We start from the raw sequence: 127945 nt of genomic DNA, 5'->3' as shown, positions 1-127945 counted from the left end.
GATATAATCTATGACAAAAAAAAGCATACATTGCAGGCGTAATAAGGCAGCAGGGTGTGTATATAGTGGTGCTGAGAATCTGATACAATTAAATTTCTTACATTATTTTCTTTGTACTGCATTTCATGCCACTTTGGTTATTCGAATACCAGATTGGGGTAACCAGTTGTTGTTTCACTGGGACTCCTACTGATCTCAGCCAGTCTTCAGCTATGTGAGCTTCGGTCATACAATAGCTCGTGCTGCTACAGGTGTGCAAAGCATTGTGGTTCACAAGAGTCTGGCATTCTCGGAGTTAAGTCTAAACACAGGCGTGTTACTGGCCTTTTGAGTCTGCGCTGTAGCAGTATGGATAAGAAATTGCATTACACTTATATTGTATTGGAAACAGCATATTTATATTTATATGTGTCTGTCAGGAAAACAAAAAATCAATGCTGGACATCAGTAAAGATTTACATTTGGTATTAAGAATCTTTAACCTCAATACATATCAAACTTCATTAAAAATATTTGAATTATAAATTTTGTTTCAAGGAGAAAATAGTCATGAGTCCATAATTTCCCACATTTCATTACTGCCCCAGCATGGGCCTTGAAAATACCCGTCATATAGTTACATTCAATTGTGGGGAATTAGTAATCAAACCAGAAACATGTATCATGTGGAAAGGACCATCAAGTTTCAATGCATTATCTCTGGCCTGGCCAACCCTCTAACTACAGCTCCCTTGAACACAACCCTTACATTATATTTATATTATAAACAACATATTATTTTCTTCCCCAACCTCTTCCTTTTTGGTTCATTCTTACACCCACATGTCCCTGCTGTGTCAAAGATTTCTGCACAGCTAAAAGCTATGAACCTGTCACTTTAAGACAATGATAGACAGACAATTTGTATTCGCATGGTTAGTAAATGCAAAGATGTTACCAGCGAAAGGCAACATCTTTAGCAATACATGATTAAACTACCACTTTACATGACACCACAATGGCAGACGAAGAGAAAAATACTAGCAGGGGTTTTCATTATAGTGTGAATTGTTAGGCATTCCAAGTGAATTTCACATTTAAAATCAAAATTCAAGTCACCTCTGTTTTCAGTACAGCGTTCTAACCTAAAAATTTTATTTAAATTTAAATAGTTCCTGACAATTCATGCTTAATAACCCTGTACATCTTATTCTCGACTCACAGTAACTTTCCTTTCCTCTCTGACGTTACCACCACACATCTTCTTGCTGTAACTGTCCTCCTATCTATTTCCTTCCCCTTTCAGTGCATTTTGCTGACAAACACACACAAACAAAAAGAACTGTGAAACTACCATTTTTTGCTGAACACTGTACATTTTCTCAGGCGCCCATGATTCGCAATAGGGAATCTTTTTTTGTTTGTTCCCAGGATGCAAATTAAATTGCAGAAACTTTGAACAAAACATTGGTTATAAAGTCAACGTGGAGGCTTTAATGAGCATTTAAAATAGCATGGATTTGTAACTTACTCTAGGTCCCACCAAGCCCCTGCTGTGGAGTGTGACAGAAACAAAAAATCTACACCTGTAATGCCAAATTCTTTCTCAAAATATTCCCACTAGGATAGTCTGCAGATGCCTCGAAAATCAGTCAAGTCTGTCCAATTAAAACAAGGTTGGCTGAGGCCACAGTTCCCCTAACCATTACAACTCCACACTTCTATCAATCTTATTTATTATATTATTATTATTGTATTGTTTAGAGATGAACCAGAAGTTCTTTCTTTCCTTTTAACGCTACCCTGGTTTAAGTCATTAAAATGTTATGTTAAATTATTTGAATCAGTTAACCTACGCACGTAAGACATGTCAAATTAAATACAATCCGGCACACCTAAGTATCTATTAGATTTAATGACATGTGTATGCATTGCACTTTTTAGTCATTACACATACATTCCCTTAACATATTTTTCTTAAATAACTGGATAAAACAATTAAACTAAAAAAATGGTAATTAAAAAAAAAATACAAAAAGCAAAAAGCAGACAACAATAGAGCTACTTGAGTATATATCTAAAAAAATTATACAAATGTATTCTATGCACTGCTTATCATATTTGATTTGTTTTTGGGAGCAAGGCACATATTGCTAATTACTTGCCTGAAATTGCTTTTCTCCTGCTTTCTTTTCTGTCACAATCTGGAGGAGGAGAGACATGATGGAGAAAGATCCATGATAATCACAAGCAGATACCTCTCTAACCCCAAACTGGTCATTTTTAAGTGGATCCGCCAAGTTCTTTTTTTTTTTTTTTTACTTTTTAGTAGATATACTAGTAAAGAAAGCATGTCTATATTTTTCCTTTGTGGGTATATGAAAAAACTGATTGCTGCTGTATGCAGCCTTTTCCTTTTGTCCCAGGCCTCTTTCCCCTTTGTCCCAGGCACATACTTGCACAGGGGAGTTACCAGATCAGCCACTAGAGGCACTTCCTGGCCTTTCACAGAGTTTGATTCCATGAAATGCCACTCAATGTCCTTGCACTTTGTATGAGGACATCCAGCAACTTTAAAATCCTATGGGGCAAGCCTAATGCGCGTGCAGGAGAAGGAGAACGACCAAGCATCACGGGCCATCAGCGTCGGAGTAAGGTGAGTCACTGAAAGAGTTTTAACCCTTTTGCGGCCACATGGGTTTGCAGGGTTGGAGGGGCATTTTAGTGTTAGGAATACATCTTCTTGCTGGTCCTCCTCAGCTCCTGGTACTTGAGCTGTCAAAAGCTGATGTCAGCATTCTACTGTCACAGACTAGTGACGGATGTTTGACACATTAGATACTTTTTACTGGTTCAATTTTTGGTCTTTGGTCAGCAGAAGGTTGATTTGGCTAATAGCCCCTGCTATTTAAGGAACACTCCGGACACAATAATAACTTTATCTAAATTAAGTTGTTATGGTGTCAGTAAGCCCCCAGGTGCACTCTTACCGTAAGGGGTTAACCTGTTCTTGTACAATTTAACCCCAAAGGTTGCCTCCAGTGCAGATCTCCAGGTCCCCCAGGTGGCATTTGGTTTCTGAATCTGAGTTACAGGAAACACAGTTGCTGCTGGGCAGAGGCGCTGCTGATTGGCTAGAGCTCCCCATTTATAAAAAGGTAGTCATAAAAAAGGTACCTTTTTTACTAATGGGGAGCTACTGCTTGGCTTAGAGCATTAGCCACACTACAACAGAGGTCAGAACTACAAGGTGGGGGTGCAAAAGACATTAGGGGTTGAAAATTGGGTTTAAGAAAAACAAAGGGTGAGAAAACACCAGATCGCAAAGGGACTCTTAAGAGGGTCTAAGAGATACTCTAGGGGGATTAGATACACTAAATGGTGTAAGATATGGTTGTTTCATTGTTTTCCTTCTTCAAAATTGTTGTTAAAATATATTCCATCTTATTTTCTGAAAAATACTGTGTTTCTGAGGTTTGAAAAGTAAAATTAAATGTAGAAATCCATATCTCTTTATTCTGCAACTGTGTGCCTCCATGTTAGCTCCCTGTCAATCGCCATAAGCTCTGTCCTTTAAAACTGACGGAAATGAAACAAAGTGTATTTTTCTCTTTCTCATATGTGTGCACTGGCTGTGCCTGACTTGAACTTGAGTTTGAATTAAAGCCAAAAATTAAACCCTGCGCTCAGACTCCAACTGCTCATAGGTGGCAGTAATAACTATAGTACACATCAGCCCCAATACACACAATAAAAGGAGCTTGATTTTGATGTCATTTGCTAAATATTTAAGTTTAAAAGAAAACAGAGCATCACATAAACTGTTAATTCAGTTTACATGTACTTTTCAGTAATTTGTTAAATGTTATAATTTGCAGAGAAGTGAGACTTCCCATTTTGGTGTAAAATTACTTTTTTTTTTTTATCATTCAGTCACCAGTTCAAAAGTATAAGATATATCTAACAAAAAAATTGAAAACAGGAATTTAAAGTTCCATACTGATTAATATCTATAGGAATAATAAAACAAAGAAGTAGAAGTACCAGACACACTAATCTCAAATATATAATTGAAAAATGTTATAGAATTTAATTTATTTTAAAATTCTGGTGACAATGCACATACGCTAATGGATTCAGTGAGAGGTTTGCAGCTTCCAATAATAAACATTACATTAAACAGATCCCCTTCTCCTGCCCTGCGGTGTTTATAGTTTAGTCTTGCGTCAGCTATATAAAGTTACTGAGGTTGCACAATGCACAGTAGATATGTGGGTACATAAGTGAAAGATCTGCTTTACCTATTAATATCTCCATTAGTTTTTATCCCAGTTATTTCTTTTAGCGTGTTATTTTATTTTTTCGGCAATGTACAGGCATCTGTTATATATTTATAGCTTGGAGTAGCTATGTAAGTAGGGCTGGTTTTGTTAGCAGAACTTTAGGCAAGCCCGGTTTGTGGCACTATTAAATGAACATTATAGTGTCAGGAATACACACATGTATTCCTCAAACGAGAGTGCCTGTGAGGCTCTATAGGCCCCGGCCCCCCTGTCAGAGCAGTAAAACAAATATTTTTCTAACTTTTTCCCACGTTGCACCATTCTCACCGCAGCTGGCCCTGTCTCTGTGGCTGAGATCATCAGTTTTAATGATCCCAGCCAATCCAATGATTTTCCAGAGGAAAACACCATGCTGCACCAATCAACATCTCCTCAAAGAGATGCATTGAATCAATGCATCTCTATGGAAACATTCAGCATCTCCATACCCTTGAACCTTTCTTTTTCCACCTTAGAAGGGATCTCAAACTCTGCCCACTCAGATGTTAATTGCTTACAACTCCCAGAATTCTTTGAATGCAATAGGTGACCAGAGAATCATGGGAGTTCAGTTGTTGTTCAACAATATCAGGGGAGAAGGGGTGGGTTTGAGATGACTGGTACAAAGCATCATGTATACAAGACAATTTTTACTCACTTCGCATACCTAAGATGCAGTTATGTGGACTTACAGAATGCAGCTGCAAGCAGCTGCAATCAGTCCCACATTTCTCTGGTATATCAACTCTGCATTCCCTCTGTTGGTTTAGCCTTTACAGAGGATACTAATCATGTTCTCACACTGGTCTGCTTTTTCATTCCATGAATGTTCTAGAATCTGGAGAATTACGAGTGACAGTGCAAGCTATTGAGGGGACAGGAAAAAAAGAACTGTGCCACTTGTATTATTCTCATATTTGTTCTAAAACCATCACCTGTCAGAAATGCATGCTTCATTACCATTGGTAACTAACATCTGTCAATCAAAATAACTGTCAAATCAAAATAGTATTGGCAGTTCCTGTCTACTGTTGATGTACAGCATTCCTGCTGTGTTTATTTGCACACAATTAATAAAAGTCTGCACGTTCAACTAAAGTTTACCGGTATCCTGAGCATCTTTATACACCTCATATAATAGCACAACTATTGCACCACTGATCCCTTTTACACCATCACGGAGTACAGGTACTTAATCTGAAGGTAGGAAAACTTGATCTGGTTGGCTGGTAGTATAAAGGTCCCACAAATAGCACATGTGGTGCCCTCCAGCATAATCACACCATTGACTTGAATTTGTTAAAACATTACTGGTATTATCTGCCATACAAGATAGAATGATGAAGATTTAATGTACACAGGAGGAGCCAAAGCATCACGTGAATACGATGTTGTTAATGGAACACTATAGACACCAAGACCACTTCATTTTAATGAAGTGGACTGGGTACCATGTGCACCCAGTTTAACCCTGCAGCTGAAAACATTTTTGTTCTGCAAACATTTCTTTGCAGGGTTAACCTGCCGCTAGATGCTAAGGCTTGGCTGGATAATTTACTTTCTTTGTTAAAAAAAATAAAAGTTCCCTTAAATGGCCACACCTCCAGCCATACCCTTAAACAATGGTGTCACTATTTGGACTTTTGAAATGTTGTAAGATACATAATAACTGGGTGACTAAGGTTGGACAGAAACATTCTAAACTATTCCCATCACATTAGGATATTGGATACATTTCTAAATTGCTGTGTGTGGCTAATTTTAACACTCCCCTTTTTAAATAATGTTTTTTTTTTAGCTTTACTTTTATGGACAAAAATATCAGCTTGTCACTGATGCTTGGAACTTACAGTGTCCAGAATACACATGTGCATAATTACTATATTATACTGAAGAACGCAAATACATGGATTTACTAAACATTGTAATGCATGGTTATTTGATGTCCCTTTCCACAACATTTATACATTTATGTGCAATTTCTTATTCATATTATCCATAAAACTATACAATAAATAAATCTATAGAACTGTTGATACGTAGTTTGACATTGTCAATCAATTTTGTTTATGCTGATATTTATGTTGATATGTAGTTTGACATTGTCAATCAATCTGATTTATGAGCAAATAATTCTTCCTTTGGTGTTCACATGATAGATCTCGAGTCAAGAAAAAAAAGCATACGTTTTCTTTTCAAGAGGCTTGCAAAGTGTGCACTTATATATACTTGGCATTGCTATTCAGGGAATACTCACTGTGAACTTGTAATCTTTCAGTAAATGCCCCTTGCCATCATCTGGCCTGAACGTATTCAGGTTGGGCTCATTTAGCCTTACCATCCCAGTTTTGGTGGTGTCTGTGGTTGGCTCGTTGTCACCAGCCTTGCATATTGCTCTTTAAAGGAAGAACATTCTTTTCTTTTTTTCCTTGGTGGTGTTCACCCTTTCAAGCATATTTGAGGTGGGCAATAGCAAGACATTTCGAAGGATAGGTGCAAACATCTTCACTGTGAAGTAGGAGAAGGTTCATCTTCTCTCTTCCATAACCTCCGATCCATTTGATCTTCTTGTCCAATACAAATTTCAGCCCTGAGTTATTAGCATAGACAAGTCTGTCAAAATACAGGATCCTGTATGGCATGACATGCTACATGTGTGCTCTAGAACTCTGTACGGAAGAATTCCTCTTAAGTTTGTGGCTTTTATATTTCTCTCATCTAACATCTTCTTCACTTCTTGCTCGGTTTTTAATCTTAATTCTTCATCAAGAAAAATGCCAACTGGATGGACGATTTTCTTTATTCTGCACAAAAGGGTCATTCATACAACTGTATGACCTTTCATTAGCAAGTACATAGATATTACACTTTGATTACTACTTTTTCTTCTTTTGTTTTACATCAAATAGGCCAGCAACATGTTGAGCTTGTTTTGCCAACTATTGGCCATAGAGTGGGTTATATTGGTGCTATCAAATAGTAAGAAATTAATTACCACTCCTACAAAAAAAAACTTCTTGAATGGAATTCAATTTCTTTCTAGAAGCGTTTGTTCGTCATTTGTTGCCGACACTCTGACCTGGGATAGTGTGAAAAGTACACGGACACAAACAAATACACAACAGTATTATGTGGCACCAAAGTGTTTAAATGCACTTAAAGAAAAAGAGTGAGATTAATGCATTCTGTAACTATGCAAAGAGCTACATGCAGTTATACGTATATATATATATATATATATATATATATATATATATATATATATATATATAACAAAACAAGATTGCTTATCTGTGCAAGGAAAAAAAAGTGCAGATGCAAAGGTAAACAACTTATTTCTTCCATTTTATGCAATGGTAGAAATAACATGAAAATGCTACATTCCATCTTAAAGAATAATGTAGAAAAAAAAATTGAATATTCCTGAAAAAATAGCATTCTGTTCGATAAGACGCATGTAAATTTATACACGTGTGTTTGAATAGATTTATGTGAGATGTACACAGTATCACAGTTGCCACCTTTGCAAAATCCAGCTTTATTCTCATCAGCTGCATGTTGAAGGTGGGGAGACATAGGGTGTATAAGCAGAAGATTGAGAAGAAATCTGGATTGGAGGAAAAAAACCTGGAAAAAATCAGGGCACAACTGTCAGTGGCAGAGAGAACATTGAGGCACCCACAGTGGAAGAGATTAATGTATTTGCACAAATTCTAAATGGATTGTTATCTGTGTGCTATCGGTATAGAACATGTGCTTTGTATGTATTTTTTTGTAAATAATGTTTATATTCTTTAATATTTCAGTGCTGGATAAAAATGGTCAAAAATTTTGTTCTTATATTCCAGCATATAAATATATAATCGACAAATCAGCTAATTTGTAAGACTTACTTCCTCGCATGATATGAGGTTGTGTCTTAAATAATACACTGCTTAGCGTATTTTTATTTGGTTTGTCTGTGTTCAATTTGTTATAACAGTCTCTAAAATGTTGCATTATTTTTTTTGCAGTAGCATTTAGTTGGCAGCTTTGTATATAATGCCACAGGGGCACTCTGCCACCTCCAACCCTGAATCCCAGATCCTTTCCCATAATTCTGAACAGACACACTGGAGGTTGAACCCAGTCTGATGTGCGTCTGGTGGCAAGAAGGGAAATATGACCATTTGGGCTGCAGGAGAAGGAGGGAACAGAAGAATCAAAGATGATCTCTTTTTCCAGTTGTTAAGTGCAGGATGGGCTGGTGGAACTCTCTAATGAGGACTGGGAGAGTCGACGAGTAAGAGGAGCAATGCTGGAGTCAGCAAGTGAGGACGTAGGGAAGAGTTTGTACCAGCCTGTAACACAGGAACTCAAATCAAGCTCTTCCAAAAGGATCTGTGCCATTCCCATGAAGCACTTGTGGTCCATTCGGCCATAGTCTCCCCAAACAATGACCTGCAGAAGGGAGATAGGGGACTCCTTAAAAACATGGGCTTACAACAAAGTGTGCCTCAAACATATTGACATCAATATTAGACATAATATTAGAGGGAGCATTTCCAGATGGCATGAATGAAACACCTCCATTATCTTAAGAACTAACTAACCCATCTGTAAAGTTTAATTTACATCAGCAGGAATATAATTAGACGTCTACACTTAAAGAGAAATGACTAGTATCAGCAATAAATATGACGTATTCCCACTGCTCTCTTGGTTGCTCCATAGTGGGCAATGCAGTACTTCTGCATGATATTCTTTGATCTGTCCCAGACAAACCTACGTGAATGCACCTACAACATTTACACAACATTAACTGGCTCCCTTAAACATCTTGTTAGCAAGACACCCATGATCTCATTATCAACTTGATACCAGCTGTAACATCTCCCAGTCAGTTAATGACACCTTACCTGTAGTACACTACTATGGAGTTAACCCTGCAACGCTACCTTACCTGCAGGACCTTCCCCTGGGGTCCTTCATCAAAGAGGAGGGCTTGCTGATAAACTGGATCCCAGGTTTTCTTAGCAGTCCTAGTCTTCTTCTTGGCGAGGCATGCTCCATTCTCTATCAGATATGCTTTAATGTATGGAGCTGTGCAAGAGGCAGGCGGAGTGCAAGAAAGAGAAGAAAGGAGGGGGAAAAATAAGAAATAACGTTACATGTGGATCACTGTAGAGGTATGTATAGAAAATCAGAGGGTAAGGACAAGTGAAAGCAGAAAGAAAGAAAAGGTTATGACAAAACTTATGAGAAAAACTGAAAAAGTTAGGTTAGAACAGCAGTATGTCCACACATTTGATAGATTTTCATCTGTCAATATTTTAATATAAAACAAAAATCTGTACATTTAAACATAGTGGGTTTGATGTGGCAAGAAAATTAATCTGTACTTTGTAATTATTTCACACATATGTTTCAAGGAGTAAAACTGTCACTGGTTTATCAATCTCTCTGTCACTATTGCTGTCTTAAAAATTGTCTGTTTCGGATGTTTTTTTACACCACTTTACCAGAGCCGGTTATTTCATTAGGCAGAGTAAGCACCTGCCTATAGGTGCATATGTTTTAATAGGCTGGTGGGGAGATGAAGTACCGGGAGCATTGGCCAGTGTCCTCTGCAGTCCATTCAGCCTCCTGTGCTTGATGGCATAGCTGCAGGAATAGCTACAGAGGGTGCACAGGAAGTGGGAAGGATTTTTCCCATGTGCCCACTTAAAGTCTCTCACAAAATAAGGAGTTGCAGTGACATCACTGAGTGACACACTTTTATAAAATTAGTCTAGCTCAACAACCATACAAGGCTGTCTGTACTATAGACGAAATAGGAGGGTGAGTCTGACCATTCACTAGGACCAGCTGCCGGTGATGTTGGCGGTTGTCCATTGCCAATGCCTGCACGGTGTCCCCTTCATGCACTGATTCCTCAGGTCGAGGAGCACAAGTTGCTATGTGGTGACTTGACTCCCGTTGATCCAGTGAGAGGCTGCCTGGTGTAGGTGGCAGGCCCGCTCTGTAAACAAGTATAGGTCTGTCTTTTGATGCTCCCGAATCGCCGCCATGGGTAAGACACATGGGGAGGGAGGAGAGGAAATGAGATGGATGGGTGGGCTGGGTTAATGAGACACATGGGGAGGGGGGGGCTGGTGGAATGGCTGGGAGATTGAGACATATGAGAGGGCTGGGAGACTTAGACACATGGAGGGACTGGGGGGGGGGGGAATGAGCACTTGAAGGGGTTTGGTGCAAAATGAGACATGTGGAGGGGCTGGGGAAAGGAATTAAGACACAAGATGAGATGCATGAAGGGGCTGATGGACACACAAAGGGACACATCGGGCCTGGGGAAGAGGCAAAATAGACAGACCAAAAACCTGGGTGAGAGACACCCAGAGGGGCTAGGGGGACACAGAGACACAGAGGGGCATACATGAAGGGGCAATAGAGTCAGATACAGTCTATAACTAAACCCATGAGATTTTATTTGTGTTGACTAAAATCTATTGGAGATTTAGTAGACTAAAACTAAAACAATTCAGTTGACTAAAATACGATTAAAACTAAAATGGCTTTTTGGTCAAAATACTATGACGACAAATTTGCCATCAAAATGAACACTGTTTGCCACACTCTCTTTCTCCCTCTTTATCAGCCCCATTCATCTCTATCAGTCCACTTGTGTCTCCCCTTTATTAGTGTGTGTGTCTGTGTGTATGCATCTGTTTGTCAGGGTGTGTACAAGTCAGTGTGTGTATCTGTGTGTGTGCATCTGGGTGCCAGGGTGTGCATCTGTGTGTTTGTTAGTGTATGTGTCTATGTGTCATGGTGCGTGTATCTGCATGTCAGGGTGTGCCTTTTGTTCGTGTTTGTGTATATGTTAGTGTATGCATGTGTCAGTGTGTGTGTGCGTATGTGTCGGTGTCTATGAATTTGTGTATATTTATCAGTGTATTTATATGTATCTTTGTTTTAATGTGTATGTGTGACAGTAGTCACCATCACTGGGAGCAGAAGGACACTTTACAATGGTTCCTAAATGGCTCTTATGTCTCGGTCACCCTGTGCCCATTATAGGTGCAGGGTGTTTATAATGTGTGTGTGTGTGTGTGTATACTGTTAAATGTTTTGCCTGCTCTCTTGTACTGCTGAGGATTGATGCCAACTAGGTGGATTTGGCTAGCAACAGCAATTTGCATATTCAGGTAGATTTGGAGAGATCACAGGAGAGATTTGTTGTGCTGGTTATTGTCTTTCCCATCCCTTTATAAATATGTTATTATGCTATTATAATTTCCTGTATATTTTGTGACATATATTGTTATTTGAATTGTATTATGTTTGTCACAGCAATGTATATGTAATGATAATATGGGCTAGTCCTTAATAAAATAAAGATTTGTATGTTATTTCCTTTTGGAACTTGTGTCCTGTGTTGATTTGTAGGTATCCCAGAGTCTTCAGACCTGTTAGCTGGTTGCATGATCCCTCTAGCTCTGGGATAAAGCTAGAGAGCTAAGCCTGAGAACTGCACGTGTCTTTTACGAGCTATAACATTACAGGTGGGTGTGGATGCCTGCCTGGAAGAAGGGCTGCAGAGGGAGAGGGGACTATACCTGCCTGGAAGAAGAGCTGCAACCTGGTTGGGTGGAAAAGCTCCAGAAGGCAAGCTGTGGTGACTGGGGCAGAAGCGCATCAGGTTTCCTGGTTCCAGCAAGGAAGCAAGCTCGGTGGAGTTACCCAGCCAGGCTAAAGGGAGCTCCATCACAGTATGTATATCTGTGTTAATACATATGTGGTAGTGTGTGTGTGTGTGTGTGTGTATTTGCATACATCCAAGAAATTAAACACCAGCACAACACACTCCTGCAATCTAACACAAATATTACATACAAACACACCCCTGCATTCAAACTCCAAAATTATATTCAAACTCACCCCTTCACTCAAACACCAATACTACACACAAATGCACACCAGCATTTGAAAGCGAACATTACATCCAAACAACCCCTGCAATAAACCGCAAACATTACATACAAACACACCCCTGTATTCAAACACTAAATATATATACAACACTATACATTATACCATAGTGCCAGTACATGCCACAGTGCTGTACAGATATACAACCTAGAACTTTGTTTTGACTTGGGGTGCCTTGGAAAAATATTGAAATTTTAAGTGTGCCTTGAAGCTAAAAAGTTTGGGAACCAATGCCCTGACTACCAATCTTCCATGCATTTACACAGCTGCATATACTCCCTATAAATCACAGATATAACACAATATATCACATGCAGAAATGTGCACATACTGTATATACATGTATACTTATGCAGTTGACAAATATGAAGTTATGTTTTTTTGTCTGTAAAGTCCAGCTAATAATTATTTAAACTCACTTTAACTGCAATTTTTTCTTTTTTTTGAGGAGGTGGGACCCGAGGATACCTTAGAATTCTGCGCTCCTTCGGTTTCTCTGCTTGTGAAACTTTCTTGTTTCAACTTCCATTTTCATTATGTTTTTATGGTGCTTTTCTGTAGGTGAATTAGTGGAACCCTTTGCCTGAGGGGACTCTTTTATGCTCATTGCAAAGCTGGGTGTGAGGACTGATTCTTTGTCCATTCATATTTGGTATTCAATATTTGGCAGATCAATCTGTAAGAAGTTCGATTACTTACACCAGGGCTACTGCCCTGTCTCCTTAGTCCAGATTTGTATGGGTATTTGCCATTGGGAGCGGAAACATTGTTATACTTGGATCGCTACTTGCTTAACTGTAAGCACTTTAACCTTTTTATATAAGAATACTGACACTTTGTGCACTTTATTGTATATATAAATGTAATGTATTCATATATGTAATGTATTCATCCATGTAAGGGAATACATGAAACCTCTCTTTGAAAGAATAACATTACAATGTTATAGTAATGATATTATGCCATTATACATTTATTCCTACTTGAAACTGATTTTGTTTTAATTATGTCTACCAATGCCCTTATCTATTCACTACATATCCCTATGGGAGCTCTGTCTCCTATTGGATTCCTTTTGCCATCAAGCAAAATGGCGACAGTTGATTCATTTGAGGAGAAGATCGTTATACACGCGCCACGTCACTTCCGGTTGATGAAACCGGAAGTAAGAGACTCCGATCACAGCGGTCACCAATCAAGCGGGCGGGAAGCTGCCCACCAATGAGAGGAACAGACACCATTTAAAAGAAGACCGGGAACCGGAATGCAGATACCGATTGAAAAAGCCGCAAGGCGAAACGCGTCTCGGAACCAGCCACAGGATTTGACTTTTTATTATCTATTTCCATTTAATGTTTTTTAATGTATATTTTATATTGAATAAATCCCCTTTTTACTTCAACTTGACCTGTGGATACTCTGCATTCGATTTTTCAAGTTCCTACTGCATCTAAAGAAGGGTTTGTGTCCTCTGAAAGACACAAGTGCTGTGTATACTTAGAGCCAAGTTCTAGGCACTAGAAAAGGTGAGCAGTTCTATTTATTTTCACCTATACATATTGGTACCTCAAAATTACTACACCAGAAGTTGGTATTTGTCATTTCTCTAGAAAGTGAACCAGAGTCATCTATATCTAAAGGATCCGTGTTTCCTTATATACACGTCTGCCAGAGTGATCTGAGCCTGTCCTTTTAGGCTCAGAACCACGCGAGTGAACCCTTACTAAGCCATTAATTTCTATCCTTCATATTACCCTTTACACTATTGGATTTTTATTCCCCCCCCTTAGGTTACTGAGAGTTCCAAGGGGGGTAAGTTATATATATATATTTTTAAGTGCTCCACCTTATACTGGGATTGGTTCTCATATCACTCAGTTTATCTATCTACACTTACCAGTGCCGGGTTGTGAGAGGACGGCACAGTGGTGGTAGCAGCTCTATTGATTTAACTTTTTCTGCACTATTTCTATAAGCGCCACTATACACATATTCTACCATTGTATTACTGGTTATAGTGCCTGGAGTCCCCTCCATTCTGAGTCAAACCACTTTCGAGCAATTTGACTAATACGGTGCATGGCTTCCCATAACCCCGCCCCCACTGGAGCTGTGGCTAAGGCAGATATTACACACTTCCTGCTAGTGATGCCGGTTCATTTCTACAATGGACACTGTAATAGGTGAAATCAGGCTAAGCACTAAGCACTAACATGGAAAACATGCCCATTCTGGGCATGCGGAGCTAGCTTGTGTTGTTTGCCACGGCTCGTGGCAGAATACAAACTGCTTCAGAGTCTTGGTTATGGGATAATGGGCTATCCATCGATTTGAGTCTTTCGCCTCATTATTTAGGATTAGGTGACAGGTGTTAATCCTAAAAACGGGAAGGTTATTGACTTTGTGTGTAGGTCTGCCATCAAGTGACCTGACCTGTAAATCCAGCCAAACTCTTTTACTTTTGGAGTTTGCATTGTTAGCTAAGATCTCTGCTGTTAGGGCTAATTAATTACAGAAAATCAGTTGTGCTTGCTATCCTCTGATCTCTCTTGATTTTCTGCTTAACTGAGGACAGTCATGGAAGTGTTGCCTTAAACAGAAATTACATTACTTGCTGCGTACAACATTTACTCACTAGAAACTTAAATTATACAAATAGCAAATACTTATAAGACTACCACAGTACCAGACTTTCCATACAAACAGGTCATAGGCAGCATAATCAACACATACAGTATAAACCTGGAATAATTGCAGAAAAAAATCCCAAATTGAGAAATATTGGCAGAATTTAAAGTGAACCTGTCATGGGTTATTAAAGTTAGCGTGACCTCCCCCAACCCCCCAAAATACATTAAATACCTCCTAGATGAGTTGCAGAGCAGATATATTGCACCACTGTGTATAAGTACGTATCTGTGAGTATATGTAACAGTTTGTGAGTAACATAGTTTGTGGATGTGTAACTGTGTGTGTTTGTACTGCAGTTTCGACAACATTGTGTTTGGAGAGCAGAAGGAGAGAAAGATCATTTTCAAATAGTTGTTTCTCCCAAACTATACATTTGTTAGCAATAATGCCATCACAATGTATAAATAGAATCATATGCTTTTTCAAAAGAGCATACGGTGTATCTAGCATGTTTAAAGTAAGCGTCAGAATTTCAACTATACCAACACAATTCTAAGCTAATAAAGATTGCAAATATCTGTTATGTACCTTTGTTTTAACAGAACACATCAAGCACCACAACCACTACATCACACTCTACTAATTATGGTGCCAGCAGTACCTTGGTGCCCCCTAGTGTACGTCACACCATTTTCTGATTATTTCACTTCTCATCTAGAGTCTGTTTGGTCCTGCTGCTTACCTCCACTGCTGCACTACTGAAAGGCTACTCAGGAAAGCTAAACTAGGCTAACATATAGAAGATTATTACTGTCCTGGCAGAGAGGAGGAGAGCAGCACCTGACAGATGTCAGGTAAGATGATAAACTGTTTTTAAATCACTCTGATTTCATAAAGTCGGGGTGGGGGTGCCTGGGCAATCCTGAGACCAAAACCACTACAGTGATAATGATCTATCCCTATAAGACATATATCATGCTTTACCATTTTATTTTTGAAATATTACCTATCCATAGCAAACCTTTTCTTATCTGCATAATATCAAGCTATACTAGATGTGTGATTTAGTGGACATTCAATAAACCTTTAATTACCTGGTATTGCTTTGGATCCTGGTTTTGGGGTTAAACCTCTGGCCTGTATCACCTCCACTTCCAATTGTCCATTCCTGTCTACCATCCTGATGTTGATGTCCCCTAGAAAATAAACAAGACAGAACTGGGTAACTAAATGTTTAATAAACACGGAGCTGCCTTTCCTCCAGTTATGACTGGACTTTTTGAACTGGGTAAGCATTCATTATCAATTATTATAAATATATATTATATAATATTGGGTTAACACCACAACAGATTCCATAGACCTCCAACCATTCAACCAATGGAAGCATAGAATGTAAAGGAATACCAATATCTAAACAACAACTAACATCTACGCAAGCATTTAATATGGTTTAATATCATGTGGATTTTTTTTTTTGCAAGAATCCTAACCTGATACCATTTAATATAGCAGAAGTAAAAATAAGGAGTAAGGTTTTTATTTTGACAAGTCTGTTTAAAGGGACACTATAGTCACCTGAACAACTTTAGCTTAATAAAGCAGTTTAGGTGTATAGAACATGCCCCTGCAGCCTCACTGCTCAATCCTCTGCCATTTAGGAGTTAAATCCCTTTGTTTATGAACCCTAGTCACACCTCCCTGCAAGTGACTTGCACAGCCTTCCATAAACACTTCCTGTAAAGAGAGCCCTATTTAGGCTTTTATTGCAAGTTCTGTTTAATTAAGATTTTCGTTTCTCCTGCTATGTTAATAGCTTGCTAAACCCTGCAAGAGCCTCCTATATGTGATTAAAGTTCAATTTAGAGATTGAGATACAATTATTGGAGGTAAATTACATCTGTTTGAAAGTGAAACCAGTTTTTTTTTTTCCATGCAGGCTCTGTCAATCATAGCCAGGGGAGGTTTGGCTAGGGCTGCATAAACAGAAACAAAGTGATTTAACTCTTAAATGGCAGTGAATTGAGCAGTGAAATTGCAGGGGAATGATCTATACACTAAAACTGCTTTATTTAGCTAAAGTAATTTAGGTGACTATGGTGTTCCTTTAATTAATCAAAATGTTCAAATATATTATTTGACAAACAGCCTTATTGTATTGCCAACTAACAGTGGAACATTATACATATTTAAATATGTATAGTGCATCAAGTTAAAAACACATACGTGTATATAGGTACATAACTAGCAGTTTGTGGCATGATCAGTAAAAATTTATGCAACATAACAGTGATAAGAAAAAATAAAAACATGATTCCAAAGCAAGTAATGCGTTTTTGTCCTTTTCATTCATAGATATTATAAATAGCCACCACTCCAAATGTGGAGAGAGGGCCACTTATTCAATCTGTGATTGATGTCTGTTTCAAGCATTTTAACCACAGCACACTGTTGGAGTTATGATGCCAAGAGTACCTATAAGGTCTAAGGTGCCATACAGTTTGCCATTTACCTGCTTCTCATAGGCTGTCAAGTCTTATAGCATGCTACAGAGCCACATTCAGCTTATGCAGAGCTGTAGAACTCTCATCCTGGGCTGGCTAATGGAAGCGTCTGAGGTGTCATTACATATAAACAACAATAAATATCTCAATATCTGCAGAGGTCAGTACATTTTATTGGTTTTAATGTTAGACTGTTCCTTAAACTGTCATCTCGAAGTAGTCAGGGTGCACTGTCCCTTTCACCCTGCAGCTGAAAACATTGCAGTTTTAGAGATACTTCTACCAGACTGCCACTAGAGGTACTTCCTGCTGTTTGATTCACATAGTTTAACTCCATAAAACAACGCTGGACATTGTCATGCTTTGTATGAGGACGTCCAGTGTCTTCTAAACACTATTAATGCAATAATATAGTTTATTTTTTTATTGTATATTATATATGCAGAAACAACAAGCAAGATTGATGTGGTGTGCTGCACAAAAGCATGTAAAATCACCAATTAAATGAAAAGTATACATACATTAGTATTCAATCTCCTAATAAATGCTGGTCTTACAATAATCTCAGTTAGGAATGGAGATAATTTCCAGCTTTAATCACTTTAAAACATATAGGAAACATAACATAGTGTAAAAACGTACAAGATAAAAAAAAGGTAATATTGCACTCACAAACAGTGGCCAGAAAGGGCACGTAGATAGGTCCACTGGACCTCCAAAACTAGACTCCACAGTAGTCTTGAAAGTAATCCTCCTTCCACTTCACTTAGGTTCCGGATCCCTGACAGTGTAGAAAAGGATGTCCAAGTTATCCGGCCAGTTTCGTCCTCGGGACTTTCTCAAGGAAGAGCTTGTGTAAAATGTCCACCATTGGGGTTTATAAACACATGAATCTGAATGATGAATGGAGATGTGGAGACTAATATTCCCACCAAAAAGATGGCCGCCGGAATCGTGTACCGTGACTGAAAAAGAAGCCGTTCGGTCCAGGCACCCAGAATAATCTCTCCGTATCTGGACCGGCATTTCATCTCCCAGGAGGTCCAACCAATGAATCACCGATATCCGTATCGGTGACCACACCAAAAACACGGCCGTAGAAGTTCCTAGTGGCGACCCATGCACATCAACTTAGCCACTACCTTGTGTTGTGTGTCTCCCTTCCCAATTCCCCTAATATCTGCGTCGTGTCGTATGAGTGTCAGAAAGGGCTCGAGTGTAAGCACAAAGAGAAGGGGGGATAGGGGGCATCCCTGCCTTGTGCCATTGTTTATGGGGAATTCGTATGTCAGGGCTCTGTTTACGATGACGTGGGCGGTGGGCCCGTTGTATAATGCCTCTACCCATCTCCGGAAGTGCAGTCCCAGCCCGATATGTGTTAGTGTGTGGAACATGTATTGCTAGTCGACTCTGTCGAAGGCCTTCTCCGCGTCCGCGGACAGCAGTAGAATGCCTTTGTCCCCGCACTCTGGTCCGTGCATGAGTCAACGCTCTGATCGTGTTGTCTCTTGCCTCACGTCCCATGACGAATCCCACCTGGTCCGGGTGTATTAGTGTGGGGATGTGTGTTTGGAGGCGTGTAGCCAGTATTTTTGCTAACAGTTTGACATCGCAGTTGATGAGCGAGATGGGCCTATAGTTCCCACAGTGTTCCCTGTCCTTTCCCTCCTTCGGGATGAGTGCGATGTGTGCTGTCAGTGATTGTTTTGGAAAGTGATGTCCTTCCCTCAGTGCGTTCAGTGCGTCTAGGAGTGAAGGATATAAGTGTTCCGCGAACGTTTTATAATACTTTAGTGGTAGTCTGTCCGAGCCTGGGCTTTTACCCTGTTTCGTCATTTTGATGGCCTGAGCCAGTTCCTTTGTTGAGATTGGTTCGTCTAGTCTGTCTGCGGTTTCCCCGTCTATGGACGGGAGGGGGTGGGCCGTTAGGTAGTTTTGTATTCTCTCCCGTAGACTCTTTCGCTTTGTCTAATTGGGGTCGTGGGATGGTATACAGGTTTGAGTAGTAGTCCCGCGTTATGTCTAGTATTTTAGAGGGTAAGTGATGTAGGGTGCCCTGCTTGTCTCTCATTTTGTCAATGTATGTCCTTTGTCTTTGTTTGACGAGCATTCTGGCCAGCAGTTTACCGCTCTTGTTGCCGTGGAGCTGGAAGAAAGCCTTGTGCCTAATTACTTCTCTCTGGTGTTTCCTATGTAGAAGGCCCGTCAGCTCCCGTCTTAGATGTAGTAGTGTCGCCTGGTGTGTAGACATCCTTTTTTATTGAACAGATACACATTTACTATAAAACCTTTTTTAAATCCACAGATAAAAATAGTTATATTGATTTATAGTTGCCATCATCGTCAATGGTTAACTAATATAGCAAAAGGACAATTTACGAGCATTAGTCAAAATTGTATTAGGGATGAGGATTTTTTTTTTGTTTTTTGTTTCTTAAATGTGGTCATTGTAAGATGTGTAAATACCTTCCAAGTTCCACAATAAATTTTACTAGTACCATTGCTAAGAAAACATATGAAATCAATCATTTTATTAATTGTTCCACGAAAATTTCTATCTATTTATTACAATGCACTGTGGGGCATAATACATGGGACGTACCATTAGGACATTGAGAGAATGCATTTTGGAACACCAACGGGCTAGAGCAAACAAGGACACTAAACATAGTGTACCAAGACATTGCAATAGCTGCACCCTCTTTGAATGTTTTTTTATGTTTAGGAATAGATGTAGTTAAGCTAGAAATAAGAAAGTATGTCAACGTGAGACCCACTGGATATATAAATTAAAAACCTTGGGGAACATGGGCTTGAATGTTGATCTTGACATTATGGCTTTTATGTAATTTAATTGTGGTTTTATTAATCTTTTTGGAATTTTTTTCTTTTTCATTTTTATGGTTATATGTCATGTGACTATCTTAATATTCCCTGTAATTTTTGTATTTTTATGATATTTTTAAAAGATTTTTTTTTATGATGAATTTTGAGAATCGAATATGTGGTTTTTAATAAGTATTCATATCATGAATATATATGTTATATGGGATTGAAAAGCATTGTTTTGAATGCCCTTATTTGTGGTATCTCTTTATGATGTGGTATCCTTGAAGGTCCATTACTTTTGTTTGGATAAATAAGCTATTATTACTTTAGATTTTTCTCTCTATTTTTTTAATACATTTTTCATGTGTTGATATGTTACATTTCCCCAGTGGCTGATTTGTCCATACATTAAGGTTTCTATGAAGTAATATTTTCATGTGGTCAGATCAATTTATTTCCACAGGAGTTATGATTTACATGATCCAGTGGACCTATCTACGTGCCTTCTGGACACTTTTAGTGGCAGATTGTTTGTGAGTGTTATCTTGTTATATTGTATGTTTTTACACTATGTTATGTTTTCGATATGTTTTAAAGAGATTAAAGTTGGAAATTATCTCAATTCCTAAATGGGATTATTTTATGACCAGCATTTATCAGAAGATTGAATACTAATGTATGTAAACCATTCCTTTTATTGGTGATTTGACATGCTTTTGTGCAGCACACCATACCAATCTTGCTTGTTTTCACAGTTTTGGAGTTAACCGGGGTGTAGGGTTGTTTTGGTGTTTTCTTTTTTTTTTTTATTAAGTTTATCACCATAAATCTTGTACAAAAAAAGTATATAAAAAACATTCATACACAATATATAAAAATATTCATACGCATAAACACAAAGACACCCCCCCCCCCCTTCACGAGAGCTCAACATACTTCCAATTTCTATTACTTTTTCAGATGGTAACCATATTGCCTTTACATTTGTAGTAGTTTTTCTTCCCAAGTTGCCCATAGGCTCAAATTATCATCCAGAGTCCTGCAGTGATCCTTCTCCATTTTAATTTGATAAATCATCTGTATTATTATCAACTTCATATTAAAGACGGTATTTCCCTTCCAGTTTCTTGCTATTATTATTTTACATGCTGTTAAACAATGAATAATTAAAAATTGATTTATTTTATTTAATTTTGGCCATTGATAATGTAGTAGCATTGTTTCTGGATTTAGAGATATTTCAACACCACAAAGTGTATGGATGACAAATTGAGCCCACTGCCATACAACAATCACTTGTCTACAAGACCACCACATATGAATGTAGTCACCTTTTTCCTCTCTACACCTCCAGCAGTTCACGTCCTTGGATATATCAAATTTAGCTACCGTATATACTCGAGTATAAGCCGACCCGAATATAAGCCGAGGCCCCTAATTTTACCCCAAAAAACTGGGAAAACGTATTGACTCGAGTATAAGACTAGGGTGGGAAATGCAGCAGCTACTGGTACATTTCTAAATAAAATTAGATCCTAAAAAAATTATATTAACTGAATATTTATTTACAGTGTGTGTATATAATTAATGCAGTGTGTATATGAATGCAGTGTGTGTGTATGCAGTGTGTGTGAGTGCAGTGTGTATATAATGAATGGAGTGCAGTGTGTGTGTATGAGTGCAGTGTGTGTGTATGAGTGCAGTGTGTGTGAGTGCAGTGTGTGAGTGCAGTGTGTGTGAGTGTATGAATGCAGTGTGTATGAATGCAGTGTGTATATAATGAATGCAGTGCAGTGTGTGTATGAGTGCAGTGTGTATGCAGTGTGTGTATGAGTGCAGTGTGTGTGTGTATGAGTGCAGTGTGTGTGTGTATGAGTGCAGTGTGTATGCAGTGTGTGTATAATGAATGCAGTGCAGTGTGTGTATATGAGTGCAGTGTGTATATGAGTGCAGTGTGTGTGTGTGTGTGAGTGCAGTGTGTGTGTGTGTGAGTGCAGTGTGTGTGAGTGCAGTGTGTGTGTGTATGAATGCAGTGCAGTGTGTGTATGAGTGCAGTGTGTATGCAGTGTGTGTATGAGTGCAGTGTGTGTGTATGAGTGCAGTGTGTATGCAGTGTGTGTATAATGAATGCAGTGCAGTGTGTGTATATGAGTGCAGTGTGTATATGAGTGCAGTGTGTATATGAGTGCAGTGTGTATATGAGTGCAGTGTGTGTATGAGTGCAGTGTGTATGTATGAGTGCAGTGTGTGTGAGTGCAGTGTGTATGAATGCAGTGTGTTTATAATGAATGCAGTGCAGTGTGTGTATGAATGCAGTGTGTGTATGTGCAGTGTGTGTGTGTGAGTGCAGAGCATTGGTGGGGGTGGGCATTTTATTAATTATTATTTAATTATTATTTTAATTTTTTTTAATGTTATTTTTTTTTAGGTAACTATTTTTTTTTATTTTATTATTATTTCTATTATTATTTTTATGTTATTATTTTAATTTTTTTTCTTCTTATTATTTGTTTTCTTATTAATATTTTTATTTTTTCGTCCCCCCTCCCTGCTTGTTAGCTGGCCAGGGAGGGGGGCTCTCACTCCCTGGTGGTCCAGTGGATGGGCTGTAGGAGGGGGCTGTCAGGAAGCTGTAACTTACCGTCACAGCGTCTCCTGTCAGCTCCCTTCTCTCTTCTCCGGTGCGTGCAGCTCCCAGGTCAGCTTCCTCTGCAACTCTCGCAGCCGCGCGGAGCGTTGCCACGGTAACCCGTGGCAACGCTCTGACCCCGCGGCTCTCGTGAGAGTTGCAGAGGAAGCTGACCTGGGAGCTGCACGCACCGGAGAAGAGAGAAGGGAGCTGACAGGAGCTGCTGTGACGGTAAGTTACAGCTTCCTGACAGCCCCCGGTCCATGTCTGTATTATGGCAATGAAAATTGCCATAATACAGACAACTGACTCGAGTATAAGACGAGTATATACGGTATTTTAGTTGGTGTCATATACCATTGATGAACCAGCTTAAAATGTGTTTCTATCAGTACAAAAGAGTGAACATTTTTATTGATTTTTTGTATATTAGATAACCATTCATTTAATTCTATATTTATTTTTAGTTCCATATTCCATTTTTTAATAGCGTTGGGAAGGACTGAGTCCTCCATTAAATCCAACATTCTGACACATCTAGAGAACATCTGCTTTATTTTGTTCTGGTGTAAAATTGGTTTTAAAATATCATACATCTTACCATCTTTTACTATCTCAACTTTCTCTAAAAAATGTTTTACTCTAAGATAGGTATATACTTCTTTAGCAGGAAACTTAAACTCTTCTATCAGTATTTTATAGGGTTTGATTTTGCCATCCTTAATCAGTTCTTTTACTGTATTTATTCCCTTTTCCTTCCATACTTTTAAGGAGATATTCTCTATATTTGCTTCTATTATGTCTATTCTTTGAAAATCAAATATTTTGTTGGTTAAGTCAATTTTCTTCCTTATTTTTTGCCAAACTGGAATAATCTGGCCTAGAATATATGATCTAAATAAATTGCATTTTTTGTTTTTCCAGACTAAGTTTAGGGAGTCGCTTAATTGACTAGATTCTATTTCTGACCACCACCATATTTCCTCTTTATTTTGAATTATCTGAGTAGTCACATGCATTATGATCCCTGCTTCATGATATTTTCTTATGTTTGGATATCCCAAACCTCCCTTCTTTAGTCCTTTTGATAATACTCCATTTTTGATTCTGGGTTTCTTCCTTTGCCATACAAAATTAGAAAAGGAGGTGTTCATCATTGTCAACCATTCATTCGGGATACTTAGAGGGAGCATTATAAAAATATAAATCCATTTTGGCAATACGTATGATTTCAGGATATTTATTCTTCCTCCCCAAGATACTTCTATTTTTCTCCATTCTTTCAGATTCTTATTAGTTTCTTTTAGAAGGTCCATAAAGTTTATTCGCATAATATTTTTTGGATTTCTGCATATTTTAATTCCTAAATATGGGAACGTTTTAGCTTTGATAAAATTATACGTTTTTTGGTAAGAATCTATTTCTTGGCTTGACATATTGTTGTATATAGCTATTGATTTTGTTTTATTTAATTTGTAATTTGATACTGAACTTTACATTTCAATTTCAGCCATTGCGTTTACTATTGATGTTGACGGATTGTTTAAAAAAAGAATGGTATCGTCGGCGTAAAGAGAAATTTTCAATTCTTTCTGTCTTGCTGTAAATCCCTTAATGTTTTCATTATTTCTGATTCTGTTAGCTAGAACTTCTATAGTTAATATAAACAATAAAGGGGACAATGGACAACCTTGTCTGGTTCCATTGTTCAATTTGAACCAGTCTGCGCATATGCCAGGGCCAATTGTTCTCGCCATTGGATCTTTATATAGCGCTAGAATTGCGTCAAACAGCCATCCCTGTATGCCTATTTCTTCTAAAGTAAACTTCATAAAGTCCCAGCTGACCCTGTCAAAGGCTTTCTCAGCATCTAAAGACAGGATCAGCATGGGACTTTTTTTACACTTTGATATATCTAGTGCATCTATCAGTCGTCTAATGTTATTGCTTGACATTCTATCTGGGACAAACCCTGTTTGGTCAGGATGAATGATTTGATTCATTACTTCTTTTAATCTACTGGCCAAAATAGAAGAGAATATCTTTACATCTACGTTTATTAATGATATTGGTCGGTAACTCTGAACTTTTGTTGGATCTTTTCCTGGTTTCAATATAGGTAGAATGTTTGCTTTGAGCATTTCTTCTGGGAATCTGCCCTTTTTAACTGCAGTATTAAAAGTGTTTTTTAAATGACCTGTCAATTGAGATTTCATTACTTTATAAAATTTATTCCCAAATCCATCTGGGCCTGGCGTTTTATAGGTTTCTAGTCTATCTAGTATTATATTAATCTCTTCTTCCGTAATTTCTTTATTTACATTTTTTACTTGTATTTCTGTTATTTTATTCAGTTTTGCTGATTTAATATATCTTTTTATTTTTTCTGAAGAAGTGATTATTGATTGACTATATAAATTGGCATAATACTCATTAAATGCTTTCCCTATCTGTTCTGGGAGAAGGGAGATGATGTCATTAGTTATTATTTTATCAACCTTATTGGATGTATTTTTTTTTCAACATATTCGACATAATTTTATCGGCTCTATTAGATTTATGGTAATATTTAATTTTAAGTTTATGCATATTTATTTTAATTTTTTCATACGTTTTTTTCCTGTATCTCAGATTTAATCTTATCTATTTTTAACTGATTCTCCTTACTTGGCTTTACGTTGTTTATCTTATTTAAATTATATAGTTCAATGTAGAGATCTTGTACATTTACGCCTTTTTTTTTCTTTAATTTGTTAAGCATTATGCAATGTCCCCTTATTACTGCCTTAAATGAACACCATAAAGTATCATTCTCCACTTGTCCATTATTATTTTCTTCAAAATAGCAAGTAGTCATTTTGTCTATGTAATCTTTATATTCCTTATCTGCTAGTATTGATTCATCTAACCTCCAGGTTGTATTCTTACTGCACTTAGATCTATTGCTATTTAGTTCCAGGCACACACTATTATGGTCTGAACATATTACTGTTTTGTTTTCTATTTTATATGTTCTTTCTATCAGTTTTAAATCTCCAAAAACAAGATCTATTCAAGAGTACGAATCATGGGGCCAGGAATAAAATGTAAACTCTTTCACTGTGGCCTTGTTAAGTCTCCATATGTCAAATAGACCTTCTCTTTTTATCAGGTTGTTAAAATTCCTTGCATTTTTTAATACTTGTTTATCCCAAATATTATTTTTTTTTCAGAGAACTTGTCTAATAAAGGGTCTTGTATACTATTAAAGTCTCCTGCATATATCTTTATTCCCACTGCTACTTTCTCAACCTTATTTAATACTTTTCTCAATAGGCATATGGGATTTTTGTTGTATACAAGTATACATTAATTAAAGTGAAAAGTTCGTCCTCTATTGTAACTACTAAAATAATATATCTCCCCTCCAAGTCTGTTTCCATATATTTTATATTTATTTTTAAATCTTTTGCAAAAAATATTGCTACTCCTCCTTTTTTTCCTTCCTCTCTAGAGGAACAAATTTTTAAGGGAAAAGATCTACTATTCCATCTTTTTTCATCCTGTTTACGCCAGTGTGTCTCTTGTATCATAGCAATTTGAACCTGTTCCTTTTTTAAGTAATCTTGAAAAGCTTGTCTTTTTGGGGGGATATTTAAACCTTGAATATTTAACGTAATTATTTTAACCATTTTCAAAAAAAATTTTTTTAATTAATCTAATGAGCTCTCGTGAACAATACAAAAAATTGACATTACAATACATAACTAAAACACCTACAAGTATCTTCAACACTTGGAGTGTATTTCCACTCATTCCAAAGACTCTAAAAAGAGTCAAAAAACACTTTTCTAAGTGGATCTTAGTATCCACTAATAACCTTTTTCAGGTTACAGCAGGGGAGGCTGTTTCTCGGGCTTGGAGGAACCAAATCTAAAACTTTTCATTTTCTTTTTTCCTCTATCTTCTCATCACTCATCACTCACTCTCTTCCCACTGCTCTATGAAGTATTACTTTTGCTCTGCTCTCCTCCCTTTCTTCAAGGAGAGAGATAAGAGGTCGAGAGAGGGAGAAAAAAAAAAACCAAAAAAAACACAGCTCTGGTGATTATCTTACTTTATCTTACTAGATTGTCTCATTTTTCCCTTCTTTACCTTATTTTCCTATTAATCTAGGTGATCTCATCTCTTTATTTCTTTATTTCTTTAGTCATTTAGACCCTTTAATTTATCGCTACTGTTCTTGTAACCTTTAACCCCTTAAGGACACATGACATGTCTGACACGTCATGATTCCATTTTATTCCAGAAGTTTGGTCCTTAAGGGGTTAATAAACATACTCAAAGAGAAAGTGAAAGTTCTTTCATCAGCACTTCTATATTACTACTTTTCTTTTCTGTTCTTATTCCCTTCTTCTTCCCTCCCCTATATATACTTAAATTTCACACCTCTCATTTCTTCCTTTATTTTTACCACCTTATGTTGTGTTTCAATAATTTTTTGATTTATATTAATCTTTTATGATTTTATAGTGCCTCATTAATTTTATTTCTTTCTAATTATTTATGTGCAAATTGTATTTCTGAGTGTTCCATTTCCTCCTCATAAACTTTGGTATTCCATATATAATATCATGTGTATTTCCTTACCTAAACCTTAATTTAGTGAAAGAGGAAAAAAAAAAAAAAAAAAGTGACCATATGATTTCTCTTCCCTTTTCTTTTCCTTCCCTTCGTTTTCCTTTTGAACTGTGGTTTCCACCTTGTGTTATATCCCAATAATTTTTATCATTAAATTTATTTCTTTCTAAATTATCAATGTGCAAATTGTATTTCTAAGTGTACCATTTTCTCCTCATTAACTTTGGTATATCATACTTAATATCATGGTGTTTTCTTGTTTCATATATTATATATGCAGCTATGTATCTATAATTGTACAGTATATATCTCTTTTTACATCTGTAATAATGTATTTCTATGGAGTTTTCAGGATGCTTTAAAATGATAGAAATCTCAGTTTATCCTCCTAGCAAACATTTTAAAAATAAATTAAACAACTATATCATTTACTAGATGTGTAACATACTTAAACTATGAAGTTCTTATAAGTACACAGTACATCTTTCAGATGGAAATTTTTTTATCCCTCTGAGCAGGAGCTATGACTGCAAAATGTTAAGAAGGTAATTAGAGATGGGAATTGGTCCCACGAGAGAGGTGACATTTGCATCAGAAAGCCTATATTATCAGAGGAATGACTCCCTTAGGGACAGACATCTAGGCTTGGGGGGGTATGACACTGAAAACTCCCTGTCAGACATTTTTTTTTTCAAGTTCTAAAGTACCAGTGATTTATTTTAAAACTCAAATAAGAGGTTTGCAGTCTTCTTAAAGGATTAAAAAGGGTGAGCACATTCTACCATAGAATGACAACTGTAGAATACAGTTGTGCTCAAAAGTTTGCATACCCTTGGGGAATTGGTAATATATGTACCATTTTTAAAGAAAACATGAGTGAGCAGGCAAAACACATTTCTTGTATTTCTTATGGGATTCATAATTAACTGTAGGTTATAACACAATGGCACAATCATAAAACAAAACATGGCAACAAAGAAAAAAGTGAAATGACCCCTATTCAAAAGTCTGCATATCCTTAGTTCTTAATACTGTGTATTGCCCCCTTTAGCATCAATGACAGCATGCAATCTTTTGTAATAGTTGTCTACGAGGCCCCTAGTTCTTGCAGGTTGTATAGCTGCCCATTTGTCTTTGCAAAATGCCTCTAGGTCATGCAAATTCTTTGGTCACCTTGCATGAACCACACGTTTGAGATCTCCCCAGAGTGCCTCAAGGATATTAAGGTCAGGAGACTGTAATGGCCACTCTAGAACCTTCACCTTTTTCTGCTGTAACTACTGGAGAGTCAGCTTGGCCTTGTGCTTAGGGTCATTGTTATGCTGGAAAGTCCAAAAGCGTTCCATGCACAGCCTTCATGCAGAAGAATGCAAATGTCTGCCATTATTTTTTGATAACATGCTGCATTGATCTTGCCATCAATTTTCACAAGACTGCCTGTGCCTTTAGAGCTCACACACCCCAAAAACATCAGTGAGCCACCACCATGCTTCACAGTGGGGATGGTATTCTTTTTCACTATAGACCTTGTTGACTCCTCTAGAAATATAGCGCTTATGGTTATGACATAAAGCTCTATTTTGGTCTCGTCACTCCAAATTACAGTGTGCCAGAAGCTGTGAGGCGTGTCAAGGTGTTGTTGGGCATATTGTAACTGGGCTTTTTTTTTGTGGTATTGGTGCAGTAAAGCTAATTTTTGTTCAAGTATTGTCATATTGTGCTACTTAAAACCGCCACGTCGTCTTTTCCAGGGCAGCCTGTATTTCTCCTGAGGTTACCTGTGAGTTTTTATTTGTATCCCGAACAATTCTTCTGGCAACTGTGGCTGAACCCTTTTTTGGTCTACCTGACCTGACCCCACTGACTGGCATTTTGAAGGCTTTGGATATCTTTTTATATCCTTTTATATCTTTATAAACTTACATTACCTTGTTACACAGGTCTTTTGAAAGTTCTTTCCTGCTCCCCACGGCTCAGTATCTAGCCTGCTCAGTGCATCCACGTGAGAGCTAATAAACTCATTTACTATTTATACACAGACTAATTGCAATTTAAAAAGCCACAGGTGTCGAAAAAGAAACCTTTAATTTACATTTCAACCAGTGTGTGTCTGTAACAAGGCCAAACATTCAAGGGTATGTAAACTTTTGATCAGGGCCATTTGGGTGATTTCTGTTATTATTATGATTTAAAAAGGATCCAAACCTCACACAAAAGAAACCTATTGTTACATTATCATATAACAATCCTCTCTCTATATCCTTCTGTATAAGTATGCACTTCTGGAATGTCAGAACTTTGGCTTTGGCATTAGCCCATGCACTACTCCTACGCAACGTTTATGTGCCTGTAATTTCTGTCATTTGAAAATAAAGAATTACAACAAAAAAAGATCCAAACAACTATGTGATAATAAATGGCTTCATATGATCACTATCCTTCAATAAAATATTTTTTGGCATGATCAGTCATATTTTCAAAATCAATGCAGAAATTTCAAAATTTCAGTCAGGTTATACAAATGTTTGAGCATAACTGTATGTATAAAATCCATCTTATTCAATCATATATGGAAGAAGTTGGATCATTTTAATCAGGGTCACCAGTCAATGGGGACACAGTCAATGCCCAGCAAGGGTCCTGGCTGTGAGGTGGCCCTAGGATGTTCCATAATCAATGTATTTTTATTTTATTGAAATAGCAAATGTAGCAAATGTATCAAGTAAATAGCTGGATACAGTGGTACTTACGGGACTTGCATTTGGCAGAGGGGGCTAATTAAGTATTCTTGGCATGGCAACCCCCATTTAAACAAGAGTACGCACCTGTAATTGTCTTATAGAGTAAAATATGTTAAAAAATAGTAGCTATCCAAGAAAAAAGAAAAAGTGGATTGCACTCAATCATAAAAAAAACACAGGGTGCTAACTGAGTATGGGTCAGCATATCCCAGAAATACAAGTATAAGTAGAACAATCTCAGGCACTCACTGTGATAAGTCAAACAGATATGTTAGACACAACGTTTCGACCTGTACTCAAGTCTTTATCAAGTTTGATAGAGACCTGGTGTGACGGAACGCTGTCACTGGGTACCCTGCTTACATGTGCCCACTTGCTAGCCTGCTTATTGTGTTCAGGTCATCATGCTGGGGATCTCCCCTTGTTTGCAAATCATGTTTGGGCTTGATTGGAAGATTGTGCTTGTCCCATTCTAAATATGACAAAAATGAGGCTTGAGTATTGGTTCTGTGGGTGGGTATTGGTGTCTCTTGTGGATATATTTAAAGACAAGGGTTTGTTCTCAAAAGATGCTGATCATTAACATGTCATAGGACTTCCTATCTAAGAGAAAATCAAGACATATGGCAGATGGGAGAGTTTTATTGTGCTAAATCCAGACTTCCAGGCCACTTGTGTGTGACTTCTCACACCTGGCAGAGTGGCTCTGTTAGGGTCCCAGCTTCAAATAGGAACTTGGGTTGTAAGCTCTGACCTTCCATGCAATCAATTAACCCCTTTTGAAATATTAAAATGTGTTGGTGGAATGTTTGGAACTATCGTAGATTTTCCTGTACCTGAGGGATAATTAAATTAAAGAGGTTTCCTCAGCCAATTATCTCTCAGGCACAGAGGATCTTGGGAGAAAAGACTCTGTATGTTTGTGATGGAAACCCCTTGCAGGGGACTTTGCATAAAAAGGCCGTGTGTGGCCCTGAATAAAGAGGGTCTACTCCAAGCATTAAGTCTTGGCTAATGAGTGTGGGGGTGGGGGGAGGGGGCGTGAGCTATACTTGCTCTTTTACTTGCTAGACCTGCTATACTCTCTGGAGGAGAGCTCTAACTACTGGGAGATGGATCCAGGGCTTGGGTCCAGGGTGGGAAGAGGCGGCGAGCCTCCAGCCAAGCTGCGGCGTTTAGGGCTAGAAGTGCTTATGGTGTCCCGGCGAAGTGTTTATGGTACTCAGTGATAACAAGGAAGTGTGATTAACGGAGGTGCCCAGGCGGTCCACCACACCTGGGTACAGGTGAAAATTAGTGGATGACATAAGCCAGTTCTGGGAGGAGTCTCCACTTGGCTCTATGACAAGGTGACCATTGTTGAAAATGCTGACTGTACTGTAGCAGTGGAATACACCGTACAGCCACTCATTCAAGCTTAGCACCAACTAAACCTACATATAAACCGTATGTAGGATAAATGGAGGTGGAAAAATGTTAAAGTACAGGGTTTATCTTAGCAATAGGCAACCTTAGCGCTCCAGGTTTTGTGGACTACATTTCCCATAATCCACTTACAGCCATAATGCAGGCAACGCACCAGGGGAAATGCAATCCACAACATCTGGAGTGCCAAAGATAGCCTTCCATTGGTCTATCCAAGCTGGATATTGGTGAATTACCACAACTACTCTCACATAAACAGGAGGAAACTGTGGATTGTTCTGCTTTTTTTAAATGTTTTAAATGGCTACTGAGAGCAGCAACAAATTTGTAGACTGAATCCAAACGTCTTTCCCTGACCTGTCATCTATTACACCGTAATGACACAAGTCCTTATTTTCATTTACCCAAGTGCTCATGAACAACACGATATCATATCCTTGGAGTGCCCTAATATTTTTCTATTTGTGTTTAGGATAAACCAGAGATTCATTTACAACTCAATTGGGTTAATACTTTCCACTACTATATGGCATCTACATCCACAAACATGGGACATGTCCTCTATTAAATGGTCATCTAAAGACCATAAGCACTTTGTATCAGTGGCGAGCACAAGTAGCAGAGAGATGTCTTCCCTCGAGGTAGAAAGCTATAGGGAAATGGGTCTGCACTTGTACAGACTGGTAAACCAATTTAACTTCATATGCTCTGGTAGTTGATTGATGATTGGTACTCAATATTGATTCGACTGTGTTGCTATAAATGAAGTTATGCACCCAGTGTTCCCTGGGCTATGCTATACTTACACTTCTTTAGCTAGTAAATTGGTTAAAGAAGGACCCTTACTACACTTGGCACAGATATAGGATAACGTCTGTAAATAATGTCAAATACTTTGACTTGCCTATTTGCTACCTGCCTACGTTAAGCTATCTTGCTTGACTCCTTTCCATCTAACGTTTTACATCTTGTAGCTCCAGTACAAACTCTGGCTTGAGAGAGAGGCGTGCTGTAGATAATATTCATTTGACAGAGCTCCTATAATATTGCTAACATCACCATCTATGATTAAGTAATCCCTGTCTCAGCATTTGATTTTATCTTTAACATTATGAAACTGCTGCTTTCCTTCTGAACTCCAACAATAGGGAAGGGACGTGTAATATGCAGAAGAGCATTCATCTGTCAAACAATTTCAGGTTTGTAGTGAAATTGCAGCACAATTAGCATCTGGCTCAATGTCATATATATATATATATTAAAGCACAAATGTATTTTTTTTTAAGAGGGGCTCTAAGCATTATAATCATTGTAGTGGATATTGACAAAAAAAGTATTTGGATACTATTCCAGATTATTATCCACTCCGAGCCCAGGTTCCTTTTCAGATGACAACTTAGTTAATAAATTGACATGCAATAATCATGCAGTTATTTGTTTATTACCTTGGGTCTGGGCAATGGTCAGGGAATAAACCATCTGGAAGCTCATGAAGATACTAACGTATTATTACATCCTTCTTCCTGCCTTACTGTGTATACGGATGAGCAGATAACCCATTTTCAAGTAGCTCAATAAAATTAATAGCACAACAGAATACAGTAGCTTTTTTTACTTTTCTAAACTATTCCATGTTCCCATATCTATATATCACAAGATGACAAAGTCCATGGTTCTCTCATTAAGTATGAAAAACTTGAGTAACTGTAAATCAAAGAGTCTGGAATTTACATGCAATAACCCATGAAATGGATTTTTATTGCCCAGCTGCTTTGTGTAACATTATTTAAGTTATTCATAGTCTCACTTTGACTTGCATTTTGCAGTTTCTTTTTCTCCCCACCCTTATCCTCCATATCAGAAGTAATGTAGGCTTGCGAATAAACCTTAGTTAGTTTGTATCAGGTTTACATCAGTAAATAATGAAGGGGGTGGGGGGTAGGCGGGGGCATTGTGGGGTGGGGGGGTATGTATGTATGGTTGTGTTGCAGTGTTTTTTTTTTGTTTGTTTTTTTAAATAATCAGATGTTTACTCTTCCCAAGGGTCTATGAAAGTCCAAGTCCCAGTAAACTCTCCAGTAGACTTCTCCAAATGCTTTTCTTGAGATCAGCTCTGAACTATGAGTCTATGGCCAGCTGATGCCTTATACAGACACATAAGTGCCAAAGTGCAACGCGGAGGCAGGTAGATTTTCAAAGACTAGGACTCTTTCAATCCCCATAGTCTGTCAGATCTGTGTCTCTAGAGATGATGTCCCCAGCTCTCCATTTGTGAGGAGCCAACCATTTGTCTTAGAAGTGATGGAGCATGATCTGCATTCCCCTGATCTCTATATTTAGTGACTACAATTAAAAAAATTAATTATTTACTACCAGCTGGTACATTACATTGATTTATTTGTGCTGGTTCATGGTTTTACTGTTTAAAACTGATTTTAACTCAATTCTGATTGGGACTCAGAATGGAGCATTGCCCTCATCCTTTGTCTCTGAGCCTTGTTCAAAACACATTTTACAAGTATGGATATTTTCCAGTACATAAAGTTTTTTATAACCAATGATCAGTTTATCTACAAAGGCCATGATATATATATATATATATATATATATATATATATATATATATATATATATATATATATATATATATATATATAAAGCTCTGGCTGCTTTTAATCTTACGTGTAGACTACAGAGACATTCTCGAGACATGTCCACACCACATTTTTAGAATATATTATAAAACAATTATTTATGGCTGGCTTAAAATGGGGCATCATTTAGCATTGCCAAATACAGGGATTGCATGACTATATTTTGTAAGAAAATCTTCATTTTTGTTTTCTTCAAACTAGGATAGGTATTTTTTTCTTCCAAATATATATATATATATATATACATTTTAGAACCTGTTTAATATGTAATGATCTGAATTCTGTCTAACTTGTACAGAGAGAGAGATGGATAGAGAGATATGCAAATATCTATTATATTGTTTATGAGCCAGAATATTCCCTTTTATTTAGAGTCTATAATTATCATATAAAAGTAGTTAAAACTTAATGTATTTGATTGTTTTTCCTCCAGAAATTTTTGTTTGGATGCTTAATTTTATTGGGGAACTTGGTCCTTTGTGGAAACTAGATTTTCAATTTGTTACGGAGATTGACAATTTAATTTGTGTTTATTCAGAATTTGAAGGAAAGCCTCTCGACACGCAAGCATGGTCTCTCTCCTTTCCTTTTTTACTGTGTCTGAAGTATATTTCCTGTTCTGTAGTTTGCAATTCATCTTTTTTTAATTTGACATTAACTGCGCTCCTTTAAAAGTATACAATGACATTTACTAGGTTGATGTTGCTGTGTTTCCAGTTGTTACTATGTTTAAAAAGGTTATTGTTTCTATCAACTGTTTACTGTAACTTGGAATTGTATGTCTAATCTAACCAAATATAGACAAGATAAAATATTTTTATGTATCTCCACTCTCGGCCAGTAGAGGACAGCCTTGCTAAACACTACAATCAGAGCCACCTCAGCAGTTATATTTAGGTCATTCGTGTTTGCAAAGGATGGTGATCAAAATCACTGGCTCTGTACATTGCATATTAAATATAGGGGGAAATCTTGAACATGTTCACAACCACAATGTGACTGCCAACATGAAAATCATGACTCCTTTTTTAGTAAATGCACTTTGCAGTGACACATTAAGCAGTTATTGTTTGTGTTTAACCACTTCCATCATAATTAAATCCTAACTTTAAATCTGCCCATATTGCCCAAATTACATTGGCATCTTTATTGATTGACTACATAAACATTTGTATTTCTAAATTTATTTATGCATTCAAGCAGCAATGGAGTGTGTGGGGAGATGGGAATAAGGGCTGCAATGCATACCTCCCAAGTGTCCCAATTTAGGATGGTGAGGTATTTTGGATCCAAATCTCTCTATCCCTCTTTTTAATCCTAATGTCCTTTTGTTTTTGTTTTTGTTTTTTTCAAGGAGCTTCATAATGTTTGTTTGTCTTAATATAACTGAGCCCCAAAGTAATGCTTCCTTAAGCTACAATAAATGTGTTCAGCAATCAGTCTGTGCATATAAGATTTCTTTTTCTTGTAGTAAATTACATTTTAGTTACATCAATAGGCAGGGCCTGCTGGGGGCGCCCATATTTACTGGTGGGCTCCCCCTGTCTTAAACCACAGCGCTGGGTGAGCGGCTCTAGAACCGCCCCTCCCCCCTCAGCGCTGGGTCGCTTCTCCAGGCGCCCGAAGGTGGGGGCGCCCAGAGGAACCCTGTCACAGTATGGCAGAGCAGGCACCTTCTTACCTTACCAAATGCCGGTGACCGAAGGAGCTCCTTACTCCTCCCTCGTGCACCCTCTGTGATGCCGGGAGCCAGAATATGACATCAGTCTGGGCCCGGCATACAAAATAGCGGGCGGGAGGAGTGTGGAGCTGCCCAGGGAAGTGAGCGTTTGAGTGTTTTGTCAGTGAGTGTATGTGTGTCAGTGAGTGAGTGGATGTGTGTCGGTGAGTGAGTGTCTGTCGGTGAGTGAGTGTCTGTGCCTGTCATTGAGTGAGTGTCTGTGCCTGTCATTGAGTGAGTGTTTGTGTCTGTCAGTGAGTGAGTATATGTCTGTAAGTGTGTGTGTCTGTCAGTGAGTGAATGTCTGTTAGACATCAGTGAGTTTCTGTGTGTGTGTGTGTCAGCGTGTGTGTGTGTCTGTCAGTGTGTGACATGAAGGGGTGGCAAAGTGGTTCTTTGCCTAGGGTGGCAGAAATCCTTGCACCGGCCCTGTCAATAGTTATCAGTAAGTTGCCTAAAATTTCTCAGAACAGCCCTACCCCTGGCCACATTTCCACACACACCCCTAAAATTAAAACCTTTGTCCATTTGAAGATATGTGTGAGCAAACTGAGTTTACTATAAATATTTTTTGCAGTTTGCAAAGCACTTTAGCACTCATCAGTACTCATTTTATTGACCTCAGAAGAATGACAGGTTTATAAGAAAATCCTGGTTGGCATGCCTTTGTGCATATATGAGTGATTGCAAAATTGTGTCAGATAAACATTTTAAATAAGCTAAAATAATTTTGGATTTATATTGGTAAACACTGAGCCGTACTACTATATCTTTGTAGATAATAATTGTTAGATCAGGTAATAACATTTTAATATGTCACAATATTTGATTTTGCTTAGCTCTTTTTGACTTAATGGGTCTTATTTGTTGCAAATAACTTGTTCTTAGAACCCAAGGTATATCTTTATTCTGTCAATCATATGGATGTTTTTTTCTCCAATTGTATATTCATTTATTTTCATTGTTTTCTAGAATTGCACACTACCACAACACAGTTACATATACTCACCCATAGGGGGTGTAGCCAACGTCTGTCTTCCTACTATCTGTGCCGGTCCCAGCCCATCCAAGAAATTGCTAAACTGGCTTTCAGCTCCAAGTCGTGTCGTAGGGAAGATAAATCTGTAAGAAGATTCAGATCTGTGAGAGATGTGTAGGGTATGGTTTACAGAAATAAGTAAATTAGTCTGGATAAGGAATTAAAGGGGGATATTCCAGATAAGCCTGTTGAAGAAATGACTGTCCGGTAGAGAGGATTATGGCAGGACATGTGGCAGAAAAAGTGGAAAGGGGAATATGTAATATAAAAAGGTAAACTACAGGTGCACTGCATATATTTTTTGTTGATCTAACATTGGCCTCAAGTTAATATTTTGTAGCTAAGTTTTTAAAAACAATTAATATTTTTTGGTAAACTTTTTTAAATTACTTAATATTTTATTTTTATTTTCTTCATACTTCATGATCTATATTTCGATATTTTAATATATAATAAAAAAAAGTTTACCAAAAAATATAAAATATAAAATAGAGGCCATCATATCTTTCAGTATTGTCTTGCTGATATGTTCCTATACTACCTAATAAAAAAAGAGAATAAAAAAGTATATGTAATATCAGGAAAGCATGGCCATTTTCCCCATTTTGTTGAACGTAACCAAAATGATAACAGTCTCTAAGCAAAGCTATGGAGGAGAGGATTGTGGGAAAATCTAAAGAAGAAATGTCTGACATTATTTGTATGTTGGTGGCACATTAAAAACAGTCTGTAAGAACATGCTGTCCAACATCTTGGAATCAAACATGCAAGAATAATGTAATCACATGCATAATCAGAAGATCTTATGGTTACATTATTCTTCACGGATAATTCTGAGATGCTGGACAGCATGTTCTTACAGACAGTTTTAAATATGCCACTAACATACAAATAATGGCAGAAATGTCTTCTTCAGATAGGTATTATTATGATTAGTTAGAACTATAACAAACACAAAAGAAATTATAGGATCAGGGTGCTTGCTAACTCCAGATATATCAATTTGGGCAGTGGGATCAGTCATACATAGGTTAAGAGTGTGCTATGGGAGAATAATGACATCAAGGGCCTCTGGGGTATGAACCATGAGTGAAGAGATGCCGGTGATAGAGAGAAGCAAACACACAATTTCTCCCTCTCCATGGAGGTCCTGGTATTAGCACAGGTAAGGGACAGAATAAAAAGTACAGTGTAATAACTTTAAACATTCCAGCCTGTTGTAGTGGTATTAGGGCTAGCAGGCTATAAGCGCAATCACCTGGTTTTACATCAAACCATTTGCTAAAACTAGGACTCTACCCAGGCACCTAGAGACAGTTCTCTCACTTGTCATATTGCTAATGCAGAATTTACACTTCCGCAGGTTTATTTATATTGAGATTATCAAATTATTACTATGTTAAAGATCTTTTTTTTTTTTTTTTTTTATTATTATTATTATTTTTTTTTAGAATGATTGTGGAGAGGTTTGTGATTAAATTAGATGTTTGGGAAAAGATAACTATGAAAGAGGCCCGAAAACAATACACAGAACCTTTTGATGGTGTGTAGGAAAGCTTCTAGGGAATTAGAGATGACCCTAGAGACAGTTCTATCTGGAATATGAGAATGTGATATAGATATGTATTTTATTCACATACACCGCTAACAGGTTTACTTAGCACTTTACAAGTTACACAGAAATAATATGTGGGAGATAATAAAAAAGTCTCAGCAGTCCATGAGAAACATGTCTTCAGGCAGAAAAAGAAGGTGACCTACGTGCCATCAGAACTGTTGCTGTTGGTGCTGCCATCTGTGGACTCCCGGCTCCCCTGTCTGGTTACTCGATTCCGCATCTCCACAGCAATGCCTGTCTCTGTGCTACGTCGAATATTACTGCGAAGTTTCTTGGTGGTTCCATCTGGGAATATCAACAGAATATGATTTCAATGGCAAGCTTAAGGTGATTTTGAGGAATGCATGTGTTATAATCTACCTGTCTGGGGAGTAAACTCTGGACAACTTTGCATCTAGTGAGGTGCTCAGTCACTCTTTGTGTCTCCCCAGTGGGGTCTAATATACTCTTCAGTTGGAAGTGATTACCTCTATATGTCTTTTTATTTGTTCTAAATATATATCAATGTATTTCTGCAGAGACTGAATAGCTTAATGTCCCAAATTCCCAGTGATACATCCATGCATTTCCATTAGTTAGGATATGGTCTGGATTAATAGACCCTGTTATAGACATGAGCATTTTGCAATTTATGTCAATCTTTGTCTTGGAGACACATTGCTGTAATGGGTTATTTAAGCATGCAAGTGGCTATTATTGGAAGAAAATCCTGGTTATATAATTCCATTGTGGGAGTCACCTTGAATACAGCTGGGGTCTCCTTTTTTCTGATGATAGACGATATAAATAGTCTGAGTTTGATTGTGCAACAGTTGAATGGTAATCGATTATACAGAGTGAGTGTAAAATTGCAAAATCTCATTTAGCATTGGTTGATTAAGTATAAAAAAAGAGCCTTGAAATATTCCCTAAACACAGTTTCATCATGGAGCTGCTGGTAAGAATTTGGATTCTTTGTACCTAAAAGTTAAAGTGTTTGAAACACAAATTGTGTGTGTGCTCTTAGTGATATGCTATTGTAAAAATCTGTGTCCACAACTTTCATACCTGTTACTATCCCCCATAAAGTAATAGGGATAAATAGGATAAAAGTAACCATAGTCACTATTATTAACCTGATTAGGATCTTCAAAAATGTAAATGTTAAAGCAAAACAATGAAGAACCTATTCGCCAACATACTAAAAAGTAACCTTTTATTTTGCTTCAAACTTGCTTATCACTCCACAGAGAAACTACTCTGGGTGACAGCTAGACATCATAGCCAAAGGGCAGGGAAAGTCTTGATTTTGTACACCACAGCAGATTTGCCCATTTGAGTGAAGATGCTGGGAGTATTCGCTAAGGAGTGGCTGTGCTGGAGGAAGCTGCTCCTTCAGACAGCCGAGGGAACAACTTCTCTACTATAGATGGGATCCAAAATGTAGGAAGGGAAGATAGGTTATTGTGGTAAGGGTTTCTATTATTAAGAGAATAGACAGGGTAATCTGCCGCTCTGATCATTTAAACCTGACAGTTTGCTGTCTCCTGGTGATGACTCGGCTGTCATAGTCCATATTGGTGCCAATGACAAAGTCAGTGGAAAATGGGATGTCCTAAATAATGATTTCAGTGAATTAGGAAGCAAATTCCAAGTTAGTATTTTCTGAGATAATACCTGTGCTACTCGCTATTGTAGAAATACAGTGGGAGATTAGTGAGATTAGTGCATGCTTTAAGTCTTGGTGTAGGAAGGAGGATTTTAGGTCTCTAGAAGACTTGTCCAATATTGCGCTTGGATGCAATCTTTATAGCCATGATGGATTGCACCCAAATGGAGGAGGGTCTGCTGTGCTGGTGGAAAGGACAGCTAGAAGGTTGTGTGAGGCTTTAAAATTGGAGGGGGTGACAAAAAAGGATCATGAGAGGAATTACTGCAGATGTAATGGCACCAGGGCCTACCAGAGTTTAGAGGAGCACTCTTGGCCACTCAGCAGTGGTGAGCTGAGGTGAGAGCACACCCATTTTTCTTTATTTCTGTTAAGCAAGGCCCTACAAGCAGCAGAAAGCAATGGATTCTGAGTAAGTTGCTAACTCCATTTCACCCATCCTCTTCTTACTCCAGAATGCCGGCTGAGTTCCTGGTGGATGATAGAGAAAGCACCTGCTCTGGTGTAGCCTTGGGTCTGAAGCACAGGAAAGAGCCCTCCCTGGGGTGGCTGAATGAGTAAGCCTGACTGTCAGAAGAAAGGGAAGAGAATTTGGGTTTGATGCCTGGTTGAAGGGTGGTAATAGCTCATTCTACCTTGGTACTTTAACTTACCAAATTAATTTAATTTGTCTACAAAATTTCAAACATGTGGTGTGTCTGTGAACTGCATGAGGTGTCTGTGAAATGCATTGTGAGTGTCAGTAAACTTCTTAGAGGGTGTCTGTGTACTGCATGGAGAGTGCCTGAACTGCATATGTAGCAAAAGCTAATCTGGGCACTGAGAGGGTTCATTGTCGGGGAAATGTGGCTATCTAAAATAGGGGGAGAGGGTAACTGGCATGGCGATGTAAAGTCTTTTTACAGATTATTTTTTGTTTGTTTGTTTTTGTTTTGTTTTTTGTCAGTGGCAAGTGGGGAAATTTTGGAGAATTAGAGGTTAATTGCCTGGAGTGGTAGGGGTCTCTTTGTTCATTAGCACTGCTGCTTTGGTAGATAATATAGAAAGGGTATGAAACTCAGCCTTAGTGCAGGAGGGTTAAGATAAGGTGTGTGGCAAGATTAGCAGACAGAGGAAGTAGGTAATAAATATATGGGGGAGCTTTAGATATTGGCATACAATTAACTGTTTGACATAATTGGACAAAAGTGGTATTTGGAGTGCTTCAGGGTTCTGTTGTGGGTCCACTTCTCTTTAATATGTTTATATATGACTTTGAAGTGTACATTGGAAGTCACTTGGCTGTGTTTGCATCTGACGCAAGATTAGTACGTTTGTAGTCTGAACACAACATAACTTCTCTTAAGAAAGAAATGGATTAATGAGAGATTAACAGACAAGTGGTATATTTATATTAGATTTAATGCAAAATAATAAATTTTGGAATAAGAAACTCACAAGCAACTTATAAGTTATAGGGTTAGGGTTAGGGATAACATTAAATCAAAAACTTTGCATCATTATGGATAAAAAAAAACAAAAAACTAAGGTAACAGTGTTCCAGTCTAGCATGGTGAATGGTTGTAAGGTGCTGTCATGCATAAAAAGGGGTGTTTATTCAGATTGTCAAAATATACTTGGTAATTGGTACCAATATAATTGACAAGACTCCACCTTAGTTATGCAACTGAAGTGCAATTTTGGGCACCTGTTTTAAAGAAACATATTACACATAAAAGTGTAGATGTGAGCTGCAACATTAATAGGGGAGATGGAAAACATCATTTATGAAAATAGGCTAAAAAAATGGCATTGTTTTCTTTACAAAAAAGGTGTCTCACTTTGCTATTCCCACTTTAAATGAAACCACTTATTGCTATCCAATGTATATTTTGCATTTCTATTTGTCTGACACTCTCAATAAAACTGCAGTAAAAAAGGTGTCTCAAAAGAAATATGATAACACTATACCAGGGCTTGACAAATCCCAGGTCGCCACGGTGACTAGAAATTTTGCCCTGGTGCCTGGGATTCGCCAGCTGTTTAATGTGGCCGCCGGTGGACAGCATGAAGCCGGCCGCCCGAGGGAGCAAGGAGGTGGCCGGCTGAGGCAGCATGGAGCCAGCCGCCCACCTCAACCAGCCACCAGCATGAGCAAGGAGGCGGTGCGCGAGGGAGCAGGACTCTCACTGCAGCTCTTCTTTGCTCGCTCGTGCTGTTTAATGATGCCGGGAGCCGGAATATGATGTCACTCCGGCATCATTACAGAGAGCGATCAGGGAGGAGATGAGCTGCAGTAAGAGTACTGCAGAACTGCAGAAAGAGAGCATCCACACTGGACCACAGGGAGAGACCCACTCAGCTCTCCTAAAGGTAGGTAGGCTGATTGGGTTTCAATTAATACAAAAATGTGAGTGTGAACCTGTCAGAGTGAGAGAGACTCTGAGTGAAAGTGAGCGTGCCTGTCAGAGTGAGTGTGTGTGTGTGCCTGTCAGAGTGAGTGTGTGTGTGTATGCATTTAGCTACCTGCCCACTCCGATCGCATGAAGAAGGTGTTTTTATTCACCTTTTTTTCCTACGCCGTGCCACTTTCGCCGTGGCTGGTACCACCTCAATGGCTGAGATTATCAATCTTTATGATCTCAGTTAAGCCAATGCTTTCCTTTAGAAATGTGGCTTTTTGGCTAAAAGCAGCAAATTAAATTGCTAGTATAGAACCTACCTATATGCCTTCATGGGGCAGGTGAACTTACATTTTAATGACCTTTGCAGTGGTTCTAAAAACCTCTTTTATTTTAATGTGTATAGGGATTTGGGTTAGTGCACAGTTAATGTTTTGGTGTTGTCCTCACAGTAATTTTGCATAATAAGAAATATCAAGTCTCTAAAATATTTCTCCAATATTTCTGAAAAGATGAATGAATGAATGGATGAATAAATAAACAATTTGTAGATAGTTACATGGTTACATAAGCTGAAAAGAGACACGTGTCCTTCAAGTTCAGCCTACCTCACATGTGTTTTTTGCTGTTGATCCAAAAGAAGGCAAAAAAAAAAAAAAAACGGGTTGAAGCACTTCCCATTTTGCAACAAACTAGGGGGAAAAAATCCCTCTTGACCCCAGAATGGCAGTCAGATGTGTCCTTGGATCAATAAGCTATTAGCCTACAGCTGAAAAATTATATTATTGAAAATTCTGTTTTTGCAAGTATGCAGCTAGTTGCTGTTTAAACATCTGTATAGACTCTGATAAAACCACTTCTTCAGGCACAGGATTCTACAGATGTATTGATATGTTTTCATAGTTACAGATATCCATGAAAACAATGTATGTTGGGTATTGCTGTTTAATGTTATGCCAAGTAGGGAGAGGCTCCGGGCACTGGGAAGAGCTACGGTTTATATAAAACCATGCAGCAAGTTGAAGTGCTTTAGCGGACTTGAGTATTCATATAAGCACTGGACTGAGGGATTTCTTGAACATCCCAGCTCACAGATCTCTGTTGAGTGTCATAAATTATATACATTTAAGAAATTTTAAGGCAAATAGAAAAATGCACGACGTGTAAATATAAAATGAATTATATGATACTGATTAGTGAACACCAGTGTTATTTGAACCATATTATTGAAACAATATCAACATCTGAGATCAATTATTAAATTATATTTTCCAGATGTTATAATAGGCTCAATTATAACAAGACATACAATTACAAGGAACTGAATAGTACCTGCTGGAGGAAGATGGCCGCTCCCACGAGGGACAGGTTCAGTCAAGTAGAACTCACCGTTAGCAGCCCACCTGGCCACTGGACCACCAGCGACGATGTCACTGTCTGGGGTCTTTGTGAATTCTGCAAAGTCCCCAGACGGTCACAGCGCTGCTTGAATTACAGAGTAGCTGGGCTGAAAGCATAGCTGAATTAGAGAATTTTTTTCAGTTTTGCTGTTTTGGCTTTAAATTTTAAATTCTATTTGAATTCATTTTAAATTCTAAATTTAGCAAATAACCCTGATATTATTTATTTGCACAAACATGATAAGAATATCTATTTTGGCGAATATACATGATTATGACAATAGCAATGACCATTCATAAATATGTTTGAAGTTGAGATAGAATATAATAGATTTTATTTAGTAAACCATTAAATGAGGTGCACAGAAAATCAGATTGCAAACGTCAAGCTAAAATAGCTGAGCTATTACATTTTGCACTTTGGTATTCACTACACTACAATTTACCATCTAGTGAAAAAGCCAAAATATGTGGTTACAGGTAAACATTGTACTTAGATTTATTTCTTAAATTGGAAATTGTGGAGAATTGACTGGAGCATTGTAAATTTTAGGCTCGTAAAGCAAAATAAGGAACTTTTCCAATTTATTCATAATTTGCTATTCTTATATAAATCTTCCACAGTTCCATGATGTTTGTTGTTCATATAAAAAAGTTTATTGATACTATGAAAACCTCTAACTATTTCTGGTCATTCGACATGAAAGTAAAACATTCTAGCTTACTTGTGTTGTGTTGTATGCTTGATAAAGAGTCTGTTTTTTTCCAATCAAAACCTTTGGGGTTGGTTCCTAGTAATCACATTGGGAAATTATTAGTGCCCATTACAATGATTTATAATTGCTTGGATTGTGGCAGGAGACATGCTCTCTTGGTTTCTGCAGTCTCACATCAGTTTTGCAGAGAGGCAGTTTTCATTTGATGGTTGTTACAGGCTCCTAAGAGTCCTGGTTTCAGCAGGACAATCCCAATTTCAGAGCCCTGTCGCGCGCCGCAGAGTGAGGCTGGGAGCCGGAATATGACGTCATATTCCGGCTCCGCCTCCCAGCCTCACTCTGTGGGCGGCGCGAGGGAGCTGAGCAGACAGCTCAGGGGAAGGGCTCCATCGCCAGCCGCCCGCCCGCCAGCGCCGCCCGCCATGCAACCAGCCCAGCAGCCACTAGACCACCAGGGAATGGGAGAACCCCCCCCCCCCAGCATTCCCAAAGGTAAGGAGGCTAGGGGGGGTTAAAAAGTGTTAATGTGAGTGAGTGTGTGTCTGTCTGTTAGTGTGTGTGTATGTCTGTTAGTGTGTGTGTATGTCTGTTAGTGTGTGTGTCTGTTAGTGTTTGTGTGTGTCAGTAAGTGAGTGTGTCTGTTAGTGGGTGTGTGTGTGTATGTCTGTTAGTGGGTGTGTGTATGTCTGTTTGTGTTTGTCTGTGTGTGTCTGTTAGTGGGTGTGTGGGTGTCTGTTAGTGTGTCAGTGTGTGTCTGTTAGTGTGTCAGTGTGTGTGTGTATGTCTGTTTGTGTGTGTGTATGTCTGTTTGTGTGTGTGTTTGTCTGTTTGTGTGTGTATGTCTGTTAGTGTGTGTCTGTTAGTGTGTGTATGTTAGTGTGTGTATGTTTGTTAGTGTTTGTGTGTGTCAGTAAGTGAGTGTGTCTGTTAGTGGGTGTGTGTATGTCTGTTAGTGTGTGTGTGTGTGTGTATGTCTGTTAGTGGGTGTGTGTATGTCTGTTAGTGTGTGTGTGTATGTCTGTTAGTGTTTGTCTGTGTGTGTCAGTAAGTGAGTGTGTCTGTTAGTGTGTGTGTGTGTCTGTTAGTGTGTGTTTGCCTGTGAGTGTGTGTGTCTGTTAGCTAGTGAGTGTGTGTCTGTTAGTGTGTGTGTGTGTCTGTTAGTGAGTGTGAGCGTCTGTTAGTGTGTGTGTGTTTTTGTTAGCTAGTGTATGCGTATCTGTCAGTGAGTGTGTGTGTGTATTTAGATGGCGGGGGAAGGGTTTGGGTGGGGGTGGCGCAGGGTGAGGGGGGCGCCTGAGTTTTGTCCTGCCTAGGGCAGCACAAAACCAGGATACACCACTGCTCTCGGGATATGCATGAGAACTAGGACCCTGCAGAGTGCTTTAGCCAGACAGGCCTTTCCAATGCCTAAGTGAGCAGGGTTGCCCCCTTTTTCCAGGTGGACCAGCCTGTTGCATCACTGGTGGTGCCCTCTCTCAAGCCTCGCCCCCTTATCTCAATCTCATCCCTCTCAATGTTGGACAGTATGTTGTTATGACAATGACTTTATACATTTAAAAACACTATTTACTATATGGATGATTTGTATATTCCCATCAAAATAATTAAGCCAAATCGTCAAAACAAACTTAATTTGAGCCGTTTGGGCCTCCATGTTTTAATTCAATTGTCATTTATATTATTAAATAAATACTAATCTGCCAAAAACTTTAATGCATTATGTTTTTGCTCGTAAAAGACAAATGCACCTTGCATCCAGTAGTACATACCACGTTTATTTTATCGTGTACACATATAACTGAAATATAGCTTTACTAAGCAGGAAATATGTTTTATATTTCATTCTTGTTCACAATTAGGATTTGCTGCATTGTAATATAATGAAAAATAATGTGATTGGAATATTTCAATGTTCAGTCTATTCATGCAGTCTATGCACAGACATAGATGGAGATACTGTGACAGTAAAATGAAGCTCTTACAGTCAAGTAAATTACCTTTTGAAGTGGGGGGGATATGGTGGCTAGCAAGTCGTGCTTTTCTGTTTAGTCACCACTGTAGACGAACATTAAAAACACACGAGCCTCCTCATGCATGCCCAATGAAACTCGTGGCATTAACCCTTTTTAGTGCCACTATTTCTCCCTGCGGCAGTGAAAGTGCTTAGAACAAGTAAAAATATAAAACAGCCTGAAAATCGGATACAAGCCTACATGTGCTTCCATCAAAAAGTTCCCATTTCATATTATATGGTAGTGGAGCCTCATTAATCAGTGGGTGGCACCGTGGCTGCTATCCTGCCTTTCTTCATTAAGCCAAAAGGAGGGTTTAACCCCTTAAGGACACATGACATGTGTGACATGTCATGATTCCCTTTTATTCCAGAAGTTTGGTCCTTAAGGGGTTAAGAATCGCCACACTACTTCCATCTCTCTCTCTAGGTACAGCATACGACAAGTTAAGCAATGCCTTCAAATGCCATGATTACGAAAGCCCCACTTTATATAATTTTGAAATGAATAGGTGTAGGCAAGGCCTTTTAATTCAATAAGTGATGTGGGTATTTGCCATGGGTACACCATTGGAGATGGTCCACTGCTGTAAGATCATTTACTTGGAGGGATGGAGAGGGCAAGGTCCATATACCTAATTGAAATTGTAATATTTATTATTTTAAATAAATGAAATTACATAGAAGGTGGGCCCACAAGTGCCTTTACCAATCTTGGTTGTGAATAGGAAACAAATATTAATTACATTTTGTACTTCAATTCAAATAGAAAAAAATGGGAATGGACATTCAACATACTGTGGTCCAGGTTAAAAAAAAAAAAAAAAAAAAAGCCACAAACCCTATAACAGTTTACAAAATTAACATACAGCCACTGGCAGACACTTACAGCAATGCACACAAACATCAAAAATTACTGCGGCAGCAATGCATGTTAACACAGTCACAAATATCCACTTAGCCACTGACTGGTACAGAGCCACATATGCAGACACTATGGTAAATGATCGCATCCCCATACCTGGGAACATCGCTGGGTCAGGGACCCGGAGTCCTCCCCTCACTCCTCCTTGTGATGCCATCACGGGAGGGGCGGGGCCTGTCAACAAGGGCGTAAAGTTAAATGTTGTTGTTAACATAATAAGTGGTGATAGTGGTGGACTAATACTTAATTGCATAAACGTGTTTTTAAAAAAAACTGCTGAAAATCTTTGGGGGTGTTTAGAATTCCATAGAACACATCTTGACAGCTACCCAAATGATGTTTGATTTTTGGTTTCTGTCATTAAAAGAATAAGAGACAAAGAGTGACTGAATTATATCACAAAAAAAGCAAACATCACTAAGCTCTGTGGCTGCAATATGGTGGACACGTAGTGTTGGTGCCTAGCAGAATATGTCTACTTTTTAATGCCTTAATACTACTACTGATTTTACTGAGTAGATGGTTCCGTTATATCTATTAGTGAGATTAGGATCACCACTGATGCTTGCCTTTTTGTGATTTATCTAAGGAGTGATTGACGACCCCATTGCTCAACTGGAGACGAGAGTGAATTTTCCATTGATCCTTTTTCAGTCACCTAGCAAAGCATTGCTCCATTTAGCTGATGGGCCCCAACTAAGGTGAGACTCCTCTGCATTGTGTGGAATATTAGGAGAGTTAACTTTTGTGCTTTGCACTATATTCACCATTTAGTGAAACTGACCAGCATAAGTTCACAGAACGCACATGTATTTTGCTATTTTGTAACTTTTACCTACTGATTGTGGACTGAAGCATTTCACTTTTGAGTGGTGAGCTTTGGTTAAAGAAGGTAGGATAGAGTTATATCTCTGAAATAAAACAATGTGTCATGAAACTGACAACCTATGCTATAATACCGAAAAGCAACAGGAGCAGTGATCCTCTTCGAGTGCACAGAATCCAATGCACATCTTCAAAAGACCCTCCCTGTGTTTGTTGTTTCTCTATACTTGATGCATTATTCAAAAAGGCCTTTTATATAATTTAGCTTAACCTTTATACCAAGGGTAAGGCAGGTGTCCAATGCCTAAGCAGGATTTCTGTGGCATTTCTAAGTTTTTGTCAACAAGAAAGGGTCAAATATTTTTACCTCCCCTACTTTCGCTAGACCTCTGCTTCCAGTAGAATATAAAACAGACAGATCTGGTTTTAAAAATAAACCCTCTATTTATATATATTGAGCCTCTGAAGCCCTGTGAACATCTTCACTTGGCCTGTCAACCAATGAGATCTCAGAGATCTTGTCTCCATGGATACACAGTCCTCTGGTTCATATCCACTAAAAGTAATTACATCTTTTTACAGATAGGTATAGTGGTACCCAAGTGATGCGGATCCAGTTCATCACACAGTAGTAACAATGCTTCCAAGTGTTTCATACAGTTCGTTCAGATAGTAAAAGCCCTAACCTGGTAACAGATATTGCAGCATACATAATTTACACATTCAGAGTTATTTACCAAAGTGATAATACAAAGTAAATTTAAAATTTAAGGCAAGAGTAGTTGAACTGAAAACATAGCTTACTTAGATTATATATATATATATATTTAGATTGGATTAGTCGTATTAATGGTCACACATTTCAACACCAGAAATGAAGGACTAATGTAGATTCTGGCTTTCTCACACACTACCAAAACTTTATATATACACAAATCTTAATGTCTTATATAGTTCTTTTTCAATATTGTCGCTTCACCTTTATTGGATTACTTTATATACATATATATATGCAGCTATATACTTGCATGCTCTGCTCTGCTGTTTTTTTTTTTTTAGGGGGGTTGTCGTTATTTATTTATTTATTTATTTTATTAGCTTATTGACTCTCCTCTGTTTATTTACTTTTTCTGGCTATTCTCAGCCAACCTGAACCTTTCACTTTTAGGCACATATTTTGCTATTTATGACACCACAGTCAGTGGGGATATTTCCCTCTCAAGTAGAGCCAGGGGTGATAGGGCTCTGGTAAATGTTAGTTTTTCCCCCACATTCCCCACTTTTATATTTTACTATCCAGATAGTCTGCACTATATTTATCTTTATTTTATTTGCAGATTTGGCTTCATCAGTTTTAGTGCACTTTTTTGGTAAACATTATTTATATCTGTGGGGGCAACCTCAGGGTACTATAGTTTGGTTTTCCTGACACTATAGTGTCCCTTTAAACTTCTAAAACCCACAGGGTTTGCACATTTTGAAAATGTTTAGCTTTGAAACAGTAATTTACTCCTTGCCGTATTTACTAGATCTGTGCCAAAATCCTGTTCCCCTGAGATGAACTAATCAAATTCCTATTAATCTACACCCAATTAAATCGATCCATTCAGGATTTACCTGTACAGTCTTGTAAGATAGATTGATTAGCTCAGGTTTACAGATTTACAGGCATTGGATTTGCTTGGCACAGGCGATAAGTAATTGGGCACAATTTTAGTATTTACCCTATCAGTTTGTTAGAAAATGTGAAATTCTAGAGATACGAGACCGCTTTTCAGACAGGAGCAATACATTAAAGGACCACTATAGTGCCAGGAAAACAAACTCGTTTTCCTGGCACTATAGTGCCCTGAAGGTTCTCTCACCCTCACGGTCCCACTCTCGCCGGGCTGAAGGGGGAGGAAGGGGGTTAAACACTCACCTTTCTCCAGCGCCGGGCTCCCTCAGCGCTGGGGACTCTCCTCCTCCTTTGGCCGTCATCGGCTGAATGCGCATGCGCGGCAGGAGCCACGCGCGCATTCAGCCAGTCCATAGGAAAGCATTCTCAATGCTTTCCTATGGACGCTAGCATCTTCTCACTGTGAAAATCACAGTGAGAAGCGCGGAAGTGCCTCTAGCGGCTGTCAATGAGACAGCCACTAGAGGCTGGATTAACCCATATGTAAACATAGCAGCTTCTCTGAAACTGCTATGTTTACAGCAGGCAGGGTTAAACCTAGATGGACCTGGCACCCAGACCACTTCATTGAGCTGAAGTGGTCTGGGTGCCTATAGTGGTCCTTTAACCGATATTTTGATTTTGGCTGGCCAATGGAAGGCAGTTTTTTTTAACAATAGGGGACCTGACGTGTTTGATTTTTGGCAGACGGCAAATGCCAAATCTTCTCTCAACTTTCTATATAGGGATAGTTGATAAGGTCAGGGTTGTTGTTTATTTTTCTTTGCAATTTACTATTTTTTTTTAAAATCTTGTTTCACATTATGATATCTCATTTTGATAGATGGTGTGATATGACTTACATGTTTGCTAGCCTTACACACCATTAAGGGGTGGATATAGCTGATTCTGTCATTTAAATTTTAATTCAACCTAGTCCTGCATCAGGTTGCAGGTTAAGGTGGGATTTGACAGCTCTTACTTGTTGCCCCTTATTATCAATGGCATAGTGAAAATGCATCATGCTTACTATATCATCTCTCTTCCTTTCATTTTCTCTATATCTGTGTGACATGGTGGTTCTCTCTTTGCTTGTCATTTAACATATGTGTAAGCTGCTTGAATCGCTCAATAAAATGAGAATGGAAAAAAGAATCTATTTTGAGATATTTCTACAAAACTGAAAAATTACTTAAAGGACCACTCTAGGCACCCAGACCACTTCAGCTTAATGAAGTGGTCTGGGTGCCAGGTCCAGCTAGGGTTAACCCATTTTTTTTATAAACATAGCAGTTTCAGAGAAACTGCTATGTTTATTAATGGGTTAAGCCTTCCCCCTAATCCTCTAGTGGCTGTCTCATTGACAGCCGCTAGAGGCGCTTGCGTGATTCTCACTGTGAAAATCACAGTGAGAGCACGCAAGCGTCCATAGGAAAGCATTGTAATTGCTTTCCTATGCGACCGGCTGAATGCGCGCGCAGCTCTTGCCGCGCGTGTGCATTCAGCCAACGGGGCTGAGAGGAGGCGGAGAGGAGGAGGAGAGCTCCCCGCCCAGCGCTGGAAAAAGGTAAGTTTTACCCCTTTTCCCCTTTCCAGTGCCGGGCGGGAGGGGGACCCTGAGGGTGGGGGCACCCTCAGGGCACTCTAGTGCCAGGAAAACAAGTGTTTTCCTGGCACTAGAGTGGTCCTTTAATTTCACTGTTAATTTTTTTGTACGAATATTTTAATTAAAGGGTTATAAGGCTACACAATGATATAAATACAGAGATGGTATGAATGCAAAAGTGCAAACAATGACACACCTAAATATCAAAAATGCTTTAGATTTGAAAAGGACACAAAGATAAAGCTCTGTTATATATATATATATATTTATGAAACGCCAACAAATTCCGTAGCGCTGTACAATGGGTGGGCTAACAGACACATTGTAACCAGCCAAGTTGGACACACAGGAACAGAGGGGTTGACGGCCCAACTCAATGAGTTTACATGCTCGAGGGAGTGGGGTTTAGTGACACAAAGGGTAGAAAAGTAGGATGCTAGAAACATATTCACTGAGGACTTCAGGGTAAGGAGAGGAAAAACTGTTAACAGTTTAATTACCACCAGGAGAATACCAAATGGGGGATGAAAAAATTCTCCATGCCAGTATATGGGAGTCATTTTGCTCCATATAGTCATTTTTTTTTTTTGCCAACCCAAACTAACTTCTCATGCTCAGTGGTAGTTAGCTAAAATAAAGACAGTAACTATTTTGCAGCAAGCATAAAATTAAAGTAGAAACGTGTTCATGTTACCTTATACTATATGGATAGTTATACTTAACTATATGGAAAGGACAGAGTAAATCTTAGTGGTGATACATGTGAGTGTATCCTAGAATATTAGCGAGCTGGACAGGGTAAACGGATAATGTTTAATAGGGTTAATTGTCTTTCTTATTTATTTATTTATTTATTATTGCCATTTATATAGCGCCAACAGATTCCGTAGCGCTTTACAATATTATGAGAGGGGGATTTAACTATAAATAGGACAATTACAAATAAACTTACAGGAACAATAGGTTGAAGAGGACCCTGCTCAAACGAGCTTACATTCTATAGGAGGTGGGGTGTAAAACACATTAGGACAGGAATTTACAATCAAATAAGGTGGGCTGCCCTTTAGGAGAGGGCAAGAGACAGGTATGTGAGGTAAGGGTTAGTCTTGGAGGCCATAAGCTTTCCTAAAGAGATGGGTTTTAAGGCACTTCTTAAAAGATGCAAGACATGGGGAGAGTCTGATGGCGGTAGGCAGGCTATTCCATAGGAAGGGAGCCGCCCGTGAGAAGTCCTGCAAGCGCGAGTTGGCCGTACGAGTGCGGACAACGGACAGGAGGTGGTCACGGGCAGAACGGAGAGACCGAGAAGGGACATACCTATGGATCTGTGAGGAGATATAAGAGGGGCTAGAGTTGTTCTTAACCCTTTTGAGACAGACAAGGCATATACAGATGTGCATTAGATGTGTGTTACATGCACTCTGTAGTAATACACAAACTTACATGTAGAGAGTTTCATAAACAGACTGTGTGATGGGTCTTTTCCTAGTAATTTGATGCGGCATCAATGGGAATACTCAGAAATGTGTTGCCATGGTAATTTCTACTACAATGCAGTGGGACCCCAACAGTATAACTGACCATTGGGAACCCTTCATAGTACAATGAGATGCCTACTGTCAGTATTATTTGTATGGGGGAAAAGCATAGGAAGTGGACTCTAGTGATGAGTTTTGCAGGCATACAAACTAATAAGTTGACTGAGTTTGAGACAGCTGTTTGGCTTTTTTTTTTAGGTACCTTAGGTGTGTGTGTGTGTATATATTGTGTGTGTGTGTCTGCTTCACCAATGTTATACATATTTGATTAAGGCTTACTGCCGAAATGTTTGCTTTTGTTCTTTTGACCGCAATATATTTTTTAATATGTGCCCTATGGATTTCTACTGTTATTGATGGTTGGCGGACCCCCACAGCAGCACTCCATGTACATTCCAAGCTCTACTTTACATAGTACAGAGCCAGGAAGATGACTTAAAAACTAAAAACATAAATGTAGGTCCTCGCAAATAAATCATCTTTCTCAATTAAATCATAATATCCCAATGACAACTTGTGTTGACTTGCATTGACATTAGTTTCTTTAACATAACTCCGCAAACCCCTAGGTGTGCGTTTACAATAGAAACTTGTAATTGTAAACTATTCACAAGATGAGAAAATGATTTCCTGGAAATTATAGAGAAAATCTAAAACTTAAACCACCATGACCACTTCAATGAATTGGGTAGTTCATGGTGGTTGGAGTCAGTATGTGCGGTGTTTCAGCTTGAGACACTGCACATTTTGAGATATTGTTAATTGTGTGCTGGGGGCTAGTTTCACCCCCAGCACATGTGACATTGGCAACCCTGAACACTGTTCCTGGCTGCCTTATGTCAATTCTATGCATAAAATGCATCTGTTGTCAGCGCACATTGCCTCGCTCTTTCCTGTCTGCTACCTCTCCTTGAATAAGAAGCTGTGATTGGACCCCGCATGGGGCATGGCCCATGTTGCGTCAGGATGGGGCGTGGAAGAGGAGCTTCGCCAGGCGCTGGATTTCAGGTAAGTAAAATCTTTTTTTTTTTTGCAGTTTTCACTACTAATTGAAGAGCTGCTTGACAGATATTCTGCTGCAGCCATAGATTTGTTGTGTATTTGTGGAGCTGCGTTGAACTACCTATGAAATACCATGTGTGACGGAGTAGTTGGTTATTATGGATTTTTTTATTTTTTCTATTTTGTTCTTTTAAAAACAATGTTAGCTTCGTATAAACTGACACTAAAACAGTCACCAAAACAACTTTAGGTTAATGAAGCAGCTTTGGTGCATAGATCATGCAATTCTCTGCCATTTGTTTGCACAGTCCTAGTCACACCTCCCTGCATGCGACTTGCACATTCTTGCTGAATACGTCCTGTAAGGTGAGATCTAATGTTTGCACTTCTTTGTTATTTGACCAGGGCCGTCTATAATATGATTAGGACCCTGGGCAATGCATTTTCTGGGCCCCCTGGGCCCTGCCCCTCCCACCGCCTCACCCCCCAATTACGCCCAACCCGCAACCACACTGACAGACGTACTGGTACATACACACGCAGACATACATTAAAACATTCACAGATACATACTGACACACACAGTCACTGACACACAAATATATACTGGCAGACATACTGACACACACACAGACATACATACACACACACAAACACATACACTGACAGATATACTGACACACACACAGACACATACACTGACAGACGCATTGACACATACACACAGACATACTGACATACACACAGACAGACGTACTGGCACATACACACAGACAGACATTAAAACATTCACAGATACATACTGACACACACATACACTGACACACAAATATATCCTAGCAGACATACTGACACACACAGACATACATACATACACACACAGACACATACACTGACAGACATACTGACACACACACAGGCCTACTGACACACACACACAGACATACTGACATACACACAGACATACTGACATACACACAGACATACTGACACACACACACAGACACACTGACATACATACACACACACACAGACCTACTGACATACATTTAGCCACCCTCCAGGTTCTTACCTTTTCATGGAGTGTGGTTTCCCTGGTCCAGTGGCAGGCTGAGGCAGATGGGAGTTCTCCTCTGGAAACCCCCTCCTCCCTGCCTTCCTCCTCCCGCGCGGCTATTATCTCCGGTGTCAGGAAGTGACGTCACTTCCTCCCAGCCGGCTGCAGAACAGGAAGGGGCCCGGTCGCGCTGTGTAAGCGCCACAGCGCCCGACCGGGCCCCTGCTGACACATGCTCCCCGGGTGGCCCTTAGTGCATGGGCCACCCGGGGAGCCTCCTCAGTGTGCGGGAGCCGCACCGCCCGGTCCATAGGGACTGCGCAAATCGCGGGGCCCACAGAGCAGCTGCTCTGGGTCCCCCAGAAGCAACTGGGCCCGGGGCAGCTGCCCCGTTTGCCCTGCGTTAAAGACGGCCCTGTATTTGACTTTTAGAGGTAGTCAACCATTAGCAAGAAGTGATCTATAGCCATGACATTGGACTAACAAGGCTGGATTGACTGATCTAACTCTCATGCCATTTACAATGCAGTTGCAATTCCATTATTGGTGCTTAGGTTTTGTGTTTATTGCTAATGTATTTTTTCTATGATCTCAAGAAAATGATTTTCTCATGTTGTGAATAGTGTATGAATTCCATTGGGGCTACCCTCCTCTTGTTATTTCTTAGGGTTTGATTGGATTAGTTCACTTTCCCTTTGAAATTTAGTAATTGGTCCTTGTAAAATACTGAGGAGAAGAGGGCTTTCATTTAGCACTGAACAGCCCTTTACCACAATGTCTCCACATAGCAGGTGCCACAGCACAGTGGGACTGGCACAGGGGGATGTGAACAGGACAGTCATTGGTGACTTAACTTTCTCACAATATTAAGTCTGCCTCGCACACAAATGCAGTTCACAAGCATCTGTGATGCCAAGTTTAGCCATGTTATGCCAAGTTTAGACATTAATGGTCTTAATGTAGACAAATGCCAAATGGTATAAAATCATACAATCATATTGGTTTTATTTCCAAATTATTTGTAGATCTCTTTATCAGTGTAAAGTCTTTTGGAGCACCACAGATCACGGTGTTTACAAATACTTTCACATAACTCCCTGCTCCTTTCTCCTGCTTTGCAGCTGCTACATTTGTCTGATGTACCGTAAACCCATGGAGACCTACACGCCAGGGACATTTGCGCAGGTCTGTATAATGTAAGTATTCATTTTCTAATTGCATGCTTTTGTTTTGTTTTTTTAAAGGTACATTAACAGCTTTTTAATAAAAAAAAATTAATTTACTGGATAATAAAAGTAAAACACAAGCGCTGTAGCGCTGTAGCTTTTCCTATTTATCATGCATTTCTCATAATGTGGATTGCATTAGCTTTTTTGTTTATTTGTTGTTGTTTTGTTTTGTTTTTCCAGCTTAATGCTTCGGTTACTGCTGCAGGCCAAAAGGAGTGTTATCAATGTTTGACATTATCATAAGCCACCATCCTCAACCCAGAGCACTAATTTTAGTGGTGCATGCTGTGTGTGATTTGGGCACTATGCATGAATAGGATATGTATGGAATGTAGGCACTATGGTATTTGTGGTGCAAATAGGTGCTGTGTGTGGTAAGGATTTTGTGTGTGTTGTTGTTATAATTATTATTACTATTACTGGTAATTATAAAGCGCCAACATTTTCCGCAGCGCTGTACCATGGTGAAAAAGACAATACAATAAGAACAGACCGAAAGTAGAGGGCCATGTCCACGAGCTTACAATCTAAAGGTTAAAATGGAGATAAGAGGTAGCAGAGGAATTTGTGTGTGTGAAATGTATGTGTTAAATATGTATGTGTGTGCTTTATTTTTTATTTTTTACGGGTTCTGGATGCAGTGTGGGTGCAACAATAGGTTACGTGCATGTTGTTTAAATGAATGATTTGTGTAGTCAGGGAATTTTGATCCTTATAATGTCTTGTTCCTAATGATTGAGCTTGGCCCAGACTTACTTTGTGAAGCCACTATTTAACATGCAATGCCGATAAATAAATAGCAACATTAAGCTGGCCAAATGCTATCGCTCTCTTTGTCATATAGAATGCCACATTAATAATATATTTGACAGAGGCACATGCTGTACTGAACAATATTTCACTCATGTACAAGATCTCAATATAGCATATTATATGTAGAACCAGGGATAGAAACAACCCCAAAACTGCATTTTTGGAGTAAAGATTTAACGATAAGTTCCTTTGTTCTTGATGTAGATTCAGTCTTTACTAACCTATTTGTTTAATACATGGTTCTTCCCTGTCTCTGTATAGTGTTTATTTATGGCTAACACACTGTTGAAGCAGCGGTATATAATTTGTGTAAGGGATCTTTTGATATTGTACAGTAGAGCCCAAACTGCACAGGCATGGTCTAATAGTAATATAAAATGATAACACTGAGCACTCATGGGGCTTTACAATCGGGATCCTTGGCAACCCCTCTGTGATCCAGGCAGCAGGAGATAGATAGTTCTGGTTTCCTTTCATCAAATTCACAGCTGTTTGATGCCTTTTGTTGCTATAGCAACTGCTTCCCTGTGCTGACAACCCCTTCCTCAGATAAAGCATCCCCTACAGAAATGGAGGACTGTGGTAAAATAATGCACCCAAGTCATACAAACAGGGATAATGAAATATATCAGGAGGAACACATGCAGAAAAATTACATGTCAGTAAAAAAAAAAAATTACATCAGCTGATTCAGTCTTTCCTGTAACAATTAAAAATTGAACTTTTATGTTCAGTTTAATCATGTGCATTATCCCCTGGGGCACTATCTTCCTTTTCTATTGATAGAATGTTGTTTTTAATGATCCATGACCATTCAATGAACTTCAGTGAATGAAATGATGAACAATGTTATACAGTAAGTGAATTAGATGGTAATGGGAGATTAAAGACAAAGACATATACATACCATATTTTGCAATGATGTGATGTTCAACCATATCTAAATTAACTTATGGACATAACATAATTTCATCTATTTACGTTCAAGCTACTGCTCTATTGACTTATTCAACAGAAAACAGTGGGCTCTTTAACATTTGTCTACCATTGTATTAAAGGCAACGCTCTATTTAAATTAAACATTCCAAACTTGTACAGAACCATAGCATATAACATGTTACTTTGGCATATGAAGATACTAATATTCTGGTGAAATCTGATATACTAATATTCTGGTGAAAATTACATTACTCACAGACCGTTATTTAATGGTGAGCTGGTTTTCTAGCTAGTATAAATGGTGACTTACACTGAGAACAAGACTTGATAGTGTGTTCTATGATTGTAATAGTGAACCTATGGCATGGTTTCCACCACTGTAAACCAGTGGCCTCAGAGGAACGTCTGTCTGCATGGCAACCATCAATTCTTCAGGGATCAGTACCTATTGCATACCTAAGGTTCGAGACGCTTTTATCTGCTCATTGACATGGTCATTAGGCAATCTGTCAGCTACTGACAATGGCCCACATCAAGCGGTTAAGTTGCACTGATCAGGCAGCAGCAGACAGGTAGAAAGAATTCTGCTTTAGAACACTGTACACCTTATTATTGATGTTCTAGAGAAAGATATGTGAGCAAAGACCCTGTTTGAGAACTGAGCAGGAACTAATTGAAGAGCAAGCTGTTGTGTTTTTGCCCAATCTCAGTGTTCTCATTTCTTCTATTGGTTTTTGCCTAAATAACACATAGGCCTATTCCATAATAATTGATAAAGCATGCTGTAGTGGTTATAGTTCCAGAATCTGTGCACTGACCCAGGCTAAGCTGTCAAACATTTGTGAATGGTTTGACAGTTACCTGGCTCTGCCGGGTGCCCATGGTAAAGCCGGTCTGCACAGCTATGTTAAAGAGAAAGTTCATAACTCTGAATTAGAAGACAAAGATTAAACATTTTTTCATTGGCTGAGAATTTCAGCTGACAAGTCCTTAGCTGAAGCCACAAATGAGATAAAACAAACTCTACACAGAGAAGAGTTTCTAAGACAGTACTAGGTCCAACAAGATCAGCAATATGCAGAACATGAACTGTAGAGCTGATGTTATAATTGTCACTGTGGAGAAGAAACTTAAATTTCTGAATTTTGAAGTTATGTATAAGTACATCTGCATGCTCATCCATCTGTAAAACTGATATGATTTGTCTTTAAATCATTAATGTAGAGTAGACTGCAATAAATGTGAAACAATTCATTGTGGAGTAAAAAAAGATCTTCAGAAGTGATTAAGACTATCATTGAAATCTACATTTATGCAGATTAATATTCTATCTAATTTTTCACTGTGGCCTCAGGAAAAAGAAATCAGTCAGTTAAGTGGTAGATGTGGACTATGTCTATAAGGTTCTATCACAGTTGTGTAAACTGAGAAATTCCTCCTAATATGCACTGATTCAGGGGTCTGCAATCCAAGTGGTTGAATTAAATTTGAAGATCTGGTCAACAAAACATGCAACATTTAATGCTTATTTGTATTAAAATGTGAACGTAACTAATAAACAGGCACACGGGCAAGTGTTCATGACGCCAACCATACATGATCTAACAATTGACTCAAAAATATATGCACATATTAATATTTTAACTGTGAACGGCCGCGGGACTTCCAAAATATTTAAAATACCATAATTATAAAGAACTTTGCTCAAACACCAAAAAAATTGCATTAACTAAAGCAGTACCAAAACCACTCCACCATAAATGCAAACAGACGGACTGCCAATTAAAACCATCTGAATATATAATACCCAATGCCAAACAATACCACAACAATAAAATAAAACATACAATACAGAGGGCATGTGGGACACCCTTTCTTTCAGTAGATCAACTGTGCATCTCACTTATATAGAGATGTTTGGTGGCTAAAGAAGCCACACTACCAATCCGGCTAATCAGCTTACTGTCCACCCCAAAATGCTGCTAGCCAATCGGAAAGCAGCAGTGCCTTTGCTACTTGCAAACAGCAAGCACAGCAGTTAAAAAGTGTGCACACAGAGTTCCACTGCAAAATCTTACACTAGTCTCTGGGAAAATGAACTCAGGCCACCTTGCAAGAGGAAAACCATTTTAATAACATTCATGCAGTCCACCATTTTCATCTTATGGGCTGGATATTATTATAAGGTATTAGCATACCCACGGCAACTAAATAATAACTGCTAATACAATTAGCAATATATACAATGAAAACAAAACATGAACATGGAACACTATAGAAAGAAAACCCCTACAATCTGTATAAAATTACTGTCTACATGCAATCCTGCTCAGCTTGAAACACACTAACTATGCCTTTAATAATAAAACCCTGTATTAATATTTTATTATCAGCAGCGGGTCAGTGCAATCACGGCATCACAGAAGCACTTGACTGTACCTCTGACTTTATGAAACAAATGCAGCACGGCAAGAGAAATTCACTAAGGGCAAATTGTTGGATCAGAATAAAACAAGATAGTCAGATGCCAAAAATGGAAATACCAGGATGCATTATAACAATTGTCATGACACGGCATTGTGATAGGCATGCTGGCATAGTGTCCCTCTGAATTACCTATTAAAAATAATTTACTGTCACTGACTGAGATTTTCACTGTATGGCCATGTCAAATACTTTATAAAATACACAAAGATCAGTGCATATATCATTCCAAATCTTTTTTTAAAACACCTAAAGTGGACAATTAATATTGTCTCTCCGTATGGCCATACTGTGGTCAGCCAACTTTTATCAAAGTACATTGTTGGGTCGCAACCCAATTTTAACTTTGGAGATAAATCTGAAAATATACATTTTGCATGTGCACTGATTAATGTTTTTATGTTTGTCCCTTTTGCTCTTATGATTAAAGTTTTTACAACATAGTGTCCACATCACACATCCTAGCATTCTAACTGAGTGTTATGTGCCATTCCTGCTGGAGTCTTGTGGGCTATGCCTACCCTGAATAAGAACCATGAATTAAAGGGCAAATGCACAATTTATTATTATTATTATTATTATGTTATTTATGTAGCGCCATCAAATTCCGCAGCGCTTTACAATGGATGGACGAACAGACATGTAGTTGTAACCAGACAAGTTAGACACACAGGAAAAGAGGGGTTGAGGGCCCTGCTCAATTTAATCAATTGTACCCGTATTCCTTGAGTTGAGAGAATAAATGAAAGAATGAAGGAAACACTTAACTCTTTACCTCATATTAATCAATCTCTGTATTATTTTTACATTTTACAATTATCCTTTCCCTCTGTCTGACCATTATTCATTCGCCTATAGTATCAATGTAGCTTATTTCCATCAATCTTGCAGAAACCTTTCACGTCTTGACCTACAGCAATTCAATTCTCATGTTACCCATCTCAAACCTCTCCTGCTCAAGATCCTTGTATATAAGAGTGACCATTTTCTTTGAAACTAACTTTACTTGACCCACTTCAGTCTGGATTCTGCACTCATTGAAACAAAGTTAGCACTAATCTCATTGGTGCAAAACCCAAGGGTCACCACTGATTTCTAATTCTTCTTGTCCCTTTTGCTGCTTTCAACACTCTTGACCTTCAACAACTTCTTCTCACTCTTCATAACATCAGTCTATGAGATTCAGTTGTTTCCTGGTTCTTTTCCAACCTCTCCCCGCACTATTTCAGTCTCCTTTTCTGGTGCTTCCTCCCTCCACAACCCCTCGGTGTCAGTGTTTTCCAATTTTTGAATATCATCTATTCTCTCCCTCTACTTTTCACAATTTATATTTATTCTTTTGGTAAACTATTCAGTTCCTTTACGTCCTAGTAAAATGCTTATGCTGATGACACATATATCTACCTGTCTTATCCAGATCATGTCTTCGTTCCTCTTGAAGCATGTTTCCAGTTGCCTCTTTGCTCTTTCATACTGGATGACAGCTCACTACCTTAAACTCAGGGTCTCTAGAATAGAATTTCTTGTCTTTCCACAACCCTCATATCTGTCTTAACCTCATCCCAAAGGATCCCTGCCTTAATTGGAGTTCTCTTTGGTTCCAACCTTTTCTTCATTTATCGTAACCAGACAATCAATAATTATTGTGTCCATCTTAAAAAACATAACATGTGTTTGCTCCTATCTAGCACCTAGATGCAGCCTAGGCACTTATGAATGCATCAGTTATCTCCTTTGAGGGACCATTCTCACTGGTCTTACATATTCCAATAATACATTGTTAGTGTGCATAGTGATAACTGCAACCAAGCTTATCTACCTGTTCTCTTACACATCCCACTCCTTCCTCCAGTTTCCAATAAGATATAGGGTTTAATTTAAAATCCTGTTTTTTTACTTAAAATTCACTTAATAACTCTGTCTTTATTGACCTAGTCTTGCTGTTAAATAAGTACATGGTAGCAGTGTATCTTGTAAAAGACATTAAATTTTCCATTTCTTATGTTTTGGTTTGCTGCATTAATACTTATTCACACTTTTATTGTTGGTGCGTTTAAGTCTCTTTCACTTTGTCCCTGTCCGTTTCAGAATTTGGAGTTAATTTCTTCTTTGCTACTCTATGGCTCCTTTACCCCTCTATATTCAGTGCAATATTATTTTGTACTTGTATGATGCTGGGGAGCTATCAGTGTTATTGTGTTATTATGTATTACAGCACAGGCGTACATTAAAATAATTTGGAAATGATGCCTACTTGACGTGCCTTATCCTAGGTTGGTATACTCATTCTAGAATGAGTATACCATCACATAATGTTAAAGTGATACTGTAGTGCCAGGAATACCAAGCTGTATTCCTGGCACTACCGAGCCATCTGCCTCCCTCGCGCCCCCTCCCCGGTAAAAAAAAAAGTGTTAAAAACCCTTTATTTACTTACCTTATCCTAGCGCCGATGTCCCTTGGTGCTGGGATGAAACTCCATCCCTCCTCCGTCCCGTGATGAGCCGGGTCTAATGCACATGCGCGGAAAATGCGCTCTTAGACCTCCCCATAGGAAAGCATTGAATCAATGCTTTCCTATGGGGAAAATCTGACGCTGGAGGTCTTTATGCAAAGTGTGAGGACATCCAGCATCAGATAATGGCCCAATGAACTGAAGTGGTCTGGGTGCCTACAGTGCCCCTTCAATATAAAGGATTGTTCTGTATGTACTCATTTTTTTTTTTTACTATTTCTTTATTCAATTTTTTTTTGGGGGGGGAGGGGCTAGCAGTATGGATACCACTACTGTGCATGTATCTGTCTGTAAGACTCCTGCAAAGATATTGTGCACAAAAGTATAGTTAATCCTAGCGGCTTAACAGCTAAGCTATTAAATGTCGTGAATTGAAAATGAGTGGAAAAAATTAGGCCAACAAAAAACATTTGAAAATCTCTAATTCAGGAGATACATTTTACATCATACTAAATTTGAGACCCTTGAATTTCAGACCCAACTTTGGCATCTTAAACTACCCTCTTCCTACACAGCACTTTAGCCTTGACCTAGTAACTCAATATATCCTATGTTCCCCATCTTCTTCTTACTTCTCCTATCTTTCGTTGTTCTACATGTCTCCCCTCATCTTAACCCCTTCCTTTCGTATACTGGTGGGATAAGTTTCATTACCCTAGTTGACCCTTTTCCCAGTTAATCCTACACAGTAGATTTTGTCATATCTGCTTAGTTTCCGATATTAAAGCAGCATTGCTCACATGTTCATATTATAAAAAATAACAACAAGAGTATTATTGCAAGCAGCAGGAAACTAATGAATATTTGGCCATTTATATTGACTTGTTAATGATATTTTTGTTTCAAATGCATTTTCCTTTTCTATGGTTAAATTAACCTCCTTTCATCATTTCTAAAACTGTGAATACTTGCATACTGCTTATTAAAGTGATACAAAAATAATAAAATCTAATATTTTACAGTATATATTTATACTTATTGCGTTAGTTGGGTGTTATTTATAACAACTCACAGTGACAAAGATAACTGCTTCTTAAAATTTCTATGCATTACGTTACACAGCCCCTTGAGAAGCTAAAGACCAACGTGCTATCTTTTGGTGTGTAACCATGTTGCTATAAATATTAATTTCTTTGTTTAATGCATTATTTAACTTAACATTTACAGACTGTTCAATATACAAATGATACAGTAATATGCTACCTTTCCAAAATACAGAACTCTCTCAAAGTTCACCTCGTAATTCAAACAAATATCCTTAAAAGGACTATAGTGCCAGGAAAACAAACTTGGGTCTTTAGGTCCCCCCCTCCCATCCCCCCCCCCCCCCCCCCCCCCACCGTCAGGATCCCAAGGGGGCTGAAGGGGTTAAACACTCACCTTTCTCCAGCACCGGGCTCCCTCGGCGCTGGGGATCTCTCCTCCCTCTTCCGACGTCAGCGCCGAATGCGCATTCAAACAGTCCATAGGAAAGCATTTCTCAATGCTTTCCTATGGACGTCAGCGTCTTCTCATTGTGATTTTCACAGTGAGAAGCGCGGAAGCGCCTCTAGCGGCTGTCAGTGAGACAGCCACTACAGGCTGGATTAACCCTCAGTGAAACATAGCAGTTTCTCTAGGTTAACCCTAGATGGACCTGGCACCCAGACCACTTCATTGAGCTGAAGTGGTCTGGGTGCCTATAGTGGTCCTTTAATAGAGAAGGAGAATAGGCAAGGGAACATTCATCAGAAAGATGGAGGGGATAGAAGGACTAACTGTAGTTCTTTGAAGAACGAGGAATACAAAGGATGTCAAAGTCTTACAAAAAAGATAAAGGGCGAGGTATGTGTCACAAAAGTATGTGACTTTATCTAATACTGAGGTGGCAATCAGTATATGTGTGTGTGTATATATATATATATATATATGTATATGTATATGTATATGTATATGTATATATATATAATATATAATATATAATATATATTTATAAAAATGGGGAGCCGCACTCACCTGAACATAAATGGGATGCTGCTGGGTCCAATTCATAAAATACACAAGATCCAGCGCACTTGCTCATCCACTAAACAGCAACTTCAAAGCTTACAGATTTTATTCATTTTTGTTTTAAAAAAAAAACACCTAATCTACGAAAATAATGGGAGTTTAGTTATAGTATATGTTCATACATTGCATACGCCTGCCACAATGTCAATGTACCCCGTTTGTGGCAGGTCCTACTCTAAAAACCTAATGTCCTGCTCTTATGAGATTAACCCTAGATTTTCATATATATATATTTGGGGGCCCAGGCCAACTCCTTGGTTTTGCACCCAGCCCCTGTCGCCGGTGCCTCATTCCAGGGCCCCTCTTTAAATATGTACTGCAGGCAGTCTCAGATAGACATTTTTTCCCCCAAGTAAAAAGTGGGTTAATCTCATAAGAGCAGACATTAGGCTGTTAGAGTAGGACCTGCCAAATATGGGTTACATTGACGTTGTGGCAGGCTTATGCAATGTATGATCAAATACTCTAACTAAACCCCCATTATTTTGCCTATATTAGGTGTTTAAAAAAAAAATCTGTGAGCTTTGAAGTTGTTGTTCAGTAGATGAGTGAGTGCGCTGGATATTGTGTAGTTTATTTTTTATATATAATATATCTATCTATCTATATATATATATATATATATATATATATATATATATATATATACTACCCTACTCAATACTCACTACCACCCTCTGCATAAAACCATTGAACGTGCCTCATAGAGATGAATTGATTCAATTCATCTCTATGAGGATATGCCTATTGGCGAGGGCTGTGTTTGACTTGTGTCCTGGCTCTGGCTCTGATCTGCCTCCTTGACAGTCTCTGCCAATCCTATGGGAAAGCAATGTGATTGGCTCAGACCACCACTTCTGATGATGTCAGCAGACAGGGGCAAGTAAGAAGCAGTTCACGGTCAGTGGCAGCAGCTTCAGACTTTAATACATTTAAAGATTTAAGATTTTAGTATATTTAGGGAGGTGGGGTGGGGCAGAGGGGCTAGATGGTGGTTTTAACACTGTAGGGTCAGGAAAACATGTTTGTGTTTCTGACCCTATAGTGTTCCTTTAACATAACATCTCACTGTGGAAACTGATAAAGGCACTGCTTCTTTATCTTTCCAATATACATGCTTTCCTTCATTAGGAATTATCCATGGTCCTGAATATGTAATGCATCTAATATTCCTGCTTCATCATCTAGAATACCTTGATATGAGTATTTTCTATTTTTCTAAAATATGATCAATTATGCTAATAAAAAAATCTAGGAACACTCCCTGCTATTTTCCAAACGACCTGCTTCTGTTACAAACAACTCCTTACCTCAGGTGTTCTTGGACTGCCACCTGATTTGGCTGCAAATTTAACTTCTAGGTCTGGGGTTATTAACTGCTAACAATGCTCAGCAATAATCTCAGAAGAAAAAGACCTGAGTACCTGAGGATGTCTAGCTACCAGTGAGATATATAGGGTTATTTACTAAAGTGAGAATTCAAAGTGAATTGAAAGTGAATCTAAAATTCTATTTTAAAATAGCAGAACTGGAAAATGTCTCTAACAGATTTTTTTCCCCAGATGGAGACATTCAGGTAAAATGATCAAGTTAGCAATTCGCAGATTTACTAAAGCCAAATGCGGTCAGGATATTGTTGGTCCAACTGATTCTATTAAATTAGTTTGGAAGCATTGGAAAATTCAGTTATATCTTTAAAAGCACTAATTTAAAGCACAGGAATTAGAGATTTATTAACAACCGTATGATAGATGAAGATAAACCAAATGCATCCAGTAGGATGCCCATTTTCAAATTATTATTCACTTGCTTTTTGCAAGTGAATGATAATTGGAAAAACTATTTGCCCTCTAGCATGAAGGTTAGTTATGTGGCAGCTGGCCAGATACCATATGAATAAAAGCAAAAAAATAAGAATCCTAAGAAATCAATATTATGATAATGTAGGTGTTAACTTTATATGCCCTTATCTGCTAAATATACCAAATACTGCCCAGTCACTAGAAAAGGCCCCATGCCATTTAAAATAATGGGGGCTATAGTTCCCTCCGTGCCCCCACCCGTAGACATCTAAAATTGATGGGGGAGGGTGTAGGGTCCCCCTTCACCTGATGGTTGTAGGCCCTAATTAAATATAAAATGGGGTGGTGATGGACAATGGTGTGTATAGGGCCAAATAATAGCATGCTCCCCTGCTGAGTGGCTAGGTTTCCCCAATAATAATAAACTGTAGGGGGAAAAAAATCATACTTACCATCAGAATTCTTCTTTCTTCTATTCTTCAGTCCAAAAAAAGGGCAAATCAAAATCCAACGCCACTAATTAAATTTAAAGGATCGAAGCAGCCAAGTCTCAGGAGAAGTCCTCTCCACATTATTCACCCCCTTTATTCCTAATATTAGGGCCTCAACCTGGTGCTCATGGGTGGAGGCTGGGGGCACCACTTGATCACTTGATTCCCCCTCCCCCCCATTAATACAAGAGTAGTTCATATCTGATGCCCACAGGTGGAGGCTGTGGGATTATGTTCCCCCTGTTATTTCCCATGGGATGGGTGCTTTACTAGCGATTGGGTAGCAATGGCTGACCATTCACTAGTTTAGAACATTCAGCAATATTAAATTAATTCAACTAATTAATTATTGTTTTACTTTTTTAATGTGACTGCTGCTACATAATTAATCCTCATCCTTCTAATTATTTGACTGCAGATGAAGTCAGACCCATTTGGTTTTAAATGCCCAGTTCCAGCAATTTGTCAACTCCGTTGATTGGTCAGCCAGCATTACAGCTGCCAGGGTAGTTGATATTATACAATGACATGGAATCTACATTCATGCTTTAGGAGCATATGATGGGTTAATATGGTGTGCTTTTCCTCTTTAGAACACCTGGATTCAATTGCATATTAATTTCCCCCATTATAATTCGCTCCTGATATTTTTCCACTTTACTTGCTAAAGCCCTGTGAACATTTCTTGTAAGCGTCTTAGATTCTGCATTGCAACCTGTGTTTCTGTGTGGTAACTAAGGCTCTCAATAACTCAAGAATTTTGTAGTTTTGAAGTACAGTCAATATCTTGTGTGGTGAAATCTTATGGGGGGGGGGGGGGATCATTTTTAAATGTGAATATGGCTTTTTAACACTGGCAATGAGTTTTGTCAGTCGTACTCACTGATAAGTGGGGTTAATTTGTTGAACTCAAATGTGGATCGATCAGAAATCCAGTTGGCAAGATTGAGGTCAAATAACTGATATTGAGACACAAACACTGATAGGCTATTTTGCTATTGGGGATTCAATTCACTATTTAGTAAATATGTTTAAACAGGTGTTTAAGGGCTGATTTAAACGTTATTTGGCACATGACTTCTCACTGTAATAAAAAGTCTGACACCTGCTATGCAAGTGATTCAGTGGACTTACAGTATCCAACGCCTACCTAGAGCTGCCTGAAGATTTACAGCACAATAGGTTTGTATTTTCCATGCAAATCTGGCTTGATCCATTTATTAAACTCAAACTGGTGTTGCAAGATCAATTTATCTCTACTGTAGTCTTGTAGTAAATAAGATACACATTGATAAATGCCATTTTTACATAACTTTTCTCCAACAATGATTTTTTTTTTTTTTTTTTAACACGGCAGCTCTAACAAATCAAGCTGTTTGCCTTGGGACCCATGGTATAAAGCAAATATTTGTATGTCCCACTTTTCTCTACTTTGAGAAGTGCACTCAAGGCAAATATTACTATTTGTTTTTGTTTCTGTTCTTTTTTTTTTCTTGTTTTTTTAATATGCACTAATAACTGTACAACAGAAAATATCCGTTGTTATTAAAAGCAAATATTTATACTACAAACTTTTAAAACTTGAATTGAAATGTTGATACTTAGATCACATACTAAACTGAAAATTTCCAGGAATTCAAAGTGAATTTCACATTTAAGACCCTAAATAGCCTAAATGAATACAGAATTGACTTGGAGTTCTTTTTTCTGGTATGGCTATTTTGGCCTAAGTTTTGAAATTCCAAATGAATTCATTGTAAATTTCTGGCAATTTTCACTTTTGTAAATAACCCCGATAGACACGTCCGACAAGTAGGCAGAAGCACAGACAGGCTTGTGTAGAATGGAAAGCACAGTGTGAGCGTGGACACAAGGAATGGGCTTGATCTGCCCCTATAACCTAGCACTGCAAAGCCTTGCAACCCAAAAAGTTTAAAATTAATTGGAGAGCTATACAGGGTGCATTTCAAATAAAGGGCCATAGTTTATTTGGTCCAAAATAAAGAGGTATAACCAGGCAATATTACAAAGATTTGTCCATGGCCTTAATCATCTATATATTGAAATATGGCCTTTTAATTGCACTGCACCCCATGTAACTTTCCGATTTATTTTTTACTTTTGTGCAGAATGGAGGCAGGATTACATTATTATTATTATTATTATTATTATTATGATATTTATAGAGCGCCGTCAAATTCCGCAGCGCTTTACAATGGGTGGACGAACAGACATGTAGTTGTAACCAGACAAGTTGGACACACAGGAACAGAGGGGTTGAGGGCCCTGCTCAATGAGCTTACATGCTAGAGGGAGTGGGGTAAAATGACACAAAAGGTAAGGATAGTATTAGACTAATGACAGTTGCAGAAGAGGAATCAGTTGGGAGCTATTAACAGTTTAATTGAAACGCTTTTATGAAGAAGTCGGTTTTTAACGATTTTTTGAAGGAGTGGAGATTGGGTGAGCATCTAACGGAGGAGGGAAGCGAGTTCCACAGGAACGGTGCAGCCCTCGAGAAATCTTGAAGGCGAGCATCTGAGGTGGGAGTATGGACAGAAGATAGACGTAAGTCTTCAGCAGATCGTAAGGGCCTAGACGGGACATACTTGTGTATAAGGAAGGATAGATAGGTGAGAGCAGCATTATGTAGAGATTTGAAAGCAAGAACCAGAATTTTAAATTGAGCCCTATATCTTACAGGAAGCCAATGTAGGGACTGACAGAAGGGTGAGGCATGGGAGGTGCGGGCGGACAGGAAGATGAGCCTCGCCACCGCATTCATTATGGGCTGTGACGGCGCAAGTTGGGAGCACGTAAGACCACTGAGAAGCGGATTACAGTAGTCAAGGCGAGAAAGGACAGTGGAATGTACCAACACCTTAGTCGCATCTGGCGTTAAGTAGGGGCGGAGTCAAAGAGAACACCTAGGCAGCGAGCCTGCGTGGTGGAGCTGATGGTAGCACCGTTGACTTGGAGGGAGACAGACACAGGAGTAACAACACTTGAGGGAGGAAAGACCAGAATTTCAGTTTTGGTCAAGTTTAGTTTAAGGAAGTGGGCAGCCATCCACTTAGAAACAGCAGAGAGGCAGTCAGAGACACTAGTCAAGAGTGACGGGGAGAAATCAGGAGAGGACAGGTAGATTTGCGTGTCATCTGCATAGAAATGATATTGGAAGCCAAAGGAGCTAATGAGTTTACCAAGGGAGGCAGTATAGATGGAGAACAGTAGGGGACCAAGGACAAGCTAATGCCGATAGAAAGAAAGACAGGTTCACACAAACAGCAGCAGTCTCATACTGACAGGGGCAGTCAATGTTTCATGCAGACAGAAACATGCTCATGCAACAGCAACAAACTCGCATAGACAGAGGTCATAGAACGAAAAGGTACTCATGATGTTTTTGCAGGTGCAAGAGGGAGAGATCCTGCATTTAAGTCACCTGTAAGCAATACTGAACAATAACTGCAACACAGCTCACTGGTGAATAGATTTCATTCACACATTCAACAAAATGAAATTGGCAATGTTAAGATGCTCAGGTTTGACAAAGACACCACAAGTGTTGAAACCTTGCCAGGTCCATTTTGTTGAAAAATGTAATGAAAACTATTCACTGAGAAGCAGTGTTGTCTTTATTACGCTATACACAGAGACAACATAACCCAGGCAGAGAAACCCTTACACAGAGATATTAGTAGGACAGTCAAGGGCTCACACTCACTATGGACGCTTTGGGATGCCAACTCCGGACAAAAGTCATGAATGCCTGAGAGTTGAATATGAGCAAACTAAAAGGGTCACAATCCACAAGTTAAAAACACCAATTTATACAGAGATGGTGATACACAAATCACATGTTCATTAGAGTGATTTTCTGGCATCTGTAATAGAACTCTAAAAATACTTTACAAGATAGACATAGGTACATCTATGATGAGGTAAGTCATAGGGAAATTTAGGATTCCATGTATACATTAGAGAGAGGAACAGTGTGACATCTCGCTAATAAATGGTGTAGTCTTATCAGTTTATAAAAATTGGTGCATATTGCATATTATAGATAGAAGACATTTACTTGGCCTTAATTTAAAAGGCTTTCCAAATGATTTATCTACAGAAGTCAGAATTAAAGTATATGAGAATCTTTGTAGATAAACCATTTGGAAAGTTTTTCTAAAAGTATTGCCTGATTTCAAAAGTAATTTTAAAACACTGTAATGCTAACGCCAAATTTTAACATATTTCCAAACACCAAGAAATCTAAACGCCTTCAAGAAGCAACACAAGTCAACTTGAAAGCTATAAATATGGCAAAGTAAGTCCAAAAAAAATTAGAAAATGTAATCATATAAAATAAATGCATTGTCAATACATTTATACTGTTGAATGGGTTTAATAGATTGTATTGAGTTAGAAAGATACAGTAAACCCCGCACAATAAATGACTGATAACTTGACTTGCTATTCATGGCAGATCACCAGTATCAAAGATAATACTTTGACAGCAGCTGATCACACTTAAAGGGATTTACATTTTATTTATATAGCCTATCTGTAAAGCTACAAGGGAAAAGCTAGTTAATCTGGGATGTAAATGCTGTTATTGCGGAGTGGAAACATCCAGGAGTAGCAACAGACCAAATACAAAGTCATAAGCCTTGTAAGATCATGGAAAAGGGATTCTGACTGCTGAAGTGCCTCTATTCATTGTTGCAACATACACTATTAATGATTCATGTTGCTTCTGGAGCCAATATAAGAACAGTTCATGAAACGGGTTTCCTTTGCCAAGGAGGCTACATACAAGCCCATGAGTACTATGCACAACACCAAACATTAACTAGATCAGTGGTTCCCAACACAGTACTCAAGTACCCCCTACCAGTCCAGGATTCAGTGATTATCCCGTTGTATCTAAGGTGTTTTTAGAAAAAGAAAAAAAAAACACTTTAGACACAACAGGGATGATAGTAGCTTTGGTGAATAAAGTGAACATTGCCTTTCTGATTTCAAAGTATTAATTATAATATTTGGAAGATACAGAATAAGGGCCTGGGACTGTTGTTCAAAGTATTTTAATCCTGTAATTTCAATACTGATTCCATATTGCCCATTAATTTGAAATTACGGTTTTGACAGGACACTTTCCATTTACATTTGGCCAGGTAGTGTGTGTTTTGTGTAGAAGTTAGAAATCAGAGATTGAGACCTACTACAAGTGGAAGAAACCAAGGGCACATGTCATTGGTTTGAACCATGATTTTTCCACTTTCAGAAATATTTCCACTGCCACTGGCAAGTGAAAAGTTAGCCCTGGCTAGTTGAAATTCACCGATTGTGACTATGCAATGGACCCTCTAGACTTGCAGTGGCGAGTAACTTTCAAAGCCTGGTTTGTAGCTATAGGGCTTGAAAGTTAAGCATTGTCTTCAAACTCATAGTTCTGTGTTCAACCCCTTAAAGGACTGAGCCAATTGTACAAGTTGTTATAAAAAAAAAACGTAAACAAAAACTGGAATTTGCGCTATATGTCTGTTCAACGGTAATTTACCTCTTTCATATTAAGTGCACCCACACTTATTATATATCATTTTGTTCAGGAGAAACAGGGTTTTAATTTTGCATGAACTATTCATATATAAAACATAATTGTTTATGAGTAAAATCTAAAAAAGTGTGAAAAATTAAGATTTTTAAAATAATTTTAGCTCTGCGTGACATTTTAACTGTGAATGTCATAATACTGTAATTTTTTTACTGCAATAAAATGCACATATTTGTATTTAGCGATGTCCCACGAGTACAACAGTAGCCCCCATGTACAGGTTTTATGGTGTTTTGGGAAGTTACAGGGTCAAATATAGTACGGTGCATTTTTCAGTTTATGCACATTGAAATTTGCCAGATTGGTTATATTGCCTTTGACACTGTGTCGTAGCCCAGAAATTAGAATTACCCTCATGATAGCATACCATTTGCAAAGGTAGGCAACCCAGGGTATTCAATATGGGGTATGTCCAGTCTTTTTTAGTAGCCACTAAGTCACAAACACTGGCCAATGTTAGCATTTATATTTGTGTGTGAAAAATGCAAACTACAACTATGAACACTGACTTTGGCCAGTGTTTGTGACTAAGTGGCTACTATAAAAGACTGGACATGCCCCATTTACAATACCTTGGGTTGTCTATGTTTGCTAATGGTATGCCATCATGGGGGTAATCTTATTCCTGGGCTACCATACGGTCTCAAAGGCAACATAACCAATTTGTCAAATGTCAATAAAAAAATGAAATGGCAAGTCTTATATTTGACCCTATAACTTTCAAAAACACTAGAAAACCAGTACATAGGGGGCACTGTTATACTCAGGAGACTTTGTTGAACACAAATATGAGTGTCTCAAAACAGTAAAACGTATCACAACAATGATATCATCAGTAAAAGTGCAGTTTGTGTATGAAAAATGCAAAAAACTTTTACTGACAATATCATCGTTGTGATATGTTTTACTGTTTTGAAACACTCATATTTGTGTTCAGTGAAGTCTCCCGAGTAAAACAGGGTTAAATATAGTGCTAGCAAATTAAATTCTCTGGACTTTCCGCCTGGGTTAACAGGCAATTCCCTCAAACTGCAATCAATAAAATTACTTAATTATGTAAAAAAAATAGTACATAAATATGCACATAGAATTTAAATATATATACATATTTATTTATTTGAGGTCTACGTATACGTATATTTATGAAATTATATGTCTAATTATGTGTATGGATATATATAAATATATTTTGTGTGTATATATATATATATATATATATATATAAATATCAAAATACAGTTAGAATAAAATTATACATATTTATATAATTAAAACATTTTTTATTTAAAAAATATATATTTTTATTTATTTATATTTTATAATAATATATATATACATATATAGTTATTATATATATATATATATATGTAATTTAATTCTAAGTGTATTTTATGTTAATATATGTATATAGTAATATAAAAATACACTTAGTATGACATAATATATATAAAAAATAATATATATATATATATATATATATATATATATATATATATATACACATATTATATATATTATTTTTTTAACATTTACTAAGCATAATTTTTTTTATTTTTCAGCAGCAGGGAGACTGCCAGACAGCCCACGCAGTCCCCCTGGAGGCAGATGCACAGACACCTATTGCAGCCCGCGGGGCCTTATTTTCTGGGAGGGGGGGGGGTCTGTCTGGGCTGTCAGACAGTCCCCCCAGACTGGAAGGAATGCTGATCGCCGGCAGGGGAATGGCGGGGATCAGGTAAGTTGGGTGGTCGGCAGGCATGTTCTATGCTGCCCGCCAGTGTTTAGGCTCGGCTCCTTAAAGATGGCATAGAATGCCCACCGTCCTTAAGGGGTTAATATCTGAAAGTATTAGTATTAAAGTTACAAATATTTTGTGGGTGAAAAACAACAGACTGGAAAAAGAAGTAAAAAAACACTCCAAGCATTATAATCACTACAGCTCACTTTAAAAAAAACAAAAAAACTTTTTAGTTCTCAACTGTGGTCTGCTGTGTGCCACTCCCAGCCTCAACTACTATGGCCAGAGAGCGGAGAGTCCTAAGCAGGGACTTCTGTTAGCTCCCCCGAGCTTAGTCCTGCAGTACAGGCCTAGCTCATTGCCTGAGAGTGTCAGCTGATCACTCTTATCCAATGAGCTAAGGGTTGCACTGCTAGGCTCAGAAAGAAAGCAGGCTCTCCATTGGGGGAGGCACAAGGTGGATAAGCTGAGTAAAGAGATAGCTAGGTTACTGGAAGGGATAGGTCTAGCTAAAAATGTTACAAACCGTTTCTCAACAATGTTTTGAGAGAGGACGTTTCTGGAGTCTTTGTATAAACACAACAAGAAAACAGATGGAAATTGTTATTTGTAACACGTGGGAGTAAAAAGAGGACACAAGTAACCCTTCAGACAGGTTACCTGGAGGAGTGTGCCTCTCCATAGATCCTGACACTAATTACTGCCTGCTTGGCTGTGTTCATTGTATTCTGCTTCTCATTGTATAATTAAAGCCTTTTAATAACGCTGGAAGAACACTAAGCTGTCACAGCGATGCATTTACCAAGAAGGTTACGGTAACGATATATATATATATATATATATATATATATGTGTGTGTGTGGATATATCTATATCCAAAGCAAAGTCATCACTCAAGGACTTGAAAAATAAGGTTATTCCAACGACAAACTCAGTTTACAATCCGGTGGTCGGTCAATGTTTCCGTTCTTTACGCTAGAACTTTCATCAGGACATAATCCAAGCAGGGGGCAGAAAACACGAGGAAGCAGGAGTGCAAGACCTATGGAGTAGTGTGTATATATATATATATATATCATGATTTGCCAGTTATTTCATCATGCAAGACCATGTTTTAGAATCACATACTGCATGTATGGTGATGCAATAAGTGCAATTCCCCTTTATGAACAGATAATAATGCACAGACCCCACTGTACTTGCAGAATGGAGGCCCAAATCTCAGGTAGAACCAGGACCTACATCCTGGTCTGTCCAAGGTTTGTGACACTTACACTCCTGAATGGCAACTCACGTCAATCTAATAATAGCAGCTGGAATATTTGTCACCTGGGACTATAGCCCCCACTAATCTCAGGCAACACTGAAATCTATATTTCCCAGTGGTGACCTAATCCCTCCCAATAACCCATATACTATCTTAACACACTACACTAAACATTAGCCATTACACTACACAAACATTATTGCTAAACACTACATTACACTAACATTAGCTTACCACTTAAAAACTAACTCTATACTATAAATATAATATGATATAAAAGATACATAACAGCAAAGCATCTGGTATGGAAAAAATAATCTCAGGTATCTCAGGATTCTGGAGACATTTATAAACTACTTAACCTTGTGGTCTATTATGATTTCTCCATAGCTGGCATTTTAAAGCCAACCTTTAAATAATCATAACAACCAGAAATTTATAAATACTTCTGTTTGAGTACATTTGAGTAATTTCAAATTGTAGTATTTTAATGATCCGTGCAGCCAGGTTTGAGAACTATCTATTAGTCCATCTACTGTGTGATCATTCTTTCTTCCCTAACAATGGAACTACAGCAACGTACATCTCAATGCAAAACAAAATACGGTATATGCTGTAATTATGTACATACAAGTCAAACATGATGTGTCTAACGTATATACCTGCATTGAGTTAAAATTTCAAAGGGTATTACACAGGGTGATAGAGGGTAACAGTGTAATGAAAATTGTGGCTTTGAAGACTACATGGTGGTGAAATCGCTAAGACTATCTATTTTTTAGGAGAATATGAAATAAGCTTTTACAGCTTCTTCCATATCTGCAGGTATTGACCTAAATAATGTACAGTTACATCCTATGTGATTTAATGGGTTTGTAACGTCACGATGCATGTTTCAGGACCATGACAATCGGGGGAGGGCTGGGAGCCTTAGGCCTGGGGGGCAAAACCAGTCAAGTGGCCCATTGCACCACCAAATCAGTTCACCATCCATGCCCACCTTTTCCTGGTTTTATAACGGATATTGATGTTATGCTAATCAGTAGCTCTTTGCCATACCCGCTCCTTCACGGCTCTGACTTTCAATGTTGACAGAGCGCAAGGCTGAGAATCTCTGAGCCTGTGCTCTGACTCACTAACTGAGCGCCAGAACCACGAGGGAGAGGATATAATCTGACTGCACCTACTGCTGGTGCGCACCAGTGGACCACCAGCGAATCGTTTAAATTAAATATGCTGGTGTACCCAACTTGTGAGCTGTGTTGGCCGCCGGGTGCCTCTGTTGTCATGGCACCCTGCGTGACCGCACAGCTTGCACACCCCAACGGCTGGCCCTGCTGACACACACTGACGTTACTATTTAGACATCCCTCAATATTAATACAGACATCAGAGTAAACACCAACAAACTGTGGAAACAAAGCTAATCCCCTAAAATTTATAAAGATTTGCTTATTGGATTTGTTGTAAGATTAAATCATGCCTCCTCCTCTCTCTCTCCCATGCGCTGCTCTGTAGGCTGGAAGGAAGTGAAGAGTAATCACATTCTCCCAGCACAGCGCCACCTGTGGCTGCATAGGGAACAGCTGTTTAATGTAATGCTTGCCGGACGGCCAGCTGCCGCAGAACCTCTTTGTTCCCGTCTCTGAAAAGGGCTCCAGGCACTGCTTGTTGTGAGTGTGAGCCACTGTAAATTAGGGGCAGAGGGCACTTGCACTGCGGTAAAGACGGGTCTGGGCAGGAGGAGAGTGCAGTGCAATCAGTGCACTCCCTTCCTGTGGGTCACCAGTAGACTGGTGCACCTGCCCAGGATCAGAGCCGGTGCAAGGATTTTTGCCGCCCTAGACAAAAGAAAAATTTGCCACCCCCCCATGTGACATCACAATGCCCCACCCATATGATCTGCCACATGAACTAACGCCAATGCTGCACAGAGTGTGTGTTTACATTCAAAAGCCTGCAGGGACCGGCTGTAGACACCAGAACCACTTCATTAAGCTGTAGTGTCCCTTTAATGTGAGGTAAATTATAGATTAGTGTCACTAATAATATACTAGATTTCCTACTTACAACCAGATGAGGATGATGATGGGCTCCAGTTTGGGCTCCACTGGTCTGGTGTAGAACAGGATCTCTGGAGGCTGCTTGCAACTGTGGTCACAAAATTCAATGTTCTGGGAGAATTGGAAACAGCTCCATTTTTTGGGGGCCCCTTACAGCTCAAGGTCTGGGCCCCAGGGCCTGACGGTGACTATGCCCATAAGGCCCACTCATAAGTCCACTTATATGTTCCACCCACCCATGAGTTCGCTCACAGGGAGTGGAGTGTGTAGGGGATGTGTTATGTGTTATTGTAGAGGATCTAATATGTGTGCTTATGGTATGTAGTGTATACCAGTTTGTGTAGATGATGCAGTGTGTTTGTGTGTAGTTGAAGCAGGGCCGCCACCAGAAATTTTGGGGCCCCTGACAAAGCACAAAGTTTCCCCACCCCCACCCCCCGGCTGGCCGGCCTCCCCCCGCAATGAATGTAGTGTGTGTTAGTGTAATGAATGCAGTGTGTGTGTCAGTTCAATGAATGCAGAGTGTGTGTCAGTGCAATGAATGCAGTGTGTGTTCGTGTAATGAATGCAGTGTGTGTGTCAGTGCAATGAATGCAGTATGTGTGTTAGTGCAGTGGATGCAGTGTGTGTGTCAGTGCAGTGAATGCAGTGTCTGTGTTAGTGTAATGAATGCAGTGTGTGTGTTAGTGTAGTGAATGCAGTGTGTGTTAGTGTAGTGAATGCAGTGTGTGTGTGTTAGTAGTGTATGCATGTAAATGTAATCTGTTATCCCCGCCCTCCCTGTTTCTTACCTGGTTAAGGGAGGGGGGAAGATTCTTTGATCCCTGGGGTATGGTCCGGTGCCATTGTGCCCCCCCCCCCCCGGCTCCCTATACTTGCAGAGGGGGCCCAGTGGACTGCAGCTGTACTTTACAGCATTTCCCTCGATCTCACTCCCGCAAGACGTGGTGTGCGCTCCGCGCGGAGCGTTGCCATGGTAGCCCATGGCAACACTCTAACGGCCGCACGTCTCGCGGGAGTGAGAGCGAGGGAAATGCTGTAAAGTACAGCTGCAGTCCACTGGGCCCCCTCTGCAAGTATAGGGAGCCGGGGGGGGGGGCCCGCGGCTGCACCTATATATAGCGATCATCGCTATATATAGGTGCAAAGAGCAATTGTGGGGCCCTGGACTGCCAAAGCAGTCCGGGCCCCCCAGGACCGCCGGGGCCCGTGACAACCGTCATGGTTGTCACCCCCTGATGGCGGCCCTGAGTGGAAGCAGTGTGTATTTGTGCTTAATGGATGTATTATGTGTTTCTGGTTGTGTGTAAGGGATGCATCAGTGTTTTTATGCATAAAGGATGCAAGATGTGTGTCTGTATGTGTGTGCATTGAGTGTAAGAGATGCATTGTGTTTCTGTGTATATATAAGAAGCAGTGTGTGTGTGTTTGCATGTGTGTGTAAGGGTGTGTAAAAATACATTTTCTTATTTTCAGTTGTTTAGTAGATAAATCCCTTATTTGTTATCCTTATGTGGGATTGCAATATTTAAGGACACCAAATAAGGGAGCTACTAAACACATACACAGAGATACACACAATCACACACATAATCACAGATATACACAATTACAGACCCACACACATACAATCACAGACACACAATCACATATACACACAAGCATTACATACATACACAAATTTAATAATTAAGAGGTCCACCAAGCTTCCCTACCTTGCTCTAGAAGGGATGGAGTGGATCCTCAGTCCCTGGTGGTCAGTGGTTGCTGCTGGGATCTCTGTGCTCTTCCTGCACAGGTCCCTCGAACTCCCTGTAATAACGACGAGGCCGTGATGACATCATATCCCAGCTGCCGGCTCACTGCAGGGCGAAGACCGTCATGCACAGTCAGATGCACACAGTCACTTACACACAGTTACAGGCAGACAGTCACACATACACACACACACACACACAGTCACACATACACACACACACACAGTCACACACACACACACATGCACACAGGCAGACCGTCACACAAACACACAATCACACACACACACACACACACACACAATCACAGGCAGACAGTCACACATACACACACAATCACAGGCAGACAGTCACACACACAGTCACAAACAGTCACTCACACACACAATCACAGGCAAAGAGTCACAAACCCACAATCACAGGCAGATAGACACACACACACAGGCAGACAGTCACACACACACAGTCACACAGACAATTACAGGTAGACAGTCACACACACAGTAACAGACCGTCAACAAATATGGGAGCTATCTACTAAACACATACACAGAGATACACAAAATTACACACGTTATCACAGATATATGCAAACACAGTCACAGGCAGACAGTCACACATACACACCCAATCACAGGCAGACAGTCACACATACACACACACACTAACAGGCAGACAGTCACACAAACAGAGTCACACAGACAATCACAGGCAGACAGTCGCACACACACACAATCACAGTTACACACAGCACACACTCTCTCTCACTTACAGTCAGCTTGGGCCGGAGGAGGAGTGGATTTAGTCCCTGCTGTATTGTAGTTGGGGAAGCAGGGACTCCTTTCTGCTTCCCCTCTGTGTGAGCAGTAAGAGGCTGCATTTAGCTCCGTCCCCACATCCATCTTGACTCCACCCCACTGCCGATCTGGCTCCACCCCCAAATCTCTGTGCAGGTTTCCTGCTCCTGTTCCCAGCCCCTGCGTGTGCAAGCTGTGTCGGCTGCCCTGCGCCCCTGCTGCTATGGCGCCGGTGCAGCCACACAGCTCACAGAACCCCAAGCCTGTCCAGCCCTGGTGTCAACCCCCTACCTGATGGCACTTGCGGCAGACCGCACCCCCTTTAGTACGCCCCTGGTTATAGGAAGCACTTTTTACAGGTTTGGTAACATACCCAGGGTGGCATCATCACATCAAACTTTTAAAACTAGTGCATGCCCCCTGGGATACTCGAGGTTTGGGGCGTGAATTATGCTCGCTTTAGTGATCCAGGTAGGTATCAAAGTGTGTAAGAGCATATATATATATATAGGCAGGCTGGAACATATATATATATATATAGGCAGGCTGGAACATGCGTGCAAGTTAGATGCCTCTATGTGTGGGCCGGTTGAGTGCTATGCATTATGTGCCGTTGCAAGCTGGATTGCTGTGTGAGGCCGTCCCTGAGAATCACAGAGCTAGTAATCGTGCATCTTGGCTTAAACCCCTAACCATTGGGGTGGCAGTGGGGATGGGGGATTAAATAACATAGATGCCATTTTTCTGTCAGTGGTAAGAGGGGTATTGACCTCCTAAGGAAGTCGGAGCTTCATTATACCCTGCGGGGTTATAGTAAGTCTAGCCCATTTGCCGAACCAAAATAAAGATAAGCAAAACTTAAAACCTAAAGTACATACAAAAGGAACTCTGTGGTAAGTTTGTTGGTAAGAGCCATGTTACAGGCAACCTATTTGGATGCCTTAGCAAATAACAAAACAACACGGACACCCGTGGAAAAGTGATAAAAAACACAAAAACTTTAACTTAACTGATAGGTACACGGCCTCCCAGGGTTATCTCCCAGCTGATAACCAAATTGCAAGACTGTATAGTTGATGGGATATTTTGGGATATTGCTAGTGTACCTATAATAGAGGACAAAACATAGTGCAAATATTGCTACTAAAATATAATGAATATTGCCGGTGATCAGAATGCACTCACATATTCCAGAATAATAATGCGTGTTATAGGTGCCTCCCCTTGGTAGAAATGGGGGGTGTGTTCCTTTAAAATTCCCTCCTCAAGTGATAGCCGATAGGGTATCCAGGTCAGCATAGAATCTCACAAACAGCAACCAAAGGAATACTTAAAGGCGATTTATTCACTTGAAAAAAGGTTGAATTGAATAAAATAATAAAAACAAATAAGACAGAGATGCTGGTCCTACGCGTTTCGTCCTTCTACAGCAAGGACTTCCTCAGGGACCGCTTTCAGTAAATCAAATTTTACAGGTACAAATAACAGCATCCTAAAAACACTAACAATAAAAAGCTATTATATAGGGCTAAGCCCTCCAAGTCATTGGTGGAATAGTTGGTGTCTTCTCCATGCCTGCTTCCGATTCGCCGAAAAACTTCTTTTCAGGTGTAGCTGTTTAACCGCAATGAGAAAAGCCGGGTCCGTTCGGAACTCCAAACACTTCCGCATTCGTCATGCGCCACGTCGTACGTCTTACGTCACGTGTATAATTGCCGGTCACGTGATCTTTATGCGTTCCATGCTCGGGAAGCAAAGATGGCTGTGCGTTCCACAGCATTTATCACGGCTTAAAGAGACATCTAATGTATAACTTAGGCACTAGAAATAAAAAACTATTAGAATGTTTTCTTTGATCACATTGGAAAAAACCTTGATCTAAATATTGCATCCTCTAAATGAAATAATAATTTTAACCAGTTAAAAAGAATGAAAGGACTTCCCATCCAAGTCAATCATTCATTATATCAAGTATAATATTACTTAATCATTAGTGATAATAATAAATGGATTTGTGCAATACCAATACTGTTAATTTTAATTTAATTATAATTTTACTTAATAACTAATGATACTGAATATGAATTCATACATTAGCAACAACATTTTTTTATATATCATATTAACCATCAACCATAATTACTTTGTCAATGATAATAGTGAATTAGTATGTTAGTGACAATATTGTTATCATAATATCTATTAAAGTGACATTGTAGGATGAATTCACATTCTCAATTGTGAATTCATTTGAAATAAGTGACATAGAATGTCCTTTTTCCTAGATTCAAATTGCACATCCATATTGTGTAGAATAATTGAACATATGATAAACCAATCAAAATTAAAATGACTATATCACCATTAATGTGAAGTGACATGAATATTCGTTTCTATATTCAATTACATATCCATATTGTGTAGAATCGTATAAAAGGTTGAACCTTTAATGTTCATTACAAAGGAAGGGGACATCAGAGATATACATTTTACTACTAAAATAGTGTTGTGTTTTACTGGATGTTCAAATTATATTACATTATATTTAGCTGTGTATTTGATTAAAGATATATACACTCAATTAATTCAAAAAACAGATGATATCCATGTCCACATTTAAACCCCTAGGCGTAAGAGTGCGCAACCTGTGAATCCAAAAAGATTCTCTTTGTGCCAATCTTTTCTCTTTATTGCCCCCTCTCCAGTGGGATTGGATTTGTTCTATCCCTATACAGCGTAGTCCCTTCAAACAAAAAGACGGGCAACTGTTACAATGGAGGGGGACTGAGTGGGTCTCCAATCGTTTCTTTATATTGTTTATATGTTCTAGGAGTCTTACTTTTAGACATCTTTTTGTGCGGCCAACATATTGTCTGCCGCATGGGCACTGGAGGAGATATACCACACAGGTAGTGCGGCATCCAATTTCTGATTTAATAGGAAAGGATTTTCCTGTCACAAAACTGCTATATGAAGTAACTTTATCCGTGTTAACTTGTGAACATGCTTTACAGCTTTTGCAACCCTTAAAACCTTTTAGCTCTTTTTTATTTCTACTTGTGGATCCATTCCTTAAGGCGTAACTAGGTGCTAGTATATTTTTGAGGTTTTGTTGTTTTCTATAAATAATTTTTGGTCTGTTAGATAGGTGTTCCCCCAAAATGGGATCCTCCAATAGTATAGGCCAAAATTTATACAAACTCCTCTGTATTTTTGAATGGTCCACACTGTATTGTGTGAAAAAAGCCTGTTTGAAATTCTCCCCTGTTTTTTTCTTTTTGTTAATAGGGCCATCCGCTAGAAGCTCATTCCTATTTCTCTTGGATATCATATGGATGTCTCTATTAATCTGTTTTTGGTTGTAACCTTTTTTGACCAGCTTACCGGCTATATGTTGTGCCTGTACCTGAAAGTCCTCCGTGTGTGAGCAGTTCCTCCTTACTCTGGTTAATTGTCCTTTGGCAATGCCCTTCAGCCAAGGTTGGTGGTGGCAACTATGTTTATGGACGTAGCTATTCCCGTCAGTTGGTTTAAAAAAGCATTTGGATTTTATCTTGTTGTTATCACAGAATAAGGTGAGGTCTAAGAAATTTATTTCTCTGCGGTTCCACACTGGGGAAAATTTTAAATTATATTCATTCTGATTTAAATGATCAACAAAAGTCATAAATTCAGAGTCTGACCCTTTCCAAATGACAATCACGTCATCAATATATCTCCGCCATAGGACCAGGTTCACCACCCAGTCATGCCCCAGACGCACGCAGAGGTCTTCCCATCTGCGCATGTATATGTTGGCATAACTGGGGGCGAACCTGGTACCCATGGCGGTTCCCACCAGCTGGAGATAAAATGATTGGTCAAAAAGGAAAAAATTATGTTCCAATATAAACTGGATGCCCCACAAAATGAAAGATCTAAGGCCGAGGGAAATGTCTTCATCCTGATGTAAATAAAAAGCCACTGCTTTAAGCCCAAGGTTATGACTGATGACTGTATACAATGAGGTTACATCTAGTGTAGCCCAACTGTAATCTTCCTTTCCAATGTGATCAAAGAAAACATTCTAATAGTTTTTTATTTCTAGTGCCTAAGTTATACATTAGATGTCTCTTTAAGCCGTGATAAATGCTGTGGAACGCACAGCCATCTTTGCTTCCCGAGCATGGAACGCATAAAGATCACGTGACTGGCAATTATACACGTGACGTAAGACGTACGACGTGGCGCATGACGAATGCGGAAGTGTTTGGAGTTCCGAACGGACCCGGCTTTTCTCATTGCGGTTAAACAGCTACACCTGAAAAGAAGTTTTTCGGCGAATCGGAAGCAGGCATGGAGAAGACACCCACTATTCCACCAATGACTTGGAGGGCTTAGCCCTATATAATAGCTTTTTATTGTTAGTGTTTTTAGGATGCTGTTATTTGTACCTGTAAAATTTGATTTACTGAAAGCGGTCCCTGAGGAAGTCCTTGCTGTAGAAGGACGAAACGCGTAGGACCAGCATCTCTGTCTTATTTGTTTTTATTATTTTATTCAATTCAACCTTTTTTCAAGTGAATAAATCGCCTTTAAGTATTCCTTTGGTTGCTGTTTGTGAGATTCTATGCTGACCTGGATACCCTATCGGCTATCACTTGAGGAGGGAATTTTAAAGGAACACACCCCCCATTTCTACCAAGGGGAGGCACCTATAACACGCATTATTATTCTGGAATATGTGAGTGCATTCTGATCACCGGCAATATTCATTATATTTTAGTAGCAATATTTGCACTATGTTTTGTCCTCTATTATAGGTACACTAGCAATATCCCAAAATATCCCATCAACTATACAGTCTTGCAATTTGGTTATCAGCTGGGAGATAACCCTGGGAGGCCGTGTACCTATCAGTTAAGTTAAAGTTTTTGTGTTTTTTATCACTTTTCCACGGGTGTCCGTGTTGTTTTGTTATTTGCTGTTTTCCCAGTATTGTAATACATATCCATATTGTTGTTAATTAGTAATGGCAGAAAGTAGCAATAATTACTTACAAAGGATACAAAAAGCAAGATCACAAAAGTTTGAATCTATGTTTAAAAATGTGACCAAACCAAGACCCATGGGTGGGTTGGATGAATTTTTCAAACAAAAGGAGAAATTGTTAAATCTGGAAACTAGAAAATGGTGGGAAATTGCATATCTGGGGAGCTATCTAGACGAGGGTCTCATTCCTAGGGGACTCCGCATAGATAAAACCCCAGCCTTTGGTTTGGAAAATGAGGAGTTTTTGAGTAAATGGGATGAAATTTTATGCAATTGTTCCCGTCAATTAATGACTTTATTGTTGGATTTCTCCAAGGCAAGCAAATCAAAAATTGAGGAAGATTTGGATGTTTTGGATAAATCAGATGGTATAAATAGGGATGATGTGGAGTTCCAAGAAAGAGAAGAAACTCTATTAAAGAGATTACAATTTCTAGATGGGAAGATTTCTGACACAAAAAATAATAAATATCTGAGGGATAAAGATGATAAGGCCCAAAATCATTTTTCCACCAAGAACAAAATTGCTCGTAAAAAACTGGGAAGGATGAATGTCCGAAATAAATTCATTAGGACCCCATCCAGAAATTTTAGGAGAGGTACTCCTGAGAGAGAAAAGAAATCCCAATACCACTCCAGAAAAAGATTCCCTTCTTTTGATGCTAGGAAAAAGACCCCAGTCAGAGGCAGGTCCCCTAAGACCTTTGAGAAAGGTTCCCCAGAAAGAAAGAGGGAGATCATACATAAAAACCCAGAAAGGGGGGGTCAATTATCCTTCAAAGGAAGGATGGATAGGAGTAATACTGATGCCAACAGTGATGTCACTCTGAATTCATATAGAAGGGAAAATCCTTCGGGCACTTATGCTCAGGTGGTGAGAAATAAGGAAGATAATAGAAAAGGAAACCCTTTGGAGATCAGGGAAAGTGAAAATTTTCAGGAGAGAGCAAGAGCCCCAAAAGAGAAGACCATTACCAATTATTTTCAGCCCCGAGAGAAACGGTGGGATCATCCCAATCGCTTCTCCCATTTGTACAGGGAATCCCCACCCAAAAGAAAAAGAGCAGAGGATTTGGAGAGGAACTCAGGGAGGGATTAGAAATATCAGGGGATGTTTTCCAAAGAGGGATTGTCAATTTATCTGGAGTAAATTTGACAGAACAGGAAATGCAGCTCTTGGAGAAGGGAATGAAATTCGCCCCTAACCAAGAGGCAGATGATTTTCAATTATATATTGATTTAAAAAAATTTATTAGATCAATGACAGTCACTAGACATTTTTTGAAATTCCCGAATCCAATTGAGAACAAAGATGAGTACGAGTCCAATGACATACAGAGAAAATTTAAGCCCAGGTCCAAATTCTTCCCTGCACATAGCAAAGGGTCACATTTGGAAACCTTTGAAGACCTAGTTGAAAAGGATTTTGAAAAATGGGTAGGTAAGAGAAAAAGAGGAGGGAACCAAGTACACAATCTAACAAAGGGGGAGCAAGCAGCATTAAAAAAATCTAACCTCTAGGGAGGACATTGTCATAAAGGAAGCGGACAAAGGGGGGGCAATAGTCATCATGTCAGAACAGTATTACCGCCAAGAGGCTTCCAATATCTTGGCGGATGGGAATACGTACAAAAAACTTAAAAATGACCCCTCCCAGGTGTTTAATATGGAACTAAAAACCCTTTTAGAAGAGGCTAGAAATGAAAACATCATTACAAAAAGAAATTTTGATTATCTTTGGAACCCCCATCCAGTCATCCCTATTTTTTATTTTACCCCCAAGATTCACAAAAACCTTACAAGCCCCCCAGGGCGCCCAATTATAAGCGGGATTGAATCTATCACGGCCAACTTGTCAGCCTTTTTAGACTCCTATTTACAAAAATATGCACAAAGAGCATGGTCATATACTAAGGACACTAAATCCTTTTTGCAGGAAATTGAAAGTTTGGAATGGCAGGAAGATTACAGTTGGGCTACACTAGATGTAACCTCATTGTATACAGTCATCAGTCATAACCTTGGGCTTAAAGCAGTGGCTTTTTATTTACATCAGGATGAAGACATTTCCCTCGGCCTTAGATCTTTCATTTTGTGGGGCATCCAGTTTATATTGGAACATAATTTTTTCCTTTTTGACCAATCATTTTATCTCCAGCTGGTGGGAACCGCCATGGGTACCAGGTTCGCCCCCAGTTATGCCAACATATACATGCGCAGATGGGAAGACCTCTGCGTGCGTCTGGGGCATGACTGGGTGGTGAACCTGGTCCTATGGCGGAGATATATTGATGACGTGATTGTCATTTGGAAAGGGTCAGACTCTGAATTTATGACTTTTGTTGATCATTTAAATCAGAATGAATATAATTTAAAATTTTCCCCAGTGTGGAACCGCAGAGAAATAAATTTCTTAGACCTCACCTTATTCTGTGATAACAACAAGATAAAATCCAAATGCTTTTTTAAACCAACTGACGGGAATAGCTACGTCCATAAACATAGTTGCCACCACCAACCTTGGCTGAAGGGCATTGCCAAAGGACAATTAACCAGAGTAAGGAGGAACTGCTCACACACGGAGGACTTTCAGGTACAGGCACAACATATAGCCGGTAAGCTGGTCAAAAAAGGTTACAACCAAAAACAGATTAATAGAGACATCCATATGATGTCCAAGAGAAATAGGAATGAGCTTCTAGCGGATGGCCCTATTAACAAAAAGAAAAAAACAGGGGAGAATTTCAAACAGGCTTTTTTCACACAATACAGTGTGGACCATTCAAAAATACAGAGGAGTTTGTATAAATTTTGGCCTATACTATTGGAGGATCCCATTTTGGGGGAACACCTATCTAACAGACCAAAAATTATTTATAGGAAACAACAAAACCTCAAAAATATACTAGCACCTAGTTACGCCTTAAGGAATGGATCCACAAGTAGAAATAAAAAAGAGCTAAAAGGTTTTAAGGGTTGCAAAAGCTGTAAAGCATGTTCACAAGTTAACACGGATAAAGTTACTTCATATAGCAGTTTTGTGACAGGAAAATCCTTTCCTATTAAATCAGAAATTGGATGCCGCACTACCTGTGTGGTATATCTCCTCCAGTGCCCATGCGGCAGACAATATGTTGGCCGCACAAAAAGATGTCTAAAAGTAAGACTCCTAGAACATATAAACAATATAAAGAAACGATTGGAGACCCACTCAGTCCCCCTCCATTGTAACAGTTGCCCGTCTTTTTGTTTGAAGGGACTACGCTGTATAGGGATAGAACAAATCCAATCCCACTGGAGAGGGGGCAATAAAGAGAAAAGATTGGCACAAAGAGAATCTTTTTGGATTCACAGGTTGCGCACTCTTACGCCTAGGGGTTTAAATGTGGACATGGATATCATCTGTTTTTTGAATTAATTGAGTGTATATATCTTTAATCAAATACACAGCTAAATATAATGTAATATAATTTGAACATCCAGTAAAACACAACACTATTTTAGTAGTAAAATGTATATCTCTGATGTCCCCTTCCTTTGTAATGAACATTAAAGGTTCAACCTTTTATACGATTCTACACAATATGGATATGTAATTGAATATAGAAACGAATATTCATGTCACTTCACATTAATGGTGATATAGTCATTTTAATTTTGATTGGTTTATCATATGTTCAATTATTCTACACAATATGGATGTGCAATTTGAATCTAGGAAAAAGGACATTCTATGTCACTTATTTCAAATGAATTCACAATTGAGAATGTGAATTCATCCTACAATGTCACTTTAATAGATATTATGATAACAATATTGTCACTAACATACTAATTCACTATTATCATTGACAAAGTAATTATGGTTGATGGTTAATATGATATATAAAAAAATGTTGTTGCTAATGTATGAATTCATATTCAGTATCATTAGTTATTAAGTAAAATTATAATTAAATTAAAATTAACAGTATTGGTATTGCACAAATCCATTTATTATTATCACTAATGATTAAGTAATATTATACTTGATATAATGAATGATTGACTTGGATGGGAAGTCCTTTCATTCTTTTTAACTGGTTAAAATTATTATTTCATTTAGAGGATGCAATATTTAGATCAAGGTTTTTTCCAATGTGATCAAAGAAAACATTCTAATAGTTTTTTATTTCTAGTGCCTAAGTTATACATTAGATGTCTCTTTAAGCCGTGATAAAGGCTGTGGAACGCACAGCCATCTTTGCTTCCCGAGCATGGAACGCATAAAGATCACGTGACCGGCAATTATACACGTGACGTAAGACGTACGACGTGGCGCATGACGAATGCGGAAGTGTTTGGAGTTCCGAACGGACTCGGCTTTTCTCATTGCGGTTAAACAGCTACACCTGAAAAGAAGTTTTTCGGCGAATCGGAAGCAGGCATGGAGAAGACACCCACTATTCCACCAATGACTTGGAGGGCTTAGCCCTATATAATAGCTTTTTATTGTTAGTGTTTTTAGGATGCTGTTATTTGTACCTGTAAAATTTGATTTACTGAAAGCGGTCCCTGAGGAAGTCCTTGCTGTAGAAGGACGAAACGCGTAGGACCAGCATCTCTGTCTTATTTGTTTTTATTATTTTATTCAATTCAACCTTTTTTCAAGTGAATAAATCGCCTTTAAGTATTCCTTTGGTTGCTGTTTGTGAGATTCTATGCTGACCTGGATACCCTATCGGCTATCACTTGAGGAGGGAATTTTAAAGGAACACACCCCCCATTTCTACCAAGGGGAGGCACCTATAACACGCATTATTATTCTGGAATATGTGAGTGCATTCTGATCACCGGCAATATTCATTATATTTTAGTAGCAATATTTGCACTATGTTTTGTCCTCTATTATAGGTACACTAGCAATATCCCAAAATATCCCATCAACTATACAGTCTTGGATGCCTTAGCCCCTGGATCTTTTCAGGTGTCTTGGGCCTGCGGGATTTGCATCCTCGGGCCCAGTGGGGCGCTGTCATCCGGCTCCCAGTTTTCTGGGTGAGTTGCAGCTGTGGAGGGTACTTGTGAAGGAGGCAGTCCTATTGCGTGCAAGAAAGCTGAGGCTCCAGTCATACTAGTGAGATTGTGAGCAGTCCCGTTACGGTGGACAAGTAGGGAGCCGCTGTTCTTTACGTGGTTGTCACTGGTCCAAAGGACTTGCGCCGGAGTAAGGCAACTCTGGTGAGGTCTTGGAAGAATAAGAGCTGGGAGCCTTCATTTTGTCGTGTACTGTCACACACCGCAGTATTACATCCCTTGGTGTGTTGGGTGATATGTGGATTGAGAGAGTCACTCGGTAAGTCCTGTCTTAGATGATTTTCTTTGCAATCGTCTGTGACAATATTGAGGAGAGTAGGCGCCAGATATAGTGCGGCAGTTCTTCAGTTGAAACTGTGGCTGGGAAACTGCGAATTTTGTCCGCTGCTTGTCTTCAAGGCACATTATTTGGGAGGCTAGTACCTGTTGCTCAGTTTGCAGTTGGAGGACTGAGGCCTTGAGTGTAGTTACATGATCGTGAACTTCCACCAGGTCGTTCTCCACAGTTTTGTCAGAAACATGTTGTATGTTCTTTTTGACAAGTGCTACATCAGCTGCTAATAACTTTTGTATGTCAGCCTTCAGGTCTCCTTTGGTGGTGGGGACTGAGCCCTTAAGGGAAGCAGGAGGTAAGGTATGTTCGGTTGGAGGGGTTCTTGTATTGTTAGTCTCCCCACTTTAAGATTGTCACATCCTGTTCCTGGCTGCGTATTATTTCTGGCAATGGCTTCTGGTATCCAGTACTCTTTTTACAATTCTTGTTTAGTTTTTCTGGTTTTCTATTCTATGTCTGGTTTTCTTTATGCTGGGTTTTCTGGGTTCATTCCTGTATTCCGTTCCTGGAATTCCCAGTCTCTTGGATTCGTTTAAATGTTTTGATTTTTTTGTTTCTACACCCGTTCCTTTCCTATTAATCCTTTTTGTTTCAGTCTGGTCCTGCAGGCAGTTGCTTCATGTCATCTGCCCCTTTCTTTGCAGGTAAGTGCTGCGTGTGTTTTATTATTGTTTATTTAGTCATGCATATCTAGGCAGTTAGGACCCACCATAATTGGAGTACTTTGGCACTGGTGGGCTGCATACATCTTTTATGTATGTCTAAATCTCCAATGTTTATTGCACATATTAGTACTTAGTTATGTCTACACTTATTTTGTCTTGTATCCCCAGTTCATGTACAGTCCTCTCATGTCCTGCCCTATCCATGTCCTGTTTATGTTTTCCTTATGTATTGTGTACATGTTCTGGGTTCTGCTTTCTGTCCTTCTCCGGTTCTGGGTTCTTCTAGTCTTGTCTTGCTATTTTCTTTGGTGCTTGTTCCAGTCTTGCCTTTTTTCTAGTACTGGATACATATCTGCTGCAGAGCCTCCCTATTCAGATCCTGGGAGGTCTGCATATTGTCATCTGGCACCTGGGATCCGCAGAAGCTGCATCAGGGCCCTGGTATGTGGCCGCACAAACGCTGGTGCTCAACACCAGGCCCTGATAATCCATTTCCACACAGTGACTCCTATTATCAAGATCAGGCATACTGGGTCCCGGTCACTGCGGTCGGAGCGACATTCTGCGGGTGTACCGCGTGTGCTGGTTCAGGTTCCATGGGCCTGAGCAACATCTCACCAATGTCCCTACCCTGCAAATTGTTGCCGACTGCAAGTTTTTGGGTGCGGAGCCCATGGTAGGAGTACCAGTGGCTGTTTGAGGTGGGGAGTACTCCTGGAGGGGCAAGGCGCGGTAGGACGCAGATTTGCGCCGCTGCCTAGGCTGTTTGGGTTCCTGAAAGAAAGGCATCAATCGATGCAGTGCTCTTTCGTGATGACAGGTAAGAGTTTTTTGGGTTTAGATGTGCCCCGGTTAGGGAAATATTTAGGTGATTGTATCAGGATACGGGAGAGCAAGCAGAAATGGCGTCTTTACAGGATGGCTGTCAGGCTCCGTGTCTACAGTATTAAAGCAGTATGTTATCTGCACACGCATGCTAGGGAGAGATCCTTTATTGTTAGATAATTAGATTATATAGCATATAAGGAATCAGACAGAGACCCATGGAGCTAGAAGGGGGCAAAGACCACCAAGAGAAGCCACAATGTGTGTGACATCAGAGATTATTAGAATGCTGTTGGCATCCTGAAACATTCTCCTATTTAGCAGAGCATGGGTGTTTCACACCTATCACAGGTAAAATTACAAGAGTGGGAGGCCAGATTAAGGGACCGATATATTCAAAAATATTCAATAATATGGCAGAAGGTTCATAAGGTTTTACAATTTAACAGTGGAATTCCCATTTAAATAGATCAGCTTTTTAAGAAGACAAATTGTTATGAGAATGGCATATGGCATACTGCACACAAATCGGGAGGAGGAAATAAAGAAGACTTTTACACTCTTATACTGAGTATTTCTTTCTTCCTTTGTCAGCATCGTCAGATCGTGTATTGTCTCTGTTGAAGCTGATGGTTATGTAACCGTGCAGAGAAAATGCTTTGGGATTGTAAATCTAATGACAGGTTTGTACACTTGTGAATGACAACGTGAGTAGTTAGCTCAGCAGGAAAAATGTATCTGCTTATAGGATAATCACATGACAATAAAATAAAGATGAGATAAAATACACTATAATAGACAATCAACAGCGATCACTGGTAATATTCAGCAAGGCCACGTCAAGGCGACGACCTGGTTTCTTTTAAATTCTTTATTTTTGTGGTGCAAATAGTTAACACAAGCTCGTGCCATGCCTCAACAGCAGGTACACGATAAGTACACATATGAACACGTTTAAGGCATAGAGGGTCACTGCACACATTTTTTAAGTTAGGTAGCTAGGTCACAGAGGAGTCAAACAATTCCAGAGAGTATATAACATAACATAATATGCGATCTATAGAAGTCACGTAGATATGAGTGAGTGTGAGACAGAGTGCTGTATAAGCTTATAAAAACATAAAAGTACAATATAATATAATCAAGCTGGATCTCAGTAAGTAGCTTTGAAGACGATTAAATAACATGAAATGAAATAAAATGAAATGCCACCAGGCAGATCGCGGTATATTGGGTCGTCATCTGCGATAATCAGGGTGGGAAAGACCACTATGTAAAGCCGGTTGGGCTGTACCGTTACCAACGTTTATGTCCGTGTGGCGGTGCATGCCGCCAGGGTGTCTCTAGGTGAGGCTGTCTGCAGTGAGTGCCTTTCATGTCTTCCATCGTGTGGAATTAGGGCAGTCGTCGTTGCTTGTGTCGTGCGTGTTACTGATAGGCACTCTTTTCACGGACTTGGTCGGGGTGAGTACGGATGTTGTGCTGTACAGTCCAGGTACGGGTAGCGGTGTGAATGAGCTGTTACATGGGGATATCTTTTCCGGGCCTTCCCCCTGCGATGGTTTACGGTCTCAGTGATAGTAGGCCGAGGTAAGGCTTCTCGCTTGGGACTTGTGCTGAGTTTGCAGGGCGAATGGGCAGTAGAGTTGTAGGCTGCCATCTTCTCATCTCCACCATAGTTGCATGCTGAGGATGGTCACAGATTTAGCTGTGTGGTGTGTGGGGTCATTGGCACGGCCTGCACAGCTCACCTCCAGCGGCCTGTGGGGAAGTTTCATCTCGTTCGGCCATTTTGTTGCGGCCGCGTGGTAGTAGTTGGCGGTCAGCGTCGAGAGACCCAGGTGCGCTTTTAAAAGAGTTTGCCTGCCTGGTGGGGACCGGGATAACCCCCACCGGTCCAGAGGGGGGGGTAAACGGGTCCGGGAGGGCCCCAGCTGCGTTGTGATTCATTTTAGCCGGGATGGAAAGCGTGGCAGCGGCCGTCTGCCCCACTCCCCTCCCGGGTAGGCCTCAGTCCCCAAGCCCCAGAGCATCTCACCGGGACCCAGATCCACCCGATATCAGGTGCTCTAGCTGCACCGGGACATTCCAGGATCTTGTGCCACGAGTTTCCAGGGTATTTCAGGCTGAGGTAAGTGGGCATACACCCAGTAATAGCTGGATTCCCCAGGAGCCGTAGTGACTTGCAGCCTGCTAGCATGGCCGCCCGGCCCCGCCCCCGACCTGGTTTCTTTTAAGAACATTATGGCAGGTGTAGCAGCTAAAGGAAAGCGCATCTTTCCCTGTATCCATACATATTCATGTAAAATGTAAATATATGTCTTAGATCATATATATTATCTAATTATTTTTTTATTAATGAAGTGTCATATTTTTTTATTTTATTTTTAAACTAGCCCATATTTTCAGAATGGCATAGAATGCCCACCGTCTTTAAGGGGTTAAAGGTTGGATTCTTGTTCCAGCTCCCTGATGTCTGTTAATATTTAAGTAAAAGAACATCAGTTATGTCGTCCATGTCTCTCAATTGGTAAGCATCTTCTTGGGGGAAAGTTGCAACTTTTTAAATTGGTAGTTTTTTTCCTCAATACATGTATGTATGTATAGGTTTATAATGTTGAACTTGGCATGGAGTTTTATTGAGTCAAGAACTGAATACCTGGTGTTAAGTGGACAAAAGGTAATTCCTGGGGTAGAAATTTGTGCACTACCATCTTAACTCTTCACCAGTTGCCACTACTTTAAAGACCCCTGTAAAATATAGCATACTCATCCATGCAATGTGAATGGCTGTGAGAAAATACTAGCAACTACACAACAGACCTCAGCAAACCTTGCAGGATCTTTGTCACTGTTTGCCACTGTCTACAATGCAATGCAATATAGATAGAGATACACTGCAGTGGGTTGACTGGAATTGTTCTATAAACTGCATCCAATAACAGGACCTACCCTGCGTGTCTCCTCTCAACCATCTCAAATGTCTCTTGCCCCAAAAAAGCTTCCTGACTTAACCTTGGCTATTCACACAACTTACCCCTTTAGCAAGCCTTATAATAGCAAGGGTTGGCTGAGAGTGCTGGGCTAATCTGCCTACAGTTATTTGATCACTTCAGTGGATAGAATCACACTTTATTATATGGAAGTGTAGTTTCAACAGTATCAGTGTGACTAGAGAAGGGGTTTGATCAAATAAACTTGGCCTATAACATCATCCATGGTCTTATCATGCCTATTGTAATGCTGTAATGGCTATGGTACACAGAGCCAAACCTGAGTGAGCGCAAAGTGTCCAGGCACTCTGTAGATAGAGGCGGCTTGGCACACCGCTCTTCCTGTAAGTCACTTTCAGAAACTGGATGCCACCTGGGGAACCTGGAGATTGGCACTGGAGGGTTTTAACCCCTTAATGTAAGAAAGCACCCAGGAGCCTCATGGAACTATACAATCTTCATTTAGATTTGTTGTTATGGTGACCGGTGTGTTCCTTTAATCTTAAATTACATAAACCACTGTGAGAAAAATCACAGTAAAAAGAACACACCGAATGTTTCAAAAGGGTTAGCCACCTGTTTAAAAAGTTGTTCAGATTTGTCCAAATTTGGGCATTTCAAATATTGTCAATTGAGAATTCAAACTAAAATAATGACTAAAAAAAAAACTCAAACTAAGAGATATTTTGTAAAGATTGTTCAGAAGAATGCTTTATTTCATTCATTATTGTTATGGATTTAGTTGGTATTTAGCAGGTATTTCCGTATGTGTAACTCCATATATCTCAAAATATATTATTTTTTATATAGATTTAAACACAGATATACATGTGGTTCACACAAATTTTCCAAATCTGGCCATTGGTCTTCATTAAATGTTCACAGTTGATGTAAAATGTCTTCAAATCTGACAGAATGTTATCTTGTCCTATTGTTGCAACTGTTCCAAAATGAGCCTGTTCCTAAAACATAATTCTATATGAATGCTTCTTCGTGTTGTACATGCCATCTGGATTGAGGTCAGTCAGATATGACATCTATGTCTAAAGCTTTGTGCTTAGTGAAGAGGAACAGATATAGAATAACATGCATGCAAGAGAATGCCTCTGCATCCACCTTCACCTCAGACGTTCAGACATCAGCATGCACAAAGCTCATCACCAGGAACAGTATAAATATAGTAAAGGGGACCTTACGTAATGTAACTATCAGTATGAGAAAGATAAATAGTAATGAAGCTGTAAGCTGGGTAAAGGGAAGGAGCTATTGGTATATTGTTCTATCTAAGCATCTTGTTTATCTCTTTTTCAAATTAGTCCATTAAATAGATGTCACACTAAAAGGATTTGTGTTTTAGAAGAGAGAACCCGACATAATTGATTTCAGGTTTCAGAATCAATCTGGAGATTTTGCCATTAGCTGCCAGAAAAAATGTTTTTATAAAAATTTGTATTTTAACCCTTTTTATCTTTTTAATTAGCACAATTTTTAATATCTAAATCTAATATTGCTTTTAAAGAGAAGGAGAGAGCAGATTGGCGTAATTCTAAAAAGAAAGCAACAGACAATAGAACTATAGAAATAAGAGTATGGTAGAGAAGAAGGGGGAGAAAACAAACAGAAAAGGAAATACAAAATAATTAGTTGTACTGCCGTGTGTGTGGAGGACAACAGACAGAGCTTAGGTCGCTATTAGCAAAGGTAAAAAATAGAACGGACATTTCTTTATTACGGGTCCTTAAAATTGGCAGGGCTTAACGCTGTACTAAACAGGTAATAGCATTGTTAACAACTAGAAAAGGTCGGGTATCACAGAAAGTAGCAATAATAATAAACCAAGCCAGGGTCAAGGATTACAGAAAGAAGATTAGTCAAGGTCAAGCCAAAGTCAGTAAACACAATCAGAACAATAATAATGAGTTCTGAAATCACCACAAGGAAAACCACAACAGCCTGAAGTATAGGATGCAGGTAGTCTTAAATCGGAATTGTGTGACTGACCTACGTCATTCCTGTGATGCCAAAAGGTGCGAGGTCGATGACACAGGAATAACACAGGTAGGCGTGTGGTCATAGCAGTATTTAAAATTATGTCGGAATGATGTTGCATGGAGACAAGTGGCAGTCCATGTCAAAAATTACTCCAGAATGACCTGACAAGTACCATGACAATTACAAGCTGAATGCCAGGCAAGGAATATAGAGGTACAACAATAGAGATGTACAAGCCTAGTTTGAGCATGGGTGCAAAAGGAACGAGTTCCATGGAAGCTAAATTCTATTATGGGCATTTAGGGTGTTGGAAGGTTAATAATAACTAATTACAAGTTAATTCTACTGAAAGAGTAAAAATGGAAATGAGCAAGTCCCTAAAAAATAATAAGGAAAGTTTATTCAAAATTGGACAAAAACTTTCTTGAAATCAGTAGTATTTAAGGACTCAAATAATCAGTAAAAAATTATAGTAAACCCATTACCTAACAAAAGAAAATATATACATATGGAGTCTCCTAATTAGATCTCAGTCTATGGAGTGACTATAGGGAGGACATATGTTTAAAATCCCACAAAGGTAAATGACCTAGCGATATAAACCACAATTGATCATTAGAAAAATAACAGAGGACTGTTACAAAAAATGATCTGTAGCCCTTGACACTGTTGTCAAGCTCCGCATATATTAATCTGCGCAAGGTCCAGTAAAGTGTAGAAGAAACAATGAGTTAGATAATGTACAGTTTATATCTCTAAACGTAAATGCTGTTCTATCCTCACTCTAAATGCAAAATACTGGTTTAATGAGTAGAATTTTTGTACTCTCTCTTTGACTGTACTAAGCCTGTCTGGTCCTTTTCTTCACCCACTTTCTCTCTCTCCTTCTCCGGTTTCCCTTGTCAGGTAATTTATAAACCTTAATTTACTTGACTCTCGAGGACAAAACTAATTTCTTGACTTTTGTTTTTTATTTTGCATTCTTTTTTTATATATATACATATATATACTTTATACAGTTATGTAAAAAAAAAAATCATATTTCTTCTGTCTGTGGGTAACTTTACTCACAAAGATACCAGTACATGCTTATTATGTTTCCTTTGTGACTCCTGTGATATTGCTGCATTCTTCTTATTTATGCTCAATAAAAATGTTTTTTAAAAATCACAGTTAGGAAAAGGGTAGACTGTAAAACCTATGATATATATTAGATCTGCCATAGTCTCTTGCACTGCTCCTACAAAAATGATAGTCTAGGTAGACAAAAGGCCCTTTTTTCTTGTTACAATTCGCATTTATTTTGCTGACATACCAATTCTGGGTAGTATGTTATAGACAAAGGACATGTATATTTCTGTAGTGATTTGTGCTCATGTGAGTGCATTCTCTGTGAACGTGCATATGTGAGCCTTGTAGGCCTGCTATGACAACACAGCTTCCATGATACCATGCTTTCTCCAACTTCGCCTATGAGTATGGATTCTCCCCTCCCAGTGTTGAAAGGAGTGTTGCAATCTGTGCATAATTTTATGGAACCATCACACTCTATAAAAGAAAGATAACTTACCAGGTTGGTTTAGCTGCATGGTACTTCTGCTCCACTGTGATAACCCCACAATGGCTACCATTTTGGCTCCAAGACTGGACCTCCTCTTCTTGGTGGTTCCAGTCCCAGAAGCATCTTGGGTCACTGGATTTGCTTTTTCCATGTTGTACATCTCTCCGCTGATGCTGGAACTGCGGATGACATTCCTGGCTGAGGAACTGGCCTCCCCGTTGAACATTTTGGGGAGGAAAAGTCTAAACAGAATTAAATAAGAATTAACAAATCAATCAGCCAATAGGCAGCATGTCAGTGTAAATATCAACTGAAAAAAATTGCAGTCTGATCTTAGACTAACGGAGCAGTTTAGAACTAAACTACAAAGACTTAATAACATAAAAAGTGGGAATATTTACCATTAAACAAATTAGTATATTTCCTGGTTTATCATGGGGGAATATTTATAAAGGTCAAATCTGGATTCCAAAGGATGAGAGTAGTTGCCATGGAAACCAGTATTTCCACTTTAAATATTTTACTGTTAAGGTGGCGACCTAAGCATGTTGAGGGTCATAATAGCTGTGCTCGAATGGCGTTTCACTTATAAGAGAGCAGTGTCATTACGTAACTGTTTAAATCACCAAGAATAACACAGTGCACTGCAATCTTGTATCATTAGAATGCAGCAGAACCGTGGTCTACCTATGTCTACATATACATTTTTCTCTCATCCTCAAGTGTTGTGATACCCTTAAGGTAATGTGAATACTTCCCTAATCCTAATATCTCCTACATTAAGCACACTTTAGCCATAAACCTATGTACCTCTAACCCTATCCCCAGTTGCTACATGAATAGCCTTGATTGATGCTGTAATCACTCTGAACTTTATAAACATAGCACCATTACATCATCATACAAAGAACACAGATTTTGACTGCAATAAAAGCAGAACGATTACAGCATTGCACAAAGAAAACATATTTTGTCTGCCACATGTTTATTTAATAACAAACAAACAAAAAATGTTCCTTTTACAACATTTCTCCAATATTGTCTTTACTCAGAGCCTTCAAAGACATTTGTTATAATTGTATTTTATGTTAGAAATGAAGAATCATGTAGTCTAAAGCCATCTGGTAAAATGAGTTTATTACAGACTAGATTTTAAAGGGGCTTTCTAAGCACCATAGCCACTAGAGTTCATTGTAGTGGTTATAGTGCCATACATCTCTGGGCACAATCCATTTATGGGAGTAATTACACAACAAAGTTCAATGTAGTGTTTAATATCATATGTTGTAATGTTTAGGAGGTATTTATCCATTCTACTAATAGACTTCCCATTGCTAATATATCATTGTCCCTGTAAAAAATCCAGTATGGTTCTATGTATGTTTCCTAAGTGGGTCTGGGAGTAATGTGAAAGGCTGAATCCCCCAGATTTTGGTTTGTGTACCAATCCCTGAAATATGTGTCCAATCAGTACTTATTGACACAAGACATTTTACCCATAAATTTAAAAAAGTACAATTCTGCACTGTAAGAGGTTTTCTGCTTGTTTCCTCTACCTGTTTACTGGGGCCAATCTGGCGGGGGCACCCATCAAAAGGTTTCCTGGTGGGTTGCTCCTGTATGGGGCCACTGTGCTTATCCTCCACCCCTCCTCCCCCCCCCCCCCCCCCCTTTGTGCATGGTTGTAAATTGATGTGTGTATCTATGTTAATTTAGTGCCTTTGTGATGCTAAATAAAGTATGTCTATACGCAAACTGGTGTGAGTTTGTTTGTTTGAGAGACACTGTGTGTATAATTCAATAAGAGGGTGCGTGTGTTGGTGAGAGTGTGTAAGTGACATTGAGTGTGTATATGTCAGTGAGAGTATGTGTGGCAGTGTATGTGACCATGTAATAGATCCTTATATATTAAATAATATGTATAATATATATTTATATAATTATATATTATCTTTAAAAAAATGTTTTACTTAACGGGAACTTGTCAGACAAGTTCACTGTAATGTAAATTAAATCCCACCATTATTATAAATTAAATCCCACCATATGCATTGAATGCATAATTTATTACAGCGATAAATGACACATTCAGTGAAAACTGCATGCATTAGGCAGTATGGCTGTGTATGAGTGTATATATATATATATATATATATATATGTATTAGGCAGTATGTGTGTATGTGTCTAAGTTTTGTTATTTTGGCTGCTTACCAAAATGAATTCAAGTTACAGATAAAAAAGGAATATGGGCTTAAAGTTTAATATTTTCGAGGGACCAAACATAATTGGACAATTGACTCAAAAGTTGTTTCATGGACAGGTGTGGGCATTCACATTTGGAAGTTGTTACTGTGAACCCACAACATGTGGTCAAAGGAACTTTAAATGCATGTGATACAGTCCATCCTGTAAAAGAAAATCCATCAGGAAGATAGCAGGAACATTAGGAGTGGCCAAATCAACAATTTGGTACATTCTGAGAAAAAAGTGCGCACTGGTGAGCTCTGCAACACAAAAAGGCCTGAATGTCCATGGAAAACAATATGGATGGATGGTCATTGGATCATTTTCATGATTTTTGGACATATTGAGGTTTTGTACTTGATAACAATTACCATATCCTGGCCATTTCAGTCACAGTTTAAGTCATTAAAAGTTTAATTTTGGCACGTAAAAAAAGATTTAATATATATATATATATATATGTGTGTGTGTGTGTGTGTGTGTGTATATCGGCCAATTTCTTTTTACTTAAGAGAAAGGCACCAGGCCAGAAGGAGACACATATTAAAACATTTGGAGCCCTAGGATGGGCTATGAATGTGAATTAAACAACATGAGTTTTGCATATTGATCAAAATGCTAAAAAGCAATGCAAGGCAAAAAAAGTCTACATACATTAGAGATGGTCATGAGAGAAGACTCCAAACAATAGAACTTGGGAATCAGATGGTTAAAAGCAAAGTTTTAAAATGTTATAAGTGAAACTATACTAAAATTATAACTGGTTTTAGATATTAGACAATATTAAAAGGGATTTGATCACAAAGCTCCCAAAGAAGAAGCAGGCTCCTCAATTGGACACAGAAATTTGTAGACTACTTTAAAGTTTGTCGAAATAGCAATTTTTAGAGACATCTTCAAGTTGGCTTATTGCTAACAGTGAGTCAGTTGCAAAGTCACATATTCACAACTGAATTACGCTGTACAGTCATTTCAAGATGAGTACAGTTAAAAATAAAGCAGACTTGCTATAAAAACATAGTGAGTCAGCTATCCACAAATCTCTGAGTTGGACCCAACATAGAAAATCAAGCAAAGTCAACTCAAGAGCTTTGATATCCCAATCTGAACAACCCTATGTTTTTAAGTGAATAGTTATAAAATATAATTGAAAAATATAACACACAGGATAACCAGAAAGACTTACTAATTTATTAGAAACTCCTACTAATTTAAAAGACTTAGAGAAGTGACACTCATATCAATGGCCTTCAGGGGCAGACACTAGTAAACTAACAAAAATATGTTTTCATTCTAGTAATTCTCCTAACACCTATTTATTTACAGAGTTTTACTAAAATGCTGTTCTTTTCCATTTAGCATACTGTATTATGATACATTGGCACTGAATGTATATAAAACAGTGTGATTCATCCATTGCTTATATATAATTTTCTATTCTATGACTCTACTGCTTAATACAATATGCATTGCAAAATAATAATATAAAGCCATACTTTGGTAAAGAATTTTATTATAATGCAAACAAAAATAACACAGTACAGACCTCAAAACACATTCCCCCCATTTGCAGCAGAAGACCGGTCATTGACTAGTTTCCATCAGTGTACTTTTGCCATCACTCTTCATCTAGTGATGGAGCCACTGCCTGTTTCTGCTCCTTACTCTGCCGATGAGGGATCTGTTCATAAATGTGCCTCCTTTGGCTGCAGTGACCATGCTCTAACTGTAAGATGATGAATAACCTGGGAAGACCACCAGGCCATTCATCAGTTATTGTGGTATAAGTCTTCATATGCCGCTTTTAGCTAAAGTACGGCTACAAATGTCTGTCAGCAACTGCTTTACAACAAACTGGAAAAAGCTCACAGATAAAAACAAAACATTACAAAACAGTTCAGCAATACAAGCAACAACAAATCCAATTAGGAACCATAAGACACCACCGTTTCACCCTCGTAACTCAACTACAAGAATAATTTCATATGCCTCTTGACATTATTCGTTAGCCTTAGACTGACTGAGCATTATGGGAAATTAGACTCACATTCATCTGTGTTATCTATTACTTCTATGTAGCCATCATCTCATTGTGCTATAAACTGCTTTCCTACCTAGTCCTATTAACGACTTAAATCCATCAACTAATCTCTGATTTGCTTGTTTTAAACCACCTAGAGCAGTTCATTATTTGTAATCTACTCTGACATCTATATGGCTGTGATGCAAAGATATGCAGTATGAATGTCATATTGTTGGAGCCCTATGTGAAGCTATGAGATCCCCGTGCATTTCTAAATAAACACGTTACACACCTGGCATTAAACCCGCAACACTTCTTTTAATAAAATTTTAAATTCTATCCTCTCCACTTCCAAAACAGTGTGATCCGGATACGTCATTAGCAAATATGTGTAACTGGGAAGGTGATAGTTTTCCTTTTCACATCCCTCAGCATCTTTAATCTTCTCCACAAATCCCACAATCCCAAGGCTTTATCACCTCATGTACATTTGTGCTATGTGGGAGGCAAAGCAGAGACATCTCTGTTTGACATCGTATAGTCTGTATGCCAGAACTGTTTAACTATATGTAATAATCGTGTCAAGTGTTGTGCTCTTCAATTACTTTTCTATTTTACATTAATTTAAAAAAAAAATAAAATCTTCTGTATTTATACTTATTTATTGTTTTGGGGCAAGGTGTATATGAGATGTATATAGTACTCAGATCCTCCTCTGCTTTTTATGTCAAAGGTTGTGCTCTTCTACCACACCATTCTTCCTATTTCGAAATATAAGATTTTAATTACCATAACCAAGTCATGCAAAGTCATTGATTATGGGGATGTAGTGTATGCACCCGCCTCGAATAGCATAGGATACTCATTCTGCCGCTTTGTGCTACAATGTAATTACATGACCCACTATTGTGACATGTTCAAAGAGCTAAACTGGCTGTCGCTGGAATCCAGGTGCACCCTTCATCTTTCTAACCTTGTGTTTAAGTGCTTTTCTCGGAAGCTCCTACCCTACCTGAGCAGAAGGCTCTCCCCAGCTGTTCCCACTTTCTATATCCTCCGATCCAGTTCAAGCACTTTATTTAGTCTACCTCAATACAAAAAGAAAGCAGCTCGATCCTAATTTTCCTACAGAGCACCGCAATTATGGAACAACCTCCCGCACACTTTCAAATCTTCCTGGAACAACCTCCCGCACACTTTTAAATCTTCCCCAAGCCTAAAATCATTTAACCCCTTAAGGACGCAAGACGGTTCAGGACCGTCATCGGCATTTTTGCGTTGCCGACCGACGACGGTCCTGAACCGTCCTAAATTTAAAATGTACTTACCCGATCGCCGTCGTTCCCCCGGCGGCGATCGGCGTTGCTCCCGTTGTGGGGAGACTGCCTGCAGCCCAGACAGTCTCCCCATGGCGGATTAGGACCCCTGGGGCCATGTGATCGCCCATCAGGGCGACCACATGGTCACAATAGGTGTCCTAGTCTCTGCCTGCAGGGAGACTGTCTGTGCTGACAGGCAGTCTCCCTGCAACTGTAAAATCATAAAAAAATTTAAAGTGAAAGGTAATAAAAAAAAAATATTATTATATATGTGTATATATATATGATATATAGACATATATTATACCTATATAATATATGTCTATATATCATATATATAATGTCATGCTAAGTGTATTTTTATATTAATATGTACATATATTAATATAAAAATACACTTATAATTAATTTACACACGTATATATATAATATATATAATAACTATATATATATTGTATATATATATTATTATAAAATACGAATAATAAATAATTTAAATTAAATTAAAAAAATGAAAAATAATAATAAAAATTTTAAAAAAATTATATATCTATACGAAATGTTATTCTAACTGTATTTTGATATTAATATATATATATTTATATCAAAATACACTTAGAATGAAATTGTATATATATCTATGTATATATAAATAAATAAAAAGAATACGAACTATTCATATGTCCATATACAAAATGACATAAATAATTATATAAATATACACGTAGACTTCAAATATATAAATATGCATAAATATTTAAATTCTACGTGCGTATTTATGTAATATTTTTACATAATTAAGTTATTTTATTGATTGCAATTTAAGGGACCTGCCTGCCAACCCAGGCCAAAAGTCTAGAGAATTTAATTTGCTAGCACTGTATTTTACCCTGTAACGTTCTACGACACCCTAAAACCTGTACATGGGGGGTACTGTTTTACTCGGGAGACTTTGCTGAACACAAATATTAGTGATTCAAAACAGTAAAACATATCACAGCGATGATATTGTCAGTGAAAGTGACTTTTTTTGCATTTTTCACACATAAACAGCACGTTTACTGATGATATAATTGTTGTGATACATTTTCCAGTTTTGAAACACTAATATTTGTGTTCAGCAAAGTCTCCTGAGTATAACAGTACCCCCCATGTACAGGTTTTATAGCGTTTTTGAAAGTTACAGGGTCAAATATATGGGTCAAATATTTTTACATTGAAAATGGCCAGGTTGGTTACGTTGCCTTTGAGAGCGTATGGTAGCCCAGGAATGAGAATTACCCCCATGATGGCATACCATTTGCGAAAGAAGACAACCCAAGGTATTGCAAATGGGGTATGACCAGTCTTTTTTAGTAACCACTTGGTCACAAACACTGGCCAAAATTAGCGTTCAATTTAGTTTTTTACTTTTTTCACACACAAACAAATATGAACGCTAACTTTGGCCAGTGTTTGCGACTAAGTGGCTACTAAAAAAGTCTGGACATACCCCATATTGAATACCCTGGGTTGTCTACTTTAAAAAAAATATGTACATGTGGGGTGTTATTCAGCGATTTATGACAGATAATAGTGTTACAATGTCACTATTGATACATTTTAAAAATATATGTTTTGAAACCGCAATATCCTACTTGTACTTATAGCCCTATAACATGCAAAAAAATAGCAAAAAGCATGTAAACACTGGGTATTTTTAAACTCAGGACAAAATTTTGAATCTATTTAGCAGTTTTTTTCATTCACTTTTGTAGATGAATAAAAGATTTTTCACATAAAAGTCAAAAAACATGTATTTTTTTCAATTTTTCATCATATTTTTTCATTTTTTAAAAATTAAATTACATGAGATTATATAAATAATGGTATGTAAAGAAAGCCCCTTTTGTCCTGAAAAAAACAATATATAATTTGTATATGAACAGTAAATGAGAGAGCGGAAAATTACAGCTAAACACAAACACCACAAAAGTGTAAAAAGATGCCTGGTCGCAAATGTACAACATCGCAAAAAAAGTCCAGTCCTTAAGGGGTTAAAAGATCCCTCTCTACATACCTCAAAACAGAATGCACCTGTCATGCTTGATTATATATTTCTTACCTGTTCTATGTTGAATTTTCTATTTATGTTGTGCTTTTAACATTGTTTTTGTATTTTTTTGTAACAATGCAATGCTTTGTGGACCCAGGACATACTTGAAAACAAGAGGAATCTCAATGTATCCTTCCTGGTTAAATATTCTATAAATAAAACCTAAATAAATGCCATTTTTACTGCAAATCATTGTAGGAGCACTATAGGAACCTAGACCACATCATCTCTTGGAAGGGGTCTGTGAGAAGTGTCCTTGTCTCCTTAATCTTGTAATGTAACACAATGTAGTTTCACAGATACCGCAATGTTTACATAACAGGGTTAAGACAACCTCTTGTGGCTGTCTCCCGCTTCCTGGCTTTTCACGTAGTTTAACTACATGAAACGACATTAGATGTCCTCATGCATTGCATGAGAACATCCAATATTTTCAAAATCCCCATAGGAAAACATTATATTCAATGCTTTCCTATGGGGAAGGTCTAAAGTGCGCATGGTGCTAGCCGCACATGCGCATTAGGTACCCCCATAGGTGTGACGTAGCGTGAGGAAGAGATTGATCCAGTGTAGAAAATGTTTTTTTAACCCTTTAATCACCAATAGTGGTAGCTTTGTATTCCTAAGGCTATATAGTGTTCCTTTAATACACTTGTATGGGAAGAAAATATTTTCTCTCACTTAGCAGTAGTGGGCAGTTTTTTTTTGGACATTTAAGAGAGTGATAGAATAGCTGATTCAAGTCATCAGTAGAAACAATAACATTTGGTTCTGTTGATTTTGTAGAATTGTGGGATCTCCTCTTAAAATGTCCTCTTCTCTAACTTTCAAAAATAGAGGACAATCCGGGCACTCAAAGTATCTTATTACGTGCAAGCTTTACTTGGAAGCATAGACATAAAATGACAATGTTTTGACCATACAGGGCCTTTGTCATGTCTCTACACTTGTCTTTGTCATGACTTGACATAGGCCCTCTACGGCTGAAAATTTACAATTTCATACTTATGGTTTCTAATAAAGTCTGCATATAGTAAGATTCCTTGAGTGCCTGGATCTTCATTTATTCTTGTAAATATAATTTTGAGGTATGCTATCCAACAGGTCTGGAGCACCTATTTACTACTGGTATATTATGAGAACCAGGAATGCAGTCCCCCTTTTGGTAAATGGAACTCCTCAGAACCTTTAACATGAGGTATGTCCCCTCCCGAAACTCTAAAGTTCTCATATGTCTTCTCTCAACTGTTAACTCTTTTCATTATTTTACTCCATGACTATGTATCTTCCTTTCTGCTGGTTACTCCCTTCCTCATATTTATCAATTATATTACTATATGAAGTCACGTAATCATAAATAATATGACAACATCAGTGTTTCCCTTATAAGATGTCTCTGATTTTGCTGTACCGCTAAGCTTTCCACACCTCCATTAGATGGCCTGATTCCCACATTTCGCGTGTTAACTTGTTTTGTTTTATTTATTTTTTTCATGCAGATTGTAAAAATTTTAAAAATTTGCCTAAAGAAATAAAACAAGAAATACACAAACAAATAAATAAAATATGTGACAGCTATAAATACATAAATGTGCAAGGGTGTGTATGAGACAGGGAGAGACAGAGTTAAATAGAGTGAGAGAGAAAAATACAAGAGCAAAACACATCAATATCTTCCTATGACGGATGTTTTATAAACAATATAAAATACAGAATTTATGACAACTTAATTATCTATAATGTCAAATGGCAAATAAACGGCAGTGAACAACCATACATTTAAATAGTTACTGTTGTTTGTCAATTGGCACATAAACACAGGAACCTCCTGATTCAGTTCAACACTCAGAGGAGGCACCACATCCATCCAATTTTTATTTAAAAAAAAAAAAAGGGGGGGGGGGCTACAGTTGGTAGTCATTGTTAAAAACACATCATTATGAAAAGCTATATAGTAGAGTTAACGTTACCAGATCTACTGTTTTCAGGGATACATATTTTGGATACATATTGATGGATAGCACATGAAAAGGGTTGCCCTGTAGTATGTAGAATTCAGAATAAGGTGTATAAGATTACGTAATTAGGTAATGAAGAATCCTGCAGAATATGCATTATACATACAGCAGGGCAACCATTTGCATGCATTTTCAAAACAAATGACAAAATTATATGTGTCCCTGAAAACATGGTGAATATGGTAAGCCAGCCTAGAGTGTCAGTGTGATATATTGTTGTTTATTATTTTAATTTTTTTAAATGGTTTCTTCGCAATGGTGACTTGGAGGCACTCTCAGCCTATCATTGCCCTCCAAAGCAGGAAGGGATAAAGCAGGAATCACTTCCTCATTAGCTAACATGCTTCAGAGGAGCTCAACTATACGAACCAAGTCTCAAACCACTCAAAACTGGTTGGAGACAAACCAGTGAGTTGCTGTGCAAAGATTGTTTTCACCATCATTACTACCACAAGATATCGTTTTTATGATGCTTAGAGGGACCTTTTAAATCCATGTTGCAAATATTAAAAAAGTGGAGGAGATCTTTAAATATGCCTCTAGTATAAAATCGGGAGGAAGTTCTTAGGAACACCATGGAAATAAATGGAATAACCAAGAAAATCATATAGAGAGAAGTGCAAATAAATTATTGAGCAGGAGGAAGACTTTTTAAGAAGTAATTCAAGTAACAGCAATAGCTTACATTTGACACCATCACTTTTTCTGTTCTCTTTTTTTTTGTATAAGACACTAATGCAAACTTACACACATGATTTTATTGGGACTCATTTAACCAGTTGCATATTTGAGCGTTTGCCACTGCTACCAATACAAAGAGATAGCACACGTCAAGAAACGAGGTCTTATTGTGTTTCAAATATCATGGGGGGGAGGGGGTATTCTGCATGTATGTTGACACAAGCACAGAGCAGTCACAAATTGCCAATGCTTTACACACAGAGATCTACAGCCTAGGGGCTTATTTCTTTATACTAGCATAATACGTGAAGAGACAATTTACGACTAGACTGCATTGCATGACAAACCATGAGTCCCATGAGAGAAGGGTTATTGCTGCACATTCCAATTAATAGAATAACGCGGAACATTTTTACCTACGCAAACAATGTGTTTGTAATACAGAAGTATCAATACCTCACTAACTAGAATTGACCAGCAGAATTGTGTCTCTAGGGGATGGATGCAACATACAATGTGTTCCACAAAAGCTAATGCTAGATTTGACAGCCTGCCACCTTGTGTCCTCTGTCTATTAGTCATGTGATCCAGGCACTGCTGCAGTTTACATATCAGTATGCACCACACACCACTAGCATGCTTCCTGAAAGCCACCTGCCTACAGGGGAGGGGTTTCAGAGAGGTGTAAGCATGGTGCAGTACAGATACACAGTTAACAACCTGTAAATTGCATATTCCTTCGGAAGCAAAAAAAAGAGATCTGGAAGAACTCTGGATTATTCAGGCTGATCACAAAACAATGACTATTGACAGCCAGGCAGGGATAATCCTGAATTGCAGCCAACATTTATGGAACGGCATCCCAGCATTAGTGGTAGAAGTGCATAATTAAGGCAATTCCAGAATAATTATTATATGCACGTCAAGAGCCACTATAGAACGAAATAGATGAAAGCTGGTTCACTGGTTTTTCAGTAGGTGTGAAATGGAGACTGGGTTATATTAGTTTCCGATGCTGTGACTAGTAAGGCAGGCAGAGACAGACAATCAGAAAATACATACAAAACAGTGCAGTAATTAATGTGTGGGTATTATATCCATATAAACTGTCACTTATAAAGACGCGTTTCATGGATAATGTGAGCGGAGGCGATGGCTATGTTTAATTTCCACAGCATTGTGTAGGGGATCAATGAAATTGAACTGCACTATGTTCTATCGACAAAAAGCAACTCAGAGACCAATTATAGAGGCTGCTAAAAACCCATGGGGGATTAAGAATAAGGGTGGAGGGGGGAGAGAGGGTGGTGGTAAAACATCAGACCTTCATTATTAGCATTGGTTTTGATCTGATTTCAAAGTGGCCACCTTGAGTTTATTTTTTACATTGGGTTAGAGCTGTCAGTTTGACAATTAATGCAAGTGGAGACCAAGAAATCTGGATTTACTAAAACAGATCTTTGTAAGAGTAGGTTATCATACCTTTTTTGTTGTTTTTAAGGTATAATTTATTAAGGATGCAAAAGCATAGGATTAATTTGGTCCTCTGCGACCCCGTTTTATGCATTTTTTATTTGCATCCTTTGGTAACACTTTCAGAAATGTGAGGCCCTTGGTGAATACATGTTTCGGGGCTCAGTTCTCAGTGGATGGTCGTCCAATACACATGTTGAAGTATTTACAATATAATTTACAGTGGACCTACTTCTATTTCTTTAGAATAATCTAGGTTGGTGAACTACTTAACAGTTAATAGATAATCATTACTTTAAACATAGTGCCGGCTGAGGTCGTCTCGTATACAAAGCAGTTTGTTAAAATCAGCCTCATTTAACCATATTGGAAAAAAAGAAAAATACTTTTCCAGAGGTAAACACAGACAAAAGAAACCTTGGCAGCTATTAATGAGCAAAATTCTGATCCTGTTGTGCTTTAAATAATATAATTTTCTGATTACATTGCTCTGTATAAATCTACAGATTAGGGTTTATTACATTAGAAACTAAGCTTACTTCAGAGATACAAAAATCCTTAATATCTTCCACTGCGACTACAATTACTGCAGCCCTGCTGAGAGGCATAGAAAATAAAATACAAGATGCTGCTAATCGTGGTCAATTGGAGGTGTTTGATTACAAACGGAGTGTTCTCATTTTGGAGAAGAGCGTTAAATCATGGCATGGCAAACCCAGGCTATCAGTTCTCAGAATATAACTCACATTAACACCAGCCAACTGGTGGATCTTTGAGGATTTGTATAGCAACAGCGGCCCACAGAGATGCAGGTGCCCAGCCCTGGCTTACAGGAAGATTCCCTCAGGTCTATTTTAGAGGGGCGAATGGCCTCTGTGCAATTTAAACTAACATCCTCTCTGAAAAGTTCACGCCGGCGAAAATGCAACAACGATTTACAATAAATCTATCCTAAACTCAGCAGGGGCATTAACCACACTGGGCATATTCATGGAGGAGGAAAAAGATAAGGAAAAAATTAACATTTTTAAATTAATAAAATAGTAATAATAAAAACTAACACAGCAGTGTACGATTTTTAGAAATCCCACGTAAGAATAATTAGATTTTTTTTGATAAATATGCAGGTTATTTATATATATATATATATACACACACAGACACACATTTATATATACAAGACTGTAATACAGATTTAAAAGACAAACAAGTGACAATATTTTGATCTAAAACAGAGCTCTCGGGAGATAATGACAGACAAGCAGTCACAAGACATCTATATATTAAGTAATAAAGACATGGCATTTCACAGACACCCTCCTTACCAGCTGGTGAGCAGGTCCTGGTGCCAGGGAGGCGTGGAGAAGAACTGAATGAAGGAAAAGGCAAAGAGATACCCCAACTTTGCCTCTCTCCCTCCCTCTCCCCAGCGACCAGAAGAAAGGCTGCTGTGGGCATGGAAGGAGGGGTGCAGCATGGAGCAGGGCTGGCCACTGGCACCTCAGCAGAGACAGAGAGAGTGAGACAGAGGTAGAAAAGACAGACAGAAGCAGAAGACGCTCTTAATCTTGAAGAGCTTCTACATAGAGACTGAGGGAGCGGTTGCAAGATTGGTTGCTAAAGCGTCTCCATGACAACCGAGCTGACCCACTTCTGCGGTAGCCAAAAGCTTGGATGGAGATGCCTCCTTAACCCTTGCATACTACATTGATCTGCAGCTCTTACACTATGCTGCCATCTACTCTGACAATAAAAGGGCTTGAGGTCATTGACCTCAAGAGACAAGACTAATTTTCAATATATCAATAGTGTGGTCTAATCCGAAGAAAGATAATTTTTCACTTGTAAAAATATGTAACTGGATTTAGGGACCAACATGATATGTAAAAATCAGCAACAGGTGAAAGTGATAAAAATATTACATTCTTGACTTAAAATTGAATTAAATTAATATTTATGCATCACTGCATATATTATATGCATCATTTTAACCCCTTAAGGACACATGACATGTGTGACATGTCATGATTCCCTTTTATTCCAGAAGTTTGGTCCTTAAGAGGTTAATATGGCTTTGTATATAAAAAGGAACATTATTTTTCGTATGTTATTGTTTTTTTAATGTAAACATGGATACTTGCTCCTTCTACCCTATTCAGCATAATGTCATGTCTGCTTTTTTTGCATTGTTATTTAACTAATTGTTTGATCGATAGGCCATGATTTGTGGTGATGAAATGAAAAATGATCTGAATATTTTATCCGCTGTTGTTAAGCCTTGCGATATTCATGAGAATACTTCTGAAGATGGAATATCTAGACACACATGACCAAAATACGTTCTGCAGAAATAGTGCCATGAATTATACATTTTTTTAGAGACCGCTGCTTATTATCTTTGTGTAGAAGAAATCCCAAGTACCTACTACATAAACTCCATTTGCACATTTTTAGTTATTTTAAAAGAGAGTCTTATTTTTCGATATGCTATTTTGTAAACATGTACAGACTGCTGTTCTTTAGTAGTCCTGTGGGTAGTGGGTTTATACAGGGAAAAGACAGAAGTCTGCCCCCCGGGACAGGGCATGGTAAGTGGATATGTCCAGCAGAAGCTAGCTCATACAGCTTTCTTGTTTAAAAAAAAAAAAAAATTTTTTACAGCACTGTGTGTTTACTTTAGAAGTGTATCCTGCTCTGTTAATTTAACGTTATTCTCACGCAGGAGGCTGTTGCAGGCTGTACCAGGCAGGAAAGCTACAAATTAACTATTTTCATGAACTGCATAGGGAGGCTCTGTGAGTCTCAGGCAAGGGAGTTGTGACTAGGGATGCATACCTAAACTGATTAAACTCTGTAATGGCAGAAAATTGAGCAGTGAGGCTGCAGTGTCATGATCTATACATCAAAACTGCTTCATCAAGCTAAAATTGTTTTGATGCTTAGAAAGTCCCTTTAACCCCTTAAGGACACATGACATGTGGGACATGTCATGATTCCCCTTTATTCCAGAAGTTTGGTCCTAAAGGGGTTAAGGCTGCAATGGAAACTGTAAGAAGACAACTAGATATAGACTATAGTAACACTGGGCACCAAGATCTTAAGTAAACTACTGTAGGTATGGTTACTTATGACGTTATGGTGTATAATTAATAAAAGTAATGTACATGGTTTTGAGGAAAGGGATACAATGGAATTTGAAGATCAGTCTCTTCTTTCTGAAAAAGAATGATAGCTCCCCATGGTGTCCCACAATAGTAATCAACACCCTTTGAATCATTTCACTGGGTAGCTTCTAGAAAAGATCATTGTTTCATTTCACAGAGAACTTATTGCAATGTTAGGGCTTAATGTGTATCTTTTGCATAATAACAAATCAGTATGCCACAAAAGTATATCAAATTTTCCTCGATTTAGAACCAATGTATAACTTAAAAACTGAAGAACTGAATACCAAAAATGGTTCACTGAGCAAAATACCAGGGGAACTCTAATAACAGGAAACAATAATAATTGGAACTGTTGCTCTGCACTGTGTTGCCACCTGAACATTCAACATGGGGCACTCAGCTCTCTATAGTGTTAATAATGCAAAGTGTCTTTGGGTCCCATTACCAGCAGTGAGTTCTGCATTAGCCTACTTTAGATAGCAATGAGAAAATGAGAGCTCTGGGTGGGTTAGAAAAAGCAGATCTGCTAATTCCATTGTGTCTGGGATGTGCCATTGTGTTCAGTAATGCTACACTAGCTTACTACATTAGCATTTCTTAGGCACAAGATAAAGCAATGTATCAAAAAGGAGTGACCGCACGGGGCGACAACATGGGGTGCACATGTTGACAAGTAATCCCTTGTCATAGACATCAGTAATAAGAAGAAAGTAACATGCTTACTAATAAATTAGTCTAAATATTGCCTTGCCCAGAAAGAGAAAAAGTATCTGTTTGCGAGCATTAATACCACTTCCCACACTACCTAAAATTAATAGCTAGTTTGAATTAAACAAGCAGAGAATTTCAAAATTATTATTGTGGGCTGCAGGCCTTAAAGTCATTAGGCAAGTATTGATAGGATGGTTGCTTATTGCTACCATTTTTCAGCTTTAGCACTTCCTACATACACATGCCCTAAAGGTCTAAGCAGATGAACAAACCAATGATTCTTATCATCTCTTATTTTCCCTTGACATGTTTGTAACATATCCTGGGATATTCCTCTCATGAGTAAGGATCAATGAGCCATTGTCTCAGTTAATCCTGAAAAAAAGCCAGCCGTGTTTCTGACAACGTGATTGACTGACAATGTTCATATTGTTCCACTGGCGATTTTGTGAGTATAGGCAGTACCCTTTAAATCATGAGCGGACATTTCCACTGCATGAATGGAGAGGATTAAAGGTTTTCTGTGGGTAACCCAGGTCTGACCTCAAACCGCTACCATATACTGTCATTAAATAGATGCCTTTATAGATTCTCCACTTAAGGAAGTAGCAAAATTGAATACGTGCCAATTTTGGCCATTTTCTACCACTCTATTTTCTAAGGTTTACTCTTCCAAATCATGCCAACCAGTCATTTTCAGCACACATATAAAGAGGGTGCCAAGGGTCTCCAGGCCATTTATCAAATCAGAAGTGTGTTCATAAAGTACTTTCCTACACTTCTGTACAAGTAAGGGAATAAGTGTTGAATTGATTGATATATGGAGAATAGTTACAAATAATTCTAGCTGGAGAATTACAGATGGTTTGTATTGTTGGTACATTCAATAAAGGAAGAATTGGATGTGTTTCTGCCAGAGTACACATTGAGATGCATAGTCAAATGTAACAATAAGCTAGCATCACGTAAATCTCAACTCTAAAGATTAAAACTCAAATAAAAAAGTGAGAACTTGATGGAAACAATAAACCAGCATTTTCTGTACATCAACTGCATATAAAGAAGAAAGTGACATCTAATTGCTCTACTTGCCTGTCTAGTACAAGGATTTAGAACATTATATATATATATATATCATAGTTAATGCAACATCACACAGAAAGGTACACATACATATTAATTAGTGGCTAAAATAATCGTTTATAATATACAAAATATACAAAAATAATGTTATGTCTGTAGTAAGTCACCTCATCACAGGACAAACTCATCATATCTTTCTCATGTGTACTGCATACTTGCTAACAATGGTGGGTATGAGTCCTGAGACACCAGGTTGAACAGCCCTGCCAGGGTCAGGAATACTCCACATGCCCTAGAAGGGAATGTGTCCGTATGACTGACACGACTTCTAGGGTACTCATATGCGGAGCATTATTGTTGTGCACTACCATGGGCTCAGTGCCCTGTGGATAATCTGTGCAATGCAAGTGCATCTTTTGTTGCTTCCACACTATGAACTGATTGGAACATTTCCTTGGGTGTCTCTAGGTGCAGGACACCAGGGAACAAACCCAAAATAGCCAGATAGTACTCAAACTGATAAAGGTCCTGCCAAACCTGAGACTTTTGGACAATACGGTACAGGGTTTTAATACAATACGGGTAGGTGACAGATGTCACCTTCATTTGCAAGGGCTGATGACATATGCCCATTAAAAGGGTTGTTAACGCTCATCTGAAATAAGATATAGGTTTACTACTCTCACCAAGATTAGCATGTAAAAGATCAAAGTATGTGCAGGGAAAGACAGCAGAGAAGAAGAGTATGGTTACTAGATTTGCGAATTAATGAAGAGGGTTTTAGGAATAAGCCACATCTCACAGAATATTTTTGGAATTCGAACAGATTTGGAAGTTTGGCTTGTCTTAAAAGCACATAGCATGTTTATAAAAAAAAATGCTTAGCCTAGGCTATCTTTGTACCTGTTCTTGCTATTATTGATTTTTACTTTTTTTTATTTTACCATACCACCTTTGTTAAATGGACATTTGGTACACTTTTCACATTTTCTACATAAAAGTATTTCCTTTTCTTTGAATGTGCCAATACACTGACTTCAGAGCATGATATCTAGTTGTAAATAGTCTTATTCTACAAAATGGTTTTATCTTTATCTTAAATTATCTTATCTTCTAGATCGCCTCTATCATATTCCCGTAGTCTTTTTAATCCATGTTGTATTTGTTTTCCACAAAGTAAAGGGGAGAGTTTAGTTGATGAAGTGAAACACCATAAATCAGAGAAAATGAGTAAAATGCAAACCAGATCTGTGATCCTTCATTGACACAGAAGTCATGGGCTATTTCGAAGCACAAACTACAAACGTAGAAGGATTATATGAAAAACGTTCTGACAATCTGGGAGAAAAGGGGAGGGGGGCTATGACAATATGGTAAAATGTGTAATCAGTCTAAATTAGGCAAGAGAACTTGGACATGGGCACAATATCAATTAATGATTCATCCAAGCTTTTGTTAACTATTGCTCCATCATTTCACAATATGACTGACCACTATTACTGGTGAATAATGTACAAAGAGCAGTTCAATAGACAAAACATGAAATATTTACTCAGCTGATATATTACTGTCTGTTATTATAATTTCTGAATACAAAGTTAGGAACATTGCTGTATATTATATATAAAATGTGGTCTCTACAGAAGCACCTTTGCTGAGATATGCATGTTCTGGGTGAGTCCATAATTCCTTTTTTTTCTGTGTTATCAGAATGACAGCTCTGGACTGACTTATAGCTATATAGATAGTGTTACATTTTATTTAGGTTTCTTTATTCATGATCATAAATCATTTTGTGTTCTGTATTTATATGATACATATTCAGAAATCAATACATCATAAAACACTTTAGATTTTTTTAACCTTAGTACTATTTGTTAATTGTTTTTCTCAATTTATGTATATTAAAGATATCAGCCCACAGAGAACCCCACACTACCAGCATTCTTAAATCATCCAGTGTCATATCAGGTCTCAGAAATAAGAAACCTCACTATAAAACGTTCGACACCATGCTTGCTATGCTCTTAAACATTTTGATTAGTTGTGTTCCGAGTTTCAGCCATCTCATTGAACTTTGGTTATCATTGTGATTTTTTGCCACACTTCCTTAACCCCAAACAGTCTTGTTGTCCATGTTGGGAGAGTCGTGACATGCAGCAGACTGTCTTTCATGCTGCTCTGTGTCTTTGTGCTACACATCTTCCTAGGTTATTTTTGATGCAGATTGCTACCTTCCAGAGGCTTTATGTAACCCTTGACTCAGCTTGTCTTTGTAACTGATATGTGTACTCCTAGCCCTTGAATTGCTCATTGACTATATTACCATTTTGCCTCTTATTTTTTGGGGGAAAACGTAAGAATTATACTGACCACTACATCCATAAAAAAAAAAAAAAAAAAAAAAAAAAATGGTATACCCATATTTGCCTTTTAAATGGTGATTATGGTCCAATGCCAGGCACTCCCCCTATATATAACATCTATATTTATTTCTATTTTCTCTAGCTGACACTTTTCTCTAAACACTGCTCCACTCCTCGACTCCTCCCCTAGTGACAAAAGTCTAACCTTCCGAATGCGCCAATCAAATGTGGCGGTCATGGTGATCGCTTGATAGAATGCTTCTCACAGGTAAGCATTAGATTAACGCTTGTCCAATGAATTTCTCACTTCTGCTTGAACAATCTCTCAAGACAGTGTATTCTCTTTAAATCACTTGCTTTTGTTATACTTGGGTACCTGAATATTTATAGGTGTTACTTTAAGGTAAAGTGATATTAGCAGCAGATCAAGTCATTTTTTTGTCCTAAATAAATTGAAATAAACAACAAACGGTAGATGTAACATTTTGCAATATTACTATCATTCTCTTTAAAGCATATGACCATGTACAAGATAAAGAGCAAAGGATACACTCTTCTGCAAAGGTTCCTCTGTCTGGAAATGAGGATGACTGTTTGCAAGGATAACACGATTTGTAATTATCAGAGCCCCTGATGAGAGGATATGTGCTGAAGCAGGACCAGCAACGTATGCTGATACCTAAACAGACACAGTTCGGAAGGAGCAGATGGGCTGATGGGATCCTGTATCCGGCATCCGCCAGACACCAGCCTGTCTAGGCAGAAGTCCAATGATCCACACTGCCAAAGCCTGTGGGAGAACACAGACCATGCCATAGGCCCAGCAATCCAGAGTCTAGCACAACAAGAAGCAACAATAGCAAATCCCTTTCTCCATAATTACAGTTAATAAATGTAATGTAAACTACCTTGGTTCAAAACGGATACAAACTACAGTGACTGGGATTTATAATTCCTTCAAATTCAGAATGACTTGGGATGCTTCAATATAAACAGAAAACTGTATGAAGCTTAATGAAAACAATAAGGAAATAGCATACTAATGGGACAACATTTTGCTGGTCGGTTTTTAATGACCACACCTGACTAATATGCTGGTTATTAAGTCTGTCTCACACCCTCCCTCTCCTTTTAGTATGATACAGGACACTAAATAATTCATCTTGTTATTGATTTAGAGTTGCACAGTTTGGTGTTGCGGCCAAGCTTTCTACATCCAATCAGACGGTCCCAGGGGGACACAGCCTGTATACTGCCTGTGCCAGTCAGGCTCTGAGCATTTAAGAGGAGGGGTGGCCTTTGTTTGCCATAGTAAGCAGACGAGATTTGCAGATTTGAATCAGGGTGAATCTACTTTAGCTGTCCTGAGGTTGTAGACACAGCAAAGTACACGGGTTATGACCGTTAATTGGACAGGCAGTCAGTGCCAGTCAAAGGATGAATACATCAGTGTCCAGCTACTTGAATCTACATCTTACATAATTATCAATGCTTGTCACCACCTAAAAGAAACACCACAAGCACCATACCCACTAAACCCTGCTATAGACATTATGGTGCCAGAGGTGCCCTGGAGCCGCTTTATTGTAAGTAGTCAAACTATTTTAACATACCTTAATGAAGTAGTCTGGGTGAGGTGGTGCTGCCATTTTTTCCCACAATGTAAAGTGACGTTTTAGAGGTATAGCAATGTTTAAATTGTGGGGTGTAGACACCTCTAAAGTGTGCTTTCAGACCCACAACTCAATCAGACTCATTTCTTTGTCATTCAGCATCCTCACACATTGCATCGTATTACTCGGATTCTTCTCATAGTGAAGCATTTGATTCAACAGCATTGTGGAGTTGTTGGATTGGATTGTGTTCTTCTGGGAGTATCTCTTCAGGGTACTACTGAGCGAAATTGAGATAGCTGGTCAAACTGAATATATTAGAGAATATATAGAGAGTGAATTAATCTTTTTTAGTTTTAACCAGTGCCACTGAAGAGTTTATTCTCTCCATTCTTCAACATAGAGTTAGAAGCACAGAAGGTAGTGTCAGACAGTTTACTGCAATTTTTTTAAGACAGTGAATTATCTCAGGCAGCATTGGGTTGGGTTGTTGGATTGTGTTCATCTGGCAGTGTGCAGTCTTACTACTGAGAAATATTGAGCCGGCTGGTAAAACTGAATAGATTAGAGAAATAATTAATCGTATTTTATTCTATACCACTGAAAAATGTATTCTTTCAATTCTCCAACATGGAGTATTTTTTTGAACAAATGAAACAGGCTTGGGGCAGAAGGAGGAATTATATAGAATTAGTTTACAATCTGGAAGAAATAGAGAAGGAGCAGAAAAAGTCTATCATGACGACTCCATTTCTTGAAAAGCAATATAGAAGGATGGCAGTAGTTGTAGTACAAGTAGTTTTGTAGAGGAAGCAGTTACATCATCCCCTAGCCATCCCGTAACCACCAGTTTGACACTCACTAACAGTACTAGTAGTAGTAGTAGTAGAACAACAAGCACATTAATAAGAAGCAGCTTAACTTCAATGGTGCAGGAGCAGAGCAGCACTAGATCGTTTATTTCACATTGAGCAGAAGCAGGTCAACAGCACAGGGGAAAAGTGAGTGAGCATTTTGATGCTGTGGGAGATGTGCATTTGGCAAAATGCAGGCTGTGTGGCAATGAGATTAGCAGGGGGATATCTCTGCACGCATTACAAGACTGTTCAGTTGTGAGAAGAACCCGAAATGAGGAGGAATCTCAAGTTAGTTAAAAGAAACATGGGGTGCAAAAAAGACAATGCTATCAGCCAGCCATTGAAGCGTTTGGTGCTGTACATATCAGGGGCACATCAAAGCAGGTGTCAAATACTTTGGCAAGATTTATAGGCCATCTTATTGTTGTTGAAACAATCAATATAGACTCTAACTCACAATTAACACTTGCCTTCCCAAACAACATTTAGCGGGAAAGTAGTACCCTATGTGTCCCCCCCCATATTACAATTTAGGGCCCCCACCCACCGCTCAGGGGTGGGGGCCAGGGGGGAGGACATTAGGTCCCCCCCTTATTACAATTTAGGGCCCCCACCCGCCGCTCAGGGGTGGGGACCTGGGGGGAGGACATTAGGTCCCCCCCTTATTAGTATTTAGGGCCCCCACCCGCCGCTGAGGGGTGGGGGCCAGGGGGGGAGGACACTAAGTCCCCCCCCTTATTCTAGTTTAGGGCCCCCACCCACCGCTCAGGGGTGGGGGCCAGGGGGAGGACATTAGGTCCCCCCCTTATTAGTTTTTAGGGCCCCCACCCGCCGCTCAGGGGTGGGGGCCGGGGGAGGACATTAGGTCCCCCCCTTATTAGTATTTAGGGCCCCACCCGCCGCTCAGGGGTGGGGGCCGGGGGGGCACTATTTTATTTATTTTTTTAAACAGTGAGCAGTCACAGGCTGATCACTGTTTACTAGACATGCCCCTACTCGCGGTATAGCGAGTAGGGGCAAGATTTACTAATACTAAGTAATTGTTACTTAGTATTAGTAAATTTGGCTGAAAGACCAATTTAGGTCTTTCAGCCTTTTGGTAGATAACTCCCTAATACCGTGGGAATTAGGGAGTTATCTACCAAGCGGCTGCAAGAGAAGTGCCGAAGTCCCGAAATGCCGAAGTTCCGTAGTGTCGAAGTGCCGAAGTTGCCGAAGTGCCGAAGTTCCGAAGTTCACGAATTTCCGAAGTGTCAAAGTTCCGAAGTGCTGAAGTGCCGAGGTTCTGAAGTCTTGAAGTGCCGAATTGCCAACGTCCCGAATTGCGAAAATCCCAAATTTCGGAATGCCGAACCAAATTTTTTTCCATGCACATGCCTAGTAGAAGTATCTCTATGATGGTGTATCTCTGTCTGTTAGCCTGAGAATGTATAAGGCGGGAGCTTGGAGAATTGTAAAACAATAAATTGCTTCAAAACGATTTCTTCCTTAACAGCAATCTCCTTCACTGGAGCTGTGCATGGATGCATTGGCATAGTTGACATAAATTCACAGGCACATTCAGTATTTCTGCCAAAATGGTGCAGGACGCAATTGCAATATTATTACATAGGTCAAATTCATTAATTGTGGAATCAATGCTTCTAAAATATACTAGTATATCTACATCACTATAAAATAAATCACAATGACTAGACATCTTACAGCCAGGGTGACTAGGACACACATACTGAAAACATTTCCCTCCAATGCTTGAATGTGGACCTTATTGTTATCTCCAACAGTTAAACAGAGACACTCAATGCAAACTGCTTGATGCAGTTTCATAGAAAGAGAATCTCTTTGGGACAAAATGTAATCATTGACTATTTGGTTGATGAATGTTTCCCATACTTCTACAATGTTCCATCTATAACTTGTCCCCTTTCCTTTGGCCTTTGACTCCATTATATGATCCAATTGTTTTAAGGGAAACTTTTTTTTAAAGCCAAGGATTTCCCAGGATTTTTAACATCACTTCCCAGGATTTTTAATATCATGTTGACTTATCCCCTTTGCTTAACAATGATGTGTTTTAAGGGTCTGAAAACAAGATGAAATGTAGAAATCCACACCATCTTTGAAATGAGTGCCTCCATTTAGTCTCCCTGTTATTCATTATTATATTATTATATTATTATTATTATTGCACCTGCCAATTACAGAGAGAGGGAGTACAAAGAGAGGAATAAACAAATAATATTTGTAACTCTCCAATATAAGGAACTAGACTACTAATAATACCAAATGATTAGAAGTTATGAAATCTGACAATATGTGTTTAACTACACTGAATACAAATGATCTATTTAGCAAAATTTTTTTGCTTTCTCTTATTTTAACTTTGAATGAAGAATGGTTTACTAATGTAACACGATTACCAACTAGCAGCCTAAGATTTCAAGGTTAACACTTTATGACCTCTAGACTGTAAGCTCGACTCAGCAAGGACCTCATCAACCTATTGTTTCTGTAACATTTTGTAATTGTCTCATTTATTGTTAAATTTCCTCCTTTACAATATTGTAAAACGTTGCGGAATAAGTTGGCGCTACATAAATGCCAATAATAATAATAATAATAACAACTTAATAAATAAATATGAAATCATTTCTATACTACACCCCAAAAAAATTCTACTATAAATGTTTGGTTTAGAGAAGAGAAGCAAAAATAGGACTCTGTCACTAAGGACTACAATCATATTCTTTAGTTAAATACATTCCATAATAGGCTGACATGCTCAGACTTTATTTTTTTCAAAAATGTGCTAAATTCATGGAATAATCTTCCTGGGGAACTTGTAATAGAAACTGGCAAGGCTACTGAAAGGTCAAGCAGTGCTATTTTTCCTTTCAATGACAACTCAATCAGTAAAAATGACAACATACAGACTATTGAATGGCACAGTACGTGTATATAAAATAAGAGCTTTTGCATGTAAGTTTGAGTTTTTAATGTTATTTTATTCATACATAAATATATTAAATTCATTCTCATGCTACCAATAAGAATATGACTATTCTTCTTCTTTTTTTTTTCTTCAAACTTGTTTTGTTGAGTATAGCAACACAGTATACATGTATTTGACCCTCATCCCAGTATTTGCCTCTTTATCCTAGTGTCTACGCAGTGAATACTCTAAAGTTATTTTTTTTTAATTAATACAGACAGTAGAAGGTATATCAGGTATTACTTTTGTAATGAAGAGTGCATGAAGTCTTACAGATGTGGAGCAATAGCCCACCATTAGTAAACTCTTAAAAAAAAAAAAAAAAATCGCTAAACTTACACTACTCTGCCTTTGTAAGCAGTCATTTCTGCCTGCTCTGTCAACAGTTTAAAAGAGTTCCAGAATCGGATCTATCTGTTCCCCCCCACCCGCTACACCTTAAAAGTATAACAATAGGAATGGTGGTGTATACCAGTACATCGATATGTTAAGTCATTTATAGTGTTTTTGGTGAATGCTCGCCACCAAACCTTTTAAGTACCAGTTAGTATATTAGAATTGTATTTTTGTTTAATTTTCATTAAGATATGGGACTATACTAATCAAGGTTTGTCTCTGGAAAGCTCAAATGTGCTATTGCGCAATGAAACATATTACACTATACCACCATACACATTTGTTTTCAGGCAGATTCAGCATTTACAGTTTTATCTTACCCTATTACTTTGTAACCTAATAATGTGCATTGTCGACTGATCAAGGAGCTTTCATACAACTGTGCAGGATCATGCTATTACACACCTAAGCAGGGTCACCTCTAACGTAACGGCTCCTTCATTCCATCTCATGTTACCGAATGACCATTTTACTTTGTCCTTCTTTATAGTTTATATTACACGTATCTTCCTCATACGGATATTAAAGGCAATGGCTGGTATGCTTTACTCAATTGATTAAACTCAACAATCAAATCTAAAGAGCAGGGATAGCATCTGCAACAAGATTTCTGCTCAGGCAATAATCCTCAGACCAACAAGTTGGAGGTCAAGGAGTTGGAACACGAGCCAATAATGGAACATTGGCTCACAATGGCTTTCCTGAAGACCTGGAATATACATTATAAACCTGGTTCTAAATTATTATCCTATATTACCAAACTGTATACCACAGTGCACCCAAGAAATACAAGATGAGTATAATGATGCTGCAGGTCCTAGGCCTCCCATTGTTGTTAATGGGAGAACTGAGCATATCCCATAAACTGTTGGCGAAAACTTATTTTTGGCATATGTACTTTTTTTAATAATTTCCTATGATCAAAAGTTATATAGCAAACAAACAAAATAACAGAAGTTGCAAGGCTTATATAAGCTTGCCAACAGCTTCATATTTGTATGCATGTAGCTGCCAAGCAGTCATTTTCATAGAAAGCTTTAAGAGAGTTTATAAGGGCTCATTGGGCCTATATTATGTAAGAACAGAACTTCAGTGCGCATGACATCCTCTGTGATGTCATCAAATGGATGGATTGGCTTATTCATACAGATTGTTTTATAAGTTGATGCAGCTAGAATTATCATAAGAAAGGGGACCCTGGGACATAGGCGTTCCTTGTTACATAACCTATGCAAAGGTAGTGGTCATGCAGGTAGGAGTCAGTATGTGCAGTGTTTCAGCTTGAAATGCTGCACATACAGAGTTATGGCTAATTGTGTGCTGAGAGCTAGTTGCACCCCCAGCACACGTGACATTGGCAGCCCAGAATTGTCTGTCAATGTCAATTCTGTGCATAAAAAACATCTGTCGTCAGTTCACACTGCATGCTGTTGACAGACAAACCCGCTGTATACTCCCTCCCACCTCCATCCATTGAAGAAACATTGTTTTGTTTTTTGTTTTATTAAAAACCTTCCTCCCTCCTCATCCCCAATCCCTCCTTCCCCTTGCTGCCCCAGAGCATGCGCATGAGCTGGCGAAATGGTCCAATCATAGGCTTATATATGAGAAGCCTATAATTGGACTGCACAAGGCCCCTGTGATGTCGGTGGGGGTATGTAACATCAGTGCCAGAAGCTTTGCTCGTGCTGGATTTTAGGTAAGTAAAACGTATTTCTTTGCAGGTTACACTGCAAATCGAGGGCTACCCTTCTCCATAGTGTCCAATAGGGAATATTACACAGGAAAGGTCCCCCCCCCAAATGGGTTGGTTATATAGGTAGGCATAGAAGGAGACACTTTGCACTTTCCCGTAATGTCCAACATTGTTATTACAGTGAATGGAAAGGCAACAGATGAAAAACAAAATGCAATTACGTGCACAGTATTTTAAAGGAACACTGCAAGCACCGTTACTACTACAGCATGCTGCACTGGTTAAGGTGCCAGGAGTGCCTCGTTATCCTTCTAAATGTAAGTAGTCACACCACTTAGTAACGGTTTAATGGCAGACTTCAAGTAAGACATGGTTTGACTATTTACAATGTAGGGAACCTGGCAACTCCTGGCACCATAACAACTGCAGCATGCTGTAATGACTGTGGTTCTTGGAGTGTTCCTTTAAGAGCTCTATTTGTATGTGTGGGCTCTACACTACTCTGTGCATGTGCAGAGCCAAATGGCAACTGTGTGTCTGAATCAGCGTGTCGTCCTGCCAGGTAAGATTGCTACCTTTTTCTAAGGTATATTTAGGACACCTTTTCCAAATCATTAAAATCATAATTTCCAACAAAATAATGAATGAATAAATTGTCGTGGGATTTCGGATGATCAATGACATGTATCTTTTTATATTTTTTTTATATTAACAATAATAGATTAATTTTGTCATATGGTTTCAAGCAGTTTAATGTAAGCATATTCTTACCTTGGTTATCTTCTAAGCAGTCGTTATACAACGGTTTGTCTGTATTACACCTTTCGTTCCAATAGTGAAGATAACTTCTGTTGTAAAGATAGTTTTCTTGAGCACACGAAAAGGTCCAGCAGAAAGCATCCAATTCTCCTCTTTTTCCTTTCTGTTGAAAGAGCTCAAAAGTTTGACATTCTCTTTCTCAAAAGCATATGTGCATTTTCCTTTTGACAATAAATATCCTAACTTTCTTGATGTGTCTGTAATACTAGTTGTGGTACTGTGCATGTGTATATTTCTGCCACCTACTATACTAGGATTTTGTAATTATTCTGGATAAAATTATTGGGTAAAAAACATGCCAGCATAATTTAAAAGACCAGAGAACTTTCTTTAGGTATTTTATGGAGTTACATTCAGAATGTTTTCTTCGCCTAAGATATAAATGAATGTAGTAAAGCTATAGCTGTGCGTATCTGTTCAGGCTATTTTCTCTTTGTTAGTGCTAGCAGGAAAGAGGTTAATGAGCATTGAGCAGTGTCGCTGTCTGTGAAACCTGACTGTATCCTGGTGAGCACTAATAATGTATGTCTTGTTTTTGTTGTTGGCTGTGTCATTGTGACTGCTGCTCTGACTGCGTGTATTACCTCCTCACCAGCTACGAGCAGTGTTTTCTTCCAGCATAGAAAGGAAACCGCAGACTACCGGGAGGAGATGCCTTTTGCTGAAGCTTATACTGTTCTTCTACCTACCAAGCAGACAGCTTTTTCCAAATCCTTTCCTGATACGAACCTCTTTTGCCAACCACACACTAACGCCCTACATTCATCTAAGCTGTTTTTATTTCTTTATTATTGATTATGCGAAGCAGGAACATTGAATTCCCCCTTGATGATACATCTTTATTCCCCATTGCCCATGGCTTCAAAATTTTGGCAGCCAGCAGCCTCCTTGCCCCCAGAGTATTGTG

General features: G+C 38.6%; 1 protein-coding gene across 3 annotated transcripts; it reads right to left on the bottom strand.

Moving 5' to 3' along the window:
* Positions 1-7593: 7593 nt before the first annotated feature.
* RIMS3 (regulating synaptic membrane exocytosis 3) lies at positions 7594-127151 on the bottom strand. Of its 3 annotated transcripts, none has more exons than XM_063456404.1 (8): positions 126991-127151; positions 99493-99725; positions 47863-47940; positions 38829-38970; positions 37038-37150; positions 16001-16102; positions 9244-9383; positions 7594-8741 (listed from the first exon to the last, which is right to left on the bottom strand). In XM_063456404.1, exons 2-8 carry the CDS (start codon positions 99707-99709, stop codon positions 8529-8531), a joined length of 1005 nt encoding a protein of 334 aa, XP_063312474.1. In that variant the 5' UTR covers positions 99710-99725; positions 126991-127151; the 3' UTR covers positions 7594-8528. The 3 variants fall into 3 exon arrangements, with proteins under 3 accessions (XP_063312474.1, XP_063312472.1, XP_063312478.1); XM_063456402.1 differs by lacking the exon at positions 126991-127151 and adding an exon at positions 112664-112877; XM_063456408.1 differs by lacking the exons at positions 47863-47940; positions 126991-127151 and adding an exon at positions 112664-112877.
* Between the last annotated feature and the right edge of the window lie 794 nt (positions 127152-127945).

This window comes from Pelobates fuscus, chromosome 1 (genome assembly GCF_036172605.1).
Source record: "Pelobates fuscus isolate aPelFus1 chromosome 1, aPelFus1.pri, whole genome shotgun sequence".
NCBI lineage: Eukaryota > Metazoa > Chordata > Amphibia > Anura > Pelobatidae > Pelobates > Pelobates fuscus.
Note: the sequence above shows the minus strand (reverse complement) of the source record. Positions and strands in the feature narration are given on the sequence as shown.

What these genes read in the sequence shown, in the direction of transcription:
- RIMS3 (XM_063456404.1), bottom strand. Translation starts at nt 99,709, where the DNA reads ATGTTCAACGGGGAGGCCAGTTCCTCAGCCAGGAATGTCATCCGCAGT. An exon ending in AGGATCCAAAGCAATACCAG is followed by an intron (nt 9,384 to 16,000) that starts GTAATTAAAGGT and finishes CCTCTTGCACAG; the next exon opens with CTCCATACATTAAAGCATAT. An exon ending in CCCAGGGGAAGGTCCTGCAG is followed by an intron (nt 8,742 to 9,243) that starts GTAAGGTAGCGT and finishes TCCCTTCTGCAG; the next exon opens with GTCATTGTTTGGGGAGACTA.